Below are 144,179 nucleotides of genomic sequence, written 5' to 3'. Positions count from 1 at the left end.
TGGGGAAAGATGACACAAACTCTGTCTAACCACTGGCCGATCCTTACACATAACCCTGTGTTAAAGAAAGCATTACCAAGCTACCCAGCGATCACAGCCCGGAGATCAAAAAATCTGAAAGACTACTTAGTTCACAGTTTCCTGGCTCCCATTCCAACTGAATCCAACTGGCTCACCAATACTAAGGGTACGTATAGGTGCGGCCACTGCAAAGCCTGCCCATTCATTACCCCCTCTAAGTCAACTATGTCCACGCAATCTAAAATTATTGTTAAGACCAATGCACTAGTCAACTGCAGTACCACTCGTCTGGTATATCTGATCACATGCACATGCAATATCCAGTACATTGGCAAAACCATTCAACCTTTCCGTCGAAGGATCCTCCAGCATATCAATTCTGTAAAAAACACCATCACACCTACCCCTGTGGCAAGGCATGTCATAAATTTTCACCAGGGGAATACTGACAATCTGAAATTCCAGGCCATTGAAAAATTGATCCCTAACCCTAGGAAAGGGAATTTTAACCAACAATTACTCCAGAAAGAATCTAAATGGATATACTCCTTTAGAACCCTCGCCCCTCAGGGACTTAACGAGGAGTTCAACTATACACCTTTCATACATTAATCATTCTCTAATTTCCATACCTTCAGAGCTATATCACAATTCATATAACTCTCTCAGCCATTATGACTGGCACCTCTTTAGATCATTACTAATTGATTATCCAGCTATATCTAAATATAAATTTAGTATCTTACCAATTATCTTCATGATCCTGTGAACATCACAATTTCCTATAATTGCAAGACTTTTGCAGAAATGACTACCAACCGAGAACGTCGAATTATGTATTAATATACAGCTTGTATACCACTAATTCTCCTATATGTGAGCTTTAAATAATGGTAATATGCACATGGTACTCTCCACATGTAAATATGGTATTGATCAGTACAACAACACCTGACATCTTCCTGACCCCTTGAGAAGATGGAAAACGTCTTAATGGGCTGTTGACTGTATCATTGCTATTGGATTTTCTATGATGAATGATCTTCCAACACACTCATGTGCACACACGGATCGTATATGATACAAGTAGTTGATATATTATGTGTTCAAACGAGATACTCTCTATTACCACTCATAGATGGCAACTAGCTTGGAGACATCGTCATTTGTAAATACTGTATTAAATGAAGGTATGAATCAAGCCCCCTCTCACAGTACAAATGACCCCCTAGTATAGGTACATACATACATGGATCCTATATGATGTGCCCAAACTGGATACTATCTACCACTACATATAGGTGGGGTCTAGCCAAATTACCGATACAACAGCCGTATATCTGGCTATCATCACAACTTGTGAATAATAAAAAATGAGGATTAGTTTTAAGTCCCTTACGTCCCATCCTTTACGAAATACATAGAATCCTGCAGGTGATTTAAAATTACCCTATCATGCAAGGGAGCAAAATCTACCGATCGAGCATTACACATGCAATAGGTTTTTTAGGTATGTCACTTATTGTGCTCATGCCACCTGCTCTTCATCACTATGTATCTGTTAATCAGATACAGTATATATATATATTTTTCACTCTCTGTGAAATACAACGTAAACACAATTTGGACGGAGGGATTTGACCCTTCCAGGCCACCGTCTCCCGTCAGACCTGATTGATGACGTCGACGTTCTCGTGATGTCAATTAATAGGTTTGGGCGCCCTATTTAATAGCCCACTGGTACACGATCTTGTCCCCCTTGAAAAGCCGCCTTACCGGCGAAACGCGCGTCGGGGTTTTTTCTGGTCTCTCCTAAAGAATTATACCCTCTGCACCAGCAATCAATACTTTATATTATTACGATCTTCGACGATATTCATTTAGGTGTATCGGGAGGGACACCTAGGCTATAGCCACTGACACTTATTGTGGCTATACACTATCATTCTACACATATACTTTAATGTGTGGAGATTCTAGTTATTCTAACGCAAGCTAGTTAGTGACTTGAAAGGAAGGTGCCCTTGAAGGCACAGTTAGTATTTACTATTCATCTACCGTGATTTATTTAAATACCTCTCTCCTTCTGTACCTCTCCTTTTCCTGCAGTTAGCTCTCCTATCTGATAGGTGCCCTTGAAGGCACAGAGATATATCTTCTTTTTCTCTGTCTTTTCTCTACATTATATTTGGGGTAACTAACTATCTAGCACCTGAAGTAGAGTCTATGGCAGGAATCGAACGCACTATTACTACAGCTTGCAGTTTTTAACTCTAAGACAGCATTCAGACAGCACGGGTCTCCCGGGGTAATTTCGATTACAGTTGATACCTTTTTTCTTTGAAAACTATATCAAGATACTATTGCCTCAATGATAGAGACCCCACTCAGACGACTTAAGTCTCTCGCACCTAGTTTGTGGTTACAGATGTTGTGCAGCAGGACAGACTGCCAAGTGTACCACTTACTATAACGGTGGAGACAGTGTAAGATCTGAGCCAAACTCAGACGTTTCTAGTCTCCCATACCCTGTTTACAGTTACAAATTGTGCAGCAGGACTAACTGCCAAGAGTACTTTTAACTGTAACGGCGGAGATAGTGTAAAATCTGAGAACAGCTGTGATCTAGGTGCTGTCAACTGTCCTTTTTAAACCTTTTATTTCTGCATAGTATCTCTGTAGGCCCCTGTATGCATCTATACAGAAGGCTTAGGAGTAGATGTATGAAGTAATCACCTTGTATCTTGTTCACTAATAAATATATTTTTTATTTTCATTTCTTTTTTTATATAACGATATATATCCATATATATACACTACAGGCAGTGCTCCTTGTTCTTCATTTGTTCACTACGTGGCCTATAGGGACTAAATGCAACGGGCTAGCTAAATTCACGTAGGGGTATAATAAAATGTCAATTATGTCCTAATATATCCCCAGAAACTTCTCTGCATGTGTCATTCTAGGAGAAGGCTGATCCTAACTCTGAGTTTCACATGACTGCTCTTGTTAACACTATCTTTGATATGTTAACGGCCGGCACAGAGACAGCCAGTACCACCCTATGCTATGGTCTGATGATCTTTCTCAGGCACCCGGACGTGGAAGGTGAGTATGTTATGGAAACCTGCAGTGAGTACTGTGCAGTCAGTCAGTTTTAAATGTTATTATGGGCAGAGCATTCAGCATTTTATCTGTAAAATAGCCGCCACATCCAACATTCATATTTATCCAGTGAACTAGAAAGTAGGACGTATTTCTACTTATTTTACTTATTGTATAATAAACAAATATGCTTTTATAGTGTTGAAGTGGGAGTAGATGTCATGGGTTTTTCTGTACCAAAATGGTAGCAAGATAGCACTACTCCCTACCTTATAAAACAGAGTATAACACACAAGCAAATAAATATAAAAAAAATATTACACATGTTGACTCAGAACTCTAAAACTCTGGTTTCAAATTTCCTTTATATTCTCCTTGTTCACAGAGCGCATACACCAGGAGATGGATCAGGTCATTGGCAGAAACAAAGCCCCATGTATCGAAGACCGTTCTCGCATGCCGTACACTGACGCTGTCATCCATGAGATTCAGAGATTCATTGACCTCTTACCTCTTGGAATTCCACACAAAGTTAGCCGAGACATTGAAATCCAGGACTACGTTATTCCAAAGGTAAAGGCCTGACCACCCATTATCATATCTGCTAAGTCTAGTTTCAATCCATTTAAAGTATTTTTGGATAAAGGCTTGGAAAAGGGAATTATAAACAAATTAATTCCTGAATGTTAGGTATCCTAAAATATCTGTTATATATGTTTTACATAAAATCCATAAGGACATTAACAATCCACCCGGGAGACCAATTGTGTCCGGGATTGGTTCTCTCCTTTCCCCTCTATCATAATATTTGGACCAATTTTTATGAAGCCCAGTTAGAAAATGCCTGTCTTATCTGAAGGACACTATGAGTCTTTTACAGATTTTAAAAGGGAAAATTATTTTTTAATGGCCACATGCGATGTTAATAGCCTCTACACAATTATTCAACATGAGGGAGAATGTGAGGATACTAGACACTTTTTTAATAAATTTGAAGATATTAAAGATATCCAAATGGATTTTTTAATCGAAGAGTTTTTAATGATTTTAGAAAATAACTTTTTTTGGTTTAATAATACATTTTATTTACAGACCAAGGGAACGACAATGGGGATCAGGTTTGCCCAGAGTTACACCAACCTTTTTATGTCCAACTGGGAGGAATTATATATTCTTTCCAGGAAGGACATAGGGGCAAATTTGGTCCTCTATAAACGTTATATTGACGATATTTTTATCATCTCAAGAGGAACTAAAGACTCCCTTTTGGACTTTTTTATTGATCTTAGTAAAAATGATTGGAACATAACCTAACATATAAGATTAGTCCCCACAATATTAATTTTATAGACCTATCTATTTATGTTAAAGATGGACAGATGAATAGTAAAACCTTTTTTAAACAGGTAGATGTGAATAGTTTTATTAATTTTAAGAGCTGTCACTTTAAACCATGGCTGACCAATATTCCCAAATGCTAATTCCTTAGACTCAGACGTAATTGTTCAGAATTTGAGGAATACAAAGGTCAGTGTAATATTCTCGAAAATCAATTTATAGAGAAAGGATATGATCTCACTCCAGTTCAACAAGTATGTGAGGAAATAGAAAGTCAACCTACGGATCAACTATTGGAATATAAAAATAGACCAAAAATTAATATAGAAGAGGATAATGGGATTACCTTAATTTTCAACTATTGATCCAATTCTCATTTACGTAAAATTACACAAAATAATTGGTATATTTTAGAAGTAAACCCAAGATAATTTTTAGGGGGGCTAATAATTTTAGGCATATTTTAACCAATAGTTTTTTAGAGAAAAAATAAGTATCAAGTGATAATTTTCTTAAAGTAACAAATGGGTTTTATTATTGTAATAATTGTAGAGGGTTGTACACTAAGAAAGATTAAAAATAAAACTTTTACAAAATTCACCTCATTTACCAATAACATACAACATGATATTAAATATTTTATCACTTGTAACTCTAAAAACATAATACCGTATATATGTTAAAATGCCCCCAGTGGATTCCAATATATAGGGAAAACAACAAGAGCCCTCAAGATACGCATAAGAGAACATATTTACAATATTAATAGGAAATTTTACCAACACAGTGTATCTAAACATTTTTTAGAAGTTCATAAGGGCGATGCCAGTGAGTTCGGTTTTATGGGTATTAAAAGTATTGAACTTCACTGGAGAGGAGGAGACAGTAATAGCCTCCTCAGTAAAGCAGAAATGAAGTGGATTTTTAACATTGACACCTTACTACCTCAAGGCTTGAATGCCGATTTTGAAATAAACTCATTTATATGAAATGTGTTTTTATTAGTTGTGTTTATTTATTATACTTGATGATTTTTTATTCTTATATGGGTTTTTATCACGACTGTTTGATTTTACAATATCAGTTAGGATTCTTTTTTGTCTTTCTTTTTTTTATATTTATAATATTTATTCAGAGAAAAGTTTTGAAAAATACATAAGATCACATTTGTTTATAACAAATAGACTTCATCAAACAACACATATCAAACTTATGCCATAAGATAAAAACATCCCATGCTAATATAGATATGCACTATAGTTGATGATATCTATCAAAACATTCATAATATTTAGATTATGTGAATACATTAAAAGTAGACATACAGACAAACAGTACAAAAAAAAAAAACGTTTTTTACTAATAAGTTATAAATTCAAGATTAAAAATTAGATTCTCTCCCCCTCCTCCCTCCCCTACCCCACCCCGGCCAATGCAGGAGAAAAGGACAGTGCGTAAATATATTTAAATCTCATTCAAATATTTGGAAGTCCAAAGGGACCAGATTTTCTCATTTTTCCTATGTTGTAGGTTAAAGACATGGCTCATCTCCATTTTACGCTGGAATTCAATTTGAGACATAATTTCTTTCCAATCAGGGGGTACAGGGGATTTCCAGCATCTAGCGATGTTGATTTTAATTGCGAAAAAAATATGAGTCAATAACCTATTTAACTTGTTATTTTGTATAGGGAGATATTAAACAAGAACATTTGTGGGCTAATTTCCTTAATACCTGGATATAAAGAACTTTTTTTTTTTTTTATTTCTGTTTATTGGTATTTTTTTTTTACAATATAAAAGACAAACAAGTAAAACATTCGTCAAACAGGTACAGTACATTGTGTATATAGATAAGATTATAGAAGCATATACTCAATAATACAAATCGTATTACCCTATAAGAATGTTTGAGCATTTCTCTATTCTCCACAAAATACTTCTAACAAGTAAGCTTTGGTAGAGGAAGGAGTGCCAAAATTATAGTGCGCTCCGCCCCTATCTTCTTACTTTGCAGCCATACTGTCCCTGAACCCATACATATACAAACATACAAACAGTAAAGTTGACATTTCTTTTCTATATCTGTCATTTAGTAAATTATACCTCTCCTAGTTAATGAAACTATCCTCTGTATGGTTTTCAAGCACCCTTATCCATTCATCCCATATCTCAAATAGGCGAGTATTAATATTTAAATGTGATGCTATACCCCTTTCCATTTTACATTGGGTTAAGATAATCGCCTTAATGTGTGGCCAAGATTCAATTCTTGTTTTTTTCCAATTTTTTGCTATGGCTACTTTAACCCCTTAAGGACACATGACATGTGTGACATGTCATGATTCCCTTTTATTCCAGAAGTTTGGTCCTTAAGGGGTTAAATGCCATCAAAGCGTGTATCAATAAACACTTCTTCTCCTTTGTTAGTTGCGGTAAATTTATATGAAGGAGCAAAGTATCAGGAGTCCAACTATGCGTAGTATCTAAAAGAATGTTAATGTGTCCCATAAATTGAACCCATGCTGCTTTAATTGGAGGACAATCCCACCATATATGGAGTTCGTTAGCCCCCTCACCACCACATCGCCAGCAGCTAGAGGTCTCTCCCTTCGAAAACTTCTGGATCTTTTTTGGGGTCAGGTACCATCGATTTAAAAGCTTATGGATATAAAGAACTTACTAGTTCAAACATTTGAGTTTTTATATTGTCTAATTTAGGACATTCCCACCATATATGGTATATTGTGCCATTTTCCAGACCACATCTCCAGCAAATTTTACTATGGGTAGGATCAATCTTATGCATTCTAGCTGGAACAAAGTACCATCTATATATTAGTTTAAAATGGGTTTCTGATAATGGTACATTATGAATAGATTGTTTCACTAATTGAGTACCTCCAACCCATTCTACAAAAGGTATAGATTTACCAATATCGATTTCCCACTTTTTAAAAGGAGGGATTTGAAAGTCCTGATCCATTAGGTCAAACAGTTTAGAAAATCTGGCGATACTACCTTTTTTTTGACTATTAACAATTTGGAAGGTTATATAATGTTCTTTACAAATTGATTTAGACATTAAGAAGTTCTTTAGTCTTAGATATTTGAATATATCTCTTATAGGTATGTTGTATTTCAGTTGTAATTGATTAAAAATAGTCAGCTTGTTTCCTTCACATAAATCAGAGATCTTATTTATCCCCAATTGAAGCCAGGGTTTAATGTCTAGATCTATCAATATATAACATAGGGCCTCGATTGGAGTATCATAAAATATTCTATCCCTCAAGTTAAGTTTTTTCATAAGTATTTTAGAAGTTATAAACATGTCATTTAGAATATTATTGGAGAAAAAATTATTCTCCAATACGACCAAGTCTAATAGGCCTAACCACACCAGAATAGGTAGTTTATATTTAGGACTACTTTCTTGTTCTATACTAAACCATGGTAAGATATCTTGATCCATATTCATCCACATTAATAACTGGGATGCTTTACATGCTTCATAGATCTTATGTACATCCGGAAATGCTATGCCTCCTTTCGAGTAGCTTCTACGTAGTATTTCAAAAGCAATCCTAGGAGGTTTATTGGCCCAAATGAAATTAGAGAAAAGATTTTGAAACCGGTTAAGCATTTCTGTCTTAATTCTAAATAGAATTGCCCTAAAAAGGTATGAGTTTCGGTATCAGAAATGCTTTAACCATGTTTATTCTACCAATCCAAGATGGTTCTATTCGTTTCCACTTGGCTATTTGGTGTTGTAGATTGCCAAATAGGTTTTCATAGTTCGTTTGTATTGTACTGGGGATGTCAAGAGAAATTTTTATCCCCAGGTAATCAATCTCTTCTTTAGCCCAAGCTATATGGAATTGCTTGGTTATTGATTCTCTATCGACATCACTTAATTTGTAAGGTAGAAATTGAGTTTTTTTTTATGTTAATTTTATAGTTAGAAAAGGAGCTATATATAGCTAAATCACTTAGTAAGTGTGTAATTGACACCTGAGGGTTAACTAAGGTGAGAATGATATCGTCCGCAAACAGAGTTATCTTAACTTCACTTTCTCGCATTACTATTCCTTTTATATTAATATTTTGCCTAATTAGTGCAGCTAGTGGTTCCATTGACAAAATGTATAATAATGGGGCCAGAGGACAACCTTGCCTAGTACCATTATTAATTTCAAAGGTATCTGAGTCAAAGAAAGGATTACTGATTTTTGCTGAAGTGTAGTGTTGTCGCGAACCCGGAATTTTCGGTTCGCGAACGGCGAACGCGAACTTCCGCAAATGTTCGCGAACCGGCGAACCGCGCGAACCGCCATTGACTTCAAGGGGCAGGCGAATTTTAAAAACAACAGGGACTCTTTCTGGCCACAATAGTGATGGAAAAGTTGTTTCAAGGGGACTAACACCTGGACTGTGGCATGCCAGAGGGGGATCCATGGCAAAACTCCCATGGAAAATTGCACAGTTGATGCAGAGTCTGCTTTTAATCCATAAAGGGCACAAATCACCTAACATTGACACCTGTCCTCAAAGCCCAGCCCTGATACACACTTACACAGAGCAGAATAGAGACTGTTCCCCCTACATAGGGTCACTTGGCAGATATGGATTGACACCTGTCCTCAAAACCCCTGATACACACTGACACAGAGCAGAATAGGGACTGTTCCCCCTACATAGGGTCACTTGGCAGATATGGATTGACACCTGTCCTCAAAACCCCTGATACACACTGACACAGAGCAGAATAGAGACTGTTCCCTGTCCACAGAGACCATGATACACACTGACACAGAGCAGAATAGAGACTGTTCACCGTCCACAGAGACCATGATACACACTGACACAGAGCAGAATAGGGACTGTTCCCCCTACATAGGGTCACTTGGCAGATATGGATTGACACCTGTCCTCAAAACCCCTGATACACACTGACACAGAGCAGAATAGGGACTGTTCCCCCTACATAGGGTCACTTGGCAGATATGGATTGACACCTGTCCTCAAAACCCCTGATACACACTGACACAGAGCAGAATAGGGACTGTTCCCCCTACTTAGGGTCACTTGGCAGATATGGATTGACACCTGTCCTCAAAACCCCTGATACACACTGACACAGAGCAGAATAGAGACTGTTCCCTGTCCACAGAGACCATGATACACACTGACACAGAGCAGAATAGGGACTGTTCCCCCTACATAGGGTCACTTGGCAGATATGGATTGACACCTGTCCTCAAAACCCCTGATACACACTGACACAGAGCAGAATAGAGACTGTTCCCTGTCCACAGAGACCATGATACACACTGACACATAGCAGAATAGGGACTGTTCCCCCTACATAGGGTCACTTGGCAGATATGGATTGACACCTGTCCTCAAAACCCCTGATACACACTGACACAGAGCAGAATAGGGACTGTTCCCCCTACATAGGGTCACTTGGCAGATATGGATTGACACCTGTCCTCAAAACCCCTGATACACACTGACACAGAGCAGAATAGAGACTGTTCCCTGTCCACAGAGACCATGATACACACTGACACAGAGTGTCCGCGTGAAATAGGGCCGTGAGTAATGACGTCACGGGTAGCCTGCCCATAGTATCGCATAGGGTGGAAGAGCTGATAGAACATCTGAAACGTATTGGGATGGAGATGCTTAATTGTTCTCCAAAATGCTTGACACCACCCCATAGTGAATCTCTGCAAACTTTAATACCATCAGAGGAGGAAGAATGTGGCAGCCCACTGGGATTATTCGAAAAATTTCAAATTGATGATTTTCCAGACCCTGGGGTTGACATTAGTCCAGATTTACATCTTGTGACCCATGAGGATGTTCCAGGCACTACTTGTGAAATAAAGACAGATAATAAAGTGAATGATCCTTCTTCTTGGGACTTGCACCCTGTCGTTGAAGGTGGAGTAGGCAATGGCAAGAGCATGCTGTGGGTAGTCAGTGCAAACACTCTCTTCCCGGTGAATGATGAGGAGACTAACTATGATGACGTTATTTGCATTGAAAGTAATGATGCCAGAGATCTTTTGAAACCATATGGAAGGAACGAATTGGTTAAAAGAAAGGCAAGAGACCACCTGCATATAGACAAGAATACGCATAAGAGAAAGAAGAGAACAGGTGAAAAAGAGAAGCTGCAGACTGCCTATCTGCAAATAGTTGAGTTATGTCCTGAAGATGTCCGTGTTACCACAGTGCAGACTCTGTTTGATACACTACTGAGGAGAGTCAGAGAAACCCCAGATCTTCACGTATTGGATGAGTTGGTGCGTGGAGTTGCAGAGAACGTAGAACAAGAAATATTTAAACTTTTCCTGTGTACTGACAGCAGATATACATAGGGTCACTTGGCAGATATGGATTGACACCTGTCCTCAAAACCCCTGATACACACTGACACAGAGCAGAATAGAGACTGTTCCCTGTCCACAGAGACCATGATACACACTGACACAGAGCAGAATAGGGACTGTTCCCTGTCCACAGAGACCATGATACACACTGACACAGAGCAGAATAGGGACTGTTACCCCTACATAGGGTCACTTGGCAGATATGGATTGACACCTGTCCTCAAAACCCCTGATACACACTGACACAGAGCAGAATATAGACTGTTCCCTGTCCACAGAGACCATGATACACACTGACACAGAGTGTCCGCGTGAAATAGGGCCGTGAGTAATGACGTCACGGGTAGCCTGCCCATAGTATCACATAGGGTGGAAGAGCTGATAGGACATCTGAAACGTATTGGGATGGAGATGCTTAATTGTTCTCCAAAATGCTTGACACCACCCCATAGTGAATCTCTGCAAACTTTAATACCATCAGAGGAGGAAGAATGTGGCAGCCCACTGGGATTATTCGAAAAATTTCAAATTGATGATTTTCCAGACCCTGGGGTTGACATTAGTCCAGATTTACATCTTGTGACCCATGAGGATGTTCCAGGCACTACTTGTGAAATAAAGACAGATAATAAAGTGAATGATCCTTCTCCTTGGGACTTGCACCCTGTCGTTGAAGGTGGAGTAGGCAATGGCAAGAGCATGCTGTGGGTAGTCAGTGCAAACACTCTCTTCCCGGTGAATAATGAGGAGACTAACTATGATGACGTTATTTGCGTTGAAAGTAATGATGCCAGAGATCTTTTGAAACCATATGGAAGGAACGAATTGGTTAAAAGAAAGGCAAGAGACCACCTGCATATAGACAAGAATACGCATAAGAGAAAGAAGAGAACAGGTGAAAAAGAGAAGCTGCAGACTGCCTATCTGCAAATAGTTGAGTTATGTCCTGAAGATGTCCGTGTTACCACAGTGCAGACTCTGTTTGATACACTACTGAGGAGAGTCAGAGAAACCCCAGATCTTCACGTATTGGATGAGTCGGTGCGTGGAGTTGCAGAGAACGTAGAACAAGAAATATTTAAACTTTTCCTGTGTACTGACAGCAGATATACATAGGGTCACTTGGCAGATATGGATTGACACCTGTCCTCAAAACCCCTGATACACACTGACACAGAGCAGAATAGAGACTGTTCCCTGTCCACAGAGACCATGATACACACTGACACAGAGCAGAATAGGGACTGTTCCCTGTCCACAGAGACCATGATACACACTGACACAGAGCAGAATAGGGACTGTTCCCCCTACATAGGGTCACTTGGCAGATATGGATTGACACCTATCCTAATGATCCCTGATACACAGTGACACAGAGCAGAATAGGGACTGTTCCTCCTACATAGGGTCACTTGGCAGATATGGATTGACACCTATCCTAATGATCCCTGATACACACTGACACAGAGCAGAATAGAGACTGTTCCCCCTACATAGGGTCACTTGGCAGATATGGATTGACACCTATCCTAATGATCCCTGATACACACTGACACAGAGCAGAATAGAGACTGTTCCCCCTACATAGGGTCACTTGGCAGATATGGATTGACACTTGTCCTCAAAACCCCTGATACACACTGACACAGAGCAGAATAGGGACTGTTCCCCCTACATAGGGTCACTTGGCAGATATGGATTGACACCTGTCCTCAAAACCCCTGATACACACTGACACAGAGCAGAATAGGGACTGTTCCCCCTACATAGGGTCACTTGGCAGATATGGATTGACACCTATCCTAATGATCCCTGATACACAGTGACACAGAGCAGAATAGGGACTGTTCCTCCTACATAGGGTCACTTGGCAGATATGGATTGACACCTATCCTAATGATCCCTGATACACACTGACACAGAGCAGAATAGAGACTGTTCCCCCTACATAGGGTCACTTGGCAGATATGGATTGACACCTATCCTAAAGATCTCTGATACACACTGACACAGAGCAGAATAGAGACTGTTCCCCCTACATAGGGTCACTTGGCAGATATGGATTGACACCTGTCCTCAAAACCCCTGATACACACTGACACAGAGCAGAATAGGGACTGTTCCCCCTACATAGGGTCACTTGGCAGATATGGATTGACACCTGCTTCAAAACCCCTGATACACACTGACACAGAGCAGAATAGGGACTGTTCCCCCTACATAGGGTCACTTGGCAGATATGGATTGACACCTATCCTAATGATCCCTGATACACAGTGACACAGAGCAGAATAGGGACTGTTCCTCCTACATAGGGTCACTTGGCAGATATGGATTGACACCTATCCTAATGATCCCTGATACACACTGACACAGAGCAGAATAATGACTGTTCCCCCTACATAGGGTCACTTGGCAGATATGGATTGACACCTATCCTAATGATCCCTGATACACACTGACACAGAGCAGAATATAGACTGTTACCCCTACATAGGGTCACTTGGCAGATATGGATTGACAAATCCCTGACAAACAGCTACCACATGCAAGGAAGGCAGCAGGGGCGCAAATGACCCACTCCCGACGCGGGAAGGTAGTGATGACAAATAACAATACAGGACTCTTTAGATTTTCCAGACCCTGGGGTTGACATTAGTCCAGATTTACATCTTGTGACCCATGAGGATGTTCCAGGCACTACTTGTGAAATAAAGACAGATAATAAAGTGAATGATCCTTCTCCTTGGGACTTGCACCCTGTCGTTGAAGGTGGAGTAGGCAATGGCAAGAGCATGCTGTGGGTAGTCAGTGCAAACACTCTCTTCCCGGTGAATAATGAGGAGACTAACTATGATGACGTTATTTGCGTTGAAAGTAATGATGCCAGAGATCTTTTGAAACCATATGGAAGGAACGAATTGGTTAAAAGAAAGGCAAGAGACCACCTGCATATAGACAAGAATACGCATAAGAGAAAGAAGAGAACAGGTGAAAAAGAGAAACTGCAGACTGCCTATCTGCAAATAGTTGAGTTATGTCCTGAAGATGTCCGTGTTACCACAGTGCAGACTCTGTTTGATACACTACTGAGGAGAGTCAGAGAAACCCCAGATCTTCAAGTATTGGATGAGTCGGTGCGTGGAGTTGCAGAGAACGTAGAACAAGAAATATTTAAACTTTTCCTGTGTACTGACAGCAGATATAAGAATAAATACCGGATCCTCCTTTTCAATTTGAAGGACCCTAAAAATCAGATCCTGTTCCGTCGTGTGGTCCTTGGTGAAATCACCCCACAGTGTTTGGTTCTAATGAGTGCAACGTAAATTGGCAATGTGCACTGGAACAGTTCTGCAGAGCACACGCTGAAGGAAGGACTGACAGAGCCGCTTGAAGACAAGTAACTGCTATTCAATCTATAACAGTGAAAAACAAATTTTGGTTTTAAAAGCACGCTATAGAGACACCAGATATGATTGGCAATGTGCACTGGAACAGTTCTGCAGAGCACACACTGTAGGCCTGAGACACCCGCTTGAAGACAAGTAACTGCTATTCAATCTATAACAGTGAAAAACAAATTTTGGTTTTAAAAGCACGCTATAGAGACACCAGATATGATTGGCAATGTGCACTGGAACAGTTCTGCAGAGCACACACTGTAGGCCTGAGACACCCGCTTGAAGACAAGTAACTGCTATTCAATCTATAACAGTGAAAAAAAAATTTGGTTTTAAAAGCACGCTATAGAGACACCAGATATGATTGGCAATGTGCACTGGAACAGTTCTGCAGAGCACACACTGTAGGCATGAGACACCCGCTTGAAGACAAGTAACTGCTATTCAATCTATAACAGTGAAAAACAAATTTTGGTTTTAAAAGCACGCTATAGAGACACCAAATATGATTGGCAACTGTCAAAGCACGCTGGAACAGGTCTACAGAGCACACACTGAAGTAGGCCTGACACCCAGACGCTTGCAGACAACTAACTGATCTTCTATTACAGTGAAAAAAATGATTTCTTTAAAATGTAAAGCTTAACCAATTGTTAAAACAGATATGAGTGGTGGCACTGGGCAAGTAGGCACAGTATCCAATGTGAACCTCACACAGAAGCTGGCAGGCAGGCAACTGCTCTTCTATTACAGTGGAAACTAATTTTGGTTGTAAAAGCACGCTATAGAGACACAAGATATGAGTGGCAACTGTCAAAGCACGCTGGCACAGGTCTGCAGAGCACACGCTGAAGTAGGCCTGACACCCAGACGCTTGCAGACAACTAACTGTTCTTCTATTACAGTGAAAAAAAATTATTTATTTTAAATGTAAAGCTTAACCAATTGTTAAAACAGATATGAGTGGTGGCACTGGGCAAGTAGGCACAGTATCCAATGTGAACCTCACACAGAAGCTGGCAGGCAGGCAACTGCTCTTCTATTACAGTGGAAACAAAATTTTGGTTGTAAAAGCACGCTATAGAGACACAAGATATGAGTGGCAACTGTCAAAGCACGCTGGCACAGGTCTGCAGAGCACACGCTGAAGTAGGCCTGACACCCAGACGCTTGCAGACAACTAACTGCTCTTCTATTACAGTGAAAAAAATATATATTTTAAATGTAAAGCTTAACCTATTGTTAAAACAGATATGAGTGGTGGCACTGGGCAAGTAGGCACAGTATCCAATGTGAACCTCACACAGAAGCTGGCAGGCAGGCAACTGCTCTTCTATTACAGTGAAAAAAAAATATTTATTTTAAATGTAAAGCTGAACCAATTGTTAAAACAGATATGAGTGGTGGCACTGGGCAAGTAGGCACAGTATCCAATGTGAACCTCACACAGAAGCTGGCAGGCAGGCAACTGCTCTTCTATTACAGTGGAAACAAAATTTTGGTTGTAAAAGCACGCTATAGAGACACCAGATATGAGTGGCAACTGTCAAAGTACGCTGGCAGGGTTGTGCAGGGCACACGCTGAAGGAAGGCCTGACAGAGCCGCTTGAAGGACACTGACTGTCTGCTATTAGCTTACACTGGAAACCTTTTTTCTTTGTAAAAGCACGCTAAAGAGACACCAGATATGATTGGCAACTGTCAAAGCACGCTGGCACAGGTCTGCAGAGCACACGCTGAAGTAGGCCTGACACCCAGATGCTTGCAGACAACTAACTGATCTTCTATTACAGTGAAAAAAAATGATTTCTTTAAAATCTAAAGCTTAAGCTATTGTTAAAACAGATATGAGTGGTGGCACTGACTGTGCAAATGGGCAAGGCATCCAACCTGACACAGAAGCTGCCACCACTATGAGTGGTGGCACTGGGCAAGTAGGCACAGTATCCAATGTGAACCTCACACAGAAGCTGGCAGGCAGGCACCTGCAATTACATTACACAGGAAAAAAAAAAAAAAAGCAGCCTCATGTTATAGCCCTAAAAAGGGCTTTTTGGGGTGCTGTCCTTACAGCAGAGATCAGATGAGTCCTTCAGGATTGTAGTGGACACTGAATACCCTAGCCTAGCTATCAATTTCCCTATCTAATCAGCAGCAGCTAAACTTTCCCTCCTCTCACTAAGCATGCATCTTCCGAATGAATCGAAAATGGATGCTGGGAGGGAGGTTGGAGGGTGTGGAAGGGAGGGAGTGCTGCTGATTGGCTGGAATGTGTCTGCTGACCGAGAGGCACAGGGTCAAAGTTTGCCCAATGATGACGAATAGGGGGCGGATCGAACTGCGCATGTGTCCGCCCGCTGCGGCGAACGCGAACACGCTAATTTCGCCGGGAACTGTTCGCCGGCGGACAGTTCGGTACATCACTACTGAAGTGTTCTTATATAATGTCATAGTCTTACTCCTAAATTGGCCCTCGATGCCAAACCAGTCCAAGACAGAGTCAAGGAATCTCCAATTGACTCTGTCGAAGGCCTTTTCGGCATCGAGGGCCATCACAACAGAACCCATTCGGCTTTCATTAATTTTATATATCAAATTGAAAATCCTGCGGGTGTTATCAGTAGTGCTTCTGCCCTTTACAAAACCTGACTGATCCACTCCAATTATATCGCTAATAGTATCTTTAAGACGTTTAGACAATATACTAGAGAATATTTTTATATCCGTATTGATCAATGAGAACGGTCTATAATTAGTGATTAGAGTGGGATCTTTGTCAGGCTTTGGAATAGGTATTATTGAAGCTACCATCATTTCTTTTGGAAAAGGAAAGTCTGTAGATGTCTTTGTAAACATTTCCAAAAGGATAGGAGAAATGGAGTTAAGAAAAGTTTTATAAAATATTGCCGGATATCCATCAGGACCAGGCGCTTTATTGGGTTTTAAGTTATTAATTGCCTCAATAATCTCCGTTGATGAAATTGGATCATTGAGTCTTTCTAGATTTAAATCTTTTATTCTAGGTAGATTAAGGCTACTTAGAAATCTATCGATTTCTAAGTCAGTTGCTTTAACTTCATCCAGATTATATAGAGAGCTATAATAATCCACAAATGCTTTAGCAATATCTTTTGGTAGGGTTAGATGGGTATCACCTAAAATTAGTTTTTTTATAGATTTATCTTTATTATAGTTTTTAAGTTTATTTGAAAGATCTCTATTTATTTTATTACTATTATGGTACCATCTTTGTTTAAGAAGTGTGAGGTTCTTATCAACTAAATCATATATTTTATCTTTAATGGATACCTTTAGTTTAATTATTTCTTCAGATAATTCTTTAGTTGTTACTTTTTTATTTAGATATTCTTTCTCAGCCAGTTTGATTCTTAATTTTTGAAGACCGTCGCCTTTCTTCCTTTTAAGTTCTGAACCATATTTAATTAATAGCCCCCTAATAAAGCTTTTAAGAGTACACCATACCATGGAGACCGAGACTTCTCCATTGTTGTTAATATTTAAGAAGTTCTCGATTTCCATTGCAATAGAGTCCCTAATATAGTCAATTTTCAGAAGACTTTCATTAAGTCTCCACCTTGTCCTCGGTCTAAATTAATCTCTAGATTTAATTTTCAAAAATATAGGGGCATGATCCGATAGTATTATAGAGCCAATACTTGTCTTAACGATGGAGTCTAAAAGGTCTGCTTTTGCAAAAAACATGTCTATACGTGAATATGTCAGATGGACATGGGAAAAGAAGGTATAGTCCCTTTCATTTGGATTAAATATCCTCCAACAATCGTAAAGGGTATTTTTTGCAATATAATCTGTTAAGTTATATGAATAGTTGTTTAATGATTTAGAATTAGCTGTTTGTTTATAGCTTCTATCCTTTCTTGGATCCATGACACTATTGAAATCGCCCCCCACTAATAAGTTACCACTAGCTGAATCATCAATTGTTTCCATAATTTGATCAAGCAATTTTTCTGGATTTCGGTTTGGAGCGTAGATATTAACCAAGGTGTATATTGTTCCATCTATCTTAACCACTAGGAAAACATATCTACCCATAGGATCTGGAAAAAAATGTACAGTTTCAACAATATGACTATTAGAGATAAAGATAGCAGTACCCCTTTTCTTTTTCTTCCCTTCCAAGTTTGAGGCAAATACCCATGGATATTTTTTTTATTTACACAGTCTATCTGGTGGACTAACCCAGTGAGTCTCTTGGATAAAAGCTACATCTATTTGATTATCATTTAGAAATTTATATACAGCCCCCTTCTTTTGAGGTGAATTCAGTCCCTGGACATTCCATGAAACAATATTAAGTGGCATCATAAAGAAGAACATTTACCACTGTATCCTGTTTCCCTCTCCACTGGCCCCGGAGAAGAGGAGAGAGGAGGAGAGGAGAGAAAAAAAAATAAAAAAAAAAAATGGCAGGGGTGAGGATACGGGGGAGGGGGGTGAGCAGAGAGTAGAGGTCACAATGGAGGTGAGTAAAGAATAGAGGTCACAAGAAAGTATATGAAACCAATTCAGCATGAGGCTAAATATTCAGTATAAATCACAATTAATACAAAATTTAAATTCATGAAGCAAGAGGAGAAAAAAAAAACTTTATTAATAATCTCTAATGCTGACTATATTTTAATATAACATGTTCTAATATAATGTGTCAAATAATTTGCCTTTATAATATAGTTATTATGTGTTTATAATTTTGCAGTTTTAGCTCGGTATATACTCAATGGACTCCAACAAAATGGCGCTAGATTGCCTCAGGAGTAAGGATGCCCATTTGTAGTAAGTTATATTTTAAATGGACTCCAATAAAATGGCGCTAGTTTGCCCTAAGAGTGAAAAATTTCAAACAAGGAGTTTACATCTCTGAAACCGACACCTGCTGAATGATGTCATTATGCAATGATGTCGAGACGTCTTTATGATATGGAATGGAGGCGCCTAGATACAGCCCAATGACGAAAGCATAATCACGGACCGGAACTATAACAGATGTCGGGGAAAGGCACCACATTTAAAGGTTTAAAAGAGAAGATAATGAAGGAGGACGGTAACAACCCACTTTTGAGAAGGGCGTGAGCCGAAACGCCTCGAGTGGACAGTGGACTTTTGTGTAATATGTGAGGTGTTTTATTTTTACCCAATAAATCAATAGTTTTCTTCACCTATTTCCTGCATCCTGGAGCGTTTATGGTGTAAGATCAACTTTATTGAGGCTGGCAAAAGAATACTTTGACCCACTACTACTATCCACTGCATCCTCATTTTTATGCTACTAGTCTGAGCCAGCTTTGTTAAGTGGCTCAGAATAATGTGAGTTGGACTGGCAAAGTGTATATAGATTTTAACAGTGTTAACTATATTACTCTATGGTCTTTTTACATTTACATTTTTAGATTCCACATCCAATGTTTATCTGTGGTATTTATGCAATATTGTGTGCTCTCACTTTTGTATTTTGTATATTTTTCACTGTTAAGTGTATTTTTAGAGTGATTCACACAGGTGATTGAGCACCTCCTTTTATCACTTCCATACTACTGTTTCTATTATCATATTAGACAACTGCTAATGTATAGAATCTAAAGAATCATTAGAAGGACCTTAGATGGGTCTGATAAAAGGGACACGAGATATCTTTGTATTTTTACAACATTTTAATTATTTGTCTCGTTCAAAGCATCGTAATCATTTGTAATGTTTAATTCCTAGATTTTACTAGTAGCATGACGTAAAGTCATGATTTTATTAATGACACGGAGGCGAGTATTATGCTTCTCTTTCTTTTATTTTCCCTCAGCAGCGAAGAGAGAAATGAGTGAAAAGAGAAAAAATATATCATTAACATATATACATATTCAACATAATCCACAGTGCTACATAGGGAACCTCCCCCTTTCAGTATATAAGGTGTAGCACTCTCTTCCTCTTCCTCTTTCGTCGTGATCCGAAGACCCGTAAACCGAACCAGAACTTGCATTCGAACTGTAAACTCGGGAAGCTGAACATATCTTCCTGGGAATGCGGAGTCAACTGTGAAGCTCCTTTAAGTTCCATAAGTATTTGGAATCATGCTAAAAAGGAGAGGAGAAATATGGTAAAATCCCAACTTGCAACTGGGTGTAATATATCCATTATATATAGTAATCTAGACTACTGAAAAGGAATAAATGTCATATTAACTAGACATAACATAAAGTGTGTGATAATCATGATCGATTAAAAGTTAATGTAAACTAAAGACAGGGTGTAGCAGGAGAACGTATCACCAACTCCAACCCAGGGAGGGAGGGAGGGAATAATACTCGCCTCCGTGTCATTAATAAAATCATGACTTTACGTCATGCTACTAGTAAAATCTAGGAATTTTATTAAAGACACGGAGGCTCCTATTATGCTTGTTTAAAGCTGAGCAATGACTTTATCTGAAAAATGTTGTATCGGTCTAAAGTAAAAATTCCTGAATGTGGATTCCGTAGACCAATCTGCAGCCTTCAGAATGTCTTCCAAGCGGCAACCGGCCGCCGAAGCTTTAGAGGCCATGGCGCCTCTAACCGAGTGAGATGAGAAAACAGAGACGTCTATTCCGGCCGTAGCTAGTATCCATTTAACCCATCGTGCCAGCGTCGGTGTGGATACCGGCAGATGGGGTTTTTTCAGGGAGATGAACAGGGGCCCGTCATTGGACGGGCGCAGTGCAGAGGTGCGAGATTCGTATTCTTTTAGGCACGCTATTGGGCATAAGTTAGGTAAACCCGGTATCCGTGGATAGCAGACCTGTTTGGTGGCCGACTTCGTTCTTCGTGAAATATCGAATGACACCCCCTCCGGGGTGAATGAACGTGCTCGCCAGTCCAAGGCTCTCACGTCTGATACCCTTTTGCAGGATAGAAGGCAAAACAGCATCAGTAGTTTTGCTGACAGTTGCTTAAGAGAGAGATCTACGTTAGTGGGCCAGCCATCTAAGAGCTTGAACACACAGGTGACGTCCCAGAAGGACCCGTATCTGGATGTGGGGGGCCGTGAGAAACGAACTCCCTTAAGCAAACGACAAACCAGAGGGTTCTGACCCAGTGGGAGGCCGTCCACCTGGTCGTGTCCGGCCGAGATGGCCGAGCGGAAAACGTTGACCGTGCGGAAGGCTTTGCCTGATTCGAACAGGTGCGTAAGGAAATCTAGTACCGATTTCACAGGGGCTGATACCGGATCCAATGATCGTCCCAAGCACCAATTGGCCCACTGTCTCCATGCTGCAGCATAGGCTTGTCGTGTACCAGGTGCCCATGCGTTTGCCAGGAGCCGCACAGTCGTGTTCGAAACCTCCGTGATCTCCCAGGGTCCCCGGAAAGGAGCCACGCCATGAGGCGGAGAAGGCCCTGTTCCACCAGGGGGTGGTTTTCCCCATCTGGGTTGGTCAGTAGTGATGGATGTTCCGGCAGTAGCCGTGGGTGGTCTATTGCCATCTCCAGCAGATGTGGGAACCAAGGTTGAGATCTCCAGCACGGGGTTATCAGTACCAATGAGCTCTTGAAGCGCCGGAGGTGCGCCAGGCAACGAGCTATCAGATTGAACGGAGGGAAGGCGTAGGCCCTGCCCTCGGACCAATCTTGGAGGAAAGCGTCTGTCGCTACTGCCTCCGGGTCTGGTCTCCAGCTGCAGAACTTCGGTAGTTGTGTGTTGAGTCTGGATGCAAACAGATCCATGCTCAAAGGTCCCCACAGGGACGAGATTCTGCGGAATAATTTCGGTAGCAGTTTCCAATCTCCCGAGTCCCTCAGGTAGCGGGAGTTCCAGTCCGCGGTGTAGTTGTCTAGGCCCGGGATGTGTTCCGCGGTAACGGACACGCTGTTTTGTAAGCAGTAGTTCCAGAAGTCTCTGGCCAAAACCGCTAGGATGCGAGACCTGGTTCCCCCTAGATGATTTATGTATCTTACGGCTGAGACATTGTCCAGCTTGAGGAGGATCGAGCATGAGATGCCTCTGGGAGACAGACTGCGAATGGCGAACGAGGCCGCCAGCAGTTCCAGAGAGTTTATGTGTAAGAAGGACTCCTCCGTGGACCACCTGCCTCCTGTGGATATATTGCCGCAGCGCGCGCCCCAGCCATGTAAGCTGGCGTCCGATTCGATCACCAGGTCTGGGGTGGACCCGAAGATCGCTCGGCCGTTCCAAGCTTCCATGTGGGTTAGCCACCAGTTCAGTTCCTCCCTCGACTCTGTGTCCAGGGAAATGTGAGATTCGTACGAGTGGCCACTTCTCAGGCAGGCCGCTTTCAGCCGTTGTAAGGCTCTGTAGTGTAGCGGGCCTGGGAAAATCGCCTGGATAGAGGCCGCTAACAGGCCGATTACCCGCGCCAATTGGCGTAGGGATATGTCCGGCCTTTGCATCAGTTTCTTTATTTCCCTCTTGATGTTGGACATCTTCTCTGTTGGGAGGCAGAGAACCTGTAGTACAGAGTCGATACGGAATCCGAGGAATTCCATTTGTTGAGAGGGAATCAGAACCGACTTCTTCCAATTTACAAGGAAGCCTAGGTTCTGTATGAGGTGTAGGGCCCAGCCTAAGTGTTCTAGTAAGAGGGATCGAGTCCCGGAGAGTATTAAGATGTCGTCCAGGTAAATGATAAGGCGGACTCCGTGTAATCGGAGGAAGGCCACCACTGGTTTTAGGACCTTCGTGAAACACCACGGGGCGGAGGACAGGCCGAAAGGTAGGCATGTGAAACGCCACTTCTTGCCTTCCCAGCAGAACTGGAGTAGGTTCCTGTGAACCGAGGCTATTGGGATCGTTAGGTAAGCATCTTGTAAATCTAGTTTGACCATCCAATCTCCGGGTAGGAGTAGGTCTCTGAGGCAGTGAATGCCCTCCATCTTGAAGTGCCTGTATTGTATGAAGGCATTCAGGGGCCGCAGGTTGATAACCGGGCGCACCCCGCCTCCCTTTTTGGGCACTAGAAAAAGGTTGCTTACGAAACCCGGTGTGTCTAGAGGGACCTCTTCTATGGCTTTCTTGGCCTGTAATTCCCTGATCTCCGTAGAGATGAGATCTAAGTGTGCAGATGGCATGTGAATCGCCCTTGGGGGCGATGGCTGAATGGGGGGAGCGGTTAGTTCTAGTTGGTAGCCCCTTATTGCCTGTAACGCCCAACTGTCTGACGTGACACGTGACCATGCCCGGGCGAACCGGGTCAGCCTGCCCCCTACCGGTATACGGGAAGAAAGGGGAAACATGGTACTCACCATAAGGGCGTTTTGCCGTGGGTGCTCCTCGACTGCCTCGGGTATGCCAAGCCCGTCCTCGCGAGGGGAAAAATGGGGTGAAGGACCGTTCCTGGGTCGGTCTCTGATGGTTGAAGGAGCCTCTGTCGGGTCTAGAGAAACCCCGGGGGTTGCGGCCGGGTAGACGGCTCCTACCTCTACCGGCCCCGCCAAAAACCTTTGGGCTAAAAACCCTCTTAATGGAGGATTGGGCCTTGTCCAAGGCCGTGAATGTCTTTACGTAAGACCCTAGGTCCTTTACAAAGGATTCTCCAAATAGAAGGCCGTTGGCGGAGGCACCGGGCTCATTAGAGGCCATGCTTGCGAGCTTGGGCTCAATCTTAAGCAGGATGGCTTTCCTGCGCTCAGTTGACATGGCCGTATTGGCGTTGCCAATCATGCAGATCAGGCGCTGGAGCCAGCCGAACGCCACCTCAAAGTCTACTGGAGCCCCAGTCGACTGAGCCGTCTCTAGCAGCTCGTACAATTTGGTGACCGGGCCCAGGGTGTCCAGGAACTTATCCTGGCAGTTCCGCATGGAGTAGTCCAGGCCTTTTTTGGGTTTCCAACCCGACTTGCCCAGAAACTGCACAATCTGGGGGTCTACCTCAGGGGTCTTGGCTACCGCATCGGGTATGATCGGGCGTGGGCATTCTGCCCTCAGCTTGTTCCGGCCCTCCTGTGAGAGGGATTTCCGCACCCTAAGGGCCAGGTATCGGGCTATATGGGTCGCGGGCTCCCATTCCGCGGAGCGAGGGTGCCTGAGGTCGTCTGGGTCAAAGACCAGGGCATCTTTCTGGTCAGAGGTTAGCTCTGCATCATGGGTCCCCGAAGGGGTTTTGGCCTTGGTTTGTCTGGAAGGGAATTGTGACCCTGGCAGGTCATCGTCCCCTGAAACCTCGTCCCCGTAGGGATCCGAGAATTGGTCGTCTGACTCCTCGTCCCCGTCCTCGTCCGAATCGGACAATAAATCATGGGCACGTGCCCGTTTCCATACCCTGGCCGCCGTAGCCCGGCCAGTAGCTCTACTGCGCGGTTGTTGCGCGCCATCATCGACAGCCTGAGGCGTGTCATTCAAACCAGGCTGTACCTGGGTGTGGGGAGGGTCAGCGGTATGTTTGCGCTTGGCAGATGCCTTGCGCCCTGGGCTAATCTCATCAGGGGAGTTGGGAGAGGGCCCTGTGCCCGACTGGGTGGGAAGGGCCTGTCTAAGGGCCTGAGAAATAGATAGGGAGATACTGGATGACATAGCTCCCATGGCCGAGGAGATAGCCTTGTTAATAGAGGTGGACATAGTAGTGTCCAAGAGGGATTGGAATTCCTCTGAACCTATAAGGTTGGAGTCGGCCTGGGAATCAGATGCTGTGGTACCCTTAAGTGGGACAGGGTGGGGATTCAAATCACCACAGGCAGACTGCATGGTAACAGGCTAGCAGTTAGTGTAGGCTAAAGGACAGAGGTGCTGGATTGCTTAACCCACGCACAAAGGACAGAGCAGGAGAGAAAAAATACCCGGTAAGAGCAGGAGCGGGGTCAAGCAGCCTCCTCGGAGCAAAAACACGCCGAGTAATGAGGCTTAAAATGGCCGCCGGCAGTATCGGCGACGGGAAACCAAGAAAATGGCCGCCGCGAGTGTCCGCGCATGCGCAGAACGCGCCCGCGGCGGAACCGAGAAGGTGTGAAAAACCGCCGTGGAGTAAGGTAGGCGGGATATAATGATTGCCGAAAACGGCAAGGGTGGGGTGGGGGGATAGTCAGGGGCCCAGAGGAGCCCAGGGACCCGGGTGAAAACGGGTCGGGTCAGAAAAGAAGAAACAGTATAAGGAATGAATAAAACCTAGAAACCAAACCTTGCAGATAAAACTGCAGGCAGAGTAGGTATAGATGACAGTATAATGATATAGTCAATAAATGTACTTAGCTGGTCTGAGGGAGCAGCGAAGAAAGAGGAAGAGGAAGAGAGTGCTACACCTTATATACTGAACGGGGGAGGTTCCCTATGTAGCACTGTGGATTATGTTGAATATGTATATATGTTAATGATATATTTTTTCTCTTTTCACTCATTTCTCTCTTCGCTGCTGAGGGAAAATAAAAGAAAGAGAAGCATAATAGGAGCCTCCGTGTCTTTAATAAAATTATTATTATTATTATTTTATTATTTATATAGCGCCAACAAATTCCGTAGCGCTGTACAATGGGTGGACTAACAGACACATAATTGAGATCAGACCACTGGACGTACAGGAACAGAGGGGGTTGAGGGCCCTGCTCAATGAGCTTACATGCTAGAGGGAGTGGGGTATAGTGACACAAACGGGTTAAAGTTGGGGAATTAAATAGTTTGTTAGAGAAGGGTTGTGCTTGGTAGGTCATTTTTGACAGTTGCAGGAAAGGAGTCATGGGGTGGGGGATGAGAAGCCTGCTGACAGTTTAATTGATACGCTTTAACGAAGAAGTGAGTTTTCAAAGATTTTTTGAAGGAGTGGAGGCTGGGTGATAGTCTGATTGAGGAGGGAAGGGAGTTCCACAGAATAGGTGCAGCCCTAGAGAAGTCTTGAAGGCGAGCGTCAGAGGTGGGGAACCGCGCAGAGGATAGGCGTAGGTCTTGGGATGAGCGCAGGGGTCTCGACGGGACATACTTGTGTATGAGGGAGGATAGGTATGTTGGAGCAGCATTATGTAGGGATTTGTAAGCAAGTGCCAGAATTTTGAATTGGGCCCTATATCTAACTGGAAGCCAATGCAGGGACTGACAGAGCGTGGAGGTGTGGGAGGTGCGACCGGACAGGAAAATAAGCCTCGCAGCCGCGTTCATTACAGATTGCAGCGGTGCAAGCTGGGAACATGTAAGACCGGTCAGAAGGGGAATGCAGTAGTCGAGGCGAGAGAGAACAACAGCATGAACCAATATCTTAGCCGCGTCAGATATGGGCGGATGCGCGCTATGTTCTTGAGTTGGAAGCGACAGGATTTGACTATCGATTGGACATGGGGAGTAAAAGAGAGGTCAGAATCGAAAAGAACCCCTAGGCAGCGAGCCTGCGAGGTAGAGGTGATAGTAGCGCCGTTGACTTGGATGGAGACAACAGGAGTAGCAGCACTTGCGGGAGGAAAAACTAGAAGTTCTGTTTTGGGCAGGTTGAGTTTAAGGAAGTGAGCAGCCATCCAGTTGGAAATAGCAGAGAGGTAATAAAGCTTATATTTAGCTACAAAGCCATGACTTCAAGCCTGCCGTTATTCACCATGGACCTGTCACAAATCGGTTTCTGTGTTAATCCAGGATACAATTATTCCAATTATGAGTGTATAAAATAATCTTGTAGCAGAGGTACTGTGGCTCCTGTGGGTTGGCTATTCAGTTCCTTATTGAAAATTAAAACTGGTGATAGGAATGACAGAGGAAAATAAAAGTTTCTGGCGGCAGCCTTTTACTTAGAAAACCCCCGCTTTAGACAATGTATATCTGATCACATGGTTTTGTACAAGTAAAAAGTATCAATAAAGCTCAGAATTCTATTTTGTAATTTTATATACCAAGGGTTTGTTGTTCTTTAATAATGAGATTAGAGATTAGAGATAGAGATACATATAATCCTTAATCACAACAGATACATAATATGTATGTATAAATGTCTCAATCACACTAAATTCATTATCTATATCTAGAGTACTCAATCACACTAGATACATAAAAAAAAAAACCAAAGGTACAAAGTAATGTGAATCACCAAAGTGATGTGTACACATCCCTGAGGAAGTCCAGAGAAGGACGAAACGTGTTGGAATTGTTTTATTTTGTTTTTTAAACCAAACTTTTATTTGTATATTGTTTGGTGCTGCTATTACTGTTCCTGATCCTGTATCCTGATCGGTCCAGTTGCTGCTTTTGAATACCACCCAGTGTGGAGACATGCTGTTTTTACTCTGATACACTGTAAGTGCAATATATGCAATAAAATTGTTATTTTTTAATACAATCTGCACCATCCATTTTCTTTTCTCTGTTTGGAGTGCATTAGAAGATTTGTCATCAACTTATACTGAGATTCATCGCTGGAGGTTTCTCATACTGTCCAGTTCCCTAATTACAGAGGGAGATATGCCTGAATTCATCTTACTTTTGTGAGTTCTCTACCACCCATATTTCTCAGTGGTCTTTACAATATTACCCTATGTATTGTTCATATTTTTCTTATATTTCTACATATTTCCAGTTTGTATTATATTTATTTATATATTATCACTTTGGTGATTCACATTACTTTGTACCCTTGGTTTTTCTTTTTCTTGTCACAGTTGTTTTTTGAGTGTTTATGAGGGTACACTTATAAACCTAGGGTACTGTGTGCTATATAGTATTGACGGTTAACTTTTTGCTTTACACTAGATACATAACCTGAGTCTTTAGCCTTCATTATATAGAGACCTTCATCCAAATTTAATGTTGCTGGCACCTTAGCACATACAAGGGAAAAAACAAATGTAAAAACACCTTTTAAAAACACGATTTTCTATGCCTTTCCTAATTCCAGAGTGGACACATGACTCCCTAGTTCTTATTATGTATAAACCCCATACCTGTCCCTCTGTCGGAATTCATACATTTTACTTCAGAAGATTAAGAGTAAAAGAGGATTGGGTTACTTATACACAATATTTTGTTTAAATAACATGTCAGTCATTGGTCATTACACTGAGTTCACCTGTTCTGCAAACATATGATATTACGTAAGATGTGAGACTGTATATCAGACTCTATATAACAGCAGTAAAACCACGAACACTAAACATTGGGATGGAAAGTTGAAAAATGGACTTCCTCGGAGTTACAGCCTTGCTACTGTCAGCATGTGTGATTTTCCTGCTCTTTAATTTAATACAAGGCAGGAAAGAGAACAAGATAAGGCTGCCCCCTGGCCCCACTCCTCTACCTCTTTTGGGGAATATATTACAGCTCAGTGGAAAAGAGGCATTCAAATCCTTTATTAGGGTGAGTAAAGGGACTGTGACAGGTTTAAAGGTATATTCAACTAAATATACCTGTGGGTTCATATGTTAGGTGCACTGTGTAGGTTAGGTTACAGTTAGTTATACTGGGTGGGTTTATATTATATAAGGGACACTCCAGGCTCCCACATACGTTAGATGCACTGTGTAGGTTAGGTTACAGTTAATTATACTAGGTGGGTTTATATTATTAAAGGGACACTCCAGGCTCCCACACACGTTAGGTGCACTGTGTAGGTTAGGTTACAGTTAGTTATACTGGGTGGGTTTATATTATTAAAGGGACACTCCAGGCTCCCACACACGTTAGGTGCACTGTGTAGGTTAGGTTACAGTTAGTTATACTGGGTGGGTTTATATTATTAAAGGGACACTCCAGGCTCCCCCACACGTTAGATGCACTGTGTAGGTTAGGTTACAGTTAGTTATACTGGGTGGGTTTATATTATTAAAGGGACACTCCAGGCTCCCACACACATTAGGTGCACGGTGTAGGTTAGGTTACAGTAATACTGGGTGGGTTTATATTATTAAAAAAACACTCCAGGCTCCCACACACATTAGGTGCACTGTGTAGGTTAGGTTACAGTTATGCTGGGTGGGTTAAAGGGACATTCATTAAAGGGACACTCCAGGCTCCCACACACATTAGGTGCACTGTGTAGGTTAGGTTACAGTTATACTGGGTGGATTTATTTTATTAAAGGGACACTCCAGGCTCCCACACACGTTAGGTGCACTGTGTAGGTTAGGTTACAGTTATGCTGGGTCGGTTAAAGGGACATTCATTAAAGGGACACTCCAGGCTCCCACACACGTTAGGTGCACTGTGTAGGTTAGGTTACCGTTAGTTATACTAGGTGGATTTTTTTATTTTTAATTAATCATCTGTATTTACTAAATATAACTATCTTTCGTCCCTAGTAAGCAACCTGCAGTGTTTCCCCTTTTTCAGTCCAAAAAAACTTATTTTGCAGAATGTAAAGACTTTCTATAGTACAAAGATGACAAGTAAAATGTATCTCCCCATAAACCTTTGTTGTTCATGATTATGTATCTGGTATGATTGAGGATAGAAAACAAAGTGGGTATCAGGACTGGTTCTATTGTTAAGAACCTTCCAAAATATGTGATTTAATTCTTATTTTTTATTGTCAACTGATTTTGTTAAGATTTTCACTTAATAATGGATTCAAATGAGTACATTCCCATCCTGAAACATCCCTATATTGAGTTAAACATATAAATGATACATTTATAAAAATGAGTAATAAATTTGATTATCTAAAAACTATGAACTCTATTAACCTCTTCCAGCAGCTTGCCGAGCAGTATGGTCCGGTATATACCGTTTACATGGGGATGGAGCGCGTTGTGGTGCTCTGTGGCTATGACGTGGTGAAATCAGCTCTTATTGACAATGGAGACGTATTTAGTGGCCGGGGGCACATGCCACTGCTAGACAAGATGAGCTCTGGAGGTCATGGTAAGAACAAACCTGATCCTTTCTTCTCAAATACTAAGCCAGACTTCTTGAAGGTACATTTTCCTGCCATTTGGTTCACAGATCAAGCGGGAAAAGATAACTGTAGCGGATTGGTACCGGGCTGTCCCACGACATGTATGAGAATAAGTGTATTTGGTCATATGGCTGGTTTAATGTGTATGTACATGTATAGAAAGCATGGTATCCGGGTATAATGACAGTTAAATGTATGTAAAGAATTGTATTCCTCTAGTTGTTCGGTAGAATCATTCAAATAAAACAAGGGAATGAAACTACCGAACAACCAGACCACCCAGGAATGAGTGTGCCTCCAATTACCGTTTGCAACAATGTTGCAAACAGGTAATTGGCAATCAGTGCAGTGTGGTCTTTGTCCTCTGGGTGGCCGCCATTCGGGAAACAAACACGTGGCGGCGGCCATCTTAAACTACCGAACAGCGGTGTTTTGCCGTCGAGTGTCTGGAACTAAAATCGGACACTTGACTAACACCGCTGAGACCTCCATACTTCCAGAAATTCGTATGGAAACTACCGAATGACCCGCCGTTCGGTAGAAAGAGCCCCATAAACAAGGGAATTCATTCAAACCCTCTCCAGGCTCTATAACACAGGCAATTCGCCTGTTTTCATTCCCTTGTTTGTGACCGACCGCAGGGCCAAAATGCATGGAACTGTTTTCGGATACTTTACCCATGCGGTCGGTCAAATCTTTGGAACCCCATATCTCACGAACCATTCATCCGAATGGGCTAATTTTTAAGTATGTTGGTCCCCCAGAATAGAGCTATCTGGGGATGTTGGATTTGTGGATGTACCCCAAGTATTTAGGGTACATCCAAAACTCGGGGAAAACTGTGTACACAATAAGGGGATTATGATGCTAGAGGAGGGGAGGAGATCTGTGGGAGGTTACTACTTAGAGATTGGATAATGTCTTAAGTGATAGAACCTCCTCCCTTGCATGGGAGAGGGCTTTATAAGGAACTGTGGAATAAAGCTTGTCAGACTACTCCTGAAACTGTGTGTCGTCCAGTTATTGGGATTGCGATGGGGATACTGCTGTATTACTTTACCTGCTGGAAACCTTGCCTGTGGACTTAACATCACCTTGTTCCTGAGCCTCACTGGAATCTCTAGAGGAGAATAGCTGTGCAAGATCGGCTCTCCGCTACAATAACCAATAGAGGAAAAAAAGAGAAAGACCAGTAAAAAATATTACTGTGACAGGGTAGGGGGTGGTAGGGGGCTGTGACAGGGCAGGGGGCGGTGGGGGAGCTGGGACAGGGCAGGGAGTGGTGGCAGGGGGTGGGGGGGGGGCTGGGACAGGGCAGAGGGTGGTGTGGGGGCTGTGACAGGGCAGGGGGTGGTGGGTGGACTGTGAAAGGGCAGGGGGAGGTAGCCGGGCTGGGACAGGCGGTGGTAAGGGGAGTGTGACAGGGCAGAGGGTAGTAGGGGGGCTGTGACAGGGCAGAGGATAGTAGGGGGGCTGTGACATGGGAGAGGGTGGTAGGGGGGCTGTGACAGGGCAGGGGCTGTGGGGGCTGTGACAGGGCAGGGAGTGGTGGGGGCTGTGACTGGGCAGGGAGTGGTGGGGGAGCTGTGACAGGGCAGGGGGTGGTAGGGGACTGTGACAGGGCAGGGGGTGTGACAGGACAGTGGCTGGTAGGGGGGTTGTGACAGGGCAGAGGGTGTGACAGGGCAGGGGGTGGTAGGGGGCTGTGACAGGGCAGGGGTGGTGTGGGCTGTGACACGGCAGGGAGCGGTAGGGGGCTGTGACAGAGCAGGGGGTGGTAAGAGGGTGTGACAGAGTAGGTGGTGGTAAGGGGTGTGACAGAGCAGGGGGTGGTAGGGGTCTGGTGCAGGGGGTGGTGGGGATGTGTTACAGGGCAGGGGTGATAAGGGGGTTGACAGGGCAGGGGGGGCTGTGATAGGGAAGGGGTGGTAGGGTAGTTGTGCCAGGTTAGGGGGCGGTAGGGGGTCTGTGACAGGGCAGAGGGTGGTATGGGAGCTGAGACTGGGACAGGGCAGGGGGTAATAAATTCCTTTTTATTAAATGTATTCCCTGGTGGTCCGGTGGGCTGGCTGTATCCCTGGTTGTCCTTTGGGCATGCTGTATCCCTGGTGTTCCGGTGGGCTCCCTTTTCGCCAGGTGCAGAGCTGCAGACCACGTGGTAAGTCTTGCAATCTCCAATCAGAGCGTGGCCGTGGTAACCCGACAGAGCTGCAGACTGAAGGCTGGCTCTCTCCTGGGCAGACTTACTGGAGGGATCTCGCACCTGGCGGCATTACAGGCAAGCCGCTCGGCCCCCTGCTGTGTCGGGCCCTCGGTCATAGGCCAAAGACCCAACATGTCAGTCTGCCCTATGGTGATTTAAGAGGCCGCAAAGCCCCAGACCATGCGAGGCCTTAGGTAGCGGCCTAAATCGCCTAATTAGAGAGCCACCTCTGTCTCTAATGCTAACTCTCTAGCGCTAACCCTCTAACACTGACTCTCTAATGCTGACCCTCTAACGCCAGCTATCTAATGCCAACTCTCTAATACTAACCATCTAATACTAACTCTTTAAAACTGTCATGGGTGGCGGTCCGGAAACTGTATGCCTGATGATGGTAGGAGTCACAGCATGGAAATGAACTATAAGGGTCTGGTGCAGGGTAACCACACGCCCCCTACCAGGGCACTGATGCAGCTTCTGTGGATCCCAGGAGCTTGATATTATGCAGATATGTATCCAGTGCTAGAAACAAGGTAAGGCTAGAACAGGCACCAAACAAGAGAAGACAAGACTAGAAGAACCCAGAACCAGAGCAGGACAGAAATCAGAAGCCAAAACATGTACACAATACATGAGGGAAACAAGAACAGGACATGGACAGGACAGGACTGTACATGAACTGGGAATACAAGACAAAAAGAAAACAAAACAAGAGATACAAGGCAAAACAAGAGGAGACATAACTAAGTACTATATATGTAATAAACATTGGAGATTTAGACATACATAAATGGCCAAGATGTATGCAGCCCACCACTGCGCCAAAGTACTCCAATTACGGTGGGTCCTAACTGCTTAGATATGCATGACTAAATAAACAACAATAAAACACACAGAGCACTTACCTGCAAGGAAAGGAGCAGAGGAATGAGACCACTGTTTGTAAGAACAGATTGAAACAAAAAGGATAAATGGCAAAGGAACGGGTGTGGCAACAAAAACAAACATTTAAAGGAATCCAGGAGACTGGGAATTCCAGGAACGGAATAAAGGAATGAACCCAGAAAACCCAGCATAAAGAAAACCAGACATAGAATTGAAAATCAGAAAAACCAAGAAAAACTAAACAAGACTTTAAAAAAAAGTACTGGATATCAGAAGCCAAGACAGAAATGATCTGCAGACAAGAACAGGGTGTGACAAATACTAACTATCTAATATGAACTATCTAATGCTAACTATCTAATGCTAACTATCTAATGCTAACTATCTAATGCTAACTATCTAAGATTAGTAGATTGACCCCCAGGTTACTAATCATACTGAATTCAATAAAACTATAAATAGGGAAGAGGACGGGGGGTTATATGAAACTGCTATCAGACTTGCTTCAGTATAATTCAGTGTAGTTCAGTGGACTGTGAATACGAACATAAAGGAAACAAATCCTATAGACTGAGGTTGTTAAAGGTCTTTACAGTATAATGTTAAATACTTAGCTACAGATGGAGATACTGCGTCTCTACCTAAAGAGTAATAAAGTAACTCCACAGAGAGAGAGCAGGATAATAATAACTAGATAGCAACACTAAACTAAAAGATGTTATCCTGCTGGTGAGCTCCTGGATAGAAGGATGGCTGATTATGGATTGTAATGATTAACAGAGTAGGCAAATTGTGATCTGTAACCTTGTAGCAAAAAATAAATAAAGTATCATTTTCTCTAGTAATACCCTGTATAAATAAAGCACACCCCACTATAATAATTCACTCTAGAAAAAAAAAACATTAAATCACAACCTGATCCCGAGATCAACACTAAAAGCCTATTACAAACCTTGCATTACTGATTACTATGTATGGACTAATCCCTTTATTGAACTAATCACAGAATGACTGAGTGCTAAGAGGCAAACTCGACCATAACAGAAATATGGGCGCGATCTGACAGAATGCTAATCGGTCTATGCTAGCCAGCACTGCATTACCCATATCCCCATATTATAGGAGCTTCAATCTTGAATTTTTTTGTTTGTTTGTTTTAAATGGGGATATGGGGTCGATCCCCGTCATTTGATTTCCGTGGGTCCTTCAGAAGATCAGCAGGGCATGTGTTGACTGTCATTATTTTCATTATTTCCTGTTCTATCCTCTTCGTTACATTAGGCATCATTAACAGTAACGGTGAGCGCTGGAAACAGCTGCGGCGATTCTCTCTGATGACGATGAGAAACTTTGGGATGGGGAAGAGGAGCATTGAGGAGAGGATCCAGGAAGAAGCGTATTTTCTTACTGAGGAATTACGAAAGACCAAGGGTGAGTAAATTACAATTAAAATTGATAAATAAGATCTCTCTCTGCGTGTTGGACCAGTCACAGAAATTGAAATAAAGAAGGATTGGCTATATTATGGATCCAAATAACATATAGCAGGCACAATCAGATTATAGCTCAGTTACAGTATCTCGCAAAGGTCAGTACACCCCTCACATTTTTGTAAATAGGTTATTACATCTTTTCATGTGAAAACACTGAAGAAATGACACTCTGCTACCATGTAAAGCAGTAAGTGTACAGCCTGTATAACAGTGTCAATTTGTTGTCCCCTCAAAATAACTCAACACACAGCCATTAATGTCTAAACTGTTGGCAACAAAAGTGAGTACACCCCTAAGTGGAAATGTCCAAATTGGGCCCAATTAGCCAATTTTTCTCCATGGTTTCATGTGACTCGTTAGTGTTACAAGGACTCAGGTGTGAATGAGGAGCAGGTGTGTTAAATTTGGTGTATACTGGTCACTGGAAGTTCAACATGGCACCTCATGGCAAAGAACTATTGCTATACTTAAAGATGGCCTAGGCTATAAGAAGATTGCCAAGACCCTGACACTGAGCTGCAGCATGGTGGACAAGACCATACAGCAGTTTCACGGACAGGTTCCACTCAGAACAGGCCTTGCCATGGTCGACCAAAGACGTTGAGTGCACGTGTTCAGCGTCATATCCAGAGGCTGTCTTTTGGAAATAGACGTATGAGTGCTGCCAGCATTGCTGCAGAGGTTGAAGGGGTGGGGGTTCAGCCTATCAGTGCACAGACTATATGCCATACACTGCATTAAATTGGTCTGCAATACTGTCATCCTAGAAGGCAGCCTCTTCTAAAGATGATGCACAAGAAAGGCCGCAAACAGTTTGCTGAAGACAAGCAGACTAAGGACATGGATTGCTGCAACCATGCCCTGTGGTCCAATGAGACCAAGATAAACTTATTTGGTTCAGATGGTGTGAAGCGTGTGTGGCGGCAACCAGGTGAGGAGTACAAAGACATGTGTGTCTTGCCTACATTCAAGCATGGTGGTGGGAGTGTCATGGCTAGGACCTGCATGAGTGCTGCCGGCACTGGGGAGCTACAGTTCATTGAGGGAACCATGAATGCCAACATGTACTGTGACATACTGAAACAGAGCATGATCCCCTCCCTTTGGAGACTGGGCCACAGGGCAGTATTCCAACATGATAACGACCCAAACACACCTCCTAGATGACCACTGCGTTGCTAAAGAAGCTGAAGGTAAAGGTGATGGACTGGCAAAGCATGTCTCCAGACCTAAACCCTATTGAGCATCTGTGGGGCATTCTCAAACGGAAGGTGGAGGAATGCAAGGTCTCTAACATCCACCAGCTTCATGATGTTGTCATGGAGGAGTGGAAGAGGACTCCTGTGGCAACCTGTGAAGCTCTGGTTGTAACAAGATTATACCCCAACACGCAGGATCCAGCTAAACAGAAGACAACACAGAGGAAATATACGTCTACCAGTCATTAGAGTGGCCGGACTCGACGTATATAGGAGAAGTACAGAGTCAGGAACGATCCGAGGTCAAGGGCACAAAGAGACAGCGTAAACTAGGACTAGCTGGGGTCTGGTACACAGTAAACAGCAAGCCGGCAAACAGAACAGATAAGGATAAAGCGAAAACAAAGTCAGAATACAAAGCCAAGGTCAAATACGAAGGAACACAACTGAACACCACAAGCGCTAAAGGGAACTGTAGCAGAAACCACGATAGGGCAAGGGACTAAGGGAAAGAGGTAAGTATAAATAGCCAAACCTCTGTTATGATTGGTCCCTGTCATATCCACACCCCCAACAGGTAATTGTATGGGGAGTGTGGCATGACAGGGACCAATGGGAGACCTTTTCTAATTTAGGCTCCCACTGTCCCTTTAAGAGCGCGCCTGAGACTCGCGGTCACAGCCCGCCTTCCAGTTCCAGCCGTCGGATGAGCCGCGCGCGGCTTGTGCAGCAGCTGAGCTGCGCGCGGCTTGAATAGAGGACCCCGGCCGGCACCTGGAAGGGTAAGTACCGCTACACTGGTGAACTCCATGCCCATGAGGGTTAAGGCAGTGCTGGAAAATAATGGTGGCCACACAAAATACCAACGGTTTACACATTAATGGCTGTGTGTTGAGTTATTTTGAGGGGACAGCAGATTCACGCTGTTACACAGGCTGTACACTTACTACTTTACGTTGTAGCAGAGTGTCATTTCTTCAGTGTTGTCACATGAATAGATATAATAAAATATTTACAATATGTGAGGGGTGTACTCACTTTTGAGAGATACTGTACATTAAAGAAACACATCAAACACCGATGGTTTTAATCACTAAATACTGATTTGATTTTATTCCAAATGGATTTGGTGAAAATGACCAGACTAAACAGATTTGGAATTCTCATATTTACAGCTTTAAAATCAATGTTTTCCACATGCAAATTCTGTACAAAGTATAGGGCATTTACAATACATCAATTTTAAACAAAGACTGGACCAAACCAATGTGGTCATTGTAACTCGCTTGGCTTTCGGGAAGTGAGTTCTAAACCCCAGACTACTTGGTCTGCAGACAAATAGTTAGAAATAAATGAAATCAGCTCATGGATTTAAAAAAAAAAAAGCTACAGTACCCTGATTGCATAAATCTGCATACTCCTCCCAACTAATACTTTGGCAACAAGCAATGGATGAGACATTTTGCTTGGTTTTCAGAGAAAATGCAGTGTGTTTACATTACAACCTAGGGATACCTCCACTGGCCACTCCTCAGATGGCTGCTAGAGGTGCTTCTTGGGGCAGTGCTGCACAGTGTGACTGACATTCCGTCTCTCCACCCTCTGCATGGAGACACTGTACCTTCCTCATAGAGATGCATTGATTCAGTGTGATGTTCACACACGAAAAGGACAAAGCACTATTGCAGATAATTTGACTGTAACACCATTGTACTGTATTATAATGAGCAATGTTCACTTACCTTTATGTTTTATTGATCACACCCAGGACTTGTTGTCCTGTTCACTGGGTCTGGTCACCTATCATAGTGACCTTTAATCACTCCAAATACCATAACCTGGAAAAGGTTTTGTAAAAGTGTGTTTGTATAATTATGTTTTGTTCTGCTTCACCAGGTCAACCCCTGGATCCCATCTTCTATTTCAGCAAAGCTGTGTCTAATGTCATTTGTTCAGTGGTTTTTGGAAATCGGTTTGAATATGAAGACAAGAATTTTCTTATACTTTTAGGTCTAATAAATAACATACTTAGAGGAATCAGCTCTGTTTGGGGACAGGTGAGCACTAATGATCTTAGGTGCTGTCCCTTTAACCCATTAAACATGTTGCTGTCATTAGGCCACTTTGCTCCTACATGGGACTGTCCCTTTACCCCATTAAATGTGTCACTGTCATTAGGTCACTTTGTTCCTACATGGGACTGTCCCTTTAACCCATTAAACATGTCACTGTCATTAGGTCACTTTGCTCCTACATGGGACTGTCCCTTTAACCCATTAAACATGTTGCTGTCATTAGGTCACTTTGCTCCTACATGGGACTGTCCCTTTAACCCATTAAACATGTCACTGTCATTAGGTCACTTTGCTCCTACATGGGTCTGTCCCTTTAACCCATTAAACATGTCACTGTCATTAGGTCACTTTGCTCCTACATGGGTCTGTCCCTTTAACCCATTAAACATGTCACTGTCATTAGGTCACTTTGCTCCTACATGGGACTGTCGCTTTAACCCATTAAACATGTCACTGCCATTAGGTCACTTTGCTCCTACATGGGTCTGTCCCTTTAACCCATTAAACATGTCACGGTCATTAGGTCACTTCGCTCCTACATGGGACTGTCGCTTTAACCCATTAAACATGTCACTGCCATTAGGTCACTTTGCTCCTACATGGGTCTGTCCCTTTAACCCATTAAACATGTCTCGGTCATTAGGTCACTTCGCTCCTACATGGGACTGTCCTTTTAACCCATTAAATGTGTTGCTGTCATTAGGTCACTTTGCTCCCAAATGGGACTGTCCCTTTAACCCATTAAACATGTCACTGTCATTAGGTCACTTTGCTCCTACATGGGACTGTCTCTTTAACCCATTAAACATGTCACTGACATTATGTCACTTTGCTCTTACATTTTGTCCCATGTAGGACTGTCAAAATCCAGGGTTCTACCTGGAGCCAAAAACTGAAATAATTTTGTGCACCAAACAAGTAGATTGCCCTGACAAACGAGTGGATTGAACTACATCTTTCGTCCCTTGGACAACAAGATGTTTTTTTTTTATTTCACACCCCTGTAAATGTAAATAAATCTTCTTTTCTTAATAAGTAATTCCAATGTATCTCTTATAGTTGTATAATGTGTATCCAAAAATAATGAGGGCATTCCCAGGACCCCACCAGACCTTTTGCAAATCAATTGATGGGCTTCAGGAATTTATTGTTGAAAGAGTCAAAATGCACCAAGAGACCCTGGACCCAAACTCCTCCAGAGACTTTATCGACACCTTCCTCATGAAGATGGAACAGGCGAGTCTAACACGAGTTTGTAAACTTTACAAATTGATAGACATAGATATCTGGGAACTGTGACCGCTGTGGGTGGTCTCTGTATTCTGTAAATATATACAATTTACAGAATATGACACATGATGATACCATAGAAGTGATACAATTAAAACTGGCTTTATCATTTCAGGAGAAGACAATACCCAACTCTGAGTTTCATATGGACGCTCTTGTTAACACCACACTAGATATGTTTGCAGCCGGCACAGAAACAGTCAGTACTACCCTACGGTACGGCCTGATGATCCTTCTCAAGCACCCAGATGTGGAAGGTGAGTATGTTATGGACATCTGCTGTATTTCTACAGTGCAGACCTTCTGCTGTCGTCCGGTGGCCATCACTGACCGTCTAATACACACTGTGCATTTAGTTACATGAATATTCAATATTTATACCAGCAATAAATGAAAAGTTATTTGAAATTATCTGTGAGATAATTGCATTAAAACTAAATGTTAGCTATTTCTCTTGCTATTTTTTTAACCCCTTCCCGTTGTTAGGACGTTCCATACCATCCTAAAAATAGTGGGCTTCAATGCTGTTAGGACAGCAGGTAATGTCCTGCAGTTCTGGTGTGAGAAGGGTTAAATCCCTGCTCACACAGGTAGATCCAGGTATATATGCACCTGTGACTTTCATCTGTCAGCTAGGGCCATACTTAGTGGCCTCAGATTGACACATCAGCTATATGCAGTCCCAAAGTGATCACTGCACGTAGCCTCAGCGGGGATCACTCAGTTGTGGTGATTCTCAGTTTGACTGCACTCTGAGGGATGCCCCAGGGGGTCTGAAAAGGCCTCCCTGCCAACAGTATTCAGTGCTGGGCTTTGCCAGCAGCCCAGCACTGATCACTGTGTGTTTGGCAGGAACAGCAAGCGGGAGGTGCAATATCAGCAATAAAGCTATTTAGTAGATGGCTCTCTAATTTAGAATATGTGGGTATCACGTGCATTCTATAAACATTCCAAATATGTGTAGCACATACGTTCTATCTAAAATACTCATGTATATAGAATGTTATGCTGCATTTGTATAGAATATATGTGATGCGTGTATATAGAATGTACGCGCTGTGTGTATATAGAATATATGTGCTGCGTGTATATAGAATGTAGGCGCTGTGTGTATATAGAATATATGTGCTGCGTGTATATAGAATGTAGGCGCTGTGTGTATATAGAATATATGTGCTGTGTGTATACAGAATGCATGCACTGTGTGTATATAGAATGTTATGCTACGTTTATATAGATTATATCTGATGCGTATGTAGAAGCCCAAAGGCCTGAATTTGTGGGAGGAGTTTGTCTTATAAAACGCAATCTCCCCTGCTTACCTGTGCCGTTTTCCGTTCAAGTAATGTGGTACACTTCCGGCCGGGTCAATCCCGCGCTGCTGCTAACCCGGTCTCTGTTCCTGTTGGCCCTACACCGACTCCAGATCTCCTGCTCCACCACAGTTAGTTCCTGCTTCCGACCACGAGACAAGGCACGTTTATGTATGTACACGTGGGAATAACCGTTCGATTTGTTCCCATGTTCGGGCCTAAAAACCATGGGGATTGGCTCCCTTTCCTTTGCTTTCGTGAGTTCATTTGTTACTTTATACGTGTACATTCATTCGTTTTCACTTAGTTCTCTTAATTACACTTTCGTTGCTAACGTTCGGCTCTGTTCGGCTCCATTCAATTCTCATATCTGTTATACATTCATTTTACTCTATATGGGTTTTCATGCCAGTCTGGCATTTTACTGTAATAACTTAAAGCGGCACTGTCATGGCCGCACCATTTGTTTTTTAACCTCCCTCCCTATTATCTCCCCCTCTGGCCCCCACCCATGACCGACGGGTGGGGGCCCTAGTGACAATGGGGGGAGACATAGGTCCTCCCCAGGCCCCCACCCATGAGCGGCAGATGGGGGCCCTACATGAAAATAGGGGGGGACATATTATCCCCCCTCCGGCCACTACCCATGAGCGGTGGGTGCTTTAAATGTAAAAAAAAAACTGGGGGGTTGACTAGGGGTCCCCAAGCCCCTAGTCACCCCCCCCCCCAAAAAAAAGAAAATACATTTGTACCTACCCCCCTCAAGGGGGACAATAAAACTACCGTATATACTCGAGTATAAGTCAAGTTTTTCAGCACATTTTTTGTGCTGAAAAACCCCATCTCGACTTATACTCGAGTCAATGTCTGTATTATGGCAATTTACATTGCCATAATACAGACTGGGGGCTGTGTGTGTTTACTTACCTCTCCTGCAGCTCCTGTCAGCTCCCTTCTCCTCCGCGCCGGTCCGGTCAGCACCTCTGTCAGCTCCCAGTGTAAGTCCCGCGAGAGCCGCGGGGTCATACACACACACTGCATTCATACACACACATTGCACTCATACACACACTGCACTCATACACACACACTGCACTCATACACACACTCTGCATTCATACTCACACTGCATTCATACACACAGTGGTGTATCTTGGTTTTGTGCTGCCCTAGGCAGGACAAAACTCAGACACCCCCCGCGTGCGCGCGCCACCCCCACCCAACCCTTCCCCCCTGCCCCGCCTTCTAAATACACACACATTCACTGACAGATACGCATACACTAGCTAACAGACACACACAGTCAGACACACACAGTCGGACACACACACACACTAACAAACACACACAGTCGGACACACACACTAACAAACACACACAGTCGGACACACACACACTAACAGACACACACAGTGAGACACACACACTAACAAACACACACAGTCGGACACACACACTAACAAACACACACAGTCGGACACACACACACACTAACAAACACACACAGTCAGACACACACACTAACAAACACACACAGTCGGACACACACACACTAACAGACACACACAGTGAGACACACACACTAACAAACACACACAGTCTGACACACACACTAACAAACACACACAGTCGGACACACACACACACTAACAGACACACACAGTGAGACACACACACTAACAAACACACACAGTCGGACACACACACACTAACAGACACACACACACTAACAGACACACACTGCCGGACACACAGTCGGACACACACAGACACCCGCCTTCTAAATACACACACATTCACTGACAGATACGCATACACTAGCTAACAGACACACACAGTCAGACACACACAGTCGGACACACACACTAACAAACACACACAGTCGGACACACACACACTAACAGACACACACAGTGAGACACACACACTAACAAACACACACAGTCGGACACACACACTAACAAACACACACAGTCGGACACACACACACTAACAAACACACACAGTCAGACACACACACTAACAAACACACACAGTCGGACACACACACACTAACAGACACACACAGTGAGACACACACACTAACAAACACACACAGTCTGACACACACACTAACAAACACACACAGTCGGACACACACACACACACTAACAGACACACACAGTGAGACACACACACTAACAAACACACACAGTCGGACACACACACACTAACAGACACACACACTAACAGACACACACTGCCGGACACACAGTCAGACACACACAGTCAGACACACACAGTCAGACACACACACTAACAGACACACACACACTAACAGACACACACACACACACTAACACACACAGTCACAGACACACACTAACAGACACACACACACACTAACAGACAGACACACACACACACACACACTAACAGACACACACACACACACTAACAGACACACACACACACACACTATCAGACACACACAGTCAGAGACACACACACACACTCACATTAACACATTTTTTTTATTTTTTTATTTACTCCCCCCCCCTGCCTCCCTACCTTTGGGAATGCTGGGGGTTGGGGGGTTCTCCCATTCCCTGGTGGTCCAGTGGCTGCAGGACGGCACTGGCGGGCAGGCTGGGCGGCCGGCGAGGGAGCTCTTCCCCTGAGCTCTCTGCTCAGCTCCCTCGCGCGCCGCCCGCAGAGTGAGGCTGGGAGGCGGAGCCGGAATATGACGTCATATTCCGGCTCCCAGTCTCACTCTGCGGGCGGCGCGCGAGGGAGCTGAGCAGAGAGCTCAGGGGAAGAGCTCCCTCGCAGGCCGCCCAGCAACCAGCAACCAGCCCAGCATGTCTGTTAGCCGCAAGGCTAACAACACATTTTCCTTGGGCCTTTGGGGGCGGGGTTTTTTGCCGCCCCCTGGAAAATGCCGCCCAAGGCAAATGCCTTGTTTGCCTCGTGGCTAATACGCCCCTGCATGCACACACACTGCATTCATTATATACACACACACTGTAAATAAATATTCAATTCATATAATTTTTTTAGGATCTAATTTTATTTAGAAATTTACCAGTAGCTGCTGCATTTCCCACCCTAGTCTTATACTCGAGTCAATAAGTTTTCCCAGTTTTTGGGGGTAAAATTAGGGGCCTCGGCTTATATTCGGGTCCGCTTATACTCGAGTATATACGGTAAGTCACTGTAAATAAAAATAAATACTTACCATTTGAAGTCTTTTTTTCTAAAAATCTTATTTTTTCAGCCCCAAAAAGAACAAAATTAAAAACCATTAAGCCCATCAAATTTATAAAATAAAAAAACAAAAGTGCAAAAAAAAACCAAATCCACTCAGCCTCATCATTAATATGGATTACTGATATCCATTTACACTAATGGACTAACCAATATTTTTTTAACTAAGGGGTAGTGATGTCGCGAACACGAAATTTTCGGTTCGCGAACGGGAACTTCCGCAAACTTTTGCGAACCGGCGAACCGGGCGAAACGCCATTGACTTCAATGGGCAGGCGAATTTTAAAACCCACAGGGACTCTTTCTGGCCACAAAAGTGATGGAAAAGTTGTTTCAAGGGGACTAACACCTGGACTGTGGCATGCCGGAGGGGGATCCATGGCAAAACTCCCATGGAAAATTACACAGTTAATGCAGAGTCTGGTTTTAATCCATAAAGGGCATACATCACCTAACATTCCTAAATCACAATGGATATGGATTGACACCTTGAAATATAGATTGACACCTGTCCTCAGAGACCCTGATACACACTGACACAGAGCAGAATAGGGACTATTCCCTCTACATAGGGTCACTTGGCAGATATGGATTGACACCTATCCTAAGGATCCCTGATACACACTGACACAGAGCAGAATAGGGACTATTCCCCCTACATAGGGTCACTTGGCAGATATAGATTGACACCTATCCTAAGGATCCCTGATACACACTGACACAGAGCAGAATAGAGACTGTTCCCCCTACATAGGGTCACTTGGCAGATATGGATTGACACCTTTCCTAAGGATCCCTGATACACACTGATACAGAGCAGAATAGGGACTGTTTCCCCTACATAAGGTCACTTGGCAGATATGGATTGACACCTATCCTAAGGATCCCTGATACACACTGACACAGAGCAGAATAGGGACTGTTCCTCCTACATAGGGTCACTTGGCAGATATGGATTGACACCTATCCTAAGGATCCCTGATACACACTGACACAGAGCAGAATAGAGACGCTATAGTGACACCAGATATGAGTGGTGGCACTGGGCAAGTCGGCACAGTATCCACTGTGAGCCTGACACAGAAGCTGGCAGACAACTAACTGCTATTCAATCTATTACAGTGAAAACATTTTTTTTGTTTTTAAATGTAAAGCTTAAGCTATTGTGACACCAGATATGAGTGGTGGCACTGGGCAAGTGGGCACAGTATCCACTGTGAGCCTGACACAGAAGCTGGCAGACAGGCAACTGCAATTACATTACACAAAAAAAAAAAAACTGACTGATGTTCTAGCCCTAAAAAGGGCTTTTTGGGGTGCTGTCCTTACAGCAGATCAGATGAGTCCTTCAGGACTGTAGTGGACACTGAATACCCTAGCCTAGCTATCAGTTTTCCTATCAAATGAGCAGCAGTTACACTTTCCCTCCTCTATCTAAGAATGCAGCTTCAGAATGAATCTAAAATGGATGCTGTACAGGAGGTGGGAGGGTCTGGAAGGGAGGGTCTGCTGCTAATTTGCTGGAATGTGTCTGCTGACCGTGAGGCACAGGGTCAAAGTTTACTCAATGATGACTAATAGGGGGCGGATCGAACCGCGCATGTGTTCGCCCGTGGTGGCGAACGCGAACACGCTATGTTCGCCAGGAACTATTCGCCAGCGAACAGTTCGGGACATCACTACTAAGGGGTGGATTTACTGCAGTAACTATCTGTGATTAGCATTTACCTTATAAGTATATACTTTCTCTGGTATTCCTACTGATTGACCATTATACATTATGTACTACATGTGTCTGTTGTCTCTATGGGCACACAAAGTAATTGGGTTTCCCTTCGAATGTACTGTGAATATAGGTTCTGATTGTATTTTTGTACAAAATCCAATAGAACACTTTGTTACATTATTTTGAGTGCGTTATTCTATTTATTAGTTGATTATAATTTTGAAGGTTGAATTTTAGGGTGACCTCGATACCTGCACCTATCTCCCTGTTGAGTGCCATCATCATAAGAATTATTTTATACTGTATTCTTGTATGTTATTCCTCTGTTTATAGATATCAGATTTTACATTTATAAGATATTACTCATAGGTCACAGTCAGGCTTTTCCCTTATAGTCAAATACGCGCACCATCTATTACTAAGGGTAAGTAGAGTCCTTCTTTCCACTTTCCCTATTAACTATTCACGCTTCATGGTAATCTGGTTGTCCAAACTCTGTAGAGTGTACTTTCCAGGTTCTCTCTTAGAGACCATCTTTTGTTACCAAGTTAGGCACGTTAACCATTACCGTCACATATGATATGTGGTACGGGGACAGAGAACTAACCTTTAGGTTCAGGAGCTGGTCCAGGGGGGATAACATCACAGCTGTCTTACAATGCCGACCTCAGTTTCAACAATGTTCAACTTGCACCCACCATCAACATACATCCGACAAAATCCTGGCATTTTCAGAACCAGGTTATGGATTTATGTTACTCGCACAGTCACTATTCCATCACACTCGTTCCATGAATACCAAAACAACTTACGTCAGGGCATTAACAGGTTTTAGTAGGTTAAGTTTGAGCTTCCCTCTACAGGAAATCACGACATCGAGACCATGATGACTTTTGGGCCTTTCTATCATTTACAAAATAACACATAACACCATTAATACTTACCTTCCGGGAATACTACATCACTACCTCAATACTTTTCCCAATCATACTCCCTTTCTTTCCTCATAGTCCATTACAACAATCTCCTAAAGCATCACAAAGAGACCGCTCTCTTTCATCCATTAGACTACCCCTAACCGAACATATATTCAGGAGCCTACCCGATTTATCGGATACCAAACCATTCGATAGTAAAGACAATTATGCACTAACAATTATAATGCCTTCCACAGTTTCTCAAGACCCAGAAAAATCACAGTGGTACACCATATGAAGTCAACTCCGACCTTGTCAAACACATCGACCCCTACATTCTCACCCTTAAGGATTTTCAAACTAACCAGATCAACCATCCAACCACATATCACTGTTTCCGACAGACAACAACTGGACCCCTGTTAATACTAGATACACACATACCCACACGCAACAGCTTCTAATCTGTTGCAGTTACTTTACAGGCATCCATTCATCCCAGTCCAAATCATTAAATTGAAATGAAGGTTATCCCTGTATTCTGTACTTAGATTCCACTTCATGAAAAGAGCTCAGGGAATCGTTCAAAGTTTATCTTTGTAAGCATGCTAAAGGGTGTTCTTCACTGATACCTTTTTGGCCATTTTGATATAGGCCTACCCGTACGCAACGCAATCTCACCTGCTTACCTGAAACGTTTTCCGTTCAAGTGACCTCACCCACCGCTCCCTTAAATTAACTCAACTATTACACCCCATTTCCTTGGTTCACTCTCTTTATACAGGCCTACCTGTACGTTGGTATCAGCACAACACTACCAACTTACCACTCCTTCTACGTTTACCATTAAGTTCCGACCACAAATATAGAATATATGAGATGTGTGTATATAGAATGGAAGCACTGCATGTATATAGAATGTATATCAAACAAAGGGAAAGTGTACATTGGAAGGTACTCTCTGCAGAAGTTTGAAACTTGAAATATTCACATGACAAATCACCACTATGGCGTTCTATAATCAACATGGACATTTAAAGCCCCCAACTCATGGTTTGGCTAACTGACAATCCTTCTTCCAAATCAAATACTAGGTAAATGCTGGGAATCCTGATGAAAACTTCATCACCGCTCGTTTATTGTTAGATTCAATAAAATATCACATCGACGTACAGTGGTTAAATGCTCCAACATCGATAGGCCACGGTGCGCGTTCTGTGTGCAAAGCAATTCGTCGAGACGAAATAAGTTAAAACCTTATATATTCCACAACAACTGCTTTATAACTTCCAACGGAACTTTGCATCAGACAGTAAAACGTTGCACCTAATGTAAAAGCTATAATGGAAAAATAAATAAATAAACAAATTAACCAAAATAATCACTTCAATAAATAAAGCATCACATCATTCAGATCAAGGGGTGCCCCAATAGCTCAGGTAGATATAGATATACATTGGGTGCAATGTTTTACTGTCTGATACAAAGTTCAGTTAGAAGTTGTTATTTGGTACAAGCTATGCAGGGATACTAGGAGTTATTCAGTCGATGAATGATTGCCTGCTTGGTTTAGTTTTTAATCTGTTTGTACTGGTTAGACAATAAGGATTTTCCACCAATGTTTAGTCTTTTTGGTTGCATCACGTTGTCTTTATGTTTCCCAGTTTGGGCGATGCTTCCCTTATTTCTGGATAAGGTATTGTCAGTTTACCAGGTACGAACTATAATGCCAGCTTTTATAACACGACGTTTAACAAATTCACATTCTCCGGTGAGGTGTTACCTGAACAGTTCCGCTATCAAGTGAGGAGAGAAGCAAGGTTCTAACTTATTTAGTGTATTAGGAGCCTTTAACCATTGAATGTCAAAGCTAAGTTTTATTGAAGCTAGCAATAAAGGTTTTTTTTTCACCAGAACGAGCAGCAACGTTTACCTCAGGGTTACCAGCTGCATGTACACAGAATGTATATACTGCATGTACACAGAATGTATATACTGCCTGTACACAGAATGTATATGCTGCATGTACACAGAATGTATATACTGCATGTACACAGAATGTATATACTGCATGTACACAGAATGTATATACTGCATGTACACAGAATGTATATACTGCATGTACACAGAATGTATATACTGCCTGTACACAGAATGTATATGCTGCATGTACACAGAATGTATATACTGCATGTACACAGAATGTATATACTGCATGTACACAGAATGTATATACTGCATGTACACAGAATGTATATACTGCCTGTACACAGAATGTATATGCTGCATGTACACAGAATGTATATACTGCATGTACACAGAATGTATATACTGCCTGTACACAGAATGTATATGCTGCATGTACACAGAATGTATATACTGCGTGTACACAGAATGTATATGCTGCATGTACACAGAATGTATATACTGCATGTACACAGAATGTATATACTGCTTGTATAATGTATATAGAATGTAACTGATTGGCCACAACATTAAAACCACCTGTCTAATAACATGTAGGTCCCCCTTGTGCTGCCAAAACAGTTCGGATGCTCTGCGACCCCTGAAAGTGTCCTGTGGTATCTTGCACTTAGGTGTGAAATGGGGCCTCCATGGATTTGTTGTTCCAGCACATCCCACGGATGCTCAATTAGATTGAGATCTGGGGAAGTTAGAGGCCAAAACAACATTCTCTGTCATGTTCCTCAAACCCTTTCTGAACAATTTTTGCAGTGTGCCAGTATGCTGAAAGAGGCCACTGCTATTGCCTCCGCTGGCCTATCTTCTTCCCATAATGTATCTTGCTAACGATGCATCCAGCCACACCTGATCTAAATGAAAACGTGACTTCTTGCCTTCATTGCTCCATGGTCCCATTCTGATGCTGGCATCCCCATTAAAGACCCATTAGGCAGTGGACAGGGGTCATCATGGGCACTCTGACGGCAAAGCAGCCCCATAGACAGCAGAATGCGGTGCCAGTGGCGTACATACCAGTGGCGTACATACCAGGGTCGCAGGGGTCGCGGCTGCGACCGGGCCCGGCCCACCAGGGGGCCCGGCCGCCCCTAAAACCCGGTATGTATGTCACTGGGCCAGCCTCTTCTCCTGGGGGGCCCAGGAGCTGGCCACCTCCGGGCCCCCTGAGGCTGGCCCTGCTTACACCTGGCTGAATGGTCCTGCGGCCCTCGCGAGGGAGCACTCTCCCCTGAGTGCTTCCTCTTCAGCTCCCTCGCGCACCGCAATGATACCGGAGCCGGAAGATGACGGTATCATTACGTGGCGCGCGAGGGAGCTGAAGAGGAAGCACTCAGGGGAGAGTGCTCCCTCGCGAGGCCCACAGGACCAACCAGCCCGCCGGGTGACCACCCCCCCAGGAGCCCAGCAGCACCACTGGACCCCAGGGAATCCCCTCAGCACTCCAAAAGGTAAGGAGGCTGGGGGGATTAAATAAAAAAAAATGTGTTAGGGTGTGTGTGTGTGTGTTAGTGTTACTGTGAGTGTTAGTGTGTGTGTTACTGTGAGTGTTAGTGTGTGTGTGTTAGTGTTACTGTGAGTGTTAGTGTGTGTGTTACTGTGAGTGTTAGTGTGTGTGTGTTAGTGTTACTGTGAGTGTTAGTGTGTGTGTTACTGTGAGTGTTAGTGTGTGTGTTACTGTGAGTGTTAGTGTGTGTGTGTTAGTGTTACTGTGAGTGTTAGTGTGTGTGTTACTGTGAGTGTTAGTGTGTGTGTTAGTGTTACTGTGAGTGTTAGTGTGTGTGTTAGTGTGTGTGTTACTGTGAGTGTTAGTGTGTGTGTGTTAGTGTTACTGTGAGTGTTAGTGTGTGTGTTACTGTGAGTGTTAGTGTGTGTGTGTTAGTGTTACTGTGAGTGTTAGTGGGTGTGTTACTGTGAGTGTTAGTGTGTGTGTTAGTGTTACTGTGAGTGTTAGTGTGTGTGTTAGTGTTACTGTGTGTGTTACTGTGAGTGTTAGTGTGTGTGTTAGTGTTACTGTGTGTGTTAGTGTGTGTGTTAGTGTTAGTGTTAGTGTGTGTGTTAGTGTGTGTGTTACTGTGAGTGTTAGTGTGTATGTTAGTGTTACTGTGAGTGTTAGTGGGTGTGTTACTGTGAGTGTCAGTGTGTGTGTGTTAGTGTTACTGTGAGTGTTAGTGCGTGTGTTAGTGTGTGTGTTAGTGTGTGTGTTACTGTGAGTGTTAGTGTGTGTGTTAGTGTTACTGTGTGTGTTAGTGTTACTGTGAGTGTTAGTGTCACTGTGAGTGTTAGTGAGTGTGTCTGTTGAGTGTGTGTGTCTGCTAGTGAGTGTCAGTGAGTGTGTTCCTGAGTGTGTTTGTGTTAGTGAGTCTGTTTGATGTCTGTTAGTGAGTGGGTGTTTGTCAGTGAGAGTGTATGTTTTGTAAGTGAGTGTGTATGTATGTCTGTCTGTCGCTGAGTGTGTCTCTGTCAGTAAATGTGTGTGTCTGTTAGCTAGTGTGTATGCGTCTGTTCGTGAGAGTGTGTGTGTGTCTTCAGCACTTACCTTTCTCCAGCGCCGGACTCCCTTGGCGCTGGGGATCCCTCCGCCTCTCAGCTCCGAATGCGCATGCACAGCAAGAGCCGCGCACGCATTCAAACCGCCCATAGGAAAGCATTACTCAATGCTTTTCTATGGACGTGTCTTAGAATCGCGGAAGCTCCTATAGCGGCTGTCAGTGAGACAGCCACTAGAGGCTGGATTAACCCTCAGTGAAACATAGCCGTTTCTCTGAAACTGCTATGCTTTCAGCTGCAGGGTTAAAACTAGAGGGACCTGACACCCAGACCACTTCATTGAGCTGAAGTGATCTGGGTGTCTGTAGTGGTCCTTTAAGTGTGTGTGCATCTGCATGCACTGGTGTACATACCGCGGTCCTGCAACCCCTACGACCAGGTGCCCGCCGCCATGTGTTGCGGCCCCCGACTAGCGCAGAGTAAGCGTGCGGGGGGAGGGGGGCCACAGATCAATTTTCGCACCAGGGCCCCATAGGTCATGTGTACGCCACTGTGCGGTGCTCTGTGTTCTGGCATCTTTCTATCATGGCCAGCATTAAAGGGACACTCCATGCCCCTAAAGCACTTCTCTCTAAAAAGCTTTGTGTCTGAAATAGTGAACTTTTCAATAGAAATTATTCTGGTTAAACCTCCTTCACTTTTAAAGCAGTCAAAGGCTCCTGTTACTTCCTGATTTGGTTTGCTTATTTGCATTGAACTCAAAAGGCAGCAATTGCTCAGAGCACCTGACTTACAGAGACTTCTCAATGAGCTGCATTGGGAAGTTGGTGGTTGGACAGCCACAGAAAGCCTGGGCGGGGTTAGAAGGGGAGGACTTGCAAAGGCTGCAGACAAGAGTTCTGCCGTTTTTTCAAGCTGTTAGATATAACTCCAATGAAAAAATAAATAATTGAATGCATGCAAGTTTTCATTTTATGTATATTCACTAAACATTGATTTTTATTTATTTTGTATTTGGGCAGTGGAGTGTCCCTTTAGTTTTTCAGCAATTTGAGCTACAGTACCTCTTCTGTGAGATCGGACCAGACTGACTAGCCTTTGCTACCGACGTGCATCATGGAATGTGACGGCAGATAAGAACCATTCGGCCCATCTAGTCTGGCCAATTTTCTAAATACTTTCATTAGTCCCTGGCCTTATGTTATAGCTAGGATAGCCTTATGCCTATCTCACGCATGCTTAAACTTCCTCACAGTGTTAACCTCTACCACTTCAGCTGGAAGGCTATTCCATGCATCCACTACCCTCAGTATTCTTGGACACCCATGACCCTGATGTGGGTTCACCAGTTGTCCTTCCTTGTAACACTTTTGGTAAGTATTAACCACTGCATACCAGGAACACCCCACAAGACCAATCATTTTGCAGATTATCTTACCGAGTGGTCTAGCCATCACTGTTTGGCCATTGTCAAAGTCACATATCTTTTCACCTCCCCATTTTTCCTGCTTTCAACACATGAAATTGAAGAACTGACTCTTCATCCTGCCTGATATATTGCACCCCATGACAGGTGCCATTGTAACAATATAATCAATGTAATTCACTTCACCAGCCAGTGGTTTTGATATTGTGGCTTGCTGTATATAGAATGTACGTGATAAATGCAGAATTGGAAATAAGGGAACTATCTTCTTAAAAGCTTCTTAATGTTTGTCTTTCAGCTGTTCAGTAGACAGGTCCCTAATTTGGCACCCTCATGTGAGATTGCAATATTTAAGGATACCAAATTAGGGTGCTGTTTAGCAGATAGTTCCCTTATTTGGTATCCTTAAAAATGACAATCCCACATAAGGATACAAAATTAGGGAGTTATCTATAAAACAGCTGAAATATCAAAATTGAGCTCTGTTTAGTAAATAGCTCCTTAACTACATGTGTTTAGTAGATACCTTATTGCGTATTTTTTCCCATTGGTGGTATAACTAAAAACAGCTTGTAAAAGCTATAGATCTCTTGTCTGCAGCCTTTGCAAGCCCTCCCCTTCTAACCCCGCATAGACTGGCTGTGGCTGTCCAATCACATACTTCCAAATGCAGCTCAATGACTAGTCTTCACAAGGCAGGTGCTCTGGGCAATTGCTGCCTCTTAAGTTTATCTCCAATGAGCTAAACAAACCAGGAAATAACAGGACCGGCTGTATGATTGACAGCCAGAGGAATGTAACAAGGTTAATTTACAAAAGTGTAACATTCTATTGAAATCTGCAGTTTTTGCTAAATGAAGAAAAGAGGACACACTCCTCACACATAAAGCATTTCAGCAAGATAATAGTATCTTAAAACTGAAACCCTTAATGTTTAATTTCAAGATTTATTTCCAGTATCAAATTCGATAAGTATCTTCCTCACCCTCAGATCGGGTTCACGAGGAGATTGACCAAGTCATTGGCAGAATCAGAGCCCCATGTATCGAAGACCGTTCACGTATGCCGTACACAGATGCAGTCATTCATGAGATCCAGAGATACATTGACCTCTTACCTTTGGGAGTTCCTCATAAAGTCACACGAGACATTGAATTTATGGACTATGTTATTCCAAAGGTAAGTGTGTGATCATCCCTTTGATAGTTTTCAAGTGTCATGCTGACCTATGGCCGACAGCTGGTTATGTCAAGCTGAATTTTTCATAACTGCTGTAAATAAATGTTACAGTGTAATGTAAACCAGGACTCTGTCTAAAGGTACCAGCTTGTTTACCGAGTGGTATCTGCAGTTGTTTTAAACATTTGGGTACCTTGATAATTTGGAAACAAAAAAGAAGTCAATAACATCTCTAAGAAGTTAATACAAATACAAACTCGACATTTCTGCAAATTGTAATCCACAGATATTATTTATTTACTAAACTTAACTGTAAATGTGACATGAACGTGTGTTCTGGCACCATTTCAGGTCATTCATCAGTCATTAATTGTCAATCTTGACTCATTAAACGTTGACCACACTATTGTGACAACAATTCTAGCGTTTTAAAACGAATCTGACTTCTAGAAAATTGAAATGTTCAATAAACAATGACTCCTCTATGCAGTTGATCGTAGTTTCCACTGTCTGAAATGTCATCAAGAAATTTCAGACATGTAGTAATAAACAAGTCGAACTGTGCATTTTTGAATAATCATGATCGGTTCCAGGGTCAAAACATTTCAAATAGGTGGAAGTGGAGGTCTTCCACAAAGGACCCACAAAGAATAGCAAGTGGTAAATTGAAAGTTCCAGAACTAAGGGTGTTTATTGGGAGTCTTGAGACTAAAAATATAAAATAGGGAAACCCTATTGTGATCAATTTGGATGTCCATCCAAGCCGATTAAATAAACACTATCATTTTATACACATTCCCTAACATAGGTTATTTTTCGAAAATAAATCTATTATTTTCCAAACATTAAATATTTTTTTCAGTAATACATGATATTATGTCTGAATATTGCTCTAAATCAAGGTTCTCTCTCCAATTCTCAGGATACCACTGTCTATCCATTGCTTAGCTCAGTCCTGCAGGACCCCAAGCAGTTTAAATATCCACATGAATTCAACCCGGGCCATTTCCTGGATAACGAGGGGAAATTCTTCAAAAATGATGCCTTCATGCCATTTTCCTCAGGTATTCGTTTTTTCCAAAAACATGATTTGATACAGTTACGCGTTATAGTATTGGTCTCTAGTTAGATTGACATCATACAGGTAAAGGGTTACTACCACGTCATTGGGAGTCGGGTGGCAGGTGACCTTAAACACTAAATCATTAAACTATAATAATAAGGTCTCGATTTAATAATGATGGATAAACTTTCGAAGTGATTTCATTTTTTTTAAACCCTTTTAAAATTATTATAATATTTTAATGTTGTAATATTGTGTTATTTTCCGATACATTTATATATATTTTTTTATATTTGATATACTTTTCTGTTTTAATATGTTGAACAAATGATTTGAAAGAGTTTATTCAAAACTGTGAAATCATTTGGAAAACTTATCCAACAATTTTATATCTGAGCCCAAGTTAGCTTTAACTAAGATGCACTCCCTATAAACAGAACGTAAATCACAAGCAATGAATATGATAACGCTAGGGCAGCCACATGGGGAAACACGTATTCAAAATGGCACAAAGAAATCTTTTTAGAAAAATTGACACAACTCTTACCACTGGTTTGCTTTTACTTGTTAAAATGAGTCTCGTAAAACCATTCTATGCAAATTTAGAACAGTGAAATATGTTAATATAAATAAAATTATACTTATGCCAATAGACAGTTACAGACTTGTAGATCCTAGATAAAAAAATAAGTATTGAGAACTGTAAGATAGATGACAAAATCATGCACTTTGTAGACCAGTTTTACTCACACAGGGCAATTCAACAAATTTTAGGCTTCCAATTTCACAACTAAAACGCATATCAACTCAATAGTGAGCAAATTAACTCATTAAGGGCTTTTTGAAAATAGTACTCCAAATAAAGCATGGTTCACGTTCCAAAGAACCTACTGCGACCCAAAATTCTAATTATAACTCAAATGAAATAGGGAATCTCAGCACAGGGAGTACACCAGTACTGTCCACCTAGTTCAGACATCATTGGTCAGACATCAAGTGGACGTTTAGTGACCAGAATTTCCGTTTTCTCTCTGCTGTTACAGGAAAGCGGATTTGTCTTGGAGAGGGCTTGGCTCGAATGGAACTCTTTTTATTTTTTACCACCATCCTACAGAGCTTCACCATGAGCTCCCCTGTGGCTATGGAAGATATTGACCTCACCCCAGAACTGAGTGGATTTGGGAACTGTCCCCGCGCCTACCAACTGTCCCTCATTGCGCGCTAAATGTGTTTGTAAATTACTTTTTAGCATTTCCTTTTCAAGTTGTTTCACTAAAACATTTAACTGAGCACGTGTATTATAACAACGGTAGTAGATACATGGAATGGTCTCTCATTATTTAAAGAAGCTCGGGGATACACCAGGTGTAATGTATGTATTAGAATACTTGTCTCACATGACCCTTCATAGAAATAAACTAATAGATAAGAAGACATCGTTCACTGACATTATTAATACAGAGGAAATTAAACAGGCACAGATCAAATTCGTTTTTTCTTCAGAAACCATCAAATCAACATTCCAAAACTTCACCCGTTGAATCATCACAAGGAACTTCTACATGTACCTGGTAAATAGGTAAAGAGGTATTTTGTAGGTATGCATTATTTTATTTATCTACTGTATCCTGAAAGCAACATAATCATTTGTGATTTATAAAAGTTTATTTTTGGTAAAAAAAAAAAAGATAAAATAAACACTTAAATTTTCTGCTTCTGCACAAGCCTATGGCTATAAATGTGTGTCTGGAAGAATGTAATGTTCTACCTTTTGGGATTGCAGCCATGAGTAGGTAAATAATACACAACGGGAGCACATGGATCTCACATACTGTCTGACAGCACTATCGAACTCTACCCAAGAGAATTCATAGACATCAAGCAAAAAAAAAAAAGAACAAAGCTAATTAAACTTCCTATTAAACACATTATTCTAAAACTATGGCCTGAAATCAATTAATCAGTCTATATTCTACATGCTTAAACTGAGCAAATTTTAGAAATGTATGAAATGTCATATAGTTACAAAGGGGAGCTCAATAATTACATGATTTTGCTATTACATGACGAAAAGTCATGATTTTATTAAAGACATGGAGGCAAAGATTGCATATCCCTTTCTTGACTGTCCACCAATTGCAGCAAAGGATACAAAACAGTAAGAAAAAATGGTATGCATAGTAATTGGCCACTCCTATACCAAGTCCCGGTGTAATAGTCAGCACCTCCCTTCATACTTCCTCTTTCTTTGGAGATGCGACCACAAAAACAAATATTAAACAGAAACCAAGGAATCAGTCCAACCGCACAAGAACAACTGCCCGCAAAATCAGTCGGAGTCCAACCAGGTAACAATCCAACAAACTGGTACAATTCCAACACAGAAAACAAGAACCGCCAACGAAGGGGATTCCATCAGACGATAATCAGTCGGAGCCCATCAAACAAGTCCGAATTAGGCTGTGAAAACATAGCAGCACCCAGGGAAGCATGACAAATGGAGGGAAAGCGTAGAGGAGAGTACAGGCTCTTTTGACACGCTTTCAGGGGCGTCCTGAGATACACCAATCATATTGTTTCTGGAGGCAGATGGAGAGATATGCCTAGATTTATGGCTTGCCTTTTTAGGTGCATTCCCAAGCGAACCCAACTCCTGACACGGGGTATGCGCAGAGAGATCCGTGGCTTGGGAAATCGTTTGGGATAAGGCAGAGGTCATAGAGCCCATCGCACCATAATGGTGTCGGTCACAGACTTCTGGAGCGTCAGTGATTGCGCGTCCACCCTGCAGGGATCAGGGTCCCCTGATGGGAGGGGGGAAAGCCAGCCATAGCCAGGGTCTCACACAATACTGGTTGGGTATCCAACTCTCCAGGGGTAAATGGGCATACAGGCACCTTAAGTTTAGGCATGGTAAAACTAGTTAAGACTAAATACCGACAGAGAAAAGATTTCTCAATAGAAATACTGTCAGGGGAAAATGAGGTAATCAGTGATGTTTAAAGAGAAAGGAAATAGAATAGGACTGATCCACATCAGTGAGGGTTAGTCACCCAAACTAGCACACCAGAAGGGCGCTCACCAGGGCCCAGACCAGCAAGTTAGAGACATGAGGCAGAAGGAGGAGGGTATATGCAGAAGCCGGAAGGAAAAAAACATGAAAATCACAAGATCGCAATGAAAAACTTGCGAATTTGCGTGGAAAACTCCCGAACTGAGAAATTTGTATTGCAACAAAAGTGCATCTCGTGCGGCATGCATCTAAGAGGCAACTCGCGAAAGCAGCAGCGAAACAAACGAATAGTCAGATACAAAAAAACTTGCAAACAAACAAACTTTGTGGCCCGAATTGCAATGATAAAATAGGTGAACTGGCGTTCGCATGCGAATGGCCAAACGGCAGACACTAGAAAACCACTCAAAGTGCCGAACAGACGAGAAAATAAGCACAAAAAGGGTGCCAAAACGGCTCAGAGACCCGTTAAAGCAAGTAGGAGAGACAGAAAATGGCAAGACCCAAAGCACCCCCGAAGGGTTAGTCAGAGAAAACTTATATAAAGAAATAGAATGCATGAAAAAAGTAGGAGACACTCCCAAGGGGAAAGGATGGGCAAGACGGGACCCCAAACACAGAACCAAACAGTATCCAATAAAACAGGTAGATAAATAGTTCTACCATGTAAACTCAAAGGTTAAGTTAAACTAAAATCCCCAGGCAAATAATAAGAACAAATACATAATAATTAGTACAACTAAAGTCTCAAGAGACAAAATAGATGGTACTTAACTGACTGTGGAGCAGCAAAGAAAAAGGAAGTATGAAGGGAGGTGCTGACTATTATACTAGGACTTGGTATAGGAGTGGCCTATTACTATGTATACCATTTTTTATTACTGCTTTGTACTCTTTGCTGCTATTAGTGGACAGTAAAGAAAGGGATACACAATATGAGCCTCTGTGTCTTATTATAAAACCCCTTTGTCATGGGCATATTGATTAGATAACCCCAGGTGTAAGTTTATAAGATAAAAAAGGGGTGCCCTGACACAAATGTAAAACTTAACATTTAATGCCTCTGATATTAAAATTAATATTTTTGAAAAATGTATATTTACTTAAATTAATACAGCAAACAAAACGAAAAAGTAAAACAAAATAGTGAAAAAAAGAAAGTGTATTCAGATTCTGCTTCTTTAATCAGAGAGCAGCTTTTTGGCAGCTGGCCAGGTTGCCTCCATTGTTAGATACATACGTTTCCAACAAGTTTGCTCAAAGTGTACATATAATAGTAAGCAATGTTGGGTTAAGTTGTATATTACAGCAGCATATCCACTGTTGCTATTCCTTAGGAGAAATGTAACGTTTATTGTTTTGTAGTATCAATTAGAACTTTGTTTTAATTAATGATTGAATCCTAAAGTGCTTGTTAAGGAAAATTTATTAGTTAATTAATTAATAAAGCAGAACGATAACTTGATAATTAACTGCCAGGAAGAGCTGCATATATAGTCTCAATTTACTGCACTGTCCCTTCAATCATTCAAAACTAAATAACTATCCTGCAAGCAGCTCTAGCTGGGGTTAAGAGTACAGCCCAGTGTTATTTCAGCTATGCATGATTGCTGAGTCATAACCCATTACGGATCAAACTATATATCTTGTGTGCTTCAGGTATTCCCAAACACATAAGCCATATGCCATAGGAGATATCCTCCTGAGCTAGCCCCGATGTAATTTTCACCTCCTGAGCTAGCCCCGATGTAGATTTCACCTTCTGAGCTAGCCCTGACATACGTTTTACCTCAGGAGCTAGCCCCGACATACGTTTCAACTCCTGAGCTAGCCCCGACATACGTTTCAACTCCTGAGCTAGCCGCGACGTACGTTTCACATTATTCAAACTCCAGTGATAACATATGTCACAGACTGTCTTAAAGAATCCAGGGCTTATTAATACTAAATAATGCTTATTAATTCATAAATGTAGAAATAAAATGAACTTGTTTCATATGCTGTATATTGTTTAGTAGTTGAGTTACAGCATAGTCATTAATCTATACACTGTGTTCACTTACTAAACAAGCAGGTAATATGAACTTAATAGACAGTCTCCAAATTCAGCCCATAGCTGTATAAATATTAGGAGTAAATATACAGACTGGAGCTCGGTGGATTGAAACCCTACTGCTCACAGCCTGACAGTTAGTCACAAAACCAGGAATTGACAGTAATTGAGCAGGATTGCAAATGTTTATATTAAACAAGCCAAGTCGAAAACAATCACTGGACAGTTAGAAAATCTTCTGATCTGGCTTAAAATTTTAATACATGGGCCAACACAGGCTCCCTGAGAAATTCTACTCTAATGACTGATCTTACAAGTCATACCATAGTTAAACTACAACACAAGACAGGAAAGAGGAAAAGGCAAGGATGCCCCCTAGTGCCAATCCACTGCAGGGTCTGAAGAATGTTTCCCATTCAGTGGGAATGTTTCCGTTTTATTCTTATTGGGAACTTTTTGGAATTCAAAGTGAATTTAAAATTTGAGGCCGATATATTCCAACTGAAAATAAAACTCACTAGGGTAACATTTTCAAATTTTGTGGCTATTTTTGACTCTAATTGGAAATTCATTTTGAATATGTGAGAGTTAACATTTTAGTGCCAAAACCTCGATGTGCAGTGACTGTAATATAAAATATATTATAAAAACACAGTGCACTGCGACAAGGTCAAACATGCGCAACAGTTAGCGAAATGATAACCATCCAAATTTCACAAACCGGTTTTATCCCAGTATAGTAAAGTCAGAAAATGATATTGTCCTAAACAGGCTGATTAGTGAGGCCGACGAGAAAAGAACTGACTCCTTTGTGGCGGTTTATGTTACATCACAGGTTACAGAGAGCCAAGAACACTGATAAAACTGATGATATCTGGCAGGTCTGTAATGAACCTATTTGGCACCATAGGTACCTCGCAGTGAAGGTGTTTGTTTGATTAATGAAACACGGTACTGTTTTAAGATATAACTTTTTCATAATTCCCAAGTGTCGATTTAATTATATAGTAGTCTTGCATTTTAACAAACTTATTGACTATTTATACACAGGCACTAATTGCAATTTAAAAGCCACAGGTGTGTGAAATTAATCTTTAATTGCCATTTTAACCTGGGTGTGTCACCTTGTGTGTCTATAACAAGGCCAACGATTTAAGGGTATGTAAACTTTTGATCAGGGCCATTCAGGTGGTTTCTGTTATCATTCTGATTTAAAATTTAGTCAAACAACTATGTGATAATAAATGGCTTCATATGATCACTATCCTTCAATAAAATATATATATTTTTTGCATGATCAGTCATATTTTCAAAATCAATGCCAAAATTTCACAATTTCTGCCAGGGTATGCAAACGTTTGAGCACAGCTGTATACAGCAGACAAGCTGTCAGACAGGTTTCCTAAATTCGCGTTTGGGTGTATCAATGCCATCTCAAGCTTTGGGTAGAGTTTTCACTGGCGATGCTAGTCTGATAATGGAGCTGCTTGGAGGTACAACCCTGCTGCTAATAAGCTGTCTGATTTTCATTATTGTCCACTTAAAACGAGGCCCAAAACAGGACAAGAGAAGGCTGCCCCCCGGCCCCACTCCACTGCCTGTTCTAGGGAATATTTTAAATCTCAGTGGGAAAGAAGTCTTCAAAACATTTCACAGGGTGAGTAAAGTGTCCTAATGACAAGTATGTTCTGTGAAGGCTTATTTTATGTTGGGCTCCCTGCTCTCACTTTTTTAAAATAAATTCAATAATGTTTTGGGGGGATGTACTGGATGGGGATTGGATTGATAGTCTATCTGTACATATTAACTTTTGCAGCAACAAATGTCTGAATTCCATCAACCATACTTGCTTTGAGATCCTGGTTATTTCTCAGAGTCTCTTGGATATTGTGTTGTTATTATTATTATTATGTTATTATTTATATAGCGCCAACAAATTCCACAGCTCTTTAGAGTGGGTGGACGAACAGACATTTTGTTGTAACCAGACAAGTTGGACACACAGGAACAGAGGGATTGAGGGCTCTGCTCAGTGAGCTTACATGTTAGCGGGAGTGGGGTATAATGACACAGTAACAGAGGGATTGAGGGCCTGCTCAGTGAGTTTACATGTTAGAGGGAGTGGGGTATAGTGACACAGTAACAGAGGGATTGAGGGCTCTGCTCAGTGAGCTTACATGTTAGAGGGAGTGGGGTATAATGACACAGTAACAGAGGGATTGAGGGCCTGCTCAGTGAGTTTACATGTTAGAGGGAGTGGGGTATAGTGACACAGTAACAGAGGGATTGAGGGCCCTGCTCTGTGAGTTTACATGTTAGAGGGAGTGGGGTATAGTGACACAGGAACAGAGGGATTGAGGGCTCTGCTCAGTGAGCTTACATGTTAGAGGGAGTGGGGTATAATGACACAGTAACAGAGGGATTGAGGGCCTGCTCAGTGAGTTTACATGTTAGAGGGAGTGGGGTATAGGGACACAGGAACAGAGGGATTGAGGGCCCTGCTCAGTGAGCTTACATGTTAGAGGGAGTGGGGTATAATGACACAGTAACAGAGGGATTGAGGGCCCTGCTCTGTGAGTTTACATGTTAGAGGGAGTGGGGTATAGTGACACAGTAACAGAGGGATTGAGGGCCTGCTCAGTGAGTTTACATGTTAGAGGGAGTGGGGTATAGTGACACAGTAACAGAGGGATTGCGGCCCTGCTCAGTGAGCTTACATGTTAGAGGGAGTGGGGTATAGTGACACAGTAACAGAGGGATTGAGGGCCTGCTCAGTGAGCTTACATGTTAGAGGGAGTGGGGTATAGTGACAGTAACAGAGGGATTGAGGGTCCTGCTCAGTGAGTTTACATGTTAGAGGGAGTGGGGTATAGTGACACAGTAACAGAGGGATTGAGGGCCTGCTCAGTGAGTTTACATGCTAGAGGGAGTGGGGTATAGTGACACAGTAACAGAGGGATTGAGGGCCCTGCTCAGTGAGTTTACATGTTAGAGGGAGTGGGGTATAGTGACACAGTAACAGAGGGATTGAGAGCCCTGCTCTGTGAGTTTACATGTTAGAGGAAGTGGGGTATAGTGACACAGTAACAGAGGGTTTGAGGGCCTTCTCAGTGAGTTTACATGTTAGAGGAAGTGGGGTATAGTGACACAGTAACAGAGGGTTTGAGGGCCTTCTCAGTGAGTTTACATGTTAGAGGGAGTGGGGTATAGTGACACAGTAACAGAGGGTTTGAGGGCCTTCTCAGTGAGTTTACATGTTAGAGGGAGTGGGGTATAGCGACAGTAACAGAGTGATTGACGGCCCTGCTCAGTGAGTTTACATGTTAGAGGGAGTGGGGTATAGTGACACAGTAACAGGGGGATTGAGGGCCCTGCTCAGTGAGTTTACATGCTAGAGGGAGTGGGGTATAGTGACAGTAACAGAGGGATTGAGGGCCCTGCTCAGTGAGTTTACATGTTAGAGGGAGTGGGGTATAGTGACACAGTAACAGAGGGATTGAGGGCCTGCTCAGTGAGTTTACATGTTAGAGGGAGCGGGGTATAGTGACACAGTAACAGAGAGATTGAGGGCCTTGTTCAGTGAGTTTACATGTTAGAGGGAGGGGGGGGTATAGTGACAGTAACAGAGAGATTGAGGGCCCTGCTCAGTGAGTTTACATGTTAGAGGGAGTGGGGTATAGTGACACAGTAACAGAGGGATTGAGGGCCCTGCTCAGTGAGTTTACATGTTAGAGGGAGTGGGGTATAGTGACACAGTAACAGAGGGATTGAGGGCCCTGCTCAGTGAGTTTACATGTTAGAGGGAGTGGGGTATAGTGACACAGTAACAGAGGGATTGAGGGCCCTGCTCAGTGAGTTTACATGTTAGAGGGAGTGGGGTATAGTGACACAGTAACAGAGGGATTGAGGGCCCTGCTCAGTGAGTTTACATGTTAGAGGGAGTGGGGTATAGTGACAGTAACAGAGGGATTGAGGGCCCTGCTCAGTGAGTTTACATGTTAGAGGGAGTGGGGTATAGTGACACAGTAACAGAGGGATTGAGGGCCCTGCTCAGTGAGTTTACATGTTAGAGGGAGTGGGGTAAAGTGACACAAAAGGTAAGGATAGTATTAGACTAGTGACAGTTTCAAGAGAGGAATCAGTCGGGAGCTATTAACAGTTTAATTGATACACTTTTATGGATATAACTGTAAAGGGTTAATTTTATGAGATGTATATAGTGGTGGTTAAAAAGTCAATCCAAAGTAGATGTATAGTGCCCTGGTGGCAGTGACATGTTTAACGGGATAAAAGGATCATAGAGTAGGAGTAAGGTGACATTGATACATATATATATATATTAAATGACGAGAGGATAAATCTGATTTATTCTCCCCCGGCAGCTTGCTGAGAAGTATGGTCCAGTATATACTGTCTATATGGGGATGGAGAGAGTTGTGGTGCTCTGCGGTTATGACATGGTGAGGTCAGCTCTGAATGACCATGGTGAACTGTTTAGTGCTCGGGGACATTTGCCAATACTGAAAAGGATGAGCTTAGGAGGTCACGGTGAGTTCTAGTTAATAGCTACTACAAATGACTGGACATAAACCATTTTGAATACTCTGAGTTTTCTACTTTTTCAAATGGTATGCCACGATGGGGGCAATTCTCATTCCTTGGCTGCCATATGGTCTCAAAGACAACATAGAACCAGCAAACTAATCTGGCAAATTTCAATGTGTAGAAACAGAAAAGGTGAAATTCCTATATTTCACTCTCTAATTTCCAAAACCCCATAAAACCTGTACCAGGAGGGTTCAATTGTACTTGTGACACATTGCAAACAAATATGTGGGTTTAATTGTTGTAAAAATAACAGGTTGATTTTGTAACTCTACTTGTATTTCTGCATTCATCCCAATGACTATGACTGAGCCGTGACAAGGAGCAGTACAACCTCCACAATGATTTGGAGACTGTTCCCCTATTTCTGTTATAGTCCGAGCCCTCAGAAACCTTTTGGGGTCCCAAGCACTCTGCACAACCCCACGTTAAGAATATAACATTGACATTATTTATCTGCCCACTGTTTCTATGCTCCTCTTGCTGGAGGAAATATTTTAATGCAGGAATTGTTCCTTGCCTTTGCACTATGATAATGGTACTTTATTTTGAGGGCCACCACTTCACCTTCTATAGGGACTTGTCCCGCCACACAATCCTGTGGAAACAGTTGCCTAGCCCACTCACCCAATTACTCCGAGACCACAAGATACCCTACAAATGGGGGATGCACAAGCTCCTGGTAGAGAAAGACAGCAAGACCCACTCCCTCACTCACCTCTCGGAAGCTTCTGCCATACTCAGCGAGCTGGGAATGCCAAGTGGAACCTTATTGGCAACACCCCAACCAAGGTGGTCGGTTGACCAGATAACCCCTTTTGTACCACGAGCAACGGCGGCACCACCTGGCAACGCACTGACCTGAGGAGTTGCACCACCCCTCTCGGAAAGGACTGCAGGCCAACCCAAACTGCACACACCGTGTCTCCTCTAACGCAAGGACTTAAATACTTGGACTACTCCCAGCGGTTTATATTTTAGTTAGATTTTAGTTCTGATTACCTCTTCATTTACTAAATGATGTTTCATTTATTTTTCTTACTAATGTTCCATTTATCTTACATGATTTTCTAAGTCTCTGGCTCCGCAAGCTGACGTAAAATCTGACAGCCACAGTGACCCTCCCCCACAATTAGCTGACAGACAAGTGCCACCCCAGATGTGTAATAATGCGACTAGCAACGCAACAACCAATGCTACAACACAGCTGACCTCACTAGACATAGCTGACCGCCATAGCGGCAAACAAACCAGACGACACTCTTACCACTTAGTATCGAGTGTGACAGTCCATGTCTCCAAAGGCCAAAGGGAGACGCTTCAGCGCATACACACACGATACGCTAGCTGACAGACTCAGTATAATGCTTTAGATATGTTTAATTGTTAAAAAATACAAAACTGTGCTGTATACCATTTTAATGCTCCTATTTTCTTTATGTGTAAAATTGTTGACACCACAGGCATGTTTAATATGAAGTACAACAAATGAAGCACAACCAAAATAAAGAATTTAAAAAAAAAAAGAGTGGTACTTTATGAGATTTCCACAATCACCTCTCCTATTTCCATCAAACCTCACATGCAAACTTCCATCATAAATCTCAGATTATCCAAATATCCTAAAATCCAAGGTTTCGGTATAAAAGTTGAATCTTACCAAATATCAAAAGGGAAATTCTCTGTCTCAGTGACCCCTTCTGTCTGTGTCCCTTCTGCATTGGGACGGACAGACTAAGTGTCCCATAGCTCCTTCTGTCTGTGTCACCCTGCAGTGGGAAGGACAGACTCCGTGTCCCATAGCTCCTTCTGTCTGTGTCGCCCTGCAGTGGGAGGGACAGACTCCATGTCCCATAGCTCCTTCTGTCTGTGTCACCCTGCAGTGGGAGGGACAGAATCCGTGTCCCATAGCCCCTTCTGTCTGTGTCACCCTGCAGTGGGAGGGACAGACTGCGTGTCCCATAGCTCCTTCTGTCTGTGTCACCCTGCAGTGGGAGGGACAGACTCCGTGTCCCATAGCTCCTTCTGTCTGTGTCACCCTGCAGTGGGAGGGACAGACTCCGTGTCCCATAGCCCCTTCTGTCTGTGTCACCCTGCAGTGGGAGGGACAGACTGCGTGTCCCATAGCTCTTTCTGTCTGTGTCACCCTGCAGTGGGAGGGACAGACTCCGTGTCCCATAGCCCCTTCTGTCTGTGTCACCCTGCAGTGGGAGGGACAGACTGCGTGTCCCATAGCTCCTTCTGTCTGTGTCACCCTGCAGTGGGAGGGACAGACTCTGTGTCCCATAGCTCCTTCTGTCTGTGTCACCTTGCAGTGGGAGGGACAGACTCCGTGTCCCATAGCTCCTTCTGTCTGTGTCACCCTGCAGTAGGAGGGACAGACTCTGTGTCCCATAGCTCCTTCTGTCTGTGTCACCCTGCAGTAGGAGGGACAGACTCCGTGTCCCATAGCTCCTTCTGTCTGTGGTACCCTGCAGTGGGAGGGTGAGACTCTGTGTCCCATAGCTCCTTCTGTCTGTGTCACCCTGCAGTGGGAGGGACAGACTCTGTGTCCCATAGCTCCTTCTGTCTGTGTCACCCTGCAGTGGGAGGGACAGACTCCGTGTCCCATAGCTCCTTCTGTCTGTGTCACCCTGCAGTAGGAGGGACAGACTCTGTGTCCCATAGCTCCTTCTGTCTGTGTCACCCTGCAGTAGGAGGGACAGACTCCGTGTCCCATAGCTCCTTCTGTCTGTGGTACCCTGCAGTGGGAGGGACAGACTCCGTGTCCCATAGATCCTTCTGTCTGTGACACCCTGCAGTGAGAGGGACAGACTCCGTGTCCCATAGCTCCTTCTGTCTGTGTCACCCTGCAGTGGGAGGGACAGACTGTGTCCCATAGCTCCTTCTGTCTGTGTCACCCTGCAGTGGGAGGGACAGACTCCGTGTCCCATAGATCCTTCTGTCTGTGTCACCCTGCAGTGGGAGGGACAGACTTCGTGTCCATTAGCTCCTTCTGTCTGTGTCACCCTGCAGTGGGAGGGACAGACTCCGTGTCCCATAGCTCCTTCTGTCTGTGGTACCCTGCAGTGGGAGGGTGAGACTCTGTGTCCCATAGCTCCTTCTGTCTGTGTCACCCTGCAGTGGGAGGGACAGACTCCGTGTCCCATAGCTCCTTCTGTCTGTGTCACCCTGCAGTGAGAGGGACAGACTCCGTGTCCCATAGCTCCTTCTGTCTGTGGCACCCTGCAGTGGGAGGGACAGACTCCGTGTCCCATAGCTCCTTCTGTCTGTGTCACCCTGCAGTGGGAGGGACAGACTGTGTCCCATAGCTCCTTCTGTCTGTGTCACCCTGCAGTGGGAGGGACAGACTCCGTGTCCCATAGCTCCTTCTGTCTGTGTCACCCTGCAGTGGGAGGGACACACTCCGTGTCCCATAGCTCCTTCTGTCTGTGTCACCCTGCAGTAGGAGGGACAGACTCCGTGTCCCATAGCTCCTTCTGCCTGTGTCACCCTGCAGTGGGAGGGACAGACTCCGTGTCCCATAGCTCCTTCTGCCTGTGTCACCCTGCAGTGGGAGGGACAGACTCCGTGTCCCATAGCTCCCTCTGTCTGTGTCACCCTGCAGTGGGAGGGACAGACTCAGTGTCCCATAGCTCCTTCTGTCTGTGTCCCTTCTGCATTGAGACGGACAGACTCCGTGTCCCAAAGCTCCTTCTGTCTGTGTCACCCTGCAGTGGGAGGGACAGACTCCGTGTCCCATAGCTCCTTCTGTCTGTGTCACCCTGAACTGGGAGGGACAGACTCCGTGTCCCATAGCTCCTTCTGTCTGTGTCACCCTGAACTGGGAGGGACAGACTCCGTGTCCCATAGCTTCTTCTGTCTGTGTCACCCTGCAGTGGGAGGGACAGACTCCGTGTCCCATAGCTCCTTCTGCCTGTGTCACCCTGCAGTGGGAGGGACAGACTCCGTGTCCCATAGCTCCCTCTGTCTGTGTCACCCTGCAGTGGGAGGGACAGACTCCGTGTCCCATAGCTCCCTCTGTCTGTGTCACCCTGCAGTGGGAGGGACAGACTCTGTGTCCCATAGCTCCCTCTGTCTGTGTCACCCTGCAGTGGGAGGGACAGACTCAGTGTCCCATAGCTCCTTCTGTCTGTGTCCCTTCTGCATTGGGACGGACAGACTCAGTGTCCCATAGCTCCTTCTGTCTGTGTCCCCCTGCAGTGGGAGGGACAGACTCTGTGTCCCATAGCTCCTTCTGTCTGTGTCACCCTGCAGTGGGAGGGACAGACTCCGTGTCCCATAGCTCCTTCTGTCTGTGTCACCCTGCAGTGGGAGGGACAGACTCCGTGTCCCATAGCTCCTTCTGTCTGTGTCACCCTGAACTGGGAGGGACAGACTCCGTGTCCCATAGCTCCTTCTGTCTGTGTCACCCTGCAGTGGGAGGGACAGACTCCGTGTCCCATAGCTCCTTCTGTCTGTGTCACCCTGCAGTGGGAGGGACAGACTCCGTGTCCCATAGCTCCCTCTGTCTGTGTCACCCTGCAGTGGGAGGGACAGACTCAGTGCCCCATAGCTCCTTCTGTCTGTGTCACCCTGCAGTGGGAGGGACAGACTCCGTGTCCCATAGCTCCTTCGGTCTGTGTCACCCTGCAGTGGGAGGGACAGACTCCGTGTCCCATAGCTCCTTCGGTCTGTGTCACCCTGAACTGGGAGGGACAGACTTCGTGTCCCATAGCTCCTTCTGTCTGTCACCCTGCAGTGGGAGGGACAGACTCCGTGTCCAATAGCTCCTTCTGTCTGTGTCACACTGAGCAGAGAAAGGCAGATGCCATACCCAATAGCTCGCTTTCATGAATTGATCTTTGTATTTATTCCATTCTGTGTGTACTGAATGACTGTCAGTAATTAACTTATTGCCTTTGTTACTTTAGGGGTCATTTATAGTAATGGTGAGCGCTGGAAGCAGCTGCGGCGATTCTCTTTAATGACAATGAGAGACTTTGGGGTGGGAAAGAAAAACATTGAGCAGAGGATCCAGGAGGAAGCGTATTTCCTTACCGCAGAATTACGAAAAACCAACGGTAAGTAAGTTCTAGACCAGGTTAAATGAGATCAATGAGATTGTTGTTTCCTGTGGAGTTTTTTCATAATAGCATATTTATTGTTGAGTGGTTCGTAATGTGATCAGACAGAGAGTCGTTCCACAACCCAAATAAAAAATCTCTTGTCTGCAGCCTTTACAAGCCCTCCCCTTCTAACCCCGCCCACGCTTTCTGTGGCTGTCCAATCACAGACTTCCCAATGCAGCTCAATGAGAAGTCTGCGCAAGTTAGCTACCCTGGACAATTGCTGCCTTTTGAATTCAGTGCAGATAAGCTAACTAAACCTGGAAGTAACAGGACCGGTTGGTGGGTGGGGGTGTAACAAGATTTATTTATTAAAGTTCCAAATTGTCTTAAAAGTGCCCCACTAGTTTTATCTGTCCCCAGAAAAGAAACTCTCCAGACCATGTATCTTCCTAAACGTATAATTACAGGCGCTTCATGAAAACCAAGCCATAAAGATATATTGACCAATATACACTGTCAGTCTTGCACGATGAAATTGTACAACAATAAAATTTTAATGAGTTTAAGGAACACACATTAACGTTCTCGTAGTTCTTTTTTTTTTAACAATATAGCAGCAACACCTTCAAAGAAATCATGTCTGTATTTTTTCCTGCATAGTTTCTTTGGAGACAAATGAAAAAACTGCTTGCAAACGCTACAGACCTGCTGACGGGCTTTGGTTTGCTAAATCTAATGAAATTGGTACTTTTGCAGAGTATATAAATGTGTCAGACTCCAAATGTGTCAGACATTTTTAGATGTCAAACTCGATAGACCATTATCACAGTTCACATAATTATAAAACTAATTTTTCTTGCAAGATTTTTAACTACGTTGCAGGCTGAAGGTTACAGACAGCAAACATTGATCTTTTGAATAGGTAGCAGGTGTCTCATTAATCTGTTGTTCCATATGGACATTTTAGTGTGTGTTTCATTAAGTTCCCTCTAAGAGGACCGTTCAAGTACTCTACAAATGTTTTTAGTATGTTTTCATTTTGTTACATTATATTTCGCTTACAGGCTGGGGCATAACTAGGAATTACTGAGCCCCAGTGCAACAATCAAAGAGGGGTGCAGTACGGCTTTTGGGAAGACCAATCAGGAGAGGGTTACAATAATCCATGCGGGAAATTACTAGAGCATGGACAAGCTCCTTGGTAGTAGGGTTAATGAGACATATGGAGGGGCTGGGGGCTGTTGGAGCCCCCACAAATCTGGGGAGATAGCATTTTTAGTCATTAAGTAGTGAGCAGTGTGTGTATAATAGGGGGTGTGACAAACCCCTTTTGGGAGTGACAGATACCATCTCGGAGAATTGTCGTTGTATTTGGATTATTGTGGATTTCGGGTACTTGTGGATCCGTACGGTACACGCTGCCACGTGGAAAGAACAATGGGTCGCGGCCATTTTGACCGCATGGACTAATTAATGACCGAACAATCACGAACTTCCCACACGACGAATTTCAACCTTACCGGTAACGTACGCCCATACTGGTCGACAGATCCAAAGTACCGAAATAGAGACACCGGATCCAAGAGAGAGTTTTTGTTTATGTTATATGGTTCCTGAGTAAATGGTGCGAACGTGTATCTAGCGAACGGCCCAACCGATCTAGGGGATTTTCACGTATATTGTTCCCCTAAATCTCCGTTCCCTAATACACGTAGCACATTGTATTTTCGTTATATATTGTGTGTGTTATTAAACCTGTAATTTTTGTATAATATTCTGCTCGGTACAGTGGGAGTGACTCCCACTGTAAATGTATTATCTCCTCCGGATACGGGGAGGAGTTGTTGTACGGCATAAAAGCCGAGTTGCAGAATAAACATTATTCCTACTTTGACCCTCAACACAGAGTCTCGTCTCGTGCTTGGAGGGGATGACTATTACTTGGATGTCGTAATTATGGGGAACCTGTTATGCTTTAGCTGACTTCGTGCTTGGGGGAAAGGACACCTTCTCAGCGGCGTAAACCCCTACTACACCGGGGTGCTGCTACAATTGGTGGCAGCGGCGGGATCGTTCTTTCACCCCAGAAGGACAGCTACCGAGAGCAATCAGGATGGAGGCCTACTACGGAAGGTTGAAACGATCTACCCTAAAAGACTTGTTGGAGAGCCGTGGTCGTTCGGCTCGCAACAAAAAGAAAAGAGACATTTTGGCAGAATTGGTCGCATTGGACTTAGCTGAACAGAATGGCGAACTGGGTGTCGAACCAAACCCAGAACCGGAGATCGCCTTGGTCCGAACCCCGGAAGATGAACGATTCGACCACGAGGTGAGGGTAAGGCTGGCTCACTACGGACCAAACCCCTCACCTAGGATCGTGACCCAAGTAATTGCGGCGGTCGATGCCAACCGGCGCCAGACTTCAACCAGCGCCAGTCCAATTGCTGGGACTTTTCAAACTCCCAAGGAAAAGAGGAAAGTACACTTTGCCGCTTTTAAAAATTTCGTAGAAACAGAGGGGGAGATTGACCAATACTTAGCGGATTTTGAGCATCAATGTGCCCTACATAAAGTACCCTCCGAGGAGTGGGTTAAAATTTTGTCTGGCAAATTATCCGGACGAGCCAGTGATGCTTTCCGGGCGATCCCGGACCATGAGGTGGGAAATTATCGATTGGTCAAGGAAGCTCTATTGTCCCGATATGCAGTAACCCCCGAAGCATATCGGAGACGCTTCCGGGAATCCCGAAAGCAAACCGGTGACTCCTACACCGAATGGGCCTGCCGACTACAACGCACGGCTGGCCACTGGATGGATGGGTGCCAAGCTACCACCGCGGAGGAGGTATTACAATTGTTTTTGTTGGAGCATTTTTTTGAAAAGGTGGACAAGGAGCTCAGGGAGTGGATTCGGGATAGGCGACCACTTACCCTACCCGAAGCCGCCCGGCTGGCTGACGAGTATGCAGACGCCCGCAAACCCGACCCCTCGGTCCAAAAGGCAGCTCCCCGAGTAGAAAGCCGCCCCGTCGGCCCTACTCCAACCACCTCCGCTAATCAACCTAGCTACAACACCCCCTCCCGCTTCGCCCAGTCCAGTGTCCCGGACCGCCGGCGGTGCCATAGGTGCCAACAGGTGGGCCACCTGAGAGACAAATGCCCACTAGATCCAGCTCGACAAGCTTCTTGGAGGAAGCCCGCTGAAGGGAACACCCGGCCCTTTACCTCAGGGGCCCATTGCATTGAAGCCCAGCCCCTGGGGGAAGAGCAATGGGAAATTTTGCACGAGGCCAACCCCCTATATGCGGCTGCCGTAGACAACCGTCAACATCACCGACAAACAGTCCGAGTGAATGGACAAGTTGTCAGTGGATTACGAGACACTGGGGCCACCCTAACCTTGATCCAACATGACCTGGTCCCAGAAAAAGAACACACTGGCCAAACGGTGGCCGTCAGAGTGGCCGGGGGTGCGGTGCATCGTCTTCCCACGGCCCGAGTGCATTTGGACTGGGGGGTGGGAGCTGGCCAAGTGAATGTGGGCCTGATGAAAGGACTACCAGCGGAAGTGTGATGTAATTCCAGTAAAATACAAGTTTAGCAGGCTAAGATTGCCACAAGGCATATGTATGTATATGTGTTTGTAGTATCAGTTAGTTAATTACACGTAGCTAAGATACTGTCATCACTGTACTGACCAGGTGCAGGAATGTAAGAACTGGAATTACGCGTCCCTCTCCTTTGTATCAGATGAGCCACGTGGTTAGACCGGATGGATGAGTTTAGACTCTATTCATTAAATAGGTTAAGGGTATGTGTGGGTGTAGTTAATTGTGGGAGGAGCTACAGTGCTATATAAGGAATGTACTCTATGTATTCAGGACTCAGACTTTGCTGTATTTTGGTGACGCTAGTCCCTCTGAGTCCCGATCGGTGATCCAATAAAGAATCTCTTCCTTCCTGAAGAAACCTGTGTCCATCTCTCTGTGCTTGGCTTCCGTCAGTTTCTCCGGTATCATTTGGTGCATTGGCCGGGAAGCTCATCGTTCAACGGTAGCTGAGAGGCAGAGGCGTGAGACGGTCTATCTTTGCCCACGTTCTCTACGGCTGCACCCCTGAACTTCTGCGTGGACCTCCCTTCGTCTCGGCGCCACTGGTCTGTTGTCCAGGAGATCATCGGCCTCTACGTAAGAAGTGCTGGGGTGTCCCCGTCGATGAGTGTGAACTCAGGTTCAGGAACGAGGAGGTAAGATAACTGCTGTTTTAGACGGCAGGACCCGCTAGGGGTATACCGATTGTGCGGTAGGCCCAAAGGGGTTTTTGAATCTGTATCTGCCCCCTCTGTCGGAGGGAAGGAGCGAAGGCGCACCGCTCGATCGAACGCTCTTTAGTCAGACCGTTTGATTTGGTTAGTCAGGCGGGGTCCTGGTGTAAGATAGCCCTAGCCGGACACCGGTGTCTTGTCTAGACTAGCGTTCTAGGGTGTATATTACGTTCGCTAGGTCGGAGGGACCGGGAGACTAAGCGGCGCCTGTGTAAATTCGGTTCGCTAGTTCTCATCCTATCTGGGCTAAGTGGGAAGGCGTGTAAATTTGGAACCCACTAGACTTTTGATAGTACGACTAAGAGGCGCCTGTGTAAATTCGGATCTCTAGCTCGTTGTATAGTGCGACTAAGAGGCGCCTGTGTAAATTCGGATCTCTAGCTCGCTATGTATATGTGGTGATTGGGCAGTGTGGCTAACCAAAACGGGTGTATATAGTTTTAGGTAGTCCATTCAAGGTACTGGCCAATAGTTTAGTTGGGAATTGTAAATGTGTTAACGATTGTTTAGTAAAGTGTATATCTTGTTAGATAGCGCGAGCTCAGCCGTCTAGCGAGAGTGTTAATAGTGTGTTGCTGTATTATAGTGCACGGTACCATAACCCTGTATATTTACTGACATTGTATAATAAGTACTAATCATTGTCGTCCATTGCATGTTTTAACACCATAACCACTAATAATTGTATTGTGACCTTAACTTGTGCTTTGACCTATGCTAACCGTACTGTAACCGCTATTTGTAAAAGACGATGTTACTGGGTGTGTTATAGACGGGTAATTCGTATATAGAGAATTATAGCGTGGGTGACTGTGTAGTTACGCCAAAGGGCATAATATTGATTATATAGTGACTGGTGTAGCAGCTGTGTGTGTACGGGAATTCCCTGAGTGTTTATTGTTATGGTGTACGTTTCACTTGATAACCGTACCACGTGGTGCTGTTGCCAGAGGAAACGGGTGTGACTGTTGAATAGTACGCGTGTATAGTAATCGTTGTCGACAACGTTCCACTGTTAAATATGGGTGCGTCGCAGTCAACGATTCCGGATCCCTTAGGATGTATGGTTAAGAATTTTAAAAAGGGATTCAAAGTTTGTGATTTTGGGGTAAAGATGTCTCCTGTACGTTTGGTCACTTTGTGCACTAGGGAGTGGCCTACTTTGGTTGCGGCATGGCCGCCACGTGGCAGTTTGGATCCAACTCTGGTACAGCGCTTACACGTGGCTGTATCAGGTAGGCCTGAACTTTACGGCCAGTTTCCTTATATTGATTGTTGGAGACAGGCCGTAAATGACTCGCCAAAATGGCTCCGGACATGCCACGAGGAGCAGTGTCGCCTCATGGTAGCTAGGACTTGTTCGTCCACTAGGACTGGTGTTAGGCCCATTTTGGACACGCCCCCTGAGTCCGAGATCCCTTTGCCGCCCCCTTACTTTCCGTTAAGAAGAAGTGACGCAAACGCAGGAAGTCCTGTAACCCTTCCCTCACTACCCCCATCCACTTCCGCTTCCTCCTCCAGTGCAGGATCCACCCCCCCTCGTACTAAATCCCCCCTTCCGGAACCAGATAGACCAACCTCCATTAAAAATGAATATCCTGATTTGGCGCCACTTCAGACTTCCGGTCAAGCTTCATCTAGCTCGGCCCGAAGTGTTCTATTCACTACCTTTTCCCAAAACCAACCTCCCACATCCCCATACCCTATCTCTCCCCGACCGGAACCCATGACTGACGCTTCCCTACGTAGCCCCATCCAAACCCGACAGTTGACTGGTGCCCAACAATTAAAGCACTATCAGATGCCTCTTCGCTTAAATCCCGGGTCAGCTTATATCGATGCCGCAGGTCAAATGGCACACGCTGACCCTGTCTTCGTATATGTCCCTTTCACCACTACCGACCTTTTAAACTGGAAGACCCATAATTCCTCGTATACTGAGAAACCACAAGCCATGACTGATCTGTTCACCTCAATAGTACAGACGCATAATCCGACATGGGCTGATTGCCAGCAGTTACTAATGACTTTATTTAACAATGAGGAAAGGACAAGAATAAATCAAGCAGCCATTAAAGCATTAGAAGATAGAGCCCGTGCTTTGAACCAAGCTAATCCAGCAGCATGGGCCGCAACACATTATCCCAACACTGATCCCGATTGGAACGTAAATGGTGCTGATATGGTTCAACTCAGAGCCTATAGAGACGCTATAATTGCTGGCATGAAAGCCGGAGGAAAGAAGGCTATTAATATGTCAAAGACAGTTGAGGTGATTCAGAAAAGCGATGAAGCGCCCAGTGTCTTTTATGACCGATTATTGGAGGCGTACCGCTTGTACACCCCCTTTAATCCGGAAGACGCAGACAATTCCCGAATGGTGAACTCCGCCTTTGTCAGCCAAGCTTACGGAGATATTAAGCGCAAGCTACAAAAGCTAGAAGGGTTTGCAGGTATGTCAATCACCCAACTAATGGAGGTAGCTAATAAGGTGTATATGAATAGGGAAACAGAAAGCAAGAAAGAGGAGGAGCGCAAGATGCGTAAAAAGGCTGATATGCTAGCGGTAGCGATCGCAGGCGTAGATAAACGGGGCCCAGATAGAGGCAATAATAGATGGAGTAGGGAGCCTTTGAGTAGGGATCAGTGCGCGTATTGCAAGGAAGAAGGGCATTGGAGGAACGAATGTCCGCAAAGAGAGCAGTACGAGAGGGTCCTACCCAGGGCAGGCTACGGAAACTTTAGAGGCAGAGCGAGAGGTAGAGGAGGCCCCGGAGGGAGTAATGGTTATAGAGGGAGTAATGGGAACAGAGGAAGTGTTAGGGAAGACAGATATATTCCAGCAGCGCAAAGGTCCCGCGATAGAGAAGGTAGGGACTTCGTAGGATTGGCTGACACGGTCATGGAGGACTATTGATACCGACCGGGCTCCATCCCCCTTGGTCGAGCGGAGCCTATGGTCGATGTATCAATAGGGGGGAAAAGGAGTGCGTTCATGATCGACACTGGTGCTGAACATTCAGTGGTGACTAATCTAGTTGCTCCTCCATCTGGAAGGACTATTACTGTGATAGGAGCAACTGGAAGAAGTGCTGAAAAACCGGTTCTTAAAAGTCGACTCTGTACATTGGGAGGCCACGTAGTAAAACACCAATTCCTTTATATGCCTGAATGTCCAGTCCAATTGCTGGGACGTGATATGCTATCCAAATTACAAGCGCAGATTACGTTCCTACCAGATGGAACAACATCTTTAAAGTTTAATGGACCTTCAGGTATTATGACTTTATCCGTACCAAAGGAAGAAGAGTGGCGACTTTATACAGTGTTGACTAGCCAAAACCCTAGGAGTGATGAGACATTATTTAACATACCAGGAGTTTGGGCAGAGAACAACCCACCAGGACTGGCCCGCAATATTCCACCTATAAAAATTGAACTTAAACATGGGGTTTATCCAGTGAGCCTGAGACAATATCACATCCCGCAGAAGGCTAAGAAGAACATACAATCCTACCTGGATAAGTTCATACGGTATGGTATCCTAAAATTCTGTACTTCCCCCTGGAACACCCCATTGCTGCCTGTTCAAAAGCCCGGCACAGATGAGTATCGACCTGTGCAGGACTTAAGAGCAGTCAATGATGCGGTTGTTAGTATACATCCAGTTGTACCCAATCCATATAACCTGCTTGCTTTAATTCCGGGCGGGGCTACTTACTTCACAGTTTTAGACCTCAAAGATGCCTTCTTTTGCCTCCGAATTGCCGCAGAAAGTCAATGTATTTTTGCTTTCCAATGGGAGAACGCTGTAACGGGCTCAAAACGCCAAATGACTTGGACAAGACTGCCCCAAGGGTTTAAAAATTCACCTACCCTATTTGGTTCAGCCCTAAGTCAAGATCTATTGGATTTCGAGTCCATCCCAGGAGAGTGTGTATTGTTACAATATGTAGATGACTTGTTGATAGCAGCAGTTACAAAAGAAATCTGTCAGCAAGCAACGCACGATCTACTACACATTCTCTGGAAGGCAGGATACAAGGTGTCTAGAAAGAAGGCTCAGTTGTGTTTGCCAACTGTCAAGTATCTGGGGTTCCATATCTCTGAAGGTCAAAGAATTATGGGGCCAGAGAGAAAAGAGGCTGTCTGCCAAATACCAATACCCAAGAATAGAAGACAAGTGCGAGAATTCTTGGGGGCAGCAGGCTTCTGTAGGATATGGATTCCCAGCTATGCGATACTGGCAAAACCTCTGTACGCAGCTATCAAAGGTACAGAGCACGACCCCTTCCTATGGACCCAAGAACAGCAAACGGCATTTGAAGATGTGAAGAAGGCTTTGATGAGTGCCCCAGCATTAGGTCTACCTGATCACACACGACCATTCTACCTGTATGTACACGAGCAAAGAAGAATGGCTGTGGGAGTATTGACACAGTACTTGGGATCATGGCAAAGACCTGTTGCCTACATGTCTAAACAATTGGATGCAGTGGCCAGCGGACTTCCACCTTGTCTAAGAGCCGTAGCTGCAGCCGCCCTGCTAGTAGCTGAAGCCGATAAACTCACTCTGGGTCAAGAACTTTATGTACGAGTCCCACATACAGTACAGACGTTGTTGGATTACAAAGGAAATCATTGGTTTAGTAACAGCCGTATGACCAAGTATCAAGCAATGTTGTGTGAAAACCCAAGAGTGCATTTAGAGACTGTAAACACCTTAAATCCAGCTACCCTTTTGCCACAACCTACTGAAAGTCAACATGATTGTCTGGAAGTAATGGATGAAGTATTCTCAAGTAGACCAGATCTTCGTGATTTTTCCATCCAGAACCCCGATGTTCAATATTATACAGACGGCAGTAGTTATGTGAAAGAAGGGATCCGCTATGCAGGATATGCAGTAACAACCATAGACAAGGTGATAGAAGCTCGGCCACTGGCGAAAGGAACATCAGCACAAAAGGCAGAATTGATAGCACTGACACGAGCGTTACAATTGGCTGAAGGTTTAAGAGTGAATATCTATACGGACTCTAAGTATGCGTTTTTAACCACTCATGCCCACGGAGCTTTGTATAAAGAAAGAGGACTACTGAATTCAGAGGGCAAAGAAATCAAGTACGCAGCTGAAATCCTACAACTATTGGAAGCAGTGTGGGAGCCGAAAGAAGTCGGTATTATTCATTGTCGAGCACATCTGAGAGGTGATGGTGATGTAACCAAGGGAAATCGGATGGCAGATAGTGCAGCTAAGCGTGCTGCTGAATCAGGAAGACAGGAGTATGTGGGGCATATAGCTGCTCTTATACCAACTCCACTGTCCCAATGGACTCCAGTTTATACAGCTCAAGAAGAGGAGTGGTTAAAGACTGAACCGGGAAAGTATTTGGAGAACAAGTGGTATCAGCTAGAAGATGGAAGAATAGTTATACCAGCATCACTAGCAGTAGAAATTGTCCAAAACTATCATAACGGGACACATTCTGGGAGAGACAGTACTGAAGAATCTCTTAGAAAACATTTCTACATACCAAGATTGTCCAACTTGACTCAGGCCATTGTACGTAGATGTGTAACGTGTGCTAAAAATAATGCAAGACAAGGACCAGTAAAGCCACCAGGAGTCCAGTTTATGGGGGGACTCCCCATGTCCGATCTACAAATAGACTTTACAGTGATGCCTAAGTCGGGTGGACATCGTTACCTGCTGGTAATTGTGTGCACCTATTCAGGCTGGGTAGAAGCATGTCCTACTCGTACAGAGAAAGCAGGAGAAGTTGTGAGATTCCTGCTACGAGAAATAATACCCCGATATGGACTACCCTGTTCTATAGGATCGGACAATGGTCCAGCTTTTGTTCATCAGTGCCTACAACAACTGACTCATATGCTTGGTATAAAGTGGAGGCTTCATACTGCATATAGACCCCAGAGTTCTGGTAAGGTAGAGAGAATGAATAGAACTATAAAGAACCAGTTGGCTAAAATGTGTCAGGAAACCCAACTTAAGTGGAACGTTCTCTTACCCATAGCTTTATTGCGAATCCGCAGTACCCCTACCAGAAGGATGGGCCTCTCTCCTTTTGAAATCATGTATGGGCGACCACCTCCCGTACTTGGTAACTTAAGGGGGGACTTGAGTCAGTTGGGAGAAGGAATTACTCGGCAGCAGGTTGTAGAGTTGGGTAAAACTATGGAGGAGGTACAGAAATGGGTACAAGATAGATTACCTGTGAATATTTATCCCCCTGTTCATAGTTACCATCCAGGAGACCAAGTGTGGATTAAAGAGTGGAATACTGTACCGTTAGGGCCCAAGTGGAGAGGTCCTTATGTTGTTCTTTTGTCTACCCCTACAGCAATAAAAGTAGCAGAAGTGACTCCGTGGATACATCACTCCAGGGTTAAACCAGCAGCAGTCGATTCTTGGCAAGTTACAGCAGATCCAGAGAATCCCTGCAAGATCCGGTTAAAACGTACTACTCAGTCGGAGTAACGAGGAATTATTGTGGATTACAAATTTTATTGTTACAGGTGTGAGTGAGAAGGCCATAATAAAGCCTGTCCGCTTACCATCACATAGTGTATAAGCCAGGAAAGTCTCGAAGGGACACCTGTGAAGACGAGCAGAACTCCATTCCCTGCAGCCCTCACATCCTGGAAGCTGAGGTTCCATCGCACGGACGAAGACTGAGGATGACGGCGAAAGATGTGCTTTTGATTGTGTTTATTTACATGTGTTTTTATATTCAGGAAGGTAGAGGTACCGACACTCCTAGCTGTGAGGTATGCATTAAGACTACGAGAACAGGTAACCATATTTCCCAAACCCTAATTTGGCATTCACAATACGAGTGTAAAGGAGATGTATCGAGATGTAGATACTTAAATATAGATTATAGTGTGTGCCATTTAGGAGTAGGAGAACCTAAGTGCTTCAGTCCGGAGTATCAACCTCGTACAATTTGGTTGACTCTCAGGAATGGAGATCCTCAGGGGACCCTAATTAATAAAACGGTGTTAGAATCCGTACATTCTTCGGGTGTTCTGCTATTTGATGCGTGTAAAGCGATATCGAGTGGTAGAAAGCCGTGGAATGTATGTGGGGATCTTAGATGGGAGAGGACGTATGGGTCTAACGATAAATATATTTGTCCCAGTAGCAAAAATAAATATGTGAGTCCTAGATGCCCAAATAAAGACTATAACTTTTGTCCATATTGGTCTTGTGTGGGGTGGGCGACTTGGGGACAGACAGTAGACAAAGACATGATTGTTACTAAGTTGCCTACCAATCCATACTGTAAGTCTATGGAATGCAATCCAGTCCATATTCTTATAAATAACCCCGACAAGTTCTTAGATAAATATGGTAATTTATTTGGGTTTCAAATATACGGGACGGGTTTAGACCCTGGGACAATATTATTTATAGGGATAGAGACTGATACGGTATCCTCCCAGACTCATCAAGTATACCATTCCTTTTACGAAGAGATGAGTATAGATAATAAGATCCCCCATAATGCTAAAAACCTGTTCATTGATCTAGCTGAAAGTATTGCCGGTAGTCTTAATGTTACCAACTGCTATGTGTGTGGAGGTACTAACATGGGAGACCAATGGCCTTAGGAAGCAAAGGAGGTAATGTCCGGTTCTGAGGCAGTTCAACAATTAATATCTTCACAAGCCGATTATCAGATGAGTGTTAGAGGTAAATCTGAGTGGAGATTAAAGACCTCCATCATAGGTTATGTTTGCATAGCAAGGAAAGGAATGATGTATAATACTTCTGTAGGAGAATTAACTTGTCTAGGGCAAAAAGCTTATGATGATGATACAAAGAATACAACTTGGTGGTCGGCTTCAAATGTCTCAGAACCATCTAACCCGTTTGCTAGATATGCCAATTTAAAGGACGTGGGGTTTGATCTATCCATCACATCTACCTGGAGAGCCCCAGCAAATTTGTACTGGATCTGTGGTAAGAAAGCCTATTCGGAGTTGCCACAGGACTGGGAAGGGGCATGTGTGTTAGGTATGCTCAAACCATCCTTCTTCTTGTTACCGATTGAAACAGGTGAGACTTTAGGTGTTAAAGTGTATGATGTGAATCATAGGAAGAAAAGGGGACCCATAGAGATAGGCACCTGGGAAGATAATGAATGGCCTCCCCAGCGTATCATAGATTATTATGGGCCAGCCACGTGGGCTGAGGATGGTACCTTTGGTTATAGAACCCCTATTTATATGCTCAACCGTATTTTAAGGTTACAGGCGGTGGTTGAGATTATCACTAATGAAACATCACAAGCGCTCAATCTTCTAGCGAAGCATAACACCAGGATGAGGACAGCAGTATACCAAAATAGATTAGCCTTGGATTACCTTTTGGCAGTAGAGGGAGGTGTATGTGGGAAGTTTAACCTAAGCAATTGCTGTCTTCAAATAGATGACGAAGGGCAAGCAATAGCTGAGCTTACTAGCCATATGGTTAAACTAGCGCATGTGCCTACTCAGGTATGGAAAGGGTATAATCCAAGTAGTTGGTTTGGTAGCTGGTATGAGTGGTTTGGAGGGCTTAAGGCAGTGGTAGGTGGAGTCCTACTAATTTTAATGTTGTGTCTACTCCTGCCGTGTCTTATACCCTTAGTAGTTAGGTCTGTGCAAAGCCTGATAGGAACTATAGCAGAGAGGAAGGCTGCTGCACAGATAATGGCCATATATAAGTATAAGGCTTTAGATCAGGGAGAAACTATGCAGGAAGATGAGTGTTGAAAAGATTCACATCATAAGAAAAGTCTGGTCTGGTTCATGGTAACCTGAGGTATATGCAAACCAAGGTTAAGTGATGCCTCAAGTAATTGTGAAATATCAGAGGCATCAAAGGGGGGAATGTGATGTAATTCCAGTAAAATACAAGTTTAGCAGGCTAAGATTGCCACAAGGCATATGTATGTATATGTGTTTGTAGTATCAGTTAGTTAATTACACGTAGCTAAGATACTGTCATCACTGTACTGACCAGGTGCAGGAATGTAAGAACTGGAATTACGCGTCCCTCTCCTTTGTATCAGATGAGCCACGTGGTTAGACCGGATGGATGAGTTTAGACTCTATTCATTAAATAGGTTAAGGGTATGTGTGGGTGTAGTTAATTGTGGGAGGAGCTACAGTGCTATATAAGGAATGTACTCTATGTATTCAGGACTCAGACTTTGCTGTATTTTGGTGACGCTAGTCCCTCTGAGTCCCGATCGGTGATCCAATAAAGAATCTCTTCCTTCCTGAAGAAACCTGTGTCCATCTCTCTGTGCTTGGCTTCCGTCAGTTTCTCCGGTATCAGAAGTACTCTTGGGAAATGATTTAGCCCCGCTGTTGTCCGCTTTTGCCCCTCAAGGCCCTGCTGGAGCCTGCCCTGTCACCACCCGGGCTCAGGCTCGTGCTATTGGAATCGGCCCGCCGGTCGCGGAGACCCAGGTAAGATCTAACCCTCCGACTGTGACCTTAGGACAGACCCCCTTAGACTGGGATACCCCTGAGACTTTTGGGAGGGAGACGCGGGAAGACGTCACTCTACGGAAGTATAGGGATAAGGCAGATAAAGGGGAACCGGGGACAGATGGGGAAAGCTACGAGTGGGTGGGGGATAGACTGTATAGGATCCCCCAGGAGCCCGCAGCAGGTAAAAACCCCGTCCCGCAGAAGCAACTAGTGCTACCGAAAAAATACAGGCAAGAAATCATGAGGATATCACGATATACCCTTAGCTGGCCATTTAGGAGTACGTCGCACGGGCCATAGGATTACCCAGAATTTCTTCTGGCCAGGGTTTAACCGGGACGTGCGACAATATTGCAGAACCTGTGACACTTGCCAACGGGTGGGTAAGAGGGGAGATCGCCCGAAGGCTAAATTAATGTCGATGCCGATCATTGGGGAACCTTTCTATAGGGTCGCCGTCGACATTGTAGGCCCCCTAGCGCGACCTAGCCCGTCCGGTAAGAAGTAAATTCTTACTGTGGTGGACTATGGGACCCGGTACCCCGAGGCAGTACCCCTGCCGAATATTGAAGCTGAGACGGTAGCCGATGCCTTGGTTAAGATATTCACTCGGGTGGGGTTCCCTAAAGAAATCCTATCCGACCAGGGAACCCAGTTCACTGCCGTACTCACACAGCAGTTATGGAAAGTGTGCCACATTAAACCCCTGCTCAGTTCCCCGTACCACCCCCAAACTAACGGTCTCTGTGAGCGCTTTAATGGGACTCTCAAACAAATGTTGAGGACCTTTACGGACGGTTGCAGAGACTGGGAGAGATTCTTACCCCACCTGTTATTTGCGTATAGGGAGGTCCCCCAAGAATCTACGGGTTTTTCCCCCTTTGAGTTATTGTATGGGAGGAGGGTGCGAGGACCCCTCGATCTCATTCGGGACCACTGGGAAGGAGAAACCGAACAGGCAGGGACGCCTATTGTGCCATATGTCCTGGAACTCCGGGACCGCATGGAGCAACTCTCCCTATTGGTAAGGGAGAATCTCCAGGCGGCCCAGGGGCGACAGAAACGATGGTACGATAGGGGTGCCCGGCAACGACTATTCCACATAGGGCAGAAGGTATTGGTGCTAAAACCGGTAAAGGACAACAAACTGCAAGCTGCGTGGCAGGGTCCTTACAAGGTTCTAGCCCAACTCTGTGATACCACCTACCTTATTGCCAGCTGTGCAGATGAAAGGATCCAACGATCCTTTCATGTGAACATGTTGAAGGAATACCAAGAGCGACAGGAAGATATTAACGCTGTTTGTGCCCCAGCTACGGATGACCCCGAAAATTTACCCCTACCTGACCTGCTAGAAAGGGAGACTCACCCCGACCCAGTTAGCCTAGTGAAGCTGGGAGAGCGACTGAACCCTACGGAGCTAGAGCAAGCTAGACAGCTCCTATGGGAAAAACAGAGTACCTTCTCCCAGGAGCCCGGATACACCACCCTGGCCATGCACAAAGTAGAAACCCCAGGACAGGCCCCCCTCCGACAACCCCCTTACCGTATTCCGGAAGCCGTCCGGGACGGGATGCTAAAGGAAATACGGGAAATGACCCAGCTGGGGGTCATTGAGCCATCAGACAGTCCCTGGGCCTCTCCCGTAGTCCTAGTCCCCAAGAAAGATGGAACCACTCGGTTCTGCGTCGACTTCAGGCGACTGAATGAAAAGACTACCACTGACGCTTACCCCATGCCCCGGGTAGACAAATTATTAGATCGCATAGCCAGGGGTAACTATCTCTCTACCATAGACCTCTGCAAGGGTTATTGGCAGATTCCCCTGGCCGAGGATGCCGTCCCCAAGTCGGCATTTGTCACCCCGTTTGGCTTATACCAATTTAAGGTCATGCCATTCGGGATGAAAAATGCCCCGGCTACGTTCCAGCGAATGGTGGATCGGCTCCTCGATGGCTTCCAGGAGTTTGCGTGTGCATACCTGGATGACATTGCGATCTACAGTGAGTCTTGGGAAGAACATTTAGTCCACGTAGGGGTAGTACTAGATAAGATTCGGGCCGCGGGCCTGACACTAAAACCCGAGAAATGCCATTTAGGAATGGCCGAGGTCCAATACCTGGGACACCGGGTAGGGTGTGGAAACCAGAGGCCGGAGCCTGCCAAGGTTGAAGCAGTAGCGAACTGGCCCACACCTAATACCAAGACCCAGGTATTGGCCTTCTTAGGGACCGCCGGGTATTATAGGCGCTTTGTCCCTGATTATAGTACGGTAGCCAAGCCCTTGACTGACTTGACCAAAAAGAATTTACCCAGACAGGTCCTGTGGTCTCCCGCTTGCGAAGCCGCATTCCAATCCCTCAAACATGCTCTTGTTAATGCTCCTGTCTTGGCTGCCCCAGTACCTAACAAACGTTTCCTTGTACATACAGACGCTTCCATGTATGGACTGGGGGCTGTGCTGAGCCAAATCGGGGAAGATGGAAAAGAGCATCCGGTCGCATACCTCAGCCGAAAGTTGTTACCGAGGGAAGTGAGTTATGCGGCCGTAGAGAAAGAGTGCCTGGCCCTGGTATGGGCATTGAAAAAACTAACTCCCTATCTATATGGACAAGAATTTTCCTTGGTAACCGATCACAACCCATTGGTATGGCTTAACCGGGTCGCAGGAGACAATGGCCGATTGCTAAGATGGAGCTTGGCCCTGCAAACGTACAATTTCACCATCAGCTATCGACCCGGTAAGCTAAATGGCAACGCCGATGGGCTGTCTCGACAACTTGACAATTCTCCGGATAAGTAAATTCCGGTCATCCCTAAGTTAATCCGAAAGGATCAAGCCAGGTCTGCCGGAGTGTACCACTAGGAGGGAGCCGTGTGACAAACCCCTTTTGGGAGTGACAGATACCATCTCGGAGAATTGTCGTTGTATTTGGATTATTGTGGATTTCGGGTACTTGTGGATCCGTACGGTACACGCCGCCACGTGGAAAGAACAATGGGTCGCGGCCATTTTGACCGCATGGACTAATGACCGAACAATCACGAACTTTCCACACGACGAATTTCAACCTTACCGGTAACGTACGCCCATACTGGTCGACAGATCCAAAGTACCGAAATAGAGACACCGGATCCAAGAGAGAGTTTTTGTTTATGTTATATGGTTCCTGAGTAAATGGTGCGAACGTGTATCTAGCGAACGGCCCAACCGATCTAGGGGATTTTCACGTATATTGTTCCCCTAAATCTCCGTTCCCTAATACACGTAGCACATTGTATTTTCGTTATATATTGTGTGTGTTATTAAACCTGTAATTTTTGTATAATATTCTGCTCGGTACAGTGGGAGTGACTCCCACTGTAAATGTATTATCTCCTCCGGATACGGGGAGGAGTTGTTGGACGGCATAAAAGCCCGAGTTGCAGAATAAACATTATTCCTACTTTGACCCTCAACACAGAGTCTCGTCTCGTGCTTGGAGGGGATGACTATTACTTGGATGTCGTAATTATGGGGAACCTGTTATGCTTTAGCTGACTTCGTGCTTGGGGGAAAGGACACCTTCTCAGCGGCGTAAACCCCTACTACACCGGGGTGCCGCTACAGGGGGAATAATGTTGTTGTGATGGGGAGTGTCCGGCAGGGTGACATGGGGTGCTAGAAGCCGTTATAACCTAGCAGCCCTTACTCCTCAGCTCCTGGTTAGACATGGTCCCGGTGTTCCGCTGTGTACAGCAAGTGTCTACCAGCTAGGCCGCGCTCAGACAGGCATTCATCACCATGGCAACAATTGCATCTACGGCAGCTCTGAGCAAAGCTACTCCCTGGACCTGGCCTGATTAGGAGGGAAGAACAGATATAAACATTTCTTCCCTTCAATCTTTGGACTTTCTCAGGAGTTGTCTTCTACCTTCCGCTATAACGTTGAAATAACCTGTTTCTTCGTGCCTTTGTGATCCCACATTTGCACATCTAGGCACTTATTTACAATGATGCTTGCACGTCTGGGGTCGCAGGACACATATGTGCTATCCATGTGCTAAACGCAAAATAACTTTATTTAGATTTTACATGTCGGTTCTCAAAACCATTGTAAATCTTTGTCTGAGACCTCCGATTGTGCTTGTTTAGACCACAATGAATCGCAAATTAACTTTATCGGCAACCATAACTAACGTTATTACACCGTATCCCAAATGTAAAAAACAGACAAAACATCAGAGATAGAATAAGTGCAGGTAGTCGTCAGTTCACGACAAAAAATAATGTTATTTACCCAACTTTTTGTATTTGTGCAGTCATTCTTGAGAGTGTTTTTATTCTCATTTATTCTGTAATAAATGTGCTTACTACAACACGATTAGTTATTTTATCTTTTCCCATATATGAAAACATCTTCGTCCAAGTGGATCAATATCAAAGCGGGATTACCGATTGGCAATCAAATGGCAATCAAATCGGCTAACAATGGTGTCTGGCGCCTTCTGTTTTGTTTGTTTTTTGCATTTTTATATGCACACCAGTTTTAGACACAAACTCTAACTGATTTGACTGACACACAGACGTACATACTGACACACATACATGCTGACACACAAACACACATACTGAAATGAAAAAACGAAAAGGTACAATGCACAGCTTAGTTAATCAGGCCTGTCACGAATGGACCCTACTTCAAGAGTGTGCTTGACGTAGTTGTGGTGGCGAAAGGGTTAAAGTTCACTATTTGTCTGCACTAGACCGGAAATAATGACAAAATCCCCCTTAACACCACCCACACTTAAACATAATATTATAACTACTACTATTTTAACGCTGCCACCACCAAGACAATTTATAAATGGGGTGCCTTGGTCCCCCAGGCAAATCAATAATAAAAACCCACCAAATATTACTTACTTAGAGTTAGAACATGAGAGTTAAACTGAAAAACTAAATATTTAATCTTTGTGACACGTAAATAGAATTTGCATAATAATTTGGAACAGGGTGTATATGTGTAATCTTAACTACAGTTTCACCCAAGAAAACCAAACACCAAATGACAGATAACATTAAGCAATTAATTTTACTTTCTAAAAAAAATTTTTACGGAATATTACTAGTTCCATTGTAAGAAAAGGGTGAAATTAAGGTTAGGAGGTGTCAAATCTAATTTTACGACCGAAACGGCAGACACTATATCTCGTAGAAGTGAACCAAATTGCTTTGAAGATGACAGCTTCTGTGACGAATAGTAGCCATAAGAGATAACAAAAATGATGTAAAACGCATCACAAAATACAGTTAACCCATTATACAAAAAGGTAAATGGACCCCCTGGCAAGAATTTTCTGTGATGTAATTGCGCCATCTACTGACCAAAATCTAGATGATAGTCTGTAGGGAAGGCACGCCCATAGTTCGGTATATGTTACTATTAACTAGTAACGTGCAAAGAATTTCTGCTTTAAAAAGTAAGGACAAAGGAAAGAGGGGACACTCTGAAACACTCTCTGGAACTGACAGGCAGTCTGACTCTTGGACTGGACTTAAGACTCCCACTTTCAGACTCTCAAACACTCTCTTGGACACTCTGACATCTGGAGCCAAAGCTGGACACACCTAACTCTTTATACTTTTTCAACTAACACAATTTCAGAATTCTTCTTTTTCCATACAATTCTCTATACATCATACTTGAATTCAAAATTCCTGGGACATATCTACACATCTGATAGAAAATCTACAACCTAACTGGTAATTATGCTGGTTTTATCTAATTTAATTACATTACATTAATTGATTTTACTAAAAGGCAGAATATACTTGGATAAAAGCTGGTGATTCCAACATTTAAGGAGTCAGGATTCGTTAATAATATATAGAATTCGGAATTCCATTCCTGCAGGTGGATCAATGAACTTTATATTACTTTTAACTTTAAAAATAGAATACCAGTCAATTATCCAGATATATTAGCTTACGTAATTTAGAAATAGTGAATATTAATTAGGAAAGTTAAAATTCTGTAAATGTAAAATCTGGTTAGAATTATTCTTATTGGATGGACACAGGAATGGTGAATGATCTGGTATGAGAATTATTGTAGTTGTAAAATCCCAATATAATAGCATATCTTGCCTATGAGGATTGTAGGTAGCAGTGAATGAGTTAATTCAGTGTGATTTGACTGTCAGACAAAGTTTGTATTGCTTTACGCTGTGCTGCTGTGAAATGCTGTGTTATGTTGGTTTCTAAGCAGTGTCCTATCGTAAAACTTGTTGACAACTGTTGCATATAACTAGTGATGTCACGAACATAACATTTTCGGTTGGCGAATGTCGAACGCGAACTTCCGCAAATGTTCGCGAACCGGCGAACCGGGCGAACCGCCATAGACTTCGATGGGTAGGCGAATTTTAAAACCCACAGGGACTCTTTCTGGCCACAAAAGTGATGGAAAAGTTGTTTAAAGGGGACTAACACCTGGACTGTGGCATGCCGGAGAGGGATCCATGGCAAAACTCACATGGAAAATTACACAGTTGATGCAGAGTCTGGTTTTAATCCATAAAGGGCATAAATCACCTAACATTCCTAAATCACAATGGATATGGATTGACACCTGACATATGACATATTGACACCTTGACATATGGATTGACACCTGTCCTCAGAGACCCTGATACACACTGACAGAGCAGAATAGGGACTGTTCCCTCTACATAGGGTCACTTGGCAGATATGGATTGACACCTGTCCTCAAGGCCCTGATACACACTGACACAGAGCAGAATAGGGACAGTTCCTCCTACATAGGGTCACTTGGCAGATATGGATTGACACCTGTCCTCAGAGACCCTGATACATACTGACACAGAGCAGAATAGGGAATATTCACTAAATGCCAAACATTGTTATACAGGGGAATATTAAGTAAATAAGGATAAGGGGGGGGACCTACTGTCCTCCCCCCCGGCCCCCACCCCTGCGTGGTGGGTGGGGGCCATAAATCACAATGGGGGGACCTACTGTCCTTCTGCCCGCCCACCCGTGAGCGGTGGGTGGGGGCCATAAAAATAATGAGGGGGGGGACCTACTGTATGATGTTGTATCGATCAGGTAGTGTAAGGGTTACGCCCGCTTCACAGTGACAGACCAAACTCCCTGTTTAACGCACCGCAAACAACCGCAAACAGTCCATTTGCACAACCGCAAACTCCCCATTTGCACAAGGTTGGATACCAAGCTAGCTATGTCCGTTCCTTGTCCTCACTGATGTCATTGAAGGTCTCTTCCTCCACCCAGCCACGTACAACACCAAGGGTCCCCGAAAGGTGACAACAAGCCCCCTGGGATGCCTGCTGTGTTTGGTCTTCCACCTCCACAAAGCCTCCTCTGACTCCTCTTCTTCAGACTCCCCTCTCTGCGTTATTATAAGGTGTGTTAAGTAGTACTATTCTTATCAGTTTAATCCCTGTTACGAGTAGAGGACTATTTCCTTGTTTTGCCAAACCCCTTCAAAGATGGAAAAAGCGGTATGAGTGGAAGAAATGAGGAAATGTGGTCAGGTGGTGGTGCCAGCCCCACCAAGGGCTTGTACCCAGGTATGCTAATAAACTGAAAAAAGAAAAAATCTCCCAAGAAGGAGATCTAAAACTGGCATAGGAAAAGGTTAGACAACTATAATAAAGTGATACCTACATATCCTAGTGAGCATAGGTGTATAATAGAGGGAGAAATGGAAAGCAGAGTAATGCTTCCTAATACCATGGTTAGTACCCTTTGTTAAAGTAAATTGAGTAATGGACAAAAGTCTTTATTGTATCATTTATAAATAACAAAGGGATACTATACTCATTCCCCTATAGTGGCTAATTGTGTAATAATGGTAATACTATTACCTATTATATAATATTGCCAGGGGCAAGGAAATTCCCTCTAAATAGATGGGTATAGGCAGAGAGTATGGAGACCTGTCATAAAAAGTGTCAATAAGGTGATATAAAGTTAAATGTATCACAGACACACAGCCACCCTTTCTCTTAGCTAGTTTCCAGAAATGCTGGATAGGTAGAAGGGCTATAAAGACTCAGAGAGGTCTAAGAAGAATCCTCTAAACTAGCCCTAATCTCCTTAAACACCTTCAAGGGTGTTCTAAGCTAAAGCTCAATCTAAACGTTTAGATGACTGCCTGATTTCCCATCACAGATGCTGGCTATGAATAACAGTGTGCAAGACAAAGAGTGGGTCTAAGTGCCCATAGTGCAGTAAAGTGTCCCTAGTGAAGTGAAAAAGAGAATAACGAGCTGGCACCCAAGAGAATAACGAGCTGGCGCCCTATCAGGGGACGTGTATATGGCATCGATTTTAGGATCCGGGAGATGGAAAAAGATGCTTGGTCAGTCCTCCTACTTCAAATTTGGGGCACTGCGCGTGCAATCTAATGTGCCACCAGATAGGAGTGGTGTGTTAAGTAGTACTATTCCTATAGTATAGTTTAATCCCTGTTATGTGCCTTTTTTTTGGTTTGGTTTTTGAAGCCACAGTGCAGCACCAGAGGCCCGAAAAATTAGGCATGTTCACATGCCTGAAAAATAAGGTATTGTTGCAGCCGCTGCTGTAGCAGCGGCTAGAAAAAATGATGTTTGTTTCCCAGGCAGAAAGTGCCCTAAAACATTAAGGCTTGAACCCTAGTTGGTGGCGGATGAGTCATGCAAGTCAACCGGCATTCAGAGCTAAAATACAGCAGCGTGTGGACCATTTTTAGCCAAAGGCAGCTCATCTCATTAGGCCTTTTGTAGTCGAATGTATCGCCCACTGTCAGTCCCTTCGAGATCCATCCCTCATTCATCTTAATAAAGGTGAGGTAATCTAGACTTTTTTGACCTAGGCGACTTCTCTTCTCAGTGACAATACCTCCTGCTGCACTGAAGGTCCTTTCTGACAGGACACTTGAAGCAGGGCAGGCCAGAAGTTCTATCACAAATTGGGATAGCTCAGGCCACAGGTCAAGCCTGCACACCCAGTAGTAAAGGGGTTTGACGCTACTCAGAGTGTCGATATCTGCGGTTAAGGCGAGGTAGTCTGCTACCTGTCGGTCGAGTCGTTCTCTGAGGGTGGATCCCGAAGGGCTGTGGCGATGCGTAGGACTTAAAAAGCTCCGCATGTCCTCCATAAACAACACGTCTTTAAAGCGTCCTGTCCTTGCCGGCGTGGTCGTGGGAGGAGGAGGATTACTTTCACCTCTTCCCCTGTTAGATTCCCTTTGTGCTGTGACATCACCCTTATACGCTGTGTAAAGCATACTTTTTTATTTATTTTGCAAATGCTGCATCCTTTCCGACTTGTTGTAATTTGGTAACATTTCAGCCACTTTCTGCTTATACCGGGGGTCTAGTAGCGTTGACACCCAGTACAGGTCGTTCTCCTTCAGTCTTTTTATACGAGGGTCCCTCAACAGGCACGACAGCATGAAAGACCCCATTTGCATACGGTTGGATGCCGAGCTACTCATTTCCCATTCCTCCTCCTCAGTGATCTCAATGAAGGTATGTTCTTCCCCCCAGCCACGTACAACACCACGGATACCAGATAGGTGACAACAAGCACCCTGGGATGCCTGTTGTGGTTGGTCTTCCTCCTCCTCCTCAAAGCCACATTCCTCCTCTGACTCCTCTTCCTCACAATCCTCTTCCAGCATTCCCGCAGGTCCAGCAAGCGATGCTGATAAGGCTGTTTCTGGTGGTGATGGTGACCACAACTCTTCCTCTTCCTCTTCACGCTCATCTACGGCCTGATCCAGCACTCTGCGCTGGGCACGCTCCAGGAAGAAAACAAATGGTATGATGTTGATGATTGACACATTATGGTGCCTTCGGTGCGACTGACTAGGTTTGTCACCTCCTCAAAAGGACGCATGAGCCTACAGGCATTGCGCATGAGCGTCCAGTAACGTGGCAAAAAAATTCCCAGCTCCCCAGAGGCTGTCCTAGCACCCCGGTCATACTAATATTCATTAACAGCTTTTTCTTGTTGGAGCAGGCGGTCGAACATTAGGAGTGTTGAATTCCAACGTGTCGGGCTGTTGCAAATCAAGCGCCTCACTGGCATGTTGTTTCGCCACTGGATATCTGCAAAGTGCGCCATGGCCGTGTAGGAACGCCTGAAATGGCCACACACCTTCCTGGCCTGCTTCAGGACGTCCTGTAAGCCTGTGTACTTATGCACAAAGCGTTGTACGATCAGATTACACACATGTGCCATGCACGACACATGTGTCAACTTGCCCAACTTCAATGCCGCCAACAAATTTGTTCCGTTGTCACAAACCACTTTGCTGATCTCCAGTTGCTGCGAAGTCAGCCACTTTTCCACCTGTGCGTTCAGGGCGGACAGGAGTGCTTGTCCGGTGTGACTCTCTGCTTTCAAGCAAGTCAAACCCAAGACTGCGTGACACTGCTGTATCCGGGATGTGGAACAGTACCTGGGGAGCTGGGGGGGGTGCCGTTGATGTGGAGCAAGACTCAGCAGCAGAAGAGGACTCAGCCGAGGAGGTTATGGAAGAGGATGGAGTAGGAGGAGTAGAGGAGGTGGCAGCAGGCCTGCCTGCAAGTCGTGGCGGTGTCACCAACTCCACTGCAGAGCAACGCATTCCATGCTTGGCAGCCATCAGCAGGTTTACCCAATGCGCAGTGTAGGTGATATACCTACCCTGACCATGCTTTGCAGACCAGGTATCAGTGGTCAAATGGACCCTTGCCACTGTGTGCCATACATGCCATTACTTCCTTTTGCACAATCGAGTACAGGTTGGGGATTGCCTTTTGTGAAAATAAATTTCGTCAGGGTACCTTCCACTGCGGTGTCCCAATAGCTACAAAATTTTTGAACGCTTGTATGGTAAAAGCTGGCGAGCTAATAGTTCAGACAAGCCAGCTGTCAGACGCTGGGCAAGGGGGTGACTTTCTGACATTGGCTTCTTGCGCTCAAACATGTCCTTGACAGACACCTGACTTTGGGCAGATGAGCGGGAACTGCTCAAGGCGAGAGATGGAGTGGCAGATGGTTGAGAGGGGGCAAGGAGGACAGCAGTGGTTTATGTGGCTGAAGATGCTGGACCAGGAGGAGGATGGCGGCTTTGAGTTTGTGTGCTGCTTGTATTCATGTGTTGATCCCATAGGCGTTTGTGATGTGCGATCTTGTGCCTACGCAAAGCAGTTGTACCTAGGTGGGTGTTGGACCTCCCACGACTCAGTTTCCTTTGGCACAGGTTGCAAATGGCATCGCTGTTGTCAGAGGCAGACACACAAAAAAACTTCCACACTGCTGAGCTCTGCAATGACGGCATTCTGGTGGTGGACACAGCATGCGTTGATTGGCGTGCTGTCGGGCTGACCCCGGGTGCGGATGCATTCTGTCTGACTGTGCCACTAGCTCCTTGCGACGCCCTCCCCCTGCTTCCAACTCGTCTCCTCCTCCTCTCTGTCTCCCCATCTGAACTTTCGCCCTGTTCTTCTTCTTGCCGAGCGGGCACCCACGTGACATCCATGGACGCATCGTCATCATCAACCGCTTCACTTGTATCTGACAAATCAGCAAAGGAAGCAGCAGCGGGTACAACATCATCATCATCACACCGTACGTCCATGTGTGTAATGCTGCCTGACTGAGACATATCCCTGTTATCTACATCCTCTGGCAATAATGGTTGCACATCACTCATTTCTTCAAACGGATGTGTAAATAACTCCTCTGACAGATAAAGTGAAGCGGCTGTGGTGCTTGTGTTGGGGTGGCGGCAGGCGGATGACTGGTATCTTGAGAGGTGCCCGAAGGTAAGCTGGAGGAGGATGGTGCATCAAGGTTCTGAGCGGAAGCTGTAGAAGATTGGGTGTCCTGTGTTAGCCAGTCAACTATGTCCTCAGAACTTTTCAAGTTCAGGGTACGTGGCCTCTGAAAACTGGCCATTTTTCTAGGGCAAAAGGGAATCACAGCACCACGACCACGATGGCCCCTGCGGGGTGGCCTGCCTCTGCCTGTCATTTTTTTTTGGATTAGTGGTGCTATGCATGCAAGCTACTGTGAGACCAGATATGAATGGCACTGTGCAGTGGCAGAGGTTGGCAGAGTACACGCTGTAGGCCTGACACACCCGCTTGAAGACAACTAACTGCTATTCAATCTATAACAGTGAAAAAAGTATTTTGGTTTTAAATGCACGCTTTTGTGACACCAGATATGAGTGGCAATGTGCACTGGCAGAGGTTGGCAGAGTACACGCTGTAGGCCTGACACCCGCTTGAAGACAACTAACTGCTATTCAATCTATAACAGTGAAAAAAGTTTTGGGGTTTTTAAATGCACGCTATTGTGACACCAGACCAGATATGAGTGGCACTGTGCACTGGCAGAGGTTGGCAGAGTACACGCTGTAGGCCTGACACACCTGCTTGAAGACAACTAACTGCTATTCAATCTATAACATTGAAAAAAGTTTTTTGGTTTTAAATGCACGCTATTGTGACACCAGACCAGATATGAGTAGCACTCTGCACTGGCAGAGGTTGGCAGAGTACACGATGTAAGCCTGACACCCGCTTGAAGACAACTAACTGTTATTCAATCTATAACAGTGAGGAAAGTTTTGGGGTTTTTAAATGCACGCTATTGTGACACCAGATATGAGTGACACTGTGCACTGGCAAAGGTTGGCAGAGTACACGCTGTAGGCCTGACACACACGCTTGAAGACAACTAATTGCTATTCAATCTATAACAGTGAAAAAAGTTTTTTGGTTTTAAATGCACGCTATTGTGACAACAGATATGAGTGGCACTGTGCACTGGCAGAGGTTAGCAGAGTACACACTGTTGGCCTGACACACAGACGCTTGCAGACAACTAACTGCTTTTCAATCTATTACAGTGAAAAAAACGTTTTGGGGTTTTTAAATGCACGCTATTGTGACACCAGATATGAGTGGCACTGTGCACTGGCAGAGGTTGTCAGAGTACACGCTGTAGGCCTGACACACCCGCTTGAAGACAACTAACTGCTATTCAATCTATAACAGTGAAAAAAGTTTTGGGGTTTTTAAATGCACGCTATTGTGACACCAGATATGAGTGGCACTGTGCACTGGCAGAGGTTGGCAGAGTACACGCTGTAGGCCTGACACACACGCTTGAAGACAACTAACTGCTATTCAATCTATAACAGTGAAAAAAGTTGTTTGGTTTTAAATGCACGCTATTGTGACACCAGATATGAGTGGCACTGTGCACTGGCAGAGGTTGGCAGAGTACACGCTGTTGGCCTGACACACAGACGGTTTCAGACAACTAGCTGCTATTCAATCTATTACAGTGAAAAAAAAAGTTTTGGGGATTTTAAATGCAATCTATTGCGACACCAGATAAGAGTGGCATTGTGCACTGGCAGAGGTTGGCAGAGTACACGCTGTAGGCCTAACACACCCGCTTGAAGACAACTAACTGCTATTCAATCTATAACAGTGAAAAAAAAATGTTTTTAAATGCACGCTATTGTGACACCAGATATGAGTGGCACTGTGCACTGGCAGAGGTTGGCAGAGTACACGCTGTTGGCCTGACACACAGACGCTTGCAGACAACTAACTGCTATTCAATCTATTACGGTGAAAAAAAGTTTTTGGGTTTTTAAATGCATGCTATTGTGACACCAGATATGAGTGGCAATGTGCACTGGCAGAGGTTGGCAGAGTACACGCTGTAGGCCTGACACCCGCTTGAGGACAACTAACTGCTATTCAATCTATAACAGTGAAAAAATATTTTTGGTTTTAAATGCACGCTATTGTGACACCAGATATGAGTGGCACTGTGCAATGGCAGAGGCTGGCAGAGTACACGCTGTTGGCCTGACACACAGACGCATGCAGACAACTAACTGCTATTCAATCTATAACAGTGAAAAAAGTTTTTGGGTTTTTAAATGCACGCTATTGTGAAACCAGACCAAATATGAGTGGCACTGTGCACTGCCAGAGGTTGGCAGAGTACACGCTGTAGGCCTGACACACCCACTTGAAGACAACTAACTGCTATTCAATCTATAACAGTGGAAAAAGTTTTGGGGTTTTTAAATGCACGCTATTGTGACACCAGATATGAGTGGCACTGTGCACTGGCAGAGGTTGGCAGAGTACACGCTGTAGGCCTGACACACACGCTTGAAGTCAACTAACTGCTATTCAATCTATAACAGTGAAAAAAGTTGTTTGGTTTTAAATGCACGCTATTGTGACACCAGATATGAGTGGCACTGCGCACTGGCAGAGGTTGGCAGAGTACACGCTGTAGGCCTGACACACACGCTTGAAGACAACTAACTGCTATTCAATCTATAACAGTGAAAAAAGTTGTTTGGTTTTAAATGCACGCTATTGTGACACCAGATATGAGTGGCACTGTGCACTGGCAGAGGTTGGCAGAGTACACGCTGTTGGCCTGACACACAGACGGTTTCAGACAACTAGCTGCTATTCAATCTATTACAGTGAAAAAAAAAGTTTTGGGGATTTTAAATGCAATCTATTGCGACACCAGATAAGAGTGGCACTGTGCACTGGCAGAGGTTGGCAGAGTACACGCTGTTGGCCTGACACACAGACGCTTGCAGACAACTAACTGCTATTCAATCTATTACGGTGAAAAAAAGTTTTTGGGTTTTTAAATGCATGCTATTGTGACACCAGATATGAGTGGCAATGTGCACTGGCAGAGGTTGGCAGAGTACACGCTGTAGGCCTGACACCCGCTTGAGGACAACTAACTGCTATTCAATCTATAACAGTGAAAAAATATTTTTGGTTTTAAATGCACGCTATTGTGACACCAGATATGAGTGGCACTGTGCAATGGCAGAGGCTGGCAGAGTACACGCTGTTGGCCTGACACACAGACGCATGCAGACAACTAACTGCTATTCAATCTATAACAGTGAAAAAAGTTTTTGGGTTTTTAAATGCACGCTATTGTGAAACCAGACCAAATATGAGTGGCACTGTGCACTGCCAGAGGTTGGCAGAGTACACGCTGTAGGCCTGACACACCCACTTGAAGACAACTAACTGCTATTCAATCTATAACAGTGGAAAAAGTTTTGGGGTTTTTAAATGCACGCTATTGTGACACCAGATATGAGTGGCACTGTGCACTGGCAGAGGTTGGCAGAGTACACGCTGTAGGCCTGACACACACGCTTGAAGTCAACTAACTGCTATTCAATCTATAACAGTGAAAAAAGTTGTTTGGTTTTAAATGCACGCTATTGTGACACCAGATATGAGTGGCACTGCGCACTGGCAGAGGTTGGCAGAGTACACGCTGTAGGCCTGACACACACGCTTGAAGACAACTAACTGCTATTCAATCTATAACAGTGAAAAAAGTTGTTTGGTTTTAAATGCACGCTATTGTGACACCAGATATGAGTGGCACTGTGCACTGGCAGAGGTTGGCAGAGTACACGCTGTTGGCCTGACACACAGACGGTTTCAGACAACTAGCTGCTATTCAATCTATTACAGTGAAAAAAAAAGTTTTGGGGATTTTAAATGCAATCTATTGCGACACCAGATAAGAGTGGCACTGTGCACTGGCAGAGGTTGGCAGAGTACACGCTGTAGGCCTGACACACCCGCTTGAAGACAACTAACTGCTATTCAATCTATAACAGTGAAAAAAAAATGTTTTTAAATGCACGCTATTGTGACACCAGATATGAGTGGCACTGTGCACTGGCAGAGGTTGGCAGAGTACACGCTGTTGGCCTGACACACAGACGCTTGCAGACAACTAACTGCTATTCAATCTATTACGGTGAAAAAAAGTTTTTGGGTTTTTAAATGCATGCTATTGTGACACCAGATATGAGTGGCAATGTGCACTGGCAGAGGTTGGCAGAGTACACGCTGTAGGCCTGACACCCGCTTGAGGACAACTAACTGCTATTCAATCTATAACAGTGAAAAAATATTTTTGGTTTTAAATGCACGCTATTGTGACACCAGATATGAGTGGCACTGTGCAATGGCAGAGGCTGGCAGAGTACACGCTGTTGGCCTGACACACAGACGCATGCAGACAACTAACTGCTATTCAATCTATAACAGTGAAAAAAGTTTTTGGGTTTTTAAATGCACGCTATTGTGAAACCAGACCAAATATGAGTGGCACTGTGCACTGCCAGAGGTTGGCAGAGTACACGCTGTAGGCCTGACACACCCACTTGAAGACAACTAACTGCTATTCAATCTATAACAGTGGAAAAAGTTTTGGGGTTTTTAAATGCACGCTATTGTGACACCAGATATGAGTGGCACTGTGCACTGGCAGAGGTTGGCAGAGTACACGCTGTAGGCCTGACACACACGCTTGAAGTCAACTAACTGCTATTCAATCTATAACAGTGAAAAAAGTTTTTGGGTTTTTAAATGCAATCTATTGCGACACCAGATAAGAGTGGCACTGTGCACTGGCAGAGGTTGGCAGGGTACACGCTGTAGGCCTGACACACAGACGCTTGCAGACAACTAACTGCTATTCAATCTATTACAGTGAAAACAAAATTGTTTTTAAATGCAAGCTATTGTGACACCAGATATGAGTGGTGGCACTGGGCAAGTGGGCATAGTATCCACTGTGAGCCTGACACAGAAGCTGGCAGGCAGGCAACTGCAATTACATTACACAGGAAAAAAAAGCAGACTGATGTTCTAGCCCTAAAAAGGGCTTTTTGGGGTGCTGTCCTTACAGCAGAGATCAGATGAGTCCTTCAGGACTGTAGTGGACACTGAATACACTAGCCTAGCTATCCATTTCCCTATCAAATGAGCAGCAGCTACACTTTCCCTCCTCTATCTAAGAATGCAGCTTCAGAATGAATCTAAAATGGATGCTGTCCAGGAGGTGGGAGGGTCTGGAAGGGAGGGTCTGCTGCTGATTGGCTGGAATGTGTCTGCTGACTGTGAGGCACAGGGTCAAAGTTTACTCAATGATGATGAATAGGGGGCGGATCGAACCGCGCATATGTTCGCCCACCGTGGTGAACGCGAACACGCTATGTTCGCCAGTAACTATTCACCAGCGAACCGTTCGGTACATCACTACATATAACTATTGCTTTTATCTTTCTATATTCTGTTAAACCACTGCCATATTGTATACTTTTGTTATACCTAAATATTCACTGATTATTGTCACGCATGTTACATATATTATTTTTATTATTATTGGTACGATAAATTATATTTTTATAATTAATTTGTGATTAATGTGTGAGATACAATCTTCTAGTGAAACTTCCTCTAGGATCTAAGAGAATTAAAATAGTGGGTAATTCTCAGCTTTAAATAATTAATCGGGGAAACAGTGCCAATATATCCATTTTTTATATACTAAAAATTATTAAATTAATTTGCTAATTTTTATGAAAATATTATTTTAATATTTATCACCCCATAAATATCCTCACAACACATACATACTGACACACAGACATACATACTGACACACACACATGCATACTGACACACAGACACACACACACACATGCATACTAACACACACAGACATACATACTGACACACACACACATACATACTGACACACATACTGACACACAGACACACACTTACATGCTAACACACAGACATACATAATGACACACACACATACATACTGACAGACAAACACATATACTTGCACACAAACACATATACTTGCACACAAACACACATACTGGCACACAAACACACATACTGACACACAGACATACATAGTAACACATACATACATACTTACACACACATACATACTGACACATAGATATACATACTGACACACACACACACACACATATTGACACACAGACACACATATTGACACACAGACACACATACATATTGACACACAGATAAACATACTGACACAGACACAAACTGACACACATTCTGGCACACAGATATACATACTGACACACACATACACGTACTTTTCTAGCCACCCTCCTGTTTCTTACTTTTTGGGTGCAAGAAGGTGGCTGAGGCTGATGGGCATTGGTCTAGCAGCTGACTCTCCTAACTGCCTACGCTCTGCCTTCCCGCACAATGTAAGCTGGGAGGAAGCTGCCATTTTAAAAGAAGTCTGTTATGTCAATCATTGCTCGTTACTGGCTGAAATTATCAACTGTAAGCAAATTATAAATGTGTAAAAAGCTTTAAAAACCCCATTTGAGAGGAAAAAATTGAAAACATTGCATGAATAACATCAAGTTTTATCTTCTTTCTTTCTGCTTCACCAGGTCAGCCCCAGGATCCCAAATTTTATTTCAGCAGAACTGTGTCTAATGTGATTTGTTCGGTTGTTTTTGGAAAGCGATTTGAATATGAAAACGAGAATTTCCTCAGACTATTAAATCTAATATGTATAATGTTTATAAATGCAAATTCTTTTTGGGGACAGGTAAGGACTAATCATTTTTGGTTTTCACATAATAAACCTAAGGGGGATTAATCATTAACTTTACTCCTGCATGGGACTGTCCCTTTAACCCATTAAACATGTCGCTGTCATTAGGTCACTTTGCTCCTGCATGGGACTGTCCCTTTAACCCATTAAACATGTCACTGTCATTAGGTCACTTTGCTCCTACATGGGACTGTCCATTTAACCCATTAAACATGTCGCTGTCATTAGGTCACTTTGCTCCTACATGGGACTGTCTCTTTAACCCATTAAACATGTCACTGTCATTAGGTCACTTTGCTCCTACATGGGACTGTCCATTTAACCCATTAAACATGTCACTGTCATTAGGTCACTGTGTTCCTACATGGGACTGTCCCTTTAACCCATTAAACATGTCACTGTCATTAGGTCACTTTGCTCCTACATGGGACTGTCCCTTTAACTTATTAAACATGTCACTGTCATTAGGTCACTTTGCTCCTACATGGGACTGTCCCTTTAACCCATTAAACATGTCACTGTCATTAGGTCACTTTGCTCCTACATGGGACTGTCTCTTTAACCCATTAAACATGTCACTGTCATTAGGTCACTTTGCTCCTACATGGGACTGTCCCTTTAACCCATTAAACATGTCACTGTCATTAGGTCACTTTGCTCCTACATGGGACTGTCCTTTTAACCCATTAAACATGTCACTGTCATTAGGTCACTTTGCTCCTACATGGGACTGTCCATTTAACCCATTAAACATGTCGCTGTCATTAGGTCACGATGCTCCTACAGGGGACTGTTTCTTTAACCCATTAAACATGTCACTGTCATTAGGTCACTTTGCTCCTACATGGGACTGTCCCTTTAACCCATTAAACATGTCACTGTCATTAGGTCACTTTGTTCCTACATGGGACTGTCCCTTTAACCCATTAAACATGTCACTGTCATTAGGTCACTTTGCTCCTACATGGGACTGTCCCTTTAACCCATTAAACATGTCACTGTCATTAGGTCACTTTGCTCCTACATGGGACTGTCCCTTTAACCTATAAAACGTGTCACTGTCATTAGGTCACTTTGCTCCTACATGGGACTGTCCATTTTACCCATTAAACATGTCACTGTCATTAGGTCACTTTGCTCCTACATGGGACTGTCTCTTTAACCCATTAAACATGTCACTGTCATTAGGTCACCTTTCTCTTACATGGCACTGTCCCTTTAACCCATTAAACATGTCGCTGTCATTAGGTCACTTTGCTCCTACATGGGACTGTCCCTTTAACTCATTAAACATATCGCTGTCATTAGGTCACTTTTTTCCTACATGGGACTGTCCCTTTAACCCAATAAACATGTCCCTGTCATTAGGTCATTATGGTCCTACATGGGACTGTCCCTTTATCCCATTAAGCATGTCACTGTCATTAGGTCACTTTGCTCCTACATGGGACTGTCCCTTTAACCCATGAAACATGTCGCTGTCATTAGGTCATTTTGCTCCTACATGGGACTGTCCCTTTAACCCATTAAACATGTCGCTGTCATTAGGTCACTTTGCTCCTACATGGGACTGTCCCTTTAACCCATTAAACATGTCACTGTCATTAGGTCACTTTGCTCCTACATGGGACTGTCCCTTTAACCCATTAAACATGTCACAGTCATTAGGTCACTTTGCTCCTACATGGGACTGTCCCTTTAACCCATTAAACATGTCACTGTCATTAGGTCACTTTGCTCCTACATGGGACTGTCCCTTCAACCCCTTAAACATGTCGCTGTCATTAGGTCACTTTGCTCCTACATGGGACTGTCCCTTCAACCCATTAAACATGTCACTGTCATTAGGTTACTTTGCTCCTACATGGGACTGTCCCTTTAACCCATTAAACATGTCACTGTCATTAGGTCACTTTGTTCCTACATGGGACTGTCCCTTTAACCCATTAAACATGTCACTGTCATTAGGTCACTTTGCTCCTACATGGGACTGCCCCATTAACTAAACATGCCTTTTTAATAAATTGAATTATTTTACCAGGAAATATACATTCTAGCTTTTAGTTTCCGAGGTCTAATTGTAATTATTACCTTGCTTAATAGTACTCAGTTTATTGACCTTTGATAGATAAAATGCTGAGTTAGCCCTGATTAAAATATAACCTCCTTAAATATAGGTGGGATATAAAGAATAAAAATCTGAAAACTGTAGAATTAAATCTCTATGCCCTGATCTGCCACAACATTAGAACTACCTGCCTAAAATCACGTAGTCCCCCCTCGTGCTGCCTAAACAGTTATGCTGCGTCGAGGCATGGACTCCACAAGACCTCTGAACGTGTCCGGTGGTACCTGGCATCAAGACATTAGCAGCAGATTATCTAAGTCCTGCAAGTTGCGAGGCGGGCCTCCATGGATCAGATTACTTGTTCCAGCACATCCCACAGATGCTGAAATTGGAGGCCAAGGCAACACCATGAACACTTTGTCATGTTCCTCAAACCATTCCTGAACAATTTTGCAGTGTGACAGGTTGCATTATCCTGCTGAAAGAGGTCCCTGCCATCAGGGAATATAAAGAGGTATACGTGGCTGCAACAACAGGGCATAAGCTTTCCCAGCGCTACATTACACAAAGCATAATGCTACCTCCACCTGCCTTCTTCCTATATTGCATCCTGCTTCTTTTTCCCAAGTAAGCAACGCACACGCACTGGCTGATTAATGTGGCTCATCAGAACAGGCAACCTTCTTCCACTGCTCCATAGTCCAGTTCTGACACTCATGTCCCCGTTAAAGATGCTTACAGTGGTGGACATGGGTCACCATGGGAATTCTGCAGCTACACAGCCCCATACGCAGCAAACTGTGATGCACTGTGTGTTCTGACAGGTGCCATTTTAACAACGTCAGTGGTTTTAATATTGTGGCACATCAGAGTAGATTGTAAGCTCATTTGAGCACCTACAATTATCCCCATTCTATTTAGCTCTGCAGAATATGTTAGCTAAGGCAAATTGCCTTCATATTTTGTCTAAATCTGTTACTCCAGAATATACCAGGCATTTTTCAAGATGTTATTCATTACAGATGTACAATGTGTATCCAAAATTAATGGAGAAGCTACCGGGGCCCCACAACAAATTCTTCAAAGCAGTTGATCAGGTTCAGGAATTTATTGCTGAAAGAATCAAAATGCATGAAGAGACCCTGGATCCAACTTCTCCCAGAGACTTCATCGACTCTTTCCTTATAAAGATGGAGCAAGTGAGTCTAGTAAATAGAGAGACATTCATGTGATCTATTAAAAGTTTAGATGTTTTACTATTCCATTATCATAACAAAATGGTTTATTGCATGCATTAAGTAAATTACTGCCAGCAGCATTTTAACTCCAGTTCGTCTCTTCTAATCCCCACCTCTTTGCTGTTCTATCTAAATTGTATAACCTTCAATGTCTCTCCCCCTTATTCTTAGATTAAAGTCTGCTTCAACTGTTTAGTCCCCCACATCCACCCCAACCCCCAGCACAGCAAACCATCTTCCATCACCAGGGTTATAAAAAATGTAACCAAGTGCCATATGAGCAGAGAGCTTTAAAAACCATCATTCCTACACCAAGACCTTGGCCACAAATTGACCTAATCTCCCGCTGTCTTTCCCATGTAGTGCATGGCACAGGTAATATCTCAGAAAATATCATCTTAGAGGTCCTTGTCATTATTTTTTTTCTTAATTCCCTGGAATCATTCTTCAGGACCCTCTATTTTTCGCTGATAATGCCATTGGTTCTAATATGGACCATGACATCCAGGTCATCTCCAGCCACTCTCGAAAATCCATCCACTCTGTCAGCAACATGCTGAAATTGAGCACCTGGGAGACAGCAAACTGTCTTGTTGATGTGATCAGAGCAGCAGATTACCCTGTCTACTCAATAATAGTCCCTGACCACCACAATGTGTTTTGCCTTACCTCCCTTCCGCACTAGATGAACTGTTCTCTTAACTGTTAGAAGGAGCAGCTTCCTCCAGCTCAACCATTCATGATCTGATATTCCCAAATCTTGTCTTCAAAAGCAAACCTACACACAGGGTTAGATACTTTCATTCATTCAAGGTCTGAATAGCCCCATATATAATTGGACAAATCCATCTGGCTGCGTACAGGGCCATTTAAACTGAAAATCTGGACTTTGATCACACTACTTACCAATGTCCGGATTTTGCAATTCAGGCTTCGGACTGAATGCAATAAATTCAGACACCAAGACCGAACTCTGTCAGATGTCCAAAATCCAGACCCACATGCTTCAAATCCATGACCGTTTAAAAAAAAAAAAAAAAAATACAAACTGTTTTAAAATAGTTAAAAACCCTTGGCTCGGCAAGTGTTAACCATCTGCCCGGGGCTTGGTAGCCAGCTGCCACATGGTAAAAGTAAAAATAAAAAATATATAACTATATTACTGTATAGGCTTTAAACTGCCCATTCACAAGCAACGCCCCATATCATGGGGGACAAAGAGCCCTCGGTGCACCCCAGTCATGGTCAGTGGGTGGGAGTTACTTATTAACCAGGGGGCCTAATGTCCATTCCTCAGCACCTATTTATTGTCGGTGGATGAGGATTTCTATTATAATATTTAAAGGAGGAAATCTATTGTCCCAGCCCTCAACTGTGAGTGACAAGTGGGGGTTCTAAATATTAGACATGGGTTGGTGGATATTCCATTGGTTTCAGTAAATAAAAGTATTGCAACGCCAGTTTGGCCATTTTAACTGTATTAGTCCATCCGGACAAAATCCGGTGATTATTGAATAACTCTGAAAGATCATATAGATATAATGTAGTGGATATTATAGAATGAGATAATAAAATAATAGATTGCAGTATGAAATTCTATAGAATGCCGTGCTGATATAATTGAATGCAGTGTTGAATGTTATAGAATGCCGTGCTGATCGAATAGAATGCAGTGTGAAATGCTATAGAATGCCATGCTGACATAATTGAATATTCAGAGGAAAGACGAAACGGGGGGGATATGATAGAAACATTTAAATACATAAAGGGAATCAACACAGTAAAGGAGGAGACTATATTTAAAAGAAGAAAAACTACCACAACAAGAGGACATAGTCTTAAATTAGAGGGACAAAGGTTTAAAAATAATATCAGGAAGTATTACTTTACTGAGAGGGTAGTGGATGCATGGAATAGCCTTCCAGCTGAAGTGGTAGAGGTTAACACAGTGAGGGAGTTTAAGCATGCGTGGGATAGGCATAAGGCTATCCTAACTATAAGATAAGGCCAGGGACTAATGAAAGTATTTAGAAAATTGGGCAGACTAGAATGCAGTGTGTGGTGTTATAGAATGCCATGCTGATAGAATAGAATGCAGTGTGTGAGGTTATAGAATGCCATGCTGATAGAATAGAGTGCAGTGTGTGATGTTGTAGAATGCCATGCTGATAGAATAGAATGCCATGCTGATAGAATAGAATGCCATGCTGATAGAATAGAATGCCATGCTGATAGAATAGAATGCCGTGCTGATAGAATAGAATGCAGTGTGTGATGTTATAGAATGCCGTGCTGATAGAATAGAATGCAGTGTGTGATGTTATAGAATGCCACGCTGATAATATAGAATGCAATACAATAATCACAGTAGGTGCTAACCAGGAGGTAAGTGATGATTGACATTTATGTAACAAGGTTTATTTTTCCCTGTTTGTGCCATAATTCAAATTGGTTTCAAACCGTTTGTTTTGGTTTTCTCTGACTTCTTGAGGCTCATTGACAGAAGGATATGTAAAAGGTGTGGAACTCGATGGAGTCTTGTATCAGCCTAGATTACTATGTTATATGTGACTATGTTTATAAACAGTTCATGTTAACTATTACTCTGTTACTCTAGGAGAAGGATAAACCAAACACTCACTTTGACATGGATGCTCTTGTAAATACGACCTTCGATATGTTTGTAGCTGGCACAGAAACAGTCAGTATTACTCTGTGCTATGGCCTGCTTATCCTTCTCAAGCATCCCGATGTAGAAGGTAAGTTAAGGGGCATCTGTACCATTTTTACAGTGCAAACAGTCAAACTTGGGTCTCATTTTATAAATTTGGATGGTGACTAGTGATGTCGCGAACATAAAATTTTCCGTTCGCAAACGCGAACTTCCGCAAATGTTCGCGAATGGGCAGGCGGATTTTAAAACACACAGGGACTCTTTCTGGCCACAATAGTGATGGAAAAGTTGTTTCAAGGGGACTAACACCTGGACTGTGGCATGCTGGAGGGGGATCCATGGCAAAACTCCCATGGAAAATTACACAGTTGATGCAGAGTCTGGTTTTAATCCATAAAAGGCATAAATCACCTAATATTCCTAAATTGTTTGTAATAATGTGCTTTAAAGCACGTAAAATAAGGGGGGGACCTACTAAATAACAATAAGGGGGGGGAACCTACTTTCCTCCCCCCCAGCCCCCACCCCTGAGCGGTGGGTGGGGGCCCTAAATAAAGATAGGGGCCCTAAATAAAGATGGGGGCCCTAAATAAAGATAGGGGGGGGCCTACTATCCTCCCCTCCGGCCCCCACCCCTGAGCGGTGGGTAGGGGCCCTAGATAAGAATTGTGGGGGGGACCTACTGTCCTCGCCCCCGGCCCCCACCCCTGAGTGGTGGGTGGTGGCCCTAAATAAAGATAGGGGGGGACCTACTGTCCTCCCCCCTGGCCCCCACCCTGAGCGGTGGGTGGGGGCCCTAAATAAAGATAGGGGGGCACCTACTGTCCTCCCCCCGGCCCCCACCCCTGAGCAGTGGGTGGGGGCCCTAAATAAAGATAGGGGGGCCCTAGATAAGAATGGTGGGGGGGGGACCTACCATCCTCCCCCCCGGCCCCCTGAGCGGTGGGTGGGGGCCCTAAAAAAACAATAAGGGGGGACCTACTGTCCTCCCCGGCCCCCACCCCTGAGCGGTGGGTGGGGGCCCTAGATAACAGTTGTGGGGGGAGACCTACCATCCTCCTCCCCGGCCCCCACCCCTGAGCGGTGGGTGGGGGCCCTAAAAAAACAATAAGGGGGGCCTACTGTCCTCCCCGGCATCCCACTCGGCCCCCACCCCTGAGCGGTGGGTGGGGGCCCTAAATAAAGGGGGGGGGACCTACTGTCTTCCCCCCGGCCCCCACCCCTGAGCGGTGGGTGGGGGCCCTAAAAAAACAATAACTGGGGGACCTACTGTCCCCCCTGGCCCCCACCCCTGAGCGGCGGATGGGGGCCCTAAATGAAAATCCCCCCCCCCAATCAAGGTGACTAGGGGTCCAAAGCCCCTAGTCACCCCTCCCCCACACCCAAATCAAACTATCCGCTACCTACCCCCCTCACCCTAAAAATAGTGAGGGGGGAATTAAATAACTAACCTGTAAAAAAAAATGAAACTTACCATTTGACGTCTTCTTTTTTCTAAAATCTTCATTTTTCAGCCCCAAAAAAGGCCAAATAAACGGCCAAAATGACGAACTTAAAATAAAATAAAAAACCCGAGCGCAAAAAAAAAATCTGACGAAAAAATAAAAAACCTGAGCGCAAAAAAATTATCCATCTTCACCCATGGAGGGCTCCGCACAGACTTATAAAGCCTTGCCCCACCCTGCAATTAGGCTAAGAACACTCTGATTGGTGGGTTTAAGCCAATCAGAGTGCTCTTTGTCATTTTACACAGCGTGGGAAAGTTCTTTGGAATTTTCCCACGCTGTGTAAAATGACACAGCGCACTGTGATTGGATGGCTTGAAAACCATCCAATCACAGTGCTCTGTGTCATTTTACACAGCGTGGGAAAGTTCTTTGGAATTTTTGGAGGACAGTAGGTCGTCCCCCCCTATCTTTATTTAGGGCCCCCACCCACCGCTCAGGGGTGCGGGCCAGGTGGGGAGGACAGTAGGTCCCCCCACTTATTGTTATTTATGGGGCCCCCACCAGCCGCGCAAGGCGGGGGAGGTTATTAGATGTGTTTTTTTCACAGTGAGCAGCCACATGCTGCTCACTGCTTACTAGACATGCCCCTACTCGCGGTATAGCGAGTAGGGGCATATTATTTACTAATACTAAGTAATCTTTAGGTTACTGGCTATGGGGGGGTAATGTATAATAAACACAGGTTACTGGCTATGGGGGGATAATGTATAATAAACACAGGTTACTGGCTATGGGAGGATAATGTATAATAAACACAGGTTACTGGCTATGGGGGATAATGTATAATAAACACAGGTTACTGGCTATGGGAGGATAATGTATAATAAACACAGGTTACTGGCTATGGGGGGATAATGTATAATAAACACAGGTTACTGGTTGTGGGGGATAATGTATAATGAACACAGGTTACTGGTTGTGGGGGGATAATTTCTCAAAAACTGAGCTCCTTGTCTTTCCTCCTCCTAATACTGATCCTCCTCTTTCGCTCTCCCTCCAAGTTTGTGGTACCAACATCAGTCCATCCTTGCAAGCGCGCTGTCTTGGCGTCATACTTGACTCTGGTCTCACCTTTGAGCCTCACATCCAGCATGTTGCCAAATCCTGTAGATTCCATCTGAAAAACATAGCCTGCATCCGCCCCTTTCTTGCACCAGATACTACCAAGGAGCTTGTCCATGCTCCCGCATGGATTATTGTAACCCTCTCCTGATTGGTCTTCCCAAAAGCCGTACTGCACCCCTACAGTCCGTAATGAACGCTGCTGCTAGACTGATTTTCCTCTCTAGTCGTTTCTCTCACACCTCACCCCTCTGCCAGTCCTTACATTGGCTTCCTGTATGCTATAGGAGTCAATTCAAGGTACTAACTCACACCTATAAAGCACTGAACAACTCTAGCCCCTCTTATATCTCCTCACAGATCCATAGGTATGTCCCTTCTCGGTCTCTCCGTTCTGCCCATGACCACCTCCTGTCCGTTGTCCGCACTCGTACGGCCAACTCGCGCTTGCAGGACTTCTCACGGGCGGCTCCCTTCCTATGGAATAGCCTGCCTACCGCCATCAGACTCTCCCCTAGTCTTGCATCTTTTAAGAAGTGCCTTAAAACCCATATCTTTAGGAAAGCTTATGGCCTCCAAGACTAACCCTTACCTCACATACCTGTCTCTTGCCCTCTCCTAAAGGGCAGCGCACCTTATTTGATTGTAAATTCCTGTCCTAATGTGTTTTACACCCCACCTCCTATAGAATGTAAGCTCGTTTGAGCAGGGTCCTCTTCAACCTATTGTTCCTGTAAGTTTATTTGTAATTGTCCTATTTATAGTTAAATTCCCCCTCTCATAATATTGTAAAGCGCTACGGAATCTGTTGGCGCTATATAAATGGCGATAATAAATAATAAATAATAATAAGCACAGGTTACTGGCTATGGGGGGATAATGTATAATAAACACAGGTTACTGGCTATGGGGGAGATAATGTATAATAAGCACAGGTTACTGCTATGGGAGGATAATGTATAATAAACACAGGTTACTGCTATGGGAGGATAATGTATAATAAACACAGGTTACTGGCTATGGGGGGATAATGTATAATAAACACAGGTTACTGCTATGGGAGGATAATGTATAATAAACACAGGTTACTGGCTATGGGGGGATAATGTATAATAAACACAGGTTACTGGCTATGGGAGGATAATGTATAATAAACACAGGTTACTGGCTATGGGAGGATAATGTATAATAAACACAGGTTACTGGCTATGGGAAGGATAATGTATAATAAACACAGGTTACTGGCTATGGTAGGGATAATGTATAATAAACACAAGTTACTGGCTATGGGGGATAATGTATAATAAACACAGGTTACTGGCTATGGGGATAATGTATAATAAACACAGGTTACTGTCTATGGGGGATAATGTATAATAAACACAGGTTACTGGCTACGGGGAGGATAATGTATAATAAACACAGGTTACTGGCTATGGTAGGGATAATGTATAATAAACACAAGTTACTGGCTATGGGGGATAATGTATAATAAACACAGGTTACTGGCTATGGGGATAATGTATAATAAACACAGGTTACTGGCTATGGGAGGATAATGTATAATAAACACAGGTTACTGGCTACGGGGAGGATAATGTATAATAAACACAGGTTACTGGCTATGGGAGGATAATGTATAATAAACACAGGTTACTGGCTATGGGGGATAATGTATAATAAACACAGGTTACTGACTATGGGGGGATAATGTATAATAAACACAGGTTACTGGCTATGGGGGATAATGTATAATAAACACAGGTTACTGGCTATGGGGGGATAATGTATAATAAACACAGGTTACTGGCTTTGGGGGGATAATGTATAATAAACACAGGTTACTGGCTATGGGGGGATAATGTATAATAAACACAGGTTACTGGCTATGGGGGGATAATGTATAATAAACACAGGTTACTGGCTATGGGGGGATAATGTATAATAAACACAGGTTACTGGCTATGGGGATAATGTATAATAAACACAGGTTACTGGCTATGGGGGGATAATGTATAATAAACACAGGTTACTGGCTATGGGAGGATAATGTATAATAAACACAGGTTACTGGCTATGGGAGGATAATGTATAATAAACACAGGTTACTGGCTATGGAGGATAATGTATAATAAACACAAACACAAACACAAAAAATAATAATAATAATAATACAAAAAAAATGAATGCAGCTTCAGAATTATTCTAAATTATATGCTGTCTAGGAGGTGGGAGGGTCTGGGAGGGAGGGTCTGCTGCTGATTGGCTGGAATGTGTCTGCTGACTGTGAGTTACAGGGTCAAAGTTTACTCAATGATGACGAATAGGGGGCGGACCGAACATCGCATATGTTCGCCATCCAGGGCGAACGCGAACATGCTATGTTCACCAGGAAGTATTCACCAGCGAACCGTTCAGGACATCACTAATGGTGACAAAACAAGGTATATACAAAACAAAGAACAACAGAAAGGAAAAAAAGATATAAACACAAAATAATACACAAACGTATAAAAGGGGAACTCTAATTGAATACAAAAATACCAAAGAAGTGTATAAGATATAAAATACAACCTGGAAATAATTTAACTGGAATAAATGCAAACAATCTGAGAGAAATACCACACAATCCTGCAATATGTAAGGAGAAGGGAACACAGGGAGGGGGGAAAAGAGTGACTCACAAGATGGAAATGGGGTGCAGGTCTATCTCCTCAATGGGTTAAGTCCAGAGGTAGGTATCTAAAGCCCATTTAGATCTTGAGGTTGTGTCAAAGGTCTTACAACTTAAAAGAAGAGAGGCCACACATAGTGCAATAATGCACATTTAACAGTGTTTAAAAGGTAAATGCACTTCCAAGAGGTAGAATAAAAAACAGTCCATCTCCATTATCAGTGGATCAAAGTAGAAATCCTTCCCAGGCAGATGGAAAATGAAGAACTGGAAATAGCTGCAAACAAGGCAGCAAAAGTCGTAAAACAAATAATAACATTTAAAAATAAAAACTGTCTGCATTCAACACACTCTGTCCGAATCCTGGACTTCTTCAGGGATGTAATAAGCGCAATGTCCGGTACAGTAAATATAGGGAGATGTGATTGCTAAACAGATTTCTATATTCCAGTCTGCGTGTCAAGATAGAACGCATGGGCCTCTTCTGGTTCTGCCCCATCGTTACGACCACGTTTGTGTTTCACCTTATACTTACGTCCTGGCTTAGTGATACATTCCACCATGAGATGACCTCTGTGTTCCATTGGTACAATGGCACAACATCATTCCGTAAATATAGCAATCATAAATTATAAAACAGAGTAATATTGAACAAAATATATTCTCAATACAGGGAATGCCATGATGATATGTTCTTCCATCATATTAAAAAACATATAACAAATAAAAATAATTTAAAGAAATGTAATAAAAGATAACAATATAATATATGGAAGAAAAAAACAAAAAAGATCAAAAAAGGAAATGAAAATGTAAATAAATATAATTTTTTTTTTTTTTAAATATATGTAAAACGAAAGGAAAGGAGAAAGACAATATGTTGGCATGTTCTAAAGATGAATACAAACACAATTTAATAGGACACCAAGAATGAAAGAGAAAAAAAGGGATCAATGCGAAATGTGAACATCAAAATTACAACAGTCTTCCAACAAATAAAACCCAGAGACATATTGACAATAAAGGTGTCAGGGTACCTGTTGTCTCTACCTCAGAGGAGGTGAGATACTTAGACGTTCATCCTCTCAGAGGGGTTGACTCACTCGTTCCTCGCAGTTCTCTCGGCCGTTTACACGCCGGCCGCGAGGGACCCGCTTCCTTTTATGACGCGGCGCTCAGTAGCCGACGTCATGACGACAATCCGTTCCGACCTGTCAATCAAGTCCCGACCACGAATCAGGACTCGTCGGGGGCGTGATTACCTATCTAGAACCAGGGTATAAATTAGGGCTTTATGCATTTGTTCATTGCCCTGTCGTGGTTCTAGCTTTTCTAGTCACTCAGTGCTCTTGTTATCTATTTGTCTCTTTGGTTTTGACCCGGCTTGTTTGTTCTATCCTGCTTACCTCTATTACCCTTTGACTCGGCTTGTCTCTCGCTTATCTGCTCTCTCGTTCCCTCGACCTCGGCTTGTCTCTAGACCATTCTTTGCTTCTCCTTACGTTAGTCCGGCCATTCTAAGGTCCGGTATACGTACCTACCTCCTGTTTGTACTTTGCGTGTTGGATCCCTGTCCCGATCCTGACATTACGACAGGGCAAATGGATCCTGCAGGTACAAACACTCAGGTTGGTTCTTCCGACTCTAGATTTGAGGCCATGGATCATAGAATGGATCAGATGGCTCTAGCGCTGCAGGCTTTATTATCTCGTTCTAATAATCAACCAGAAGAGATGCGTACTACATCCATCTCCCCTGTAAGTTCAGGTCTAGAGGTAGCCACAGTAGGTGCTTCTTCCCGTATTACTCCTCCTGTACGTTATGGTGGCTCTCCGGATAAGTGTCGTGGTTTTTTAAACCAGATAGGTATTCATTTCGAATTACAACCCCGCTCCTACCCTACAGATAGGGCGAAGGTTGGATTCATTATCACACTACTCATTGATAAGGCTCTGAGATGGGCCAATCCATTGTGGGAGAATGATAACCCGTTAGTCTATAATTATAATGCCTTTGTCGCTGCTTTTAGAAGAACTTTTGACCCTCCAGGTAGAAAGGTCAATGCAGCTAGATTATTGTTGCACCTTAGACAAGATAACCGAACCCTTGTGGATTATGCACTAGAGTTCAGGTCCTTGGTGGCAGAAGTTAAGTGGAATGAACAGGCTTATATAGACGTATTTTTAAACGGATTATCAGATGAAATTCTAGACGAGGTTGCTACAAGAGAGCTTCCTGAAAATTTGGAGGATTTAATTTCTTTTATTTCTCGTATTGATGAACGTTTAAGAGAGAGGCAGAACACTCGAGATAGAACCCGTAGACCTTCCTTTAAACTAGCTCCCTCATTTCAAAGTCCTGAATCCACAACCTCAGCTTTTCCAGAACCTATGCAGATAGGCAATACTCGCCTCTCAGAAGAAGAGAGACAGTACAGGAGAAGGGAGGGGTTGTGTATGTATTGTGGAGTAAGAGGGCACCTATGCCTTAATTGTCCTAATCGCCCGGGAAACGCTCGCACCTAAGTTTCTCTAGATATGGGCACTATGAGTACACGGTAATGCCTTTTGGGCTCTGTAATGCACCGGCAGTATTTCAGGACCTGATCAATGAAGTTCTTAGGGAATTTCAACAGGATTGCGTTATTGTATATTTGGATGATATACTAATACACTCTAGAGAAATTGAGACCCACCACAGACAAGTCAGAAGGGTATTGCGCAAACTTCTACAACATGGGTTGTACTGCAAATTGGAGAAATGTAGTTTTGACCAATCTCAGATAAACTTTCTTGGTTACGTGATTTCTGGGGACGGGTTTAAAATGGATCCGGATAAACTCCAGTCTATTTTAGATTGGCCATTACCCAGGGGTCTCAAAGCCATTCAGAGGTTTATTGGATTCTCCAATTATTATAGGCGTTTCATTAAAGGATACTCTTCTATTATTGCTCCTATTACCAATATGACCAGACAGGGGGTTGACACTAAGACTTGGTCTACTGAAGCTCTCGTTGCTTTCAAGACACTCAAGGAACTTTTTGCTTCTGCACCAATTTTAGTTCACCCTGATACGACTTTGCCTTTTCTACTCGAGGTAGACGCCTCAGAGACAGGTTTAGGCGCTATCTTGTCTCAAAGGTTAGGTGTGGATAAACCGTTACATCCATGTGGTTTTTTTTCCAAGAAATTATCTGGGCCTGAAAGCAGATATGACATTGGTGACAGGGAACTACTAGCGGTCATCATGGCTTTAAAGGAGTGGAGACATTTTTTGGAAGGGACCTTGCATCCTGTTACTATTTTGACGGATCACAAGAACTTGTCCTATATTGGGGAGGCCAAGCGCTTGTCCGCCAGGCAAGCTCGTTGGTCCTTGTTCCTCACTCATTTCAATTACGTGCTCACTTATAGACCTGGTTCTAAGAACTCTAAAGCCGATGCTTTGTCTCGCCAACATGAACCTTCTACTATATCTGAGGCGGTTTTGTCTTCTATAGTTCCCAAGTGCAATATTATCGCCAACACGAGTCTCAGGATTCATTCTCCGTTGCTTGCCGAGATCATGAAGTTACAGCATCTGGCTCCTAGACAGGGTCCTGGGGCAAGGTATTTCGTTCCTCCTGAACTCCAACTGGAACTGTTACAGTGCTTTCACAACAGTAAGGTGGCTGGGCATCCTGGCATCCGCAAGACGTGTGCCTTGATTTCCAAAGATTTCTGGTGGCCTTCACTACGTAAGGATATTAGGGATTTCGTCGGAGCATGTGAGGTCTGTATGAAGACTAAACAACCTCATACGCTTCCATGTGGGCTTTTGCATCCCTTGGAAATTCCCGAGAGACCGTGGTCCTGTCTGGCTATGGACTTCATTGTCGATTTGCCTGTTTCTAAAAAACAGACTGTTATCCTCACGGTGGTTGACAGGTTTACTAAGATGGCTCATTTTGTGCCCTTACCTAAACTGCCATCTTCTCCCGAATTGGCTGAGATATTCGCGAGAGAGATTTTTCGTTTACATGGGATACCCTCCGAAATTGTTTCTGATAGAGGTTCCCAATTTGTTTCCCGTTTTTGGAAATCCTTCTGTTCTCAACTGGGCATCAAATTGAATTTCTCTTCTGCCTATCATCCCCAGTCTAATGGAGCTGCTGAACGCACCAACCAAAAGATTGAACAATATTTGCGTTGTTTTGTTTCCGAACACCAGGACGATTGGGTCGGTCTGATTCCTTGGGCGGAGTTTGCACACAACAATCTCGTTTGTGATTCTACTCGTTCTAGCCCCTTTTTCATGAATTATGGCTTTCATCCTTCCATTCTTCCCTCGGTTTCTCCTTCCCAAGGGGTACTGTCGGTTGATGTTCATGTTGCCAATTTGAGGAAGTTGTGGGATCAAACTCGACAAATTCTCCTGCATAATTCCGCGTTGTTCAAGAAACACGCTAAGCGTAGAAGGGCGGCTCCGGTTTTTGTTCCAGGTGATAGGGTATGGCTGAGTACCAGAAACATTCGCTTGAAGGTTCCTTCTATGAAATTCGCCCCTCGTTACATTGGCCCTTACAGGGTTCTGACTCGAATTAACCCAGTTGCGTATCGTCTGGCCCTTCCATCTGCCTTACGCATTCCTAACTCCTTTCATGTTTCCTTGTTGAAGCCTCTAGTATGTAACAAGTTTTCCTCCACTGTATCCTCTCCTCGCGCTGTTCAGGTTGAGGGTCAGGAGGAGTATGAGATCAACTCCATCCTCGATTCTCGAATCTCTCGGGGGAGGTTACAATATCTTGTTGACTGGAAGGGATATGGTCCTGAGGAGAGGACTTGGGTACCTCAGGAGGATGTGCATGCTCCTCGCCTCCGCAGGGCTTTTCACTCTCGTTTTCCATCTCGCCCCGGTTCCTTCCGCCCGGTGGGCGTTTCTGAGAGGGGGGGTACTGTCAGGGTACCTGTTGTCTCTACCTCAGAGGAGGTGAGATACTTAGACGTTCATCCTCTCAGAGGGGTTGACTCACTCGTTCCTCGCAGTTCTCTCGGCCGTTTACACGCCGGCCGCGAGGGACCCGCTTCCTTTTATGACGCGGCGCTCAGTAGCCGACGTCATGACGACAATCCGTTCCGACCTGTCAATCAAGTCCCGACCACGAATCAGGACTCGTCGGGGGCGTGATTACCTATCTAGAACCAGGGTATAAATTAGGGCTTTATGCATTTGTTCATTGCCCTGTCGTGGTTCTAGCTTGTCTAGTCACTCAGTGCTCTTCTTATCTATTTGTCTCTTTGGTTTTGACCCGGCTTGTTTGTTCTATCCTGCTTACCTCTATTAACCTTTGACTCGGCTTGTCTCTCGCTTATCTGCTCTCTCGTTCCCTCGACCTCGGCTTGTCTCTAGACCATTCTTTGCTTCTCCTTACGTTAGTCCAGCCATTCTAAGGTCCGGTATACGTACCTACCTCCTGTTTGTACTTTGCGTGTTGGATCCCTGTCCCGATCCTGACAAAAGGAAGCAGCAGTTAGATAAGACCCATGAAATCCATATCTCAATTTACACCCGACTGAGAGATTTTTAAACTGTAAATCCACTGTGCCTCTTTGGAAGATAAATCTAAATTCCTTTTGCCAACTCTCCAATTAAGATCAACCCTAGCTATGCGTATGGCAATGAAGCTGGACCATTTACAGGAAGGATAGGAATTTTGGTTTTGAGGTACACTGTGGTCATATTAATGTGATACCACCTAACACATCGTCTTTTTTTAAGAGGTGCCAATCTCTTTTTAATATTTTTTCTATCTTTTTTGCATGAACGTGAATTTAGTAATAAAATTACTGTTGTTATTTATTGGTTGTATGTTTTTTTTTTCTGTGTAAAGACTGTTCGGATCTACTTGTGTTTTTAATAGATGATTATTTCCATCTTTTTGTTGTTATCGTATCTTTAATCGTGGTGAGGCTTCCAACAGAGGTGGGACCTGACGTAAGGGACGCGATGACACGTTTCGTCGATTATGTCAGCTTCCTCGGATCGGACCCCTTTCTTGCTCCAGTCTCATTTAAAGTCAGAAAATGGGCGTATTTCACCAAAATAAGTGGCCCTGATAGGTCGCAATAAAACCTTGCTTGATTGGGGAGGAACAGTTTAATATCTGGTAAATCCACAGGAATACTACAAAAGGGCTTACCTTCTCAAAAAGTCAAATTTTGCATACCTAAAAAGCACATTGAAACACACAATATGTAATAAAGGCACAGTTAGCTTAAAAACATGTCTGTTGGAAGACCCACCTCCCGGAAACTGGGAAGCGGTACCAGGTCCGAACAATCTTCTGAAGCTGGCGGTCGATTGCAGGACTTCTATCCAGCTTATAACACAGGAGAGGGTGATCCAAGGCCTGCAGCATTATATTTTACATTTAAATAAAGTGTTATCTACAGCTTCAAGTCTCATCGCTATTTGTGGGAGTGCATACAGTTAGAGCAGCTGTTTGTGAGTTTTCTCTCCCTATTCATATATTACCAACACTGTTTTATCAGGACTATACTATTACATTGTTTCTTTTCTAAGATATATAACCCAGAGGATTCTATGTAAATAAAGTGGGGTTCAAACTCTTTGCAGTATTTCCACAATGTATTGTGATATGTTCACAGTGTTACACACTAAATCATTGTTATATTAGCACAAGCACTCTTTGTCTGTACTTTTGAATGAGCATTTTTTATAGTGTTTTTGAGCTTTAACACAGTGTAAGGTGCAGCTTTTGTGATAAATATTATTTCAGTTTTAATACTTAAAAAAAAAAAAAAATCTGCGTCAATAAAAGAAACCAGACTTTCCTGATTCCCTTCCCAAATAATGCAAACATTGTCTATGTAGCGTTCCCACCGGACAAGCCACCGACTTTGATGGTTAAAGACTCCCACTGGGACACATATAGGTTGGCAAAGCTTCTATGGAACCTCATTACCATGGCGACACCACATTATTATAAGGGAAGGAGGGAAGGAGAGCAGGAGAGTCTCTGGAGTTACCCCTTATGGGGAGACAGACCTGCACCCCATTTCTCTCTTGTGTTGAATGTCTCTCCTATATTGTATGCATTTATTCCAGTTATATTATTTCCAGGTTGTATTGTATTGCTTATACACTTTTTGGTGTGTTTTTTTAATACTTTTGTATATTATTGTGTGTGCTTAGCATTTTTATGGGTGTTTAGTGAGACACTTTTATATTATTATTGCTTTTATTGTAGTATTTTTGTGGTTTTGCATGTTTTTCTTTTTATTTTGTTTTGTAAACATAGAAAATGTCTGGGGACAACCAAAGGGATCTGTATTCCAAATAGGGAATGCCCCCTGTAATAACAAAATATCCTGTAATGATGAAATGTCCTGTAATGTTAAGTATTTTGTCTCATTATGTTATGAAATATATGCAACACTGTTATAAATGTGTATCAGTCAGAAAGATACAGGGATTTACAGCAGTGAAGACTAAGGAGGTGTTTTACATACTGAGCTTTCTTTCCCCTCTATAACATTTTCATTCACATTTGCATTAATAAGATCACTTACCTGCCTGTACTCTTCACATTCATTATTGTACATGTGTATAAAATGTGTGAATGTATGGCAGATCATCTGTATCCAAATAGCTGTATCCAAATAAGATTTCAGTATTAACATTTCCTGGGTATCTTCATTCCCATCAGAGCGGATTCACCAGGAGTTGGATCAGGTCATTGGCAGAAACAGAGCTCCGTGTATCGAAGACCGTTCTCGCATGCCGTACACCGACGCGGTCATCCATGAGATCCAGAGGTTCATTGACCTCATACCTCTTGGAATTCCACACAAAGTGACTCAAGATATTGAGTTTAAAGATTATTTTATCCCAAAGGTGACCTCCTGATTTTGTACTTTTTTATTTATTTTTTTTAAACATGGAAATGAGTGGACAAGACAAATTTCAAAGGTGGAATTTAAGTCAAACAGGTTGGGGTTTTTTATTGTTTTTTTTTTTTTCTGTTTGAAAATTACAAAATATACAGTACAGCTGTCAAACGTGCTCCAGAAAAGTTGTTTTATATTCCTTATGATTGAAAGTGGGTTATAGATTAGGAGGTTTAACTGCAGATGATAACATGTGTCCCGATAGTCTAGGTTGTTAGTATTCGTATTATCTGAGTACAGATATTATGTGTTTTCTGTTTCATTCAGAAAATTTAAATTTTTCTTATTGCACTGCTCCGAAAATCCTTCCCATCTATAATGGAATAACCAGCGTGTGGATACAGACTGTTCGTATACACTCTAGTATGGACTTTTTCTTTCTAATGTAAACAGATACACTGTATATAACAACTTCTAATTAGATAACTCATTTAATGGGGTGGTGACGTCAGGTTATAGCCAGTTCAATGTGTCTGTTTTCCATCCAATTCTCAGGATACCACCATCTACCCAGTGCTCAGCTCAGTGCTTCAGGACCCCAAACTGTTTAAATATCCGCATGAATTCAAGCCAAGCCATTTCCTGGATAGCGACGGCAAATTCTGCAAGAATGATGGATTTGTGCCATTCTCATCAGGTATCTGTTATTCTTCTAACACGTGCCTAGGATTAGATACAGATATCATGATATACACTTTACAGGAGACCAGTTTAACCACTTAACATATACCACTCACGATCCTGCCATTTGTAATAAGCAACATGTTCTGTGACTTTCCATTGACTGACATGTAAAAATATATTTCAGTATCTTTGTAAAATGGTTCTGGACTTGGAATTGTTTCTACAAACTTTTGTTTTTTATCTTAGCAACAACAGGCTTGAACCTGATGGATATTTCTTGCACCCTTACTTTAATTTTTGTAAATAGAAACATTGTCACACCCTTTCCTAGTAACACAATGACACACTTATAGTGTTACACACTTACACCAGGATCCCCTTTGATGGAAACACAGTTATAGTAATTTACACTCAATACACCCAGTTATGATCTGTACAAATATAATGTAATCTCCGTTCCAGGGAAGCGGATCTGTCTTGGAGAGGGCTTGGCTCGGATGGAACTCTTCCTGGTTTTTACCACCATTCTGCAGAACTTCACCTTGAGGTCCATGGTGGCCACAGAAGAAATTGACCTTTCCCCAGAGACAAGCGGATTTGGGAATTGTCCCCACCCTTACCAGCTGTGCTTCATTGCTCGCTAATTGCATTCAATTTTATATTTAAGTCACAAAAACCTAATGCATTCAAAAATAAATCTACTGATTGTAACGCTGAGCAGGACTAGGTTCTTTGGACAATATGGACCAAAGCCATCAAAGCCCTGGAGATGCCCCCAAAAATGTGTTTTTATACTATTACAGAAGAACCTCTTTCCTGTATGTGCCTTCTTTTCTTCATTTCCACAAACCAATATCAGATAGCATTATGGGGTACCTATAGGTGTTCCAATGCTGATCCTTCCCCCTACCCTGCCCATAGGCAATCTCTGCGACTTGTTTTTATTTTCCAATATCCTAAGTAACGAACACTTTGTGTCTAGCTACCTGTTTCACGGTCTAAGCACTTTGCATATTTGACAGTTGATCACAATATGTTATATTGCTACTTTATTTAAAATTGTGTTTCATACCAGCTTTATTTAAACTGTTTGATCCTTTAACAGTCAACAAAAGAAAGATTGACAAAAAAGAAAAAGAAAAAAAACTCCTTGTGTGTCTCCAAACTCTTTCAAATATATTCTTTGTTATCAGTTAAAATACCTTTTATAAACATTGCTGACTTTTTCATGCAATCGCCTTAAATATTACTATTTTATCAATAATTGATGCACGGAGGGGGGAGGCAGAGATGGTGCAAGGAGTACATTGAAGTTGTAACAGCATCCTTCAAAGCCCTGTAAAATACAAACGCCTCGTTGCAGCCCGTCATCTCTGCTTACTGTATGTGGCTGTTAAGCCTTCAAACATTAGTTTGCATATTTTTGTGGGCTTTTTTCAGTTTTCACTACCAAGTATATCAGCAGATTATGTACAACTTCCAAACAAGCAGAGTATCGGCCCATTAGGAGTTATTCTATTCTAAAATTGAAATTTGCTCTTCTATCCCAATTTATCTTTCCCCATTGGCCCCCATTTATTCATACCTTTTCCCCATTATTTTTGCAAGGAAGTACACTTTAACTCTACAAGGGTTATTCAATAATAATAAATTTGTAGATTTACTAAAGCCATTTGCCGTCCGACTAGCCCTGTATTGTTCGCTTGGAAGCGTTCAGAGAATCAGTCATATCTGCAGGCAAACAAATATGAAGCATAGAAATCAGATATTTATCAATAACCGCATGGCCACCCAATATGAACCGAATGCATCCAGCAGGATTCACATTGATACAATATTATTCTCCTGCTTTTTGAATTGATAATTTGAAGAACTCTCTTTCCCATTGACAGCACTAGCAGCCAATGGGCAAATAGTGAGAAAATAAACCTTGGTGGCGTGAGGGTTAATTATGTGGTAGCTAGCCACCGCACTAAAAAAGTTAATGAACTAAATCAATAAGCTTGGAGCCACCTAGGAAGGGAAGGGTTGAGGGTGAACACAAGGGGGTGGACATGCCTATTGCAAATAATGAGGGTCTCACGCACTCCCAATTGGTTCGGGCTGGGGAGGGCACTGATTATTAATATTATGGCTCCTGGCCATCATCCATGGCTGGGGGCTAAGCGGTGACAATAGTTCATGATTATTATTGTGACACCCCCGTAGTATTTTTATTAATTTATTTACTTGATATTTTAATGTGCCAGCTACCTGGAGAGCCCTGGCCAGCCGCCACTTAATCCACTGTCGTACTTCCGAATGCTTTTAACTATTTGCTCACTGGCTGCTAACATTGCCAACAGGCAGACCGTTCAGATCTTTCTTTAAATCTGTCTAACTGTCTAAGTTTCCGGCTGATTTACAAAATCCGTACATGGACTAAATTCCATGAACAACGCCTGGATTTTACAGTCCCGAATTGAGTAAGTAACCACATGTAACTGTAAAGGAAAACTATCAAGCAAAATAAAGAAAGCACGGCTGTTTTTGGCCCAAATTTGCCATGTCAGTTCTGGCTACTCCCAATTAACAAAGTAAACCGGAAAATTTCAAAAATTCTTGTTTCAGTTGAATTTCAGTATTAAATAAGTCAATAACAATCAAATTGCCTTAAACTCTCGTAGATCTCCAGGACCCGCAGTGTGTTGCCCCTGGAGCAGAGCAGCTAAGGGGAATGGGCCTTGACATTGCTAGCAGACAGCCATAGAACATTCGTAGTGTTTGTGATTTGCTAGAGAAATTGGGGGTTGGGGTTTTGGCTATAGGGGTATAAAGGGCCCATTTCAGATTAGGGGCCATGTTAATTTAATCCTCACTTACCTGTTGTTTTCTCACCCTCCCTCCTTTTGTTTTAGCTCCCGTTAAGTCACGGTGCAGGGGGATTGATAGAAAAGATGGGGGGTAGGTTGTTTTTCATCTGTAGGATAGTTTTAGTTTGCTAAGAATAGTTAAGTAAGAATTGGTATTGGTGGGTTCGAGCGTGTTGGTAGCAAGGTACTTGGTGTATGTAGGGTTTATCTCGGTATGTATACCCCTACATGGTGAAAATTGGAAAATCATGCCCTCGGTGGCAATGGTTTATGTTTCATATGTTATAATGTGGTATCTATTATTGTTGATGTGAATCATTGTCTTGGGTAGAATTGGTAAAGGAGTTGGGGTTGATATGTTATGTTTAATATGTTGAAAATGAGCTTAAAATGTTATGTGTTTATCATTTTACATTATAAAAGCAATGATAATATTTCACAAAATAAGGTGTCTGAGTCTTTTCGGAGGGGTCTGGGTTATGCAAAGCATATGCCAAGAAAGTGACTATGCATATGTCATGTACATGCTGTCAAAAAACGACCCTAATTTCTCTGTACAAGACGGTCATTAACCTGACTAGTCATCGCAAATACACATGTAATGGTGAAGGTTAAAGATGGTGGGGCACCAGACTCCACCCACATCATTGGACTTCACCCCCTCTCTCTGGAAACTCCATCTCCTTATATTTTGGACTCATGAAACAGTAAAATTTATGTCAGAATTTAAAAAAAAAACGTTTTTTTTATTGGTTTAACCCATTTTTACTGCAGGAGATATAACCATCACATTGCAAATAAATGTGAATGTCACCCCCTTGGCTTCTGTATTTGTGCAGGTGGCAGGTAGTAATGTAGAAGTGAAGTGTACGTGCCCCCTCCCCTGCCCCCTTCCAATGACCATGTCTCTACTGTGTCTCCGCTTGTGTAGCCTTCTAAAAGATAGAAGGTGGTATCCAGTATGGAAGCAGGTTATCCGTGGTGCTAACATCCTCTGCATCACCTGACGGTGCCCAAATCTATGTCTGCTGCCTCCATGTTGGCATGGTATCCTTTGCCCCTTGTCTGTAATAGCAGAGAGCAGCAGGGGCATAGACCCGGTGACCCCAGGAAATATCACATGACTCCCTCATGTAGCCTCACCCCTATGCAGAGTGAATATGTGACATTTATACAGAATACCATTTAGTGTGTTTATGTGAGAGTGCTTTTATGGCCTATAAATGTCTGTTTAAAGGTGAACACAGTAAGCCATGTGGTGACGATGGAGTCATTTAAGGTTCATGTCGACAAATCTAATTTTCTGAGGGAAAGATGAAATCCTGGGGCGGTTTAATCCAACCTTTCTCCAACCTCAACACCTTGTTCTCTTTAAACTATCTCTGCAGATGCGGTATCCGCTCTGTGTTAATTATTACATCGTTTACAGTCATTTGTGCATCTCGTCAGAGGATCCACAGCCCAGGGTACTGCTGTAGGGGCCAAACCATTTCTCTCAGGGACAACAAATACAAATTATGCCACATACTTAAACTCAATAATATAGCGTTTAACTTGCAGTTTGCACTCAGAACACATTATACAGGTAATTAGCTTTAAAAGCTAGTTTGTGCATCAATTGGTAAGACAAGTCTGACAATGTACAGTCACAGGTACATCCTGTAAAATAAGAAATACACACACTTCATGTGGTGTGAATATAACTTGGAAAAACTCACAAGTATAGAGTCTGTTAGAAGCTGTCTCTGACTGTTATCGCTTTTTTCTCAATATTAAAGGACCACTCTAGTGCCAGGAAAGCATACTCGTTTTCCTGGCACTAGAGTGCCCTGAGGGTGCCCCCACCCTCAGGGACCCCCTCCCGCCCGGCTCTGAAAAGGGGAAAGGGGTTAAAACTTACCTTTTTCCAGCGCTGGGCGGAGAGATCTCCTCCTGCTCTCCTCCTCCGATCCGCCTCTTCTCCTCCCCGTCGGCTGAATGCGCACGCGCGGCAAGAGCTGCGCGCGCATTCAGCCGGTCACATAGGAAAGCATTCATAATGCTTTCCTATGGACGCTGGCGTGCTCTCACTGTGAAAATCACAGTGAGAAGCACGCAAGCGCCTCTAGCGGCTGTCAATGAGACAGCCACTAGAGGACATAGGGGGAAGGCTTAACCCATTCATAAACATAGCAGTTTCTCTGAAACTGCTATGTTTATGAAAAAATGGGTTAACCCTAGAAGGACCTGGCACCCAGACCACCTCATTAAGCTGAAGTGGTCTGGGTGCCTAGAGTGGTCCTTTAAGTAAATGTACTGGCAATCAGGTCCCACCAGGGGCTTTAGATCCTCCTTCCACAGATACTCAGGAACCAGAGAGTGGATACAGGAACCAGAGAGTGGATACAGGAACCAGAGAGTGGATACAGGAACCAGAGAGTGGATACAGGAACCAGAGAGTGGATACAGGAACCAGAGAGTGGATACAGGAACCAGAGAGTGGATACAGGAACCAGAGAGTGGATACAGGAACCAGAGAGTGGATACAGGAACCAGATAGTGGATACAGGAACCAGATAGTGGATACAGGAACCAGATAGTGGATACAGGAACCAGATAGTGGATACAGGAACCAGATAGTGGATACAGGAACCAGATAGTGGATACAGGAACCAGATAGTGGATACAGGAACCAGATAGTGGATACAGGAACCAGATAGTGGATACAGGAACCAGATAGTGGATACAGGAACCAGATAGTGGATACAGGAACCAGATAGTGGATACAGGAACCAGATAGTGGATACAGGAACCAGATAGTGGATACAGGAACCAGATAGTGGATACAGGAACCAGATAGTGGATACAGGAACCAGATAGTGGATACAGGAACCAGATAGTGGATACAGGAACCAGATAGTGGATACAGGAACTCAGGAACCAGATAGTGGATACAGGAACTCAGGAACCAGATAGTGGATACAGGAACTCAGGAACCAGATAGTGGATACAGGAACTCAGGAACCAGATAGTGGATACAGGAACTCAGGAACCAGATAGTGAATACAGGAACTCAGGAACCAGATAGTGGATACATGGACTCAGGAACCAGATAGTGAATACAGGAACTCAGGAACCAGATAGTGGATACAGGAACTCAGGAACCAGATAGTGGATACATGGACTCAGGAACCAGATAGTGAATACAGGAACCAGATAGTGGATACAGGAACTCAAGAACCAGATAGTGGATACAGGAACTCAGGAACCAGATAGTGGATACAGGAACCAGATAGTGGATACATGGACTCAGGAACCAGATAGTGAATACAGGAACCAGATAGTGGATACGGGAACTCAGGAACCAGATAGTGGATACAGGAACTCAGGAACCAGATAGTGGATACAGGAACCAGATAGTGGATACAGGAACCAGATAGTGGATACAGGAACCAGATAGTGGATACAGGAACCAGATAGTGGATACAGGAACCAGATAGTGGATACAGGAACCAGATAGTGGATACAGGAACCAGATAGTGGATACAGGAACTCAGAAACCAGATAATGCATACAGGAACTGAGGAAACAGATAGTGGACACAGGAACTCAGGAACCAGATATCAGTAAAAAGTATATTTATTAACAGTGTTAAAAGAACACAACATGTTTCAACCTTTTACAGGTCTTCCTCAGGTGCATATCTGACAACACTGTCTGAACAATAATATATAGGTCTAAACCAATTAACAGACAATTAAAAAACGTTGGCTCTGGTGTGTTAGTTACTACAAACTAACGCCCATTGCCTAATATGGTCATAATTTTGTTATTATTTATATATATTTATAATATAAATTCCATGGTTCTTTTCAAATATTTCTTCGCTATGCTACCATTCCTGCCTCCTCCAACATGCCTGCACGTCAACTTCCGATGACGAATTTTCTTTAGTGATGTGTCGGTGAGTGATGATGGGCATCTATGTGCAATTACGTATCTTTTGCCCAGAGTTAAAATGGTGCTTTGGGCATGTCCGGCATCATTCTTCTATCACGATCGGGAAACAGAGCCTGATCGATGTTCAGATGTGCAAAGTCCATAGGAGCACATAGGAGCACATATATAGAAAAGGGGGGATAAATATAATAAAAAAAACGAACATATAATATAACAAATATATAATCTTAGCTAAAATGCTAGCAAGAAAAGGTAATAAAATAGAAAAAGAGGAGTTTAGGAATATAGAACCAATCATGATAAGAGAACGATAGAAGTGAAGAGACAAATAGAATAAAAAATACATATATACATAAAAAGTGATAAGAAACACACTTAAAAATATAGATCAATAAAAATATATAAAATAGGGATAACCATATAACCAGAATCAGATAGATAACCAAAAAATTATTTAAAAAAATATATAACTGTTAAGACTTTAAAGGATAGAATTTACTTCAAAATCAATATTAACCCCTTAAGGACCGGCCTCTTTTTGCGATGTTGTACGTTAAGGACCAGAGCAGTTTTAACACTTTTGTGGTGTTTGTGTTTAGCTGTAATTTTCCACTCTCTCATTTACGGTTCCCACACAAATTATATATTGTTTTTTTCAGGACAAGAAGGGCTTTCTTTACATACCATTATTTGTATCATGTCCTATATTTTATTTTAAAAAAATTATAAAATATGGTGAAAAATTAAAAAAAAATTGGACTTTTACTTGAAAAATCTTTTACTTATCTACAGAAGCTAATGGAAAAAAAACTGCTAAATAGATTCAAAATTTTGTCCCGAGTTTAAAAACCAGTGTTTACATGCTTTATTGCTTATTTTTGCAAGTTAGAGGCCTATAAATACAAGTAGGAAATTGCTGTTTCAATATATATATATTTCAAATTTATCAATAGTGACATTGTAACACCGTTATCTGTCATAAATCCCCGAATCACACCTCACATGTACATATTTTTTTAAAGTAGACAACCCAGAGTATTCAATATGGGGTATGTTCAGTATTTTTAGTAGCCACCTAGTCACAAACACTGGCCAAAGTTAGCATTTATATTTGTGTGTGTGTGTTAAAAATGCAAAAAAACGCTAACTTTGGCAAGTGTTTGTGACTAAGTGGCTACTAAAAAAGGCTGAACATACCCCATTTGGAATACATTGGGTTGTCTTCTTTTGCAAATGGTATGCCATCATGGGGGTACTATTATACACAGGAGACTTCGCTGAACACAAATATTAGTGTATCAGAACAGTAAAATGTATCACAGCAATAATATCATCAGTGAAAGTGCCATTTGTGTGTGAAAAATGCAAAAAAAAAAAATCACTTTCACTGACCATATCATCGCTGTGATATGTTTTACTGTTTTGAAACACTAATATTTGTGTTCAGCGAAGTCTCCTGAGTAAAACAGTACCCCCATGTACAGGTTTTAGGGTGTCATAGAAAGTTAAACACAGTGCTAGCAAATTAAATTGTCTGGACTTTCGGCCTGGGTTGTCAGGCATGTCCCTCAAATTGCAATAATTAAAATTACTTAATTAGGTAAAAATATGACATAAATATGCACGTAGAATTTTAATATATATACATATTTATATATTTGACGTCTACGTGTATATTTATGAAATTATTTATGTAATTATGTATATGGACATATCTATATTTCGTATTATTTTTATTTATATATTTATTAATACATAGATATATCATTACATTCTAAGTGTATTTTGAGAGATATAGATATATATATATATATATATATATATATATATATATATATATATAAAGCAAAGCAAAAAATGAAAGCACTCCATGGATTTGGTAAATCAAATTACTGTATTAAATAGCACGCAAAAAAAAAAAAAAAAAAAAAAAAAAAAAAAAAAATCGACATTTCGACCGTCTAGCGGTCTTTATCAAGATGCTGTGGTATACAAAAACCTCAAATATACCCAATCACCAAGTGCTCCCTGTGTGTCAAATCTCAATTGCCATAAAGTAACGTGTGGGGAAATCACCATGTGTTGCCTAGAGACAGCGAAACTGTTTAACAACCAAATGTCAGAAGAGATTTAAAATCAATACGGAGGATAAATAAAATTGTATGTTGCATATGTATATTCCTAAATGCCTAAGCTACTACCTAACTGATCGTTTAGACAATAAAGTGAGCTGAGAATGACTAAAAAAATTGCTCATATCGGGACTCTGTTAGAGAATCTGGTGTATTGGCAACTGTGGACATATACAACCTAATACAGCCGACTCAAATCCTGCCTGGCTCCTTGCTAAGTTGGGGACCATGGCTGGGAAAACCATGTGTGTTGCCAAATCAGAAACCTCCACAATGGAAAAGCATCAGTTACAAAAAAAAAATGGGCAGGCTTAGCATGATGAGAGTTGCCAGCGTATAACAGTGAATGAGTGTATGTGATGCTGACCATGTATCTACCGGGATCCATTATGGTGTAAAGTGGTCAGCGTGTGTGTGATGAAATAAATACTGAACTGTAATAGTTACAGAGAATACTAGACTGTGAGTGTCAAACAAACTGTATGTGAATCCCAAACTAGTGAAAATTCTGGATGGGTGAAGCTGTAAAAAGAGAATGTGAGAAACCTATAGCTAAGATCAATCTGCGGTGTGTGTGTAATCAATGTAACGAAGAGTGTGTTTACTGCCAGACCTCTAGAGGTTAAAAAATCAATAAAGAATGAAAGAACTGTGCGGCTGAAACATAAGCTTATAGTGTGATGTGCCCTCGTGAACTATGTGAATGCACTGTCAGAAAAATAGAATAGAGAGATTGTAACAGTGATACTTCTAAATCTCTCTATGCCAGTTAAGCCTCCAAGCCAGGAATGCTAGGTAGTAGAAGAAAAAAGAAAGAAGTCAGGCAACAGGAGGAAGGGCCCTATTATGAGAACCTTGTACCACTAAGGATTTGTCAAAGAACAAATAATGCAGAAATGTATATAATATCCCCAATCACCCATTAGAAGTCTACAACCCATTCTTGGAGCTGCATATTGTAACTCCCAGCGGCAGGAAATCAGACAGAGATAATTCACAGTCTCCTCTTTGTTGTGAGATAGCCATTCAATCCTGAGTCAAAGTCTTGCGTATCCTTCAAAGTCATTTAATGCTCAGCGAGATCAACGGATATCCAAAAAACAACTAAATGAGTTGTATTCGTTTAATCCTTTCGGTTGGACCGTGTCCAAATGTGTGATCCAAAAGGTTTCCCTTTGTAAAAGTAGCTTTGATCTGTCGCCTCCTCTTATGAGCGGTGGGATGTGGTCTATCATTGTGAACTTAAGCGTGGGTAAGTGGTGTTGAAATTCTAGGAAGTGTTTTGCCACAGGTTTATCAGTCTTCCCATCCCGGTACGCCGTCATGATTCCTGATCTATGGCCGCGAATGCGATCCCTTACTGTGAGGTCTGTTTTTCCCACATAATATTTGCCACACGGGCATGAAATGAGGTATACCACATGGTCGCTCATGCAGGTTAACCGATGTTTGATCTGAATTCTTTTGCCTGTGTGAGGGTGTGCAAAGGAAGAGCCTGTTAGCATGTGTCCACAGGTGACACAACCTGAACACTTGAAGCAGCCTTTCTTGGTATGCAATGTTCGTGTACTGTATTGGCTCGGTGTATCTGTTCTTACTAAGATGTCCTTCAAGTTTCTGTTGCGTGAATACGCAACCCTTGGTTTCTGTAGACAAATCGGGTTAAGTGTTTTATCGCTGGATAAGATGTCCCATCTACCTTTGATCCTGTGGGAAAATCTCTGGCTCTCCGCGTGGTATAATAAAGGGATCGTGATTCTGGGCAGATTTTGAAGTTGTTTAGTAGATATACCCCTGAATATGTTTTCTGCTTTTGTTTGACATTCTTGAAGCACTTTATATGTGTATCCTCGTTCCACAAAGGATAGGGTCATGTCCTCTAGTTGAGTCTTACATGTGCTTTTATCTGAGTTATTTCTATACACTCTTAAGTATTGAGAAATAGGTAAAGACTCCTTTAAGGCTTTGGGATGAGCGCTATTGGCGTGTAGCAGCGTATTGCGGTCTGAGGGTTTTCTAAATAATCGATATCCAATGTTTCGATCCTTCCGGAATATCTCCACATCCAAGAATTGGATCTTATCCGTGCTGTGCGTCAAAGTAAGTTTAATGGTAGAGTTTAAATTGTTCATTTCCTCAATCATCTTCTCCAATTCTGTTGCCGTGCCTTGCCATAAAATAAAGATGTCGTCCACAAACCTGTGATACTGTATCAAATGTTCCTTGTATGTGGACAGAATGTGTCTGCTCTCATATGCATACATAAAACTATTAGCATATGTTGGAGCTATGGCCGATCCCATCGCAGTTCCTGTCTCTTGAATGTAAAAATTATTTTCAAAACGATGAGAATGTTTTTCAATGTAAGTTGTAATCCTTCTAACAAAAATTCAATGGGGGGACCTTCATAGACATCTGATTGTGATAGCAGTGTTCGCATCGCATCCACCCCCATATTGTGAGGAATCACCGTGTACAAATTTTTTACATCTGCCGTTGCAAAGATGTACTGTGTGTCGTTTAATTCACAGCTGGTGATTTTGTTAAGGAAGTCTTGGGTATCCCTTAGGCATGTGGGTAATCTGGAAACTGTGGACTTACAATAAAAATCCACGTATTTAGCTATAGGTTCCAATAGACCTCCTCGAGCGGATACAATTGGTCTCCCAGTTGGTTTCTTTGCGTCCTTGTGTATCTTAGGGAGTGTGTAAAGGGTCGGAATTTTAGGATGTATATTAAATAAATATTCCGCTGTGCTGTGATCCAGCCAATTTGCTGCTGTTCCTAATGTTATCCACTCCTGTATTTTGGTGCTGATCTTGCTCGTGGGGTCAAAAGTTAGCTTTGTGTATGTCTGGGTATCAGATAATTGAGTTAAAATTTCTTCCCTGTGGTCCGTATAGTCCTGTAGCCATGGTCCCCAACTTAGCAAGGAGCCAGGCAGGATTTGAGTCGGCTGTATTAGGTTGTATATGCCAATACACCAGATTCTCTAACAGAGTCCCGATATGAGCAATTTTTTTAGTCATTCTCAGCTCACTTTATTGTCTAAACGATCAGTTAGGTAGTAGCTTAGGCATTTAGGAATATACATATGCAACATACAATTTTATTTATCCTCCGTATTGATTTTAAATCTCTTCTGACATTTGGTTGTTAAACAGTTTCGCCGTCTCTAGGCAACACATGGTGATTTCCCCACACGTTACTTTACGGCAATTGACACAGCGGTCCGCGATTTGTGGCTTCATTCACATGGCAGATTTGACACACAGGGAGCACTTGGTGATTGGGTATATTTGAGGTTTTTGTATACCACAGCATCTTGATAAAGACCGCTAGATGGTCGAAACGTCGATTTTTTTTTGCGTGCTATTTGAATACAGTAATTTGATTTACCAAATCCATGGAGTGCTCTCATTTTTTGCTTTGTTTATAGTTGTTTGCACAGAGAAGCACCTGGTATGTATTATTTGGGAAGAGTGCCAGAAATTGTATAGTTTATATATATATAATATTAATATCAAAATACTGTTATATATATATATATATATATGTAATTTTATTCTTTTTTTTAATTATTAAAATTATTTTTACTTTTCTTAACATATTATTTATAATTTCTAATAATATATATATACACACAATATATATAGTTATTATATATATATATATTGTATATATTCGTGTGTAATTTAAATATAAGTGTATTTTTATATTAATATACGTATATATAAATATACAAATACACTTAGCATGACATTATATATTTTTTTTCACACTTATTACTTTATTTTAACACTTTATTTGTGATTTTCTACTTGCAGGGAGACTGCCTGTCAGCACAGACAGTCCCCCTGCAGGCAGATACATAGGCACCTATTGCGGTCATGTGATCGAGCGATCACGTGGCCACGGGGTCCTGATCTGCCGTGGGGAGACTGCCTGGGCAGACAGGCAGTCCCCCTGGACCGGGAGGAGCGCTGATCGCTGGTCATCGCACTATGACGGTTACAAAGCAGGACAGACTTGCAGCCTCAAGCAATGTTCTTCAATAACTCCTGTAACAGTGACTTACTAATAACAATTTATACAACTAAAATGTAATTCATAATAAGAACAATGTATCTAATGTATCACAGACTGATTTCTAAACACAGTTATTGTAATTTAAAGACACATTACTGGGAGTATTATTGCTGTGGAGCTATGTTACACACTCAGGCACATTACTGGGAGTATTATTGCTGTGGAGCTATGTTACACACTCAGGCACATTACTGGGAGTATTATTGCTGTGGAGCTATGTTACACACTCAGGCATATTACTGGGAGTATTATTGCTGTGGAGCTCAGTTATACACTCAGACACATTAACCCCTTAAGACCGCAGGACGTACTATGCCGTCCTTATTTTGGTGGCTCTAAACGCCGCAGGACGGCATAGTACGTCCTGGGCGGTCTTCAGCCCCACGTGGCCGGCGGAACATGGCCGCTGCAGATCGCGGTCGGGGGGCATGCCTGGCCCCCCAGGCAGCCCCCCTGTGCCTGGGGACCGCGGTCTGCAGCTTCCGATCGCAGTGACAGGCTGTCACTGCGATCGGTATTTACCATGTGTCAGCCGATTTGAAATCGGCTGACACATGGAGCCGGCCGCATTCTTCTGCAGCAGATCGCGGTCGGGGGACATGCCTGGCCCCCCAGGCAGCCCCCCTGGGGTCAGTGACCGCGATCTGAACTGTCAGGCTGCAGTCTGATCACACTGACAGGCTGCCATAGCCTGTCAGTGCGATCAGTGTTACTATGTGTCAGCCCATTGACATGTAACTGCAGCCATTAGCCCCCTACAGATCGCGGTGGGGGGCATGCCTGTACCTCCCAGGCATCCCCCTGTGGCCAATTACCGCGATCTGTAGGAGGTGATCACAGTGACAGCCAGTCACTGTGATCACTGTTAGTATGTGTCAGCCAATGATCTCAGATCACTGGCTGACACATTGTCTCTGCCCCTCTCCTCACCTCACTTCGATCTGAGAGAGAGAGGCAGAGAGATCGTGGTTTTTGCAGCTCCTGTGGAAAAAGAAAGTTTAAAATTTTTTTCAAAGTTTTAAAATTTATATTTTATTTAACCCTTTCAGTGCTGATCACAGCATATTACTGTGATCAACCTGATTAGGGTATTTATTTATTATTATTTTTTTGGATCAAAAAAAAATTATTTCTAATTTTTTTTTACCCTTTGTGTCAGTCGCAGCAACCCAAATCTCCATTACCCTTTCCCCGCTGCCGTGATCACTATACTGTACAGTATATCTGCTGTACAGTACTGTATCAGTGATCACTGTGATCAGAGGGCTCTCTGATCAGACTGACTTTTTTTTAGGGTTATTTTTATAGATCTGAAAATAACCCTTTCAGTGTACTGATTGCAGCTGCCTATACTGTGATCAGTACATTTATATTATTTTTTGAGGGCGGGTAGTAGGTGTTAGGCAGGTAGATAATTAATTACCCACTTTAGTATATAAATTAATTAATTTGTCCCCCTAGAATGGCACGTCGCTACTCAGCCGAGGAGGCGTATGCCATTCTGGCAGGCAGTGATAGTGACACTCTGCAAGACAGTGACACTATCACTGCCTCTGACATTGAGCCTCTGAGTGAGACCTCAAGTGATGGTGCCCCACCACCACTCACAAGAGGACGCTCAGCAAGCCCAATGCCAGGCGGAGACTGGGTGCCTCCAAATATGATGGCCCCAGAAATACCGCCGTTCACTGTTACACCTGGCATCACTGTAACAGTGGACGACTCCGAGCCAATTCGTTTTTTTGAGCTCTTTATGTCAGACGATATATTTGAGCTCATGGCTCAGCAAACGAATTTGTTTGCTATGCAGTATCTCTCTGCACATCCGGGGTCCCATCATGGTCGCAGGAATATGTGGAGACCCACGGATGTCGCAGAGATGAAGCGGTTTTGGGCTTTAACCCTAATGATGGGTATTGTAAAAAAGCCCAGTATCAGGTCCTACTGGAGCAAGCAACGTATCCTGGCTACACCTCTTTTCCCTGAGGTTATGTTGAGGGATCGCTACCTGCAACTGCTGCGATTCCTTCATTTTAATGATAACTCGCTGTGTCCCCCTAGAAACGACCCACTGTTTGACAGGCTATATAAAATTCGGCCCTTTATTCAACTCCTGTCAGACAAATTTTCTGAAAATTATGTCCCCGATAAAGATATTTCAATTGACGAGTCCCTTATGAAATTTAAAGGTCGACTGCTATTTAAGCAATATATTCCATCGAAGCGGTCCCGATATGGCGTTAAATTTTATAAATTATGTGAATCCTGTACTGGTTACACATGGGCGTTTCGCATTTACCAGGGGAAGGATAGCCATCTTGACCCACCAGGATGCCCTGATTCTGTGGGTACAAGTGGCAAGATTGTTTGGGATCTAATCCTTCCCTTGTTGAATAAGGGATATAGGCTATGGGTTGACAATTATTATACCAGTATAGAATTATTTAAAAATTTATATTGTTTTGAAACCCTAGCCTGTGGCACAGTGAGGAAGAATCGCAGGGGTTTCCCCCAAGCCCTGGCAAGTGGCAGAAGCAGTAGAGGTTCCTCTTCAGCTCTCCGCCAGGATGAGTTGCTTGCTCTTCGCTTCAGAGATAGGAAAGATGTATACATGCTGTCTACGATGCATGACGAAAGTACAGTGCCAGTGTCTGTGAGAGGTAGCACTGAGCATCTGGAAAAGCCGAAGTGCATTGTAGACTACAGCAAGTTTATGGGGGGAGTAGACTTGGCTGACCAATGCATACAGCCCTATCTGGTGAACCGAAAAACTAGGACCTGGTACAAGAAAATTGCAATCTACGTGAGCCAGATTGCAATTTTCAATGCCTATGTCCTCTATACAAAAGAGGTCATAGGTAGGCCCTGCCCTTTCCTCGAATTCACATTAAGCATTTTGTCCCGTATGTTATTTACCCAGCCCCCCAATCCCACTTTGGAATCAGGAGATCTCCAAAGACTTTGTGGCAAACACTTCCCTTCCCGAATCCCATCCACCCCTAGTAAAAAAGCTCCCCAAAAAAAGTGCCGTGTTTGCTACAAGAAAGGAGTCCGAAAGGACTCCAGTTTTTATTGTCCAACCTGCCCATCTCTACCCGCCCTCTGCATAACAGACTGTTTCAAAGTCTACCATACAGAGCTGAATTTCTGAATCACTCTGTATGGGACTTTGGCAGTTTGTTTGCTTGATTTACCTGGATTTCTGACCTCGGCTTGTCCTGACTACGCTTTGTTAGCTGCCTGTACCAACCCATTGGCTTGTTTTACCGACTACTCTGAATTCTGGATTCCCCTGACCTTGGCCTGTCCCTGTTTACGCTAGCCATTCTAAAGTGGCTACACCAAACAACTCAAAATACTACATTTGTAGTACTTGAAATGTGACTTCCCAATAAAAAACTGATCACAGGGTTAATGCTGTGATTAGCACTGAAAGGGTTACAAAAAATAGTTTTTTTTTTTTCGTTTTTTTTACTTCTCAAACTTTTCGCACAGTGACTCTCTATGTGATATCAAAGATCTATCTGCCTCTCTCTGCCTTCAGATCAAAGTGTATGTGGGGTACTGTTCTATTCATGTGATATAATAAAAACCTGGAAACATGGTACATGTAGGTACTGTTATATTCAAAAGACAGTGTTAAATCAAAATACTAAGTCTCTAGTGCACTAACTAATATCAGGATTATGACATTTCCAGTGAAAATGCTATTTATCTGATTAAAAAGACAAAAATCAAAGTAGAAATCACTACATGGGCCCAGCATTTCTGTTAAAATGGCTAGACCTAACATCTCAAATTATGCCATTTGTTATACTCTGGGGTGCCTACTTTTGAAAATGGTATGCCATAACGGTGGGAATGTTATTACCCAGGCTGCCATGCTCTCTCAAAGGCGAGATAGACCCAGAAAATCACTTTGTTAAATTGCCAACTTTGAAAAGGACATCTAATATTTTTGTCCCCATGACTTCCCCCCCAAAACAGAGAATCTAGTACATGGGGGTACTGTTACATTCAGGAGACAATGTTAAATACAAATAGTGAGGCTTTGTTGCAATAACTCATATCAGGAATATGAAATGTCCTGTGAAAATGGAGTTCATGTGCGTGAAAAAGCACAAATAAAGCTATAACCCCTATGTGGGCCCTTCATTTCTGATAAAGTGGTTAGACCAAACATCTTGCAATGCACCATTTCTTATACTCTGGGTTGCCTACTTTTGAAAATGGTATGCCATAATAGTGGAAATGTTATTACCCAGGCTGCCATGCTCTCTCAAATGCGATATAGGCCCAGAAAATCACTTTGCCAAATTTCAATGTAATAAAGCCTAAATGGATAAGCCGTATATATGACCGTGTATATGTGTAACTTTCCAAAACACCATAAAACCTATACATGGGGGGTACCATGGCGCTCGTGAGACCTCACTGAGCAGAACTAGGAGTGTTTCAGGGCAGTAAACTATATACTAACAATAATATTATCAGTGAAAGTACAGATTTTATGTGAAAAATGCAAAAAAAACAAACAAACACTAAATTTGGCTAGTGTTTGTGCCCAAGTGGCTACTAGAAAAGACTGGGCATACCCCATTTTGAATACCCTGGGATGTCTACTTTTTCAAATGGTATGCCATGATGGGGGTAATTTTCATTTCTTGGCTGCCATACGGTCTCAAAGGCAGCCTGGACACTGCAAACTAATCTGACAAATTTCAAGGTGAAAAAGCATAAATGGATAAGCCGTATATATGACCCTGAAACTTTCCAAAACCCCATAAAACCTATACATGGGGGGTACCATGGCGCTCGTGAGACCTCGCTGAGCAGAACTAGGAGTGTTTCAGGGCAGTAAACTATATACTAACAATAATATTATCAGTGAAAGTACAGATTTTATGTGAAAAATGCAAAAAAAACAAACAAACACTAAATTTGGCTAGGGTTTGTGCCCAAGTGGCTACTAGAAAAGACTGGGCATACCCCATTTTGAATACCCTGGGATGTCTACTTTTTCAAATGGTATGCCATGATGGGGGTAATTTTCATTTCTTGGCTGCCATACGGTCTCAAAGGCAGCCTGGACACTGCAAACTAATCTGACAAATTTCAAGGTGAAAAAGCATAAATGGATAAGCCGTATATATGACCCTGAAACTTTCCAAAACCCCATAAAACCTATACATGGGGGGTACCATGGCGCTCGTGAGACATCACTGAGCAGAACTAGGAGTGTTTCAGGGCAGTAAACGATATACTAACAATAATATTATCAGTGAAAGTACAGATTTTATGTAAAAAAAAGAAAACACAAAAAAAAACGCTAACTTTGGCTAGGGTTTGTGCCCAAGTGGCTACTACAAAAGACTGTCCATACCCCATTTTGAATACCCTGGGATGTCTACTTTTTCAAATGGTATGCCATGATGGGGGTAATTTTCATTTCTGGGCTGCCATACGGTCTAAAAGGCAACCTAGGTCACTCAAACCAATCTGTCAAATTTCTATGCAGAAAATAAAATAATGGACAAGTCGTATATTTGACCCTGTAACTTTCCAAAACCCCATAAAACCTATACATGGGGGGTACTGTTTTACTCGTGAGACATTTCTGAATACAAATATGTATGTTTTATTGCAGGAAAACCGAATAGTATTCTGACATTAACAGTTAAATTGCCATGCTGAAATTGAAAAATAACAAGATTTCATAATTTTTTCAAGTTTTTTAGATTTTATTCATATAAAATGGAGTTCCATACATGAATGTTTGATATTAAATGAAAGCCCTGTTTCCCCTGAACAAAATGATATATAATAAGTGTGGGTGCACTTAGTATGAAAGAGGTAAATTATTGTTGAACAGACATATAGTAAAATTCTGTGGTTTGTTTACATTTTTTTTGGATCACAACTTGTACATTTGGCTGCGGTCTTAAGGGGTTAATGGGAGTATTATTGCTGTGGAGCTCAGTTATACACTCAGACACATTACTGGGAGTATTATTGCTGTGGAGCTCAGTTATACGCCCAGACACATTACTGGGAGTATTATTACTGTGGAGCTCTGTTATACGCCCAGACACATTACTGGGAGCATTATTGCTGTGGGGCTCTGTTATACACTTAGACACATTACTGGGAGTATTATTGCTGTGGAGTTCTGGTATACAATCAGACACATTACTGGGAGTATTATGGCTGTGGAGCTCTGTTATTCACTCAGGCACATTACTGGGAGTATTATTGCTGTGGAGCTCTGTTATACACTCAGACACATTAATGGTAGTGAACTAGGGATAACCACACACGAGAAGGATTTGGGAATTGTTATAGACAATAAATTAGGTAGCAATATGCAATGTCAATCTGCCGTTGCTAAGGCCAGTAAGGTTTTGTCATGTTTAAATAGGGGCATAAATTCTCGAGATGAAAATATAATTTTGCCTCTTTATAAATCGCTGGTAAGACCACACCTTGAATATGCTGTGCAATTTTGGGCACCTGTTCTAAAGAAATATATCATGTCACTAGAAAAAGTGCAGAGACAAGCTACAAAATTGTTAAAAGGAATGGAGCATTTTAGTTATGAAGAAAGGTTAAAAAATGTAAATCTCTTTAGTTTGGAAAAACTGCGCCTGAGAGGGGATATGATAACATTATACAAATATATTTGGGGCCAGTACAAACCATTATCTGGAAATCTATTCATAAACAGGGCTATACATAGGACACGAGGTCACACATTTAGGCTTGAAGAAAGGAGATTTTATCTAAGGCAAAGAAAAGTTTTTTTTTTTACAGTAAGAGCAATAAGGATATGGAATTCTTTTCCTGAAGAGGTGGTTTTGTCAGAGTCTATACAGATGTTTAAACTGCAATTGGATAAATACTTGCAAAAACATAACATACGGGGATTTAATTTCTAATTAGTGGGGTAACAGCTGCTTGATCCAAGGAGACATCTGACTGCTATTTTGGGGTCAAGAAGGAATTTTTTCCTAGTTTGTTGCAAAATTGGAAGCGCTTCAGACTGGGTTTTTTGCCTTCTTTTGGATCAACAGCAACAACATACGTGAGGAAGGCTGAACTTGATGGACGCAAGTCTCTTTTCAGCTATGTAACTATGTAACTATGTAACTATATATGACACATTACTGGGAGTATTATTGCCGTGGAGCTCTGTTATACACTCAGGCACACTACTGGGAGTATTATGGCTGTGGAGCTCTGTTATACACTCAGACACTTTACTGGGAGTATTATTGCTGGGGAGCTCTGTTATACACTCAGACACATTACTGGGATTATTATTGCTGTGGAGCTCTGTTATACACTCAGACACATTACTGGGATTATTATTGCTGTGGAGCTCTGTTATACACTCAGACACATTACTGGGAGTATTATTACTGTGGAGCTCTGTTATACACTCAGACACATTACTGGGAGTATTATGGCTGTGGAGCTCTGTTATACACTCAGACACATTACTGGGAGTATTATTGCTGTGGAGCTCTGTTATACACTCAGACACATTACTGGGAGTATTATTGCTGTGGAGCTCCGTTATACACTCAGACACATTACTGGGAGTATTATTGCTGTGGAGCTCTGTTATACACTCAGACACATTACTGGGAGTATTATTGCTGTGGAGCTCTGTTATACACTCAGACACATTACTGGGAGTATTATTGCTGTGGAGCTCTGTTATACACTCAGACACATTACTGGGAGTATTATTGCTGTGGAGCTCTGTTATACACTCAGACACATTACTGGGAGTATTATTGCTGTGGAGCTCTGTAATACTCTCAGACACATTACTGGGAGTATTATTGCTGTGGAGCTCTGTTATACACTCAGACACATTACTGGGAGTATTATTGCTGTGGGGCTCTGTTATACACTCAGACACATTACTGGGAGTATTATTGCTGTGGGGCTCTGTTATACACTCAGACACATTACTTGGAGTATTATTACTGTGGAGCTCTGTTATACACTCAGACACATTACTGGGAGTATTATTACTGTGGAGCTCTGTTATACACTCAGACACATTACTGGGAGTGTTATTGCTGCGGAGCTCTGTTATACACTCAGACACATTACTTGGAGTATTATTACTGTGGAGCTCTGTTATACACTCAGACACATTACTGGGAGTGTTATTGCTGCGGAGCTCTGTTATACACTCAGACACATTACTGGGGGTATTATTGCTGTGGAGCTCTGTGACACATTACTGGGAGTATTATTGCTGTGGGGCTCTGTTATACACTCAGACACATTACTGGGAGTATTATTGCTGTGGAGCTCTGTTATACACTCAGACACATTACTGGGAGTATTATTGCTGTGGAGCTCTGTTATACACTCAGACACATTACTGGGAGTATTATTGCTGTGGGGCTCTGTTATACACTCAGACACATTACTGGGAGTATTATTGCTGTGGAGCTCTGTAATACTCTCAGACACATTACTGGGAGTATTATTGCTGTGGAGCTCTGTTATACACTCAGACACATTACTGGGAGTATTATTGCTGTGGGGCTCTGTTATACACTCAGACACATTACTGGGAGTATTATTGCTGTGGAGCTCTGTTATACACTCAGACACATTACTGGGAGTATTATTGCTGTGGGGCTCTGTTATACACTCAGACACATTACTGGGAGTATTATTGCTGTGGGGCTCTGTTATACACTCAGACACATTACTGGGAGTATTATTACTGTGGAGCTCTGTTATACACTCAGACACATTACTGGGAGTATTATTGCTGTGGAGCTTAGTTATACACTCAGCCACATTACGGGGAGTATTATTGCTGTGGAGCTTAGTTATACACTCAGACACATTACTGGGAGTATTATTACTGTGGAGCTCTGTTATACACTCAGACACATTACTGGGAGTATTATTACTGTGGAGCTCTGTTATACACTCAGACACATTACTGGGAGTGTTATTGCTGCGGAGCTCTGTTATACACTCAGACACATTACTGGGAGTATTATTGCTGTGGAGCTCTGTTATACACTCAGACACATTACTGGGAGTATTATTACTGTGGAGCTCTGTTATACACTCAGACACATTACTGGGAGTGTTATTGCTGCGGAGCTCTGTTATACACTCAGACACATTACTGGGGGTATTATTGCTGTGGAGCTCTGTGACACATTACTGGGAGTATTATTGCTGTGGAGCTCTGTTATACACTCAGACACATTACTGGGAGTATTATTGCTGTGGAGCTCTGTTATACACTCAGACACATTACTGGGAGTATTATTGCTGTGGAGCTCTGTGACACATTACTGGGAGTATTATTGCTGCGGGGCTCTGTTATACACTCAGACACATTACTGGGAGTATTATTGCTGTGGAGCTCTGTTATACACTCAGACACATTACTGGGGGTATTATTGCTGTGGAGCTCTGTGACACATTACTGGGAGTATTATTGCTGTGGAGCTCTGTTATACACTCAGACACATTACTGGGAGTATTATTGCTGTGGAGCTCTGTTATACACTCAGACACATTACTGGGAGTATTATTGCTGTGGAGCTCTGTGACACATTACTGGGAGTATTATTGCTGCGGGGCTCTGTTATACACTCAGACACATTACTGGGAGTATTATTGCTGTGGAGCTCTGTTATACACTCAGACACATTACTGGGAGTATTATTGCTGTGGAGCT

General features: G+C 43.2%; 2 protein-coding genes across 4 annotated transcripts; both read left to right on the top strand.

The window, feature by feature from the left end:
* Positions 1–28,336: 28,336 nt before the first annotated feature.
* On the top strand, positions 28,337–56,012 carry LOC134572274 (cytochrome P450 2G1-like). The gene is made up of 9 exons (XM_063431144.1): positions 28,337–28,556; positions 29,894–30,059; positions 34,463–34,612; positions 37,770–37,930; positions 39,008–39,184; positions 39,354–39,495; positions 53,328–53,515; positions 54,438–54,579; positions 55,622–56,012. The coding sequence occupies exons 1-9, from the start codon at positions 28,377–28,379 to the stop codon at positions 55,801–55,803; spliced, it is 1,488 nt and encodes a 495-aa protein (XP_063287214.1). The 5' UTR covers positions 28,337–28,376; the 3' UTR covers positions 55,804–56,012.
* Positions 56,013–56,100: 88 nt separating this feature from the next.
* On the top strand, positions 56,101–122,154 carry LOC134572273 (cytochrome P450 2G1-like). 3 transcript variants are annotated; one of them, XM_063431143.1, is made up of 10 exons: positions 56,101–56,176; positions 60,416–60,525; positions 64,027–64,192; positions 69,163–69,312; positions 101,473–101,633; positions 104,730–104,906; positions 107,563–107,704; positions 120,573–120,760; positions 121,309–121,450; positions 121,900–122,154. In XM_063431143.1, exons 2-10 carry the CDS (start codon positions 60,466–60,468, stop codon positions 122,079–122,081), a joined length of 1,368 nt encoding a protein of 455 aa, XP_063287213.1. In that variant the 5' UTR covers positions 56,101–56,176; positions 60,416–60,465; the 3' UTR covers positions 122,082–122,154. The 3 variants fall into 3 exon arrangements, with proteins under 3 accessions (XP_063287213.1, XP_063287211.1, XP_063287210.1); XM_063431141.1 differs by lacking the exon at positions 56,101–56,176 and having other exon boundaries at positions 59,498–60,525; XM_063431140.1 differs by lacking the exons at positions 56,101–56,176; positions 60,416–60,525 and adding an exon at positions 60,899–61,301.
* The last annotated feature ends 22,025 nt before the right edge of the window (positions 122,155–144,179 follow it).

Source organism: Pelobates fuscus, chromosome 9 (genome assembly GCF_036172605.1).
Source record: "Pelobates fuscus isolate aPelFus1 chromosome 9, aPelFus1.pri, whole genome shotgun sequence".
NCBI lineage: Eukaryota > Metazoa > Chordata > Amphibia > Anura > Pelobatidae > Pelobates > Pelobates fuscus.
This window is presented reverse-complemented; position numbering and strand designations above follow the sequence as displayed.

What these genes read in the sequence shown, in the direction of transcription:
- LOC134572274 (XM_063431144.1), top strand. Translation starts at nt 28,377, where the DNA reads ATGGACTTCCTCGGAGTTACAGCCTTGCTACTGTCAGCATGTGTGATT. An exon ending in TGGACTATGTTATTCCAAAG is followed by an intron (nt 53,516 to 54,437) that starts GTAAGTGTGTGA and finishes TCCAATTCTCAG; the next exon opens with GATACCACTGTCTATCCATT. An exon ending in CTTCATGCCATTTTCCTCAG is followed by an intron (nt 54,580 to 55,621) that starts GTATTCGTTTTT and finishes CTGCTGTTACAG; the next exon opens with GAAAGCGGATTTGTCTTGGA.
- LOC134572273 (XM_063431140.1), top strand. Translation starts at nt 60,963, where the DNA reads ATGCCAAAATTTCACAATTTCTGCCAGGGTATGCAAACGTTTGAGCAC. An exon ending in GATGAGCTTAGGAGGTCACG is followed by an intron (nt 64,193 to 69,162) that starts GTGAGTTCTAGT and finishes TTGTTACTTTAG; the next exon opens with GGGTCATTTATAGTAATGGT. An exon ending in CAAGCATCCCGATGTAGAAG is followed by an intron (nt 107,705 to 120,572) that starts GTAAGTTAAGGG and finishes CATTCCCATCAG; the next exon opens with AGCGGATTCACCAGGAGTTG.